At 58.1% G+C, this 109555-nt stretch overlaps 4 protein-coding genes across 5 annotated transcripts; 2 read left to right on the plus strand and 2 right to left on the minus strand.

Annotated features, from left to right (window-relative positions):
- Window positions 1–16462: 16462 nt before the first annotated feature.
- SSC4D (scavenger receptor cysteine rich family member with 4 domains) lies at window positions 16463–29828 on the plus strand. Its single transcript, XM_059829503.1, has 11 exons — window positions 16463–16495; window positions 17749–17908; window positions 22092–22127; window positions 22917–23222; window positions 24846–24917; window positions 25283–25597; window positions 26521–26601; window positions 26881–26958; window positions 27895–28206; window positions 28700–28777; window positions 29512–29828. Exons 1-11 carry the CDS (start codon window positions 16463–16465, stop codon window positions 29826–29828), a joined length of 1788 nt encoding a protein of 595 aa, XP_059685486.1.
- Window positions 29829–41997: 12169 nt separating this feature from the next.
- On the plus strand, window positions 41998–62047 carry YWHAG (tyrosine 3-monooxygenase/tryptophan 5-monooxygenase activation protein gamma). Of its 2 annotated transcripts, none has more exons than XM_059829246.1 (2): window positions 41998–42248; window positions 61347–62047. In XM_059829246.1, exons 1-2 carry the CDS (start codon window positions 42153–42155, stop codon window positions 61992–61994), a joined length of 744 nt encoding a protein of 247 aa, XP_059685229.1. In that variant the 5' UTR covers window positions 41998–42152; the 3' UTR covers window positions 61995–62047. The 2 variants fall into 2 exon arrangements, with proteins under 2 accessions (XP_059685229.1, XP_059685228.1); XM_059829245.1 differs by having other exon boundaries at window positions 41998–42239; window positions 61338–62047.
- A 5689-nt stretch (window positions 62048–67736) lies between these two features.
- Window positions 67737–69780, minus strand: HSPB1 (heat shock protein family B (small) member 1). The gene is made up of 3 exons (XM_059829407.1): window positions 69402–69780; window positions 68342–68405; window positions 67737–68083 (listed from the first exon to the last, which is right to left on the minus strand). Exons 1-3 carry the CDS (start codon window positions 69760–69762, stop codon window positions 67924–67926), a joined length of 585 nt encoding a protein of 194 aa, XP_059685390.1. The 5' UTR covers window positions 69763–69780; the 3' UTR covers window positions 67737–67923.
- Window positions 69781–74157: 4377 nt separating this feature from the next.
- On the minus strand, window positions 74158–94235 carry SRRM3 (serine/arginine repetitive matrix 3). The gene is made up of 14 exons (XM_059829456.1): window positions 94012–94235; window positions 90769–90870; window positions 86833–86967; window positions 86597–86677; window positions 86140–86169; window positions 85657–85725; window positions 85339–85374; window positions 84540–84590; window positions 84329–84433; window positions 83636–83807; window positions 77595–77923; window positions 76757–76984; window positions 76361–76498; window positions 74158–74374 (listed from the first exon to the last, which is right to left on the minus strand). The coding sequence occupies exons 1-14, from the start codon at window positions 94233–94235 to the stop codon at window positions 74158–74160; spliced, it is 1917 nt and encodes a 638-aa protein (XP_059685439.1).
- Between the last annotated feature and the right edge of the window lie 15320 nt (window positions 94236–109555).

Raw genomic sequence — 109555 nt, forward strand, 5'->3', positions numbered from 1 at the left:
GGCTGCAGGGTTTTCTGTTCTACCCACCTGCGTCAGGTGCTCTGAACCCCAAATACAGAACCGACACCATTTTTTCCCCTAAGCTGTTGTTACCAAATATTCATCTGCACATCCTATAGCCACAAGCAGAGCAGGAGAGCAGAGGGAGGCTGTTTGGAGGGAGTCGGCGATTCATTTTCCTTCCTTTTTGAAACACAGCAGCACGAAATGGAAAACAAAAGAGGGTATCCTAGCAGAAGACCTGCCTCCTTCATGCACCGCCTTGCGCTCGTCAGGACACTGGCCGAGAACAGCCAGGTGACAAAAGCTCACCCCCTTGGATGGCAGCAGTGCTTTGAATCCTGGACCACACACGCTGACCAGCTCCCACACGCAAGCAAAGGTACCCAGCCCAGCTGCACGTGAGTGCCACGTGCTCCGACATTCGCTTGCCCATCAGAATAGAAAAATATTTCCTGCGCTGGGACTGCTGGTCCAAAGGAGGAGCAAGGGGCATATTTCAGCCTCCTGCCAGTTCTCGCTGCTGAATGCTGTTTGAGCCAGCAGCTGTTTGCAGGAATTGGGAAGTGAGGAATGTGGGAGAGCTTCAGTAAGCCAAAATTACACAAGTCCCTGAGTTAAGGCAAACAAGAGAAAGAAAAGGCCTGAAATTGCAGTTCCTTCCCCCCTCCATGAATCCAGCAGCACACAAATATTAAAAGCTGAGAAATTCAATACCAGAGCCGCTCATGCGGTTTTCAACCTACCCACTTGGGCTGCCGTGTGTGTTACGCCAAGGCAGAGAGGGTTTGGGGTAGGCAGCTAGCAGAACTGTATGGAGATGGCTGGCTGCGGCGTGGGACGTGTTACACATCCCGCTTTACTGACATCGCGTTATGGACGCTAGCAGCAGCAGTTCAGCTGCACCAGCTCCTTCACGCCAGCTCTGTCCTGAGGAGACTGGCAGCCCAGAGAGAGTAGCTACACATTTTGGCTAAAATCTCAGGGACTATAACGCTTCATCTGGAGCTTTATAAATGCCTTGAAAGGCTAAAAGTCATACCAACCCCTAAAAGCTATGTTTATTCAGCTCCAATTAGAAATCCCATGGGCCACCTTGCCACAAATGAAAACAAAAGCGCAACTACTTGAAGTGCGAAGTTAAATATTTCGGCCAACTGCCCTCCACTCAGGAGGTAATTCGTAACTTGGGCTCAGATCTTGAATTTGGATTTGTTTGGCTGGATCTTTACGCCCCAGCACAACCTCCGAAACGTTTGCCCACATGGCTTTAACTGGGGACTTGGACAGGAAAATAATTGGGTGCATTTCGGTTGTGTTTCCCAGCAGATTCACTCCCTATTCCTCAAGCTCCAGCTAATGGTGGTGAGAAAGCTGGGGAGGGGCAAGTGGGAATTAAAGCATTTGAAAGACATGTTTAGTTCTCAAACCTGTTCTACCTCCAGAAAGCAGAATTTTCTTTCGCTTTAAATGCGGCATCTTAAAATTCACGTGTCTGAGATGATTTCTAAAAATGCCAAGTCCCTTTTTAAGTTTCTGAACTGAAATTGCCACCGCTGATAAAAGTTAAACGATATGCTATCTTGTACCTGGAAAAGAAAAGGCCTCAGGAACCCTTGAGCTGGGCTGCATTAAAAAAATAAAAATCACCAGATTGGTAAAACATAAACTTTTCAGCAGGTTGCTCAGCGAAGAGGGAGCCCAGGAGGGATTTGTTAAGCACCACTAACACCACGTGAGAGATGGGACTGGAAGGGCTACAAAGAGCCCATGGGAAAAGGTTACACACGGATTAGGAGAGCACGTAAAGCACGGAGAGGCAGCAGGGCTGTAATAAGCCCGTGACCCTGCGCAGGGTGCACAACTGGAGCAGCGTTACAGGTGCCCTGTGCCACCCTGACCCCAAAGCACCCAGCCGAGGACCCCCCCCCATCATCCTATCGGCACTTCTAACTGTGAGTTAACTCACATCTAAGCACACTTTTCCGTACAGGAGCACCCAGCACCAACTAGCACACAGCTAGCAGCAACCAAGGGTAATACTAGAGCAAGGTGGTAGAGAGGAGGTTGAGTTAGTAACTCCAGCTGCGCAGAGCTATCTGCCCTCGACACAGTCCTGCCTTTTTCCAGCCTCTGCTGATCCTCACGGCACAAGGTGCCTGGTTTGACAGCCAAAAGAACAGAAGATATAAAACTCGACCACTCCAAACCTGGACACCTTCCATTCAAAACAAGCTTCAAGAGAGTTCCCTTCGGAGGAGAAAATAAAGACCGCAACTGAAGCAAAACAAAGCGTTTGCCTATCAGCTAGGCAGAGGACTTATTTCAGGCACGAATGAACAGGAAAGCTGAGGCTACGAGAAGAGGGCAGGTACACCCGGACACAGGATCACACCAAACCAGGCATCCCACTCGCTCGCTCCAGGGTCCTTCTGGGCACCGAAGCAAATCATTTATTTGCGGAGAGACTGTTTACTCGTGGGGGTGCAAACCTGGCAAGATCGGGAGGGCTCCCTCAGCTTCCCGAAAGCTTCGACTAGCACCAGGAGGGCTCTTCCTCTGCTTTTAGCTGGATGGCACAGCCGGATTGCCGGGAAGGGCAAAGCCGAGCCCTGCCAAGGGGAGCTGGAGGCTCGGGGCCAGCCTGGCCGCTCCGCCGCGGACGTGCCCGCCAGAGAGCTCCAGCCGACCCCGGCAGCACCGACTGACCCGCGGCAGCCAAGGCAGCCGCCTCCTGGCTTCAGCACGGCACCCCCCCGCTTCCAACACCCGGCCACCCCGCTGTCAGACCCTCTCACGGGCCCAGCCCGGGCTCCGCAGGTGCGGGGAGAGGTTGGCCGGGCGGCACCGATCCCCTCCGGGAGCGAAGGAGGGGCCGGGGCCTGGTGCGAGGGGAACCGCGCCCCTGTCCCCCAGGCCGAGGGCGGGGAACGGCCCCCCGGGCCCGCAGGGGAAGGCCCGACTCCCGCCCGGCCGCGGCCGCCCCCCCCCCGCCTGCTCCGCCGCTCCCAGCGGGCTGAAGCGGCCCGGGCAGGGGCAGGCGGGGTCCGGCGCGGCCGCGCGTCGGTACCGGCCGCTCGCAGCCGTGACGGCCCCGGGAGAGGCCCCTCACGGACGGCCCGGGCCCTCCGCGCCGCAGGGAAGGGACTGCCGGCGCTGCCCGACCCCGCGCTGCCCGGCCCGGCCCGCCCGGCCCCGCCGCGCCCCTCACCCCGAGTCCCGGCGGCGGTTGTTGCTGTGGGACTGCCGCTTCCCGGCCCGCGGCGGCGGAAGGCACCGCGCATGCGCCCGCGCGGCCGCCTGGGGGATGTAGTGCGGGGGGCGGCGCCGGTAAGGCGCGGAGTGGGCGGGGCGAGCGTGGGGCGGGGCGAGCGTGGGGCGGGGCGAGCGTGGGGGTGCGTGAGCGTGACACGGGGTGTGTGGTACCGGGAGTGAGTGGGGCACCGGTGCGTGATACCGTGGGTGCGTGATGCTGGGTGTGCGTGCGTGCGGGTGAGACGGGGTGTGTGGTACGGGGCGTGCGTGGGGTACTGCGTGCGTGACACTGTGGGTGCGTGACACTGTGGGTGCGTGACACTGGGTGCGTGACAGTGGGTGAGTGTGATGCTGGGCGTGCCTGGGTGTGCCCATGTGTGTGTGGTGCTGCGGGTGTGTGTGCGGTACCGGGTGTGCGATATGGGCTGTGTGATACTGCCTGTGCGTATGATACGGGGTGTGCGATATGGGGGGGGTGTGGTACCGGGGGAGTGTGTGATATGGGGTGTGCGATATGGGCGGGGTGTGTGGTACCGGGGGTGTGTGTGATACGGGGTGTGCGATATGGGGTGTGCATGTGGTACTGGGTGTGCGATACGGGGTGTGCGATACGGGGTGTCTGTGTGGTACCGGGGGTGTGTGTGATACGGGGTGTGCGATATGGGGAGTGTGTGTGGTACCGGGGGTGTGTGTGATACGGGGTGTGCGATATGGGGAGTGTGTGTGGTACCGGGGGTGTGTGTGATACAGGGTGTGCGATATGGGGTGTGTGTGCAATACGGGGTGTGGGATACGGGGTGTGCAATATGGGGTGTGTGTGTGGTACTGGGTGTGCGATACGGGGTGTGTGATACGGGGTGTCTGTGTGGTACCGGGGGTGTGTGTGATACGGGTTGTGCGATATGGGGTGTGTGTGCAATACGGGGTGTGGGATACGGGGTGTGCAATATGGGGTGTGCATGTGGTACTGGGTGTGCGATACGGGGTGTGCGATACGGGGTGTCTGTGTGGTACCGCGGGTGTGTGTGATACGGGGTGTGCGATACGGGGTGTGCGTGCGATACGGGGTGTGCGATACGGGGTGTGCGTGTGGTACCGGGGGTGTGATACGGGGTGTGCCATACTGGGGGTGTGTGTGATACGGGGTGTGCAATACGGGGTGTGCGTGTGGTACCAGGTGTGTGGTACCAGGTGTGTGATACTGGGTGGGTGTGTGATACGGGGTGTGCGACACTGGGTGTGCGTGTCTGTGAGTGATATTCTCTGTGTGATGCTGGGTGTGCGTGTGGTACTGGGTGTGTGGTACGGGGTGCGTGATACTGGGTGTGCGATACTGGGTGTGCATGTGTGTGAGTGATACTCTGTGTATGATGCTGGCTGTGCATGTGGTACCAGGTGTGCGATAAGGGGCATGCGATACGGGGGGTGTGTGAGATATGGGGTGTGTGATACGGGGTGTGCGATACTGGGTGTGTGTGTGGTACGGGGTGTGTGATACTGGGTGTGCATGTGTGTGAGTGATACTCTGTGTGTGATGCTGGGTGTGCATGTGGTACCGGGCATGGGATAAGGGGCGTGCAATACTGGGTGTGCGATAGGGGGGGTGTGTGTGGTACTGGGTGTGTGGTACAGGGTGTGTGATACTGGGTGTGCATGTGTGTGAGTGCGTGTGGTACCGGGTGTGCGATACGGGGCATGCGATACTGGGTGCGTGTGTGGTACCGGGTGTGTGATATGGGGTGTGCGATACTGGGTGCGTGTGTCTGTAAGTGATAAGGGGTGTGCGATGCTGGGTGTGAGCGTGGTACCAGGTGCATGATACGGGGTGTGTGGGTGTGATATGGGTGTGCGTGATACCGTGTGTGTGTGAGTGTGGTACTGGGTGTGTCTGTGTCTGTGTGTGTGCGCGATACTGGATGTGTGTGAGTGTGATGCTGGGTGTGAGTGTGATACTGTGTATGTGGGTGTGAGCATGTGCAATACTGGGTGTGTGAGATACTCTGTGTGTGTGAGACGGTGTGAGTGTGTGTTACTGCACGTGCATGAGTGTGATACTGTGTGTGAGTGTGGTACTGGGTATATGTGAGTGTGATGGTGTATGTGTGTGATACTATGTGTGAGTGTGTGCGTGTGTAATACTGCTTGTGTGCAATACCGCGTGTGTGTGAGTGTGACACGGTGTGAGTGCATGTGTGTGTTACTGCACATGTGTGAGTGTGGTACTCTGGGTGAGAGATACTCTGGGTGTGTGATACTCTGGGAGTGTGCGAGTGTCAGCACGTGTGTGTATCACACTCTGTGTGTGATACTCTGTGAGTGTGTGCTACCGTGTGTGCAAGATACTCTGTCTGTGTGTGGGATACTCCGTGTGTGTGATACCATGTGAGTGCGATACTGCGTGTGCAAGCGATGCCCGGTGTGAGTGTCAGCACGTGTGATACCGTGTGTGCGTGACACCACGTTTGTGTGATACTCCTGTTTCTGAGTGTGAGAATGTGTGTGTGAGGTACCGTATGTGTGTGACCGTGTGTGTTTATAAGCATGCAAGCCTGCGTGAGAGGCTGTGTGCTTGTGCGTGAGCACAGAAGTGTGTGTACCCCTGTGAGCACCCCCTGCCTCCCCCAGGAGCTGGGGGCAGAGCGGTGCCGGCCGTGCCCCTTGCACACCAAGCATGCCCCCCACACCGCGAGTGTGCCCCCGCACGCCTCCCTGTGCCCAGGGGTGAGGGGTCAGAGCCGCTTTGCTCGGTGACACTGCGGGGACAGCATCACCCCTTGTCCAAGGCGAGGGGACAGACACCCCCGCCCCGTGGGCTGTGCAGTCCTGGTGCCGTGGGGTCCATTGCCCAGCACCCCTGGGGACACAGATGGGTGCCCATCACTCCCGGGTGCCCATCACTCTCGTGTCCACCTTCAATCCTTCAACCCACGGCAGCCCCCGGGCCCCGGGCTGGAGGACAAGCCTGGCTGCACAGGCGATGCCCGGCGGCTGCCAGCCTGCCTGCGGGCTGTAGAGGCAGGGCTGGGAAAGCCATGGAAAAAGAGAGAATCACAGAATTACTATGGCTGGAAAAGACCTGTAAGATCATCAAGTCCAACCACCAGCCCAACCCCACCATGCCCATTAAACCATGTCCCGCAGTGCCACGTCCACACGTTCCCTGAACACCTCCAGTGATGGTGACTCCACCACCTCCCTGGGCAGTTTATTCCAGTGCTTCACCACTCTCTCAGCGAAGACATTTTTCCTAATATCCAGCCTGAACCTCCCCTGGCGCAACTTGAGGTCATTTCCTCTTGTCCTGCTGGATTAAAGGACTTTTAAAATCTATTTTTACTGTAAAGGCAAGCAACAAAGAGAGAAAGAGATTTCTGGCTTTAAACAGTCTGAAAAGGGGGAGCAGCGCAGGGAAGTTGTCATCTCTCTGCTGAAAATCCTAGGGCAACCTGAACCACGCACTTTGCAGGAACGATGCAGGGTTAGAAGGAAAGAGCAGGAGCTAACACAGCCTTGCCCTTCCTTGCTTTTGCAGCTTTGAAGACATTTTTGATTTTGATGCCTTTTGATAAAATCTTTTTTTTTTTTTGTCATACCTAACGAGAGAGGTGTTGGTGCTGATGCTCAGCGATCAATACCCAGCCCCAGCTCTCCCCCACGCCCTGAATGGCTCCGCTCCTGCTTTGGGTTTCTTCTGTCATGCGCCGCTCCTCTGCTGGGACCGTTGTGCGGAGGACGGCAGAGCAGAGCAGGGAGCAGCGTGCATCCCCCTCCAGAGCAGAGTACGGGCCGTGGGTTTCCCCAGGACGGGTGGCACTGGTGTCTTCTGCCAACGGTTCTGCAGTATCTTGGGTCCAGGATACAGAATTTGCTCCTTTCAGAGAAACGTTACGCATACGCACGCTCCCAGCGTCATTACCTCTACCCCCATGGCTCAACCGAGCCTGTGACATCCACGTCTCGTTAGAGGTGCGGCCTCTAATGAAGCTTAATGCTTCTGGATGTCAGTCTGTGGGAGCTGCTTTCTAGACACTGACTCATCCCGTTGAAGGTGGCGTGTGACTCCTGGGGGGGCTGTGACCCGGAGCCCGATTCAGCCGGGGGTCGATCAGCTGCTCAGCTACGGCCTTGAGGAGTTATTTTTGGTTTCATTTACATTCATGCAAATCAGAAACAACCCCCCGGAGATGACCGCCACATGCGTTGTTTGAGCACGGGATGAGGATCGTTAAATACAACGCATGTGTGCAGCACATATCTCTGATAGTAGAGCACTGCTCCCTTCCAGCTGCCTGCTTCATCGTGATCAGACCCCTTGCAGGACGCATGTGTTTATTTAGAGACTACATTAATTCTGGAACACCTTGCAGATAGGTCCGTTACGTCTTCATACTGTGTTAGAGGTAGGTGAGACCCCACCTGGGTTTTTCCCTTGACGGGTGCTTCAGCAGCAGAAGTCAAAACCACCACCAAGATATTTCGAAATCAGGAAGCATTCGCCAATCCTTATCAAATGACTTTAAACCTCCCCGGACTTTACACCCAGCAGCACTGATTCACCCACGACGTGCTGTGATACACCTGCTCCAGAGGTGCTCCAAAAGGCTTATAAAAATAAAGTACATTACGCTTGGACTCAGTAATTATAGCGAAAATACCCTATAGAAACACCTTACACCATAGGCATGGAGGGATATTATAAAACTCTGCTTCCTGGGTTAAATACAGGGGAGTCATCTTTCCAGAGCTTATATAAGGTCAGTTTTCTGCTTACAGAGAATGTATAGTGCTGAGCACGTAACCATTGCAGCTGCGGTGAAAATCCTCCGGAGCTGCATCTCCCTGCAGTCCAGCCTCCTATGCAAATGCCCATGGATTTCCCTGTTCCAGGATGGATGAGACTGTCACATACTTGAGTTCAAAATACTCACAAAGTACTAATAATTGCCAAATGTGATTGATAGCCTGCTTATAATGTGTCTGTTTAAGCAGCAAGTTTCACATTTACAACTCAGGTGCTTGGAATTCCTGTCTCCCGCGGCTGTAATAAGGAACCGAAGAGTGATGTGAAGATTTTTTTCCTTTCTACCTCGATACACACAAGCCTGAAAAATAGATAGGTACGCTTTATAAAGCCGTGCTGGGAGCAGATTCTGATCCGTGTGGTTGCACAGGTGGACAGGCATTAAATATCCTCGGATCCTAAATAGGAAAAGGTTTCAGGGAGAACTGAGGATGGTGCAGAATGGATTATACTGAGCCTGGCAGAGCGACACGGCATGGCTGGAAGATGAAGAGATGCTGCAAGTGAGCAGCAAGGAGTCCTGGCTGATGAGGGGAGCTGGGCGAGGGCTTTGGACGATGCTTCAGGATCTGAAGGGTGTTACAGGTAAAGGCTGCGGGGTGTCTGCAGGGATGTGGAAGAGCAGAGGTGCACTGGGTGTAGTTACCGGGAGAAAGGAAGGGCTGTACGACGGGGATAAACCAGCCAGGTGGTGCCTGAGCTGTGGGAAGAATCTAGAAGTGCATTGGATTTATTTTCTTCTTATATTTTTATTTTTGAGCAGGAATTCATGAGCTTATCTGGTGGGACATCTTGCATCAGGGTACACAGAAGGCTCTGCAAGGCACGGTAGACGGCTAAGGTATCTCATCTCAGCAATACAAGCGCTTTGCTGGACCTCAGTCATCCTCTTACACCTCTCCCTCACTCGTCCAAGCCACAGCTCTATGCCATGATGGTCCAACACCCTGGAGGGGGTTAGCAGGGCCGAGGCACCACGTACAACACGAATCCCAGGCCTGACGAACAGCCGAGCCCGTCAGACTCCGCTGCACAGATTCCTTCAACTATTTTGTGTGAGGGTGGCTGCAAAGATGCTCGATGCTCTTTGAGCTTGAAAGGTGAAGCTGAGTGTCCAGCTCTCCCTACGGACCCTGTTTGCTATTTACAGGGATGCACACCTCATAGTCCTCACTGTCTGCAAAAATATTTCATATGATATTTGATATGCTTTTTACCCTAACGATCCACAGACTTTAACACAGTCCCTTATGCTTTTTTTTCAGCTGGATCCCTTATTTCCCGTGCTCACACACTGAAACAACCTTCTCTGCATGCTCCCCAAATCAGTATGCAAAGCAGCGACTCCTCCAACATGGGATCATCTTCTGTTTGAGCCATCTGCACCCTGGGGTAACTAGCCAAATATTTGTCATCTCCCTGTTTCTTTTCCTGCAGCGAGGCTGGAAGGCTGTCGAATTAATTTCCCCATGGCTGCTGCATCTCATGTATTTTTTGACTCCAGGTCCTGCACTAATGTATATAAAACCTGATGCTTGAGGCTCAGTTCAATTGCCAGGGTCAGCCTCGTGCTCTGGGGAATAGCCCGGCCACTTAGCAAACTGTCTGACCAAGCTATGCTGGGATTGCTGCAGCACTCTGACTTCACAGCCCACTTGATTTCAGACTAGTTTCCCTGAGCAGACAGACCCGAAGTGACAGGAATTAGGAAGAAATTCCTCTGCAGGCAGAGGATAATAGGTGAAATTTCGTTTCATTCTCCTCTGCAGCAGCTGCTGCCGGTGCCTGCCAGGGACTGATTAGACAAAGCAGAGATGGGATCTGTTACAGCCGTCCTGCTCTTACCGGGTGACCTTGCTCGCCGACACCTGGGATTTGGCCGCGGAGGGGGACACGGCCCTGGTTCCTGCTGGTAGCGGGAGATGCTCTGTGTGCTCTGCCAACCTCCCTGTGCCCCACTGCCTGCCTTCTCCAGGGAAATCATGGAATCATGAATGGTTTGGGTTGGAAGGGACCTCTGAAGACCATTTAGTCCAATCTCCGGTCATGGGGAGGGACATTCCACCAGATCAGGTTGCTCCAAGCCCCGTCCAACCTGACCTTGAACACTGATGATGATGGGGCATCCGCAGCTTCTCTGGGCAACCTGTTCCCGTGTCTCACCACCCTCATGGTAAAACATTTCTTATGTCCAATCTAAATTTGCCCTCTTTCAGTTTAAAACCCCTGCCCCTTGTCCTGTCACTACAGACCCTGGTAAAAAGTCTCTCTCCATCCCTGCCTTTGCAAAATCCAGCCAAGAATCCGCCAATGCCAAGTCCTCTGGGTCGTGTGCTCGTCTCACCTGCTCTGGCTGTCCTCGCCTCGCCATTAGTGCTAATTACGGACGGGACTCTCCCTGCTCTGCCCTATGCCCATTGCTTGGACCCCCCGGAGCAGGGGTCCCAGGGGCTGGCACCGGCGGAGCTTTGCTCTCTGCCCAAACCCAAGCCCTCTCCCAGCTGCCTCAAGTGTTTCTTCCTGAAAATGCGTGCCACCTAGTGCACACTCAGCCGTGTGGCAGCCGAAAATGCGATCCGTCCCTCCGGAGGTCCTTCAGGCCCCCTCTGAAGCTGGAGGTTTTCTGGATCAGCCGGGAAGAAGCATCAGGCTTGGGCATAGCATCTCCATCCCAGGCAGGTTCCTGCACCGGCAGGCAGCGACGTCCACCCCGTCTGTCTCCCCAAGTCTGTCTGTCCCCGTGCAGGTCACCACTTCTCAATCACACGCTTCGGCACGGTTCGAGTTAGCTGGCCTTTATTTAAAAGCACTTAAGCTGTGGCTGCAGCGATCCCGTCTAACACCAGTGATGCTTCGGCAGAAGCAGGCTGCCTGTGTTCCCCGGCGCTGGCAGATGCGGGCAGAGAAGCCACCAAGTGCTAGTCCCAACGGACACGTCGTATATTAGTGGCTGTTGTCCCATAGGATCTCGCTGCCCGGAGCCCAGTGTAGGATGAGGTTTCACCCCAGAGAGGTAATGTCATGAGAAGGGACACAGAAAAGGGAGGGAGTTACAGGTGTACCCCAAAGCTAATGGTCCACAGCGTGGACTTCGCTGTGACCGACCGAGGGGACCCAGCTCCCCGTTTCCCATCCCCTCTTCCACCCTACGGTCCGTGCCTGCTCCTCCGCAGCTCTGGATGCCGGCCGGAGCCCACGGCACGTATCAGCTGGCCCTCCGCAGAGCTGCCTGTCAGCGCTGTGTCCTTGGGCTGCTCTGTCTCACCTGGCTGGGGTGGCTTCTGCGGCACGTTGGTCAGGAAGCAGATTACCAGGAGGAACAAAGGTGATTTTGTCCGGGGAAAGGATGGGTACCTCTCCCTGAGCTCCAGCTTGCTGCAGCCAAGGGCAATGCTGAGCCTCTCCGGGGGCTGCAGCTGCCTTTTCCACAGCCCTGCGCTTCCTTCGGCACTCACCAGCTGCCAGAAAATACGTTAAAATTAGTACTTAGGTTACCAAATAGCACAAGGGTGTGCTAGGACCACAGCTCCAGCTGCATCGAGGCAGGGCTTGACGCCAGGACGGGGGACCCGAAATGCTCTCGTACTGCACTTATGTCTTTCCCTTCTCCTCAGGTTGGTGGACACCGGCTGGTTCGGGGTGTGGGAGCTCTTCTCCTGGGACGCCACTTCGCAGGGTCCCACCCGCTGCCCCTGCCCTGGAGCAGCGGGAGGAGCGGAGGAAGGCATAGAAGGAGGGAAGGCTCCATCCGCTGCAGGAGCAGCATCCTTCGTGCTGGTGCTTCCCAAAGCGCGGCGGAAGGGAAGGAAACCCGTAAATACCCGGTGATTTAGCTCAGCAATCAGCAGGGGAAACCTGTCGTTCATTATAAGCCAGCTAATGGCTCACAACAGCAACGGGTGTCCTGAGGAACAGCCCCGTCCTTTCCTCCTGCCAGCAAAAAGACGCCTTTTGTTTTAGCTTGTGGCTTTTTTATATTGCATCAGGCCCTTCTAAATCGCCAACATATTTCCTGGCAATGGCGCAGTACGTACAAACGGCTTTATCTCTGCTCTCTGTGTTTTCCCAGCTAATTGAAAAGGGAAGCCTTTTTTTTTTTTTTCTTTTTCTGGAGGCTCTGTGTTTTCTGCAGATTTGTGAGCTGCTATTTTTCCCCAGCTCCCACCCATGACCGAGCTGCTGCCATAAAAGAGACTCGGTGACAGCTGCTGTAGATGCCATCCACCCTGCCGCCGGCGGAAGCTGTGGCAGATGTTGCTCGTGGCACGTGGCAGATGCTGAGTGGATGTGGGCACAGCCCCGCTCAGCCCTGACCCCCCCGAAGCTCTCTCCCGTGAGCATCACGGATGTCCCCCAGTGACTAGGCAGCAGGACCATCGCGAAGGACAAAAAGAGCTTTTTTTCCTGGCGAACAAGAGAACAGCCCTGCTGCCCTGTGGAATTTTATAATTAGCCTTTCTTATGTGGCTGTTCCTTGAATAAGGCTGGCTGTGTTTTCTCTTCCTCAGAGCAGTGTAAGCCTGTAGCCTGACACTGCCAAGCCACTCAAAGCACATGCAGTAACGATGTAGACATGGAAAACATCTGAGATGCTGCCCAAACGGCCCGAGAAATCAAGGACAGGGTGGAGAGCATCTTCGGGCTGCTGACCTTACCCCTGCGCGTTTGCACTTGGGGAGGCTTACGTTCCTGGTGTTCCAAGTCTGGATGCGGATCGATACTGAAGTTGATGATTTCCAGCCCTGTGGGCCCTGGCAGCTAGCCAGGAGGGCAAAGAGTTTGTCAAAGTTTAGGCAAAACAGACTTAAAAGGCACCTTTGAAACTTGCATTTGCGAGCTGGCTAATTAGAACTTTGCCGCTACTGGGAGATAAAAAGTAAAAGCCTAATTGCTAATTACTGAATCCCTACAAGAAAGTAATGGCAGATGAGTAACCGTGCAGTTAGCGACAGTTGTAGCCGGAGCCTGCTTTGTGCTGAGTTAAAACATGAAGCCCAGTCGTTTAAGGGCATCTAAGGGTCTGGGCTTTGTGTTGGAGCAAATGAGCAATGCAGCAGCAAGAGCAACGAGGCAACTGCTGCCTCCCGTGAAAGCGAGGGGAGGAATCCTGTTGATCATAGGATCGACTTGTTCAAAGCCAAAATTGCTGGGGAGCTTAAGAATCCACAAAACTAGGAAACCCAGTGCGTTTGAGGGCCCTTTTTCTCTTGCCTTCAAGGCTGCTGAGACCCAAGAGTGTCGTGTTGCCAGACTTTTACTTGCAATGATGGTTAAAATGGTTAAAAGGCTATAATGGTTAAAAATGGTTAAAAACACACTTCCTTTTAAAATAAAGAGAGATGCCCCAGTTGGGAGTTGAAGGAGACAACATGAATGCGTAGCACACGAGTTGATGGAGGTGGATGGGAAAGGTTTCCAGCCCCGGGTGTGGGCATCCCTCACTGCGGGCTGAGATTGCAAGGACATGGCAGGTCTCTCTAATGCCCTCAGCAGAGCTGCCTTGCATGGGTGGGCAGGAAAAATCCTGCAAAAAAGGACCTCTGAAGGCAATTTCTTGCCCAGGAACAGGCAGGGAGGACCACAGTTTGCAGGAGGAGCGGGGCCCCCAGCAAGCGGTCCCCAAGTCCCCCGGGCAGGGCAGGAGGCTTGGGACTGTCCCCTCCCGCTGCGTCCCGCTGCTGGCTCAGGCATCGACAGAAATATTTCCAGCCAGATGGTTATTGCCAGCTTCCTCTCCAGGTGGGCATTCAGAAAGCTGAGGAGGGAGGTGGGAAGGAGCTGAAAAGCCCAAATCCTCTGAAATAGCTTCTCCCTTCCCCTGAGGCGTAACCCGGGCTCTGCCAGCACCCAATTTAAGGATGTGTCCCTGCCTGCCTTCCTGAAACCCGAGCCATTCCCTCCCCGCCATGTCTCCTTAGAGGTCTTCCCTCTCTTCCTCCCTCTCTCCTTCCTCTTCCTCTTCTTCTTCCCCCTCCTCCTCCTCCTCCCTCTCTTTCTCCTTCGCTTTCAGGATGACCCACCCCAGGACGGGATGCAGGGCTGCCATCCCGTGCTAGAGCTGTAACCCAGCTGACAGCAGCCGCCTCCTGGCCTCAAAGGTGCAAAGGGATGATGGGCTGGAGCTGTTCAGTTGATGGATGAGATCCTTTTTCTCTTCCTTCTTTATATTTTTTTAAATTTGCTAAACAAAATCTCACCTAAAGAAAAAATCCTTGCCTTATCCCCATCACCTCTTCACTGGGAATACTCATTTCAACAATTATTTTTAAATTTTTTTTAACTAACTAGCCAGCTCTTTCCTTTACTTCAAAAAAGAATATTTATTTCTGGGATTAAATACACCCATCTTTATACTGGAAAGAAAATACCAAACAGGTACGTGGATTTATGATGCTTTTTTTTAGGTCAGCGTGGTAATTACTAATAACGATCTGACGGGGCGGTGGCGGCTGAAAGACTGTAATTTCTCATTAAGTGGTTTGAATAATAGAAAAGTGGAAGAAGTGACAGCTAGAGAGCAGGGGCTTTAGGTCCAGTCATGGCCAAGGGGGACCAAAGGGGGACCGAAGCGGACCAAAGGACCTGCACAGGGTCTCGTGTCCAGGCGGGAGGAGGGAGTTTTCACCGAGGGCAAAGAGCTGGTTGGGCAGTGTGTCTGCTGTGGTGTGTGTTATTTGGGGTGAAAGCAGGGACTTTCTGTGCCCCCGCGTTAGAGCCCTGCTCCCACCCTGTATGTGTTACATCAGACGCGGTGGCCAACGCTCGTGCAGGATGGGGGCGGATACGGGGTACGCTGCTTCTTCCATCGCATGCATGGTTGGGGGTTGTTTTACAAGACACCTAACAGCTCGAAAGACCTTAGTTTGAAGGCACTTTCAGAAACCCACATTCAGCAACCCTTTAAAAGGGATGCCGTGCTTTGCTACAGTGCCACGATGGCTTATTATGGCTTAAAAGCAGTTTTTAATCTATAGGCATTCATCAAGTGTCCCAACACCCCTGGGTGCAAGGAAAGGGGGTTCCGTTTGCATCCAAACCCCGAGCGTTGGGGTGAAGATGGAGAAGCAGGTGGAAAAGCACAGACAGAGAAGGAAAGTCGTGTTTTACCTTTTTGGGGTCAGCTATGGCACAGCATTGCAGCGGTTAATGGCTGCTGCCACCCTGCCAGGGCGCAGGAACGCACTGGCTCCGGCACAAAAGTGGCCCGTGATGACAACGTCCCCGAGAGCAGGACGTGATGCGGGGGGTTTGGCCGGGGCAGGGCGGCAGAGGGGCTGTCTGTCAGCCCTGCCCCACCGGAGAGAGGGGAGGGCCGGCGGGACAAAAGGCGACATTATTCGGTGCTGCCGGAGGGATGAATGGAGTATTGAAAACCACCACCTTAGGGAGTAGATTGATTTTCATGCCCCATCACTGAGCCGTCTGTCTGCTGGCGGGTCTCCTCCCGAGTCTTGGTCAGCAGAAGCTGAGCGGTGAGAGTGGGGAGGTGTAACGGGGCCGTATCCCATCCACAGGGCTCCATCCTGCACCTCCACCACTGTGCTACCATCACCTCTCGTTGGTGTACACAAAAAGCCTTGGTCTACCATCACCTCTCGCTGGTGCACACAAAAAGCCTTGGTCTACCATCACCTCTCGCTGGTGCAGGCAACAAAGCCAAAGGCTTGGTCTGGAGGCTTGGGAGCCCACCCAACCTTGAGGGACCTTGGCTGGGTGGGCACCGCACTGACACATGGTCCCACCTGGGAGCTCTTCCCACCCCGTGCTTGCGTGTCGGAAAAACCAGGAGCAGCGAAAGGCTGGATGAGGGGTTTCCACAGGGTAGGTGTTTGGTCACCGAAACGGCAGATTTAACATCCTTTCCCAAGTTTCTGACCATCAGTAGATGCCTCAAGCGGCAGCAGTCGGTGCCCATCCCTTCAGGAGGTGTTGTGCCTCGGGTAGGCTGGAGGGACTAATTTTAGGGCTCTGCTTAGCTGAGATTTACAGCCTGGCTCTAGAGCCGGCGTATGAAAGCATCCTCACGATGGCACTCCTCCACCAGCGCACGCTGCTGTCCCAGCGCTGCCATCGCTGGGACCGCTGGGACGTGGGGCTGGGTTCCCAGAGGTGTAACGGAGAGCAGGATCAGCCCCCATCCCACTCCCCAACAGGGTGCGAGTGAAACAGAGCTAGAAATCCACCACTTTGGCAGTGATTTCTGAAGGGAGCAGTAAATGACGGGGAAACGGCATCTTACGATATTTAATCTCTTCCTCGGTTTCTGCCTGACGTTCCCCTGTTTGCTTTCCATCTTGCCCCCGTGGAGTTTGCGTCTCCATCCCCCAGATGAATGAGATTGTCCTATCAGACCCCAGAAATTTCTGTCTTCCCACAGAAACACCTTTCCCTGCTGTTTCCCATGGGATGACGAAGAGCGGAGACAACGGGGGTCTCTGGGTAAAGCCCCTGGGAATGTGCCAGATGAGGCGGGGAAGTCTCATGTTGGGTGGTTAGCGTGGAGGTCTTGGGGGACATGGGTGCCCAGGGATTAGAGCTGCCTGGGAGAGCTCTTGGGTGAATTAATTCATCACGGGGTGATGAAGAAATATGGGTGCAAGGCACCAGACGGGGCATTTTGGTAGCTCAAGTGCCGTTTATGATCACACGCTGCCTGGTGGGACCCCATGAGGACCTCAGCACAGGCTGGGCACCGGGAAGAGCCCTTGGGAGCGGGGAGGCTGTGTCACCCATGGAACAGATCCCCTCTTCACGCAGGAGGAGGTGGGCACGGTCTCCAGGAGCCCACTGTAGGAGCGCACCGGAGGGAGAGGAGCCAAGGCAAAGCAGAGGGTTGGCCACGGCCGTGTCCAGGCTGGGCTTTAGCTGAGTGCTTGTCACCGGCAGAGCCGGAGCAGCCTTGCAGAGGGCACATGGGGCAGGCAGCCCAGCTGGGGGTGAAGTGAAGCACCATCCCTTTCCAAAGGGGATTGTGTGGCATGACTTGGTGGAGTCCAATGGGAAGTACATTTTGGGCTTGTGTGGGTGGGGAGCTCTATCCCAATTCTGTCTGGATTTAATGCGTGACTCAGTTTACCCACGTGTGGTATGGGGTATATGGTATATATCATAGAATCACAGAATCACAGAATCACTAAGGTTGGAAAAGACCTGTAAGATCATCAAGTCCAACCATAAAAAAAAAAAAAAAAAAAAAAAAAAAATCAAAAAAAAAAACCAAAACCACACACCACACACACCCCCACAAAAAAACCAAAACCACCCATAAACCACAAAACACACCACAACCCACACCAAAACAACCCACCCACACCACACAGCACCATGCCCATCAAGCCACATCCCACAATAATGTGCAACCTCATGTAGAAGTAACAGAAGGACAAGCTCCATGTGGATGCAAACAGGATGGTTCCCTGGACATCTTAGGGCTGAAGACCCTGGGTGAGAGCTCTGAGGCTTGGCATTCAGGTGTCCTGGGGGGTCTGAGGTCCATCCTTCTGCTTCATCTTGCCACTCAAAAAAATATCTCTTGTTCTCATTAAATTCAATCTGAATTATTTTTCATGTGACTCCCAGTCAATGCTCATGGAAGTGCCGAGGAGGGACTTGTTTGCAGGTCCTGTATGGCCTGTGGTGGGGCAAAGGGTCTCCTGGCCATCACCACTAACACTGTTGTCTGCACGTTTCAGGGACAACCTCCTCTGGACGCCCATCTGCAGGAGGACCACGGCGCAGCAATGAGACTCAGTCCCTGTCCAGCCAGCCGACACGGCACGGGGAGGGCGGACATTGGGGTGCTGCCTCTCTCCCTGATGCCAGCTGCCCTCCTCCTCCTCCTCAGCCCCACCGGTGAGCTCCTGTGTGGTGCACCTGGAAGGGGGGAGTTTTAAGTACCCACGAACTCCCTCCTGGCCTCAGCTTTGTGGGTGGGAGATTTTCTTCATTGGGAGCCACGAGCAGGAATATCGTCACGTCCCCAACGGCGCTGAGTGCGCACAGGGATGGAGGGAGAAAGTTCAGCTCTCATCTCCCACCGTGACCTACGCGTGATGGCAAGTTCAGCATTCAGGGCTGGCAGGCGGCTGGAGCAGGCAGCTGCTGGCGATGGGGACAGCACAGCTCTGAGCCCCAGAGCAGGCAGCGGTGCTGGGAGGATGCTGATGGCCGAGGGATGGGAGCCATGGGACCCATCCTGCCGAGGCGATGGGTGGGATGAGCACCCAACCCCTGAGGACACTGGTCCCAAGTCACTCCTGGCAAGCACTGTCCAGCCAGGCTGGGAAAGATTTAAATTGAACTGGAAAAAGCCATTCCTGCTCTCAAACGAGGGTCCACAGGAGCGCTGCGGCAACGTAATTATCCTGGTGTGACTTTATCAGTGTAATTACAGCCAGGCGGTCCGTAACACCTTCCTGCCTCAACAAAGCCCCACCAAGACAAAGCCAGCCAGAAAGCAGGCAATTAAGGTGTAGTCAGACACCATAATTGGATTAAATTGGGTTTTATAGTTCCCACCCCCTCAGCTGGAGCTTCCCGTCGTCCCCCCCGAGCTGCTGGTGGCAGCACCTGCACCCACAGTCGGGGTGGGGGTCCCTGGGGGGACCCTGGTGGCTCTGCCGCTGTCCCCTGCACCGCTGGGCTCTCCCGGCTCTCTTCATTAATGGGCACGGCTAAGTCGCTACCGAAGGGCGATTTGTCCTCCCACTTGGTGGTTTTATTTAGTGCTGTGCCCTGAAAGGGATGGTGTTTACTTGAGCTAGTTTCCCCTTTTCTTTTGGCTTTGTGAAGCTGGATCAGAGGAACGTGGAGGGCTCTATCTCTTCTCAAAATATACTGGTTTCCTCTCGTTCCTCATTAACGTAGATAGAGCAGGCATATTTTTTCAGGTCTCTCTTGACTTTGCTGGAGGATGCTCTCAAATGAATATTTCAGAGCTTTGATTTTGACTTAAAGGGAGATGAATATTGAATATTTAACAACATCCTTTTTATCCACTGCTTTTTCGGCACTGGAGTGGGCTAGGTGTTAAAAATCAATACAAGCCAGGATCAAACACTCTTCCTAAAAAGCCTCGCATCTCCACATTTTTGGTCCAGAGGTTATCTGAATTACCTCTCTCCGTGGGGCTGCCATGTCCTTCCCCATCCTCTCCTTGGGCGAGCCAGCCTCCCCGCTCCCTTGGTCCCCCCTCTGTAATCCCCAGTTCTTGCTGGCATCGCAGCATCACTTTCCAGCCTGCCTGGGTCCGCCTGGGGTGGCTCGAGAGGGCGGCAGCGGCCGACCACAGCTGGAGCTCCCAGGCTGCCGTTGTTCATCCCAGCTACGGGTGGCACCTCGCTCCTAGCCCCTCTTCCTGGGTGCTAAGCCATAGTTACAGCCAGACGGTTGCCTTACTCTCATTCCTCTTGGGGCTTCTAGGTCTCTCTTTGACAGCCCTGTTTTGTAGCTGACGTAATGGTCTCCCAGGTCATGTCTCGGTGAGGGAAAAGGGAGGTGGGTTCATCTGCTTGACTGTCCCCTCCAGGCTCACGCTGCCTCTCACGGCGGTGACATCCGCCTCCGGAGCGGCAGGGATTGACCTTCACGTCATTGCTCGGAGGCTGAGCATGAAGCAGGACAGGGCTGGTCCAAGCCAGGGGTAGGAATAGAGGCCATGGAGCCACCACGGACGTTGATCAGCCCTTGGCTGCTGTAATTAGCGTGGAGGGATTTCGTTTGCTCGGAAGGTGTCACCCGCGGGAGAGGGCTGTGCCGCCGGAGTCTCAAGCCCGAGGCGCCCTGGATGCCCGAGGAGATCTCTGCTGCCCTCGCTGCCAGCTGGCCTCGAGCATCTGCCGAGGGCTTGCAAACTCCTGGGGCACCCGCAGGGGCAGCGACGGGGACATCTGCAAGGTCCAGCCACCCATCTCCATCCACCGTCCCCCAGGGCACCATGATCACATTGCTGTGACCCCCCGGACAAGCTGGAGACCTCAGTGCCCCATGCTGGCAGCACCCCGGGGGGGACCCCACATCATTCAGAACTGGGGCTGAGAGGGGTTTTGTGCCCAAATAATGCCCAAACTGTGGGAGGCGGGCCCAGCCCAGCGGGGGAGCGGGTTTTTGGGGGAGCTCCGGCTCTGCCTATGGCCCCCCCAGAGCATCCCGCCCACCCTGGGTGCTTTCAGAGCCCTTATTTAAACCCAGCTGACTGGGATGGGGATGCATCCCGCAAGTGTTCACCTCCCTCCACGTGCTGCTTGCTCACGCTGGTTGGAGAGGGCTGAGAATTAAATGGGAATTAAAGCCCCGTGTGGCCGGGCAGCCGAGCCCCGAGGCAGAAATCAGCAGCGGTTCGTCTGCGTCCCCAAAGCTCTCACCTGCCTCGTCCCCTTGGGTGGTGGACGTGGCCTGGCCAACGTCACCCCCTGAGCCGGGTTCCTCGAAGCGCTGAGGCTGGCTGGAGAACAGATGGAAAGAAATAGGATAAACGTAGGTACGGGACCCAAAGGAAAGCCCCAGCCATTGCACGATGGCACACTGTGTATCGCAGACCTGGAGCTGCCCTTCCTGAGCTGGCTGGGAATGAGAGACCCCATCCTGACTTTCCGACACCCCCAGATTACACCAGCCCCAGTGCTGCAGGAGACCAGCAGCTCTTCCCTGGATTCACCCCCACTGCTACATGAAAACAGTTCCGTTTAATCGGGAAGACAACGGAGGAGTCCCTCCTCCCTCCCAGCACTTGCTGTGCTCCACCAAGCTCCTTCCCGGCTGTGGGAGGACGTTTCTGCTGCAAACTCTTGTTAAGCCTTTGGCAACATCTCCTGGGCTCCGGTTACCGGCCGGGCTCGGATCGCCGCTGAGGAGCCGTGGCTGTGGCTGTGCTCCGTGCTCCTCGCTGCTCCCTCCCAGTTTTTAACGCATCTCTTCTCCTTGAGCAGCTGATGGTGCCACCGGCACCCAGTGCAAGGTGCCACACACCCCGAAGGGTGGCAGGTGAGGGGACAGGCACCCACGCCTGTGTCCCCCGTGCCAGGCCAGCGCAGCTGGACCCACTGGTGTTTTATGGGCCGTGGCTCTGCGCGTGGGCTCACCCCGGGCCCTGCAGCAAGCAGGACGCTGCTCTGCCTGCACCAGAAGCGTTATCCTGCCCAGTGGCACGCGGCAGTGGCTGTCTGCAGTTCTCCTGCACTGCCTGTTTCCATCCTGGAAAGTGGCTGCACCCCATCAGCGAGTGTGTTGGTACATGCATATAAATATAGAGCTTGCAAAAAGCAGACTTTGTTGGGAAAAAAAAGAAATAATCAATTAAAATGCACATAGGGATACCCAGTGCAGCGTCTTCCATCAGGAGATCTCCAGTGGGTTTCCCGTGCCAGGCAGGATTGGTTTTCCTCGTTCCCATCTCACCCCCCGAGTCTTCCGTGGGGAGATGGGGCATGGGGCAGGAGGATGTGGGAGCTGCCTGGGACCCACAGCAAGCCAGCAACGGAGCCAGGGAGACATGAAGGTCCCCGAGAGCCGGCCCAAGGCACAACCCACCCGGGGCTGCTGCTGCCAGCCACCGGCTCCGTCATAGGAGCTGCTGGCCTGAGACGATGGGAGGGGAAGGAAAGAGAGGGGGGAAGGAAAAGGCTCCTTCTGTCTGAGAGCCAGCAATGCCCTGTGCCAACCGGGGAGCCGCTCGCTCTCAGGGAGCTGCACGAACCCGGGTGAGCCAGGACTTAGGGCAAAGGAGGACACACGTATAACCCGCTGCTTAAAGCACGGTCCCACCACAGAGCCAAATCACTCACACCACAGGCTGCTGCCTCAGTTTCCCCACCTGCGAAGCAGATGAAATGATGCCCTGGGCTAGGGTGGGGGGTTTTTTTCCCCTACAAACCTCAGGTCTTTGCAGAAAAGGGAAGGGTCTGGGGGGCTGCCAGGTCATGCCGGTCCCCACCATGCCCACCCACATCCCTGCTGCCGTCATCCTCTGAATTGCATCCCTCCTCTGCTCGCTGCGAGGACGCTGGGGAGATCTGATCCCTTTTCTTCTCCCTCGCAGGCACCACCTCCGAGCCCGTGCTGTTGCCATTCCCAGGTGAGATTCTTTTCTTAAAGTTGCTTTTCTCTAGAAATGTTTTGTAGTTGAAAAATGCTTTTTTTTTTTGGTTAAAAATGGGGTTTGGGGAATTTCAAAAAGGAAGCACATTGATTTGGAACAAAAAGTGGCCACAAAAAGCAAAACTTCTTTTACAGAAAGGAAATAGAGATTCTTTATTACCCCTATTCTGCTTATTATCCTGAGAGGGGAATTTTGCCACCTCCTGCTGAGTCCCTGTCCCTGTGCCGTTCATCATGCCCGAGTAATTCCCTTGATGTGGCAGGCCAGGGGCGCTTACACGCCTGCTCCCCATCGCCAGCAGCTTGAGAGATCATCTCCATCCCACCAACTCCCACGTGGGACCAGCTCCGGACGCGTTCACTGAGGCTAATAAGAATTTGCTAATTGCATCTCGTCACTTGACACCCATCATAGGTCATCACGTGATGCCGCATGTCCGCTTTCCTCTTCCCCTGTGTGTTATTGCCCAGGCCATTAGTAGGCAAGATGACGGGGTGATGGTGCATCTCATTTATGTATTGAGATGTGTTGAGTCTTCATGTCAGCTGCTTCCAGCAGATGAAGAGAAGCCCATGCCCCACCATCAGATGGGTAGCACCAAGCCAACAACTGCCTGACGCTACAGCGAAGGGTCACCATTTTCTTTAAGGAGCAGAGATTTGGGGCAGAGAGGGCTCCCGCCCTCCCCGTGACACCCACCAAGTGTTTGCCACCTGGGGCTGGCTTGTTGCCTGCTGAGAGACCTCTTTCTGCCTGTCCTTCCAGAGATACGGCTCGCCAACGGGCCCAGCCGGTGCCAGGGGCGAGTGGAGATCCTCTACAACGGCTCCTGGGGGACGGTCTGCGATGATGACTGGGACATTGTGGATGCCAACGTGGTGTGTCGCCAGCTGGGCTGCGGCCATGCCATCACCCTCCCGGCTGCCATGACCTTCGGCCAAGGGAGCGGACCCATCTTCCTGGACAACGTGGACTGCAAGGGCCGGGAGGCAGCCTTGAGCGAGTGCTGGAGCCACGGCTGGGGCATCCACAACTGCTACCACTACGAGGATGTGGCTGTCATATGCAATGGTAATGAGGCTGTGTTCCCCGGGGGCAAGGAGAGCAGGGGGTGCCTGCGGTGCTGCAAGTCCTGGTGTCTGCGGACGCCTTGGGGGAGCCCAAGAGTTGTATCTCAGAGCCTGTTCCTCTGAGCCGGGGTCAGCCAAACCTCCTCTGCCTCCTTCCTCCACCCCTTTCCTTAATCTAGGTCATGTCCCAGCTCAGCGTGCTGGTGCTCCATGGGGTGACCAGCCTGGTTTGTGTTCCCCATCACTCCCAGCTCAGGGACTTTGCAACCTCTCCAGCACGATCCCTGGGGAAAGAGCACAAGCCCACCCACGCTCCTGCTTCTGAGTCAGCCGCTGCCCGACTGCTCTTTCCCCTTTTGACTTGCCTGTCTTTAAATCGCTGAGCTTGTCGGTAGGAGATGTTCCTAAAGGTGAGAAAAGCAGTGGAAAGTGTTTGAACTTGGCATGTGAAAGTGGAACGGCTCCACACCGACCCCTACACACCCTACATGTTCCTCCTGCACAGCTACGTAGGGTTTGCTCATCAGCCATGCATCAACGACTGCTAAACGTGAGGCTGTGCAGACCCAGAGCTCAGCCACGGCGGTGAATGCTCGGTGAATCCCTGTGCCCTGCAGAAGCGGGGCTTGGAAAGGGGTTGCTGCTGGGCTGGCTGGTGGGTTGGACCAGCAGCAATCAGAGAAAGGAGGTCGTGGATTGAGCAGGAACCCCAATTCCAGGAGCTTCTGGAGAGGAGATGCGGAAGGACTGAAGAAGGAGGTGGGGGAGATGGGTCTGAGGGCAGAGGAGCGGCTGAGCCCTTAGATCTTTGTCGCTTGGTTGGCAAAGGAGACCAGGAGATGCTCTGGGGTGGCCCTCAGAGGAGACGCAGCAGTTTGACCCAAGCACCAGAGCCCTAGGGAAGGTGCTCCCACCCGTGCCACAGGGAAGCTTTCAAGACCCAGCTTTCTGTCAGTTGTGGTTGCAGAGGAAAGCCTGGAGCTGGCCGGCTCTTCGCCATGCTGGTGGGCTGGGTTTCCCGGGATGCTCTCTGCAGCCCTCGGGCACGTGTGGCCAGCGATCGGACCACTCGGCTCTGCTGCCATCCAGCTCCCCCCACCACCCCCAGATAATTTCACCAGCCCAGCCAAGGAGCTGGGACAAGATGGGCAATATGGTAGCTTGAAACAACATTGTTAGCAAAAGAAATATGGGTAAAACCAGCAGGAAAATCAAAATATTATGGGTTTTTTCGATATATATGCCATGACTTCAAATCCAAATCCCATGATAGGTGGGAGTCTGACTCCCAACAGTTCTGCGCAGCATTATGATTTAGTCCGGGTCCCCATGCCGTGCCGCTGGGCACAACTTCCCACTGTGCCAGCAGCCAAGGTGCTGGCTCCATCCGTCCTCCTGCACCTACAAACAGGCAGATAGCTCTGGGCAGTGCGGCGCAGCTGCAAACCCCTCTTCCTTTCCCCGTCGGGGCTGGTTTGATCCGAGACCTCTTGCTTTCTGTGGTGCGTGCTTGCCAGCGCCTGTGCAGGCTGGTGCCTGAGCCGGGGCAGCAGCGGGGCGGGCAGCGTGCAGGGCGGCTCGCTGCGGGCAGCAATGGATGCCATCTCTTCCCTTCCCCTTTCAGAGCTCTCGCCCACGCAAGCCAGCGAAGGACCGACGAGCAGGACCCTCACAGCCTCGGTACAGGACGGGGAAAGTAAGCTGCTTACCCATCACTTGCAGGGGGCTCGTCGTGGCTGAGGGCTGGTAGAGAGCAGCGTCCCCCACCCGTCACCCGCTGCCCCTCCGTGAAGCACCCCGAGTCTCCAGCTCTGAGGGGCAGAGCCCTGGGGACCCCGTCATTGCACCGGCCATGGCCAAACCCTATCCCAGAGGTTCACCAAGGCTCCCATCAGCCGGGCTGCCCTAAAGCATCTCCCCTTCCCTGTGGTTTCTCGCCCCGTTTCTTTGGCGTCATGGGTACCGCTGGATCCAGGCTCAGTGGCATCGCTGTGCCGTGGCGTGTGCGGTGACCTCCTGGGGAAAGCAATGTCCTTCTCACCGCCTGCTGCCACCCTCCAGGTGACGGCAGCATCCGTCTGGTGAGCGGGACCGACACCTGCCAAGGCCGGGTGGAGATCTTCTACCGCGGGAACTGGGGCACCGTCTGTGACGACGACTGGGGCCTGAGTGACGCCAGCGTGGTGTGCAAGCAGGTGGGCTGCGGCCAAGCCCTGGATTACAAAAGCAACGCCTATTTCGGCTACGGCACGGGCCACATCCTCCTGGACAATGTCAACTGCGACGGCAGCGAGCCCTTCCTCTCCGCCTGCTACAGCCTCGGCTGGGGCATCCATAACTGCGGCCATCACGAGGACGCTGGGGTCATCTGCACAGGTACCGGGGCAGAGCATCGCCCTTGGGACTGTGCCCCAGGGGGGGAAAAAATCCAGGGGCATCCTGGTCCCCAAGGAGAAATGGCCTCAGAGAGATGCTGACGTGCCCAAGGTCAGGCAGGGACCCGGGCTCTGCGCTGTGGGAGCATCCTTTCTCCTTATCTGCCATCATCCTGGCGCTCCGGATCAGGCTGCAACACCGCGCCGAGAGCCTGGGACACGGCCCGAGCAGCAATTTGCAAGGGAAATGCATCTGCCTGCCTGCCTGCCGTTTCCCTGCTCTGCCGGCTGGAAAACAAGCTGCCCGCGTCCGGAAGGAGCGAGCGGCTGCCAAGGGCCGGCACGATGCCAGGCCCAGCCTGCCTCCCCTTCCCCTCCCTAAATGATGTATTTCTGCCATTCTCTGCTGATTACCATTTATAATGTTAATAATCCCCCTGAATTCCCTCATTATCACGGCTAATGACGGGAGCACCAAGCGCATTCCCTTTCCCACTATTACTGAACAAAGAGGCTGATGCAGGAGAAAAGGGACAATTTTCTCAGGCTGGTCCTTTCCTCCCTAAATGTCCCCATCCCCTCTGGCATCTCGCCCGGGCACAGAGCCGATGGCACCACCACGCACAGCCCTTGCTCGGTGGGGCAGGGGAAAAACGAAGTTTTAGAGCTAACGAACCCTGCCTGATAAACCTCCCAGGTATGCGGAGAAGAGAGGCGCTGCAGGTGGGACCTCGGCGCTTGGGTTGGGGTGAAGCACCGTCTCCAGCACGTGCGCAGCAGGGTTGTGCGGGTGGACATGGGCCATCTCCATTCCCATCACCCTGGAGCACCCAGACCACTCTGGGTCTGCCTCCCGGAGTCGGCGAGTTCACAGCTTTGCAGCTTCTCCCTGCATGTCACCTCTGTCCCTCTGTGTCACTGCAGGGCTGGACACGTCCACCATCACGTCCTTCACCACCTCGGTGGCCCTGGACTACGAAGAGACACTCACCGCCACAGCCACAGGTAGGAGGTCGGTAGCCACCCGGCTCACCCTTGCACCATAGCCGGGGCTGGGGGCTCACTGGGGGGACCGAGTCTTCTGTGTCCTCCCGGGACCCCAGCACGGTCACCCTGGCATCCCGCCGCACGTAGGTGAGGCTCGGGCGTTGACGTTGCCCACGGCAGAAGCTTGCCATGGGGCCACCGCCATGCTAGAGGCCCCTGGCACCAGCTGGATTGAGGGCAGTGGGTGCTGGAGCTGGACCCCCCCCCAACGCCCGCGTGTCCCCATGCTTGTCCCAGCAGTGACAGACGGCAGGGACCAGCCCTCCCAGGCCACCGAGGTGGTCACCACCACCCTCCTCACCGTCGAGCAGGAAAGTAAGTGTGTGGCCGCTGCTAGTCCTGCACAGGGTCCGGCGCGGCCCCCCCCGGGCTCCACGTCCCTGGGGGGTTACCCCATATCCCCAGGGCTCACCCCACAGCCCTGGGGAGTTACCCCATGCTTCCACATCCCCCGGGTTTACCTCATTCTCCCAGGGCTCACCCCACATTCCCAGGGGATCTCTGGCACACCGTGGTTCACCCCATGCTCCCAGGGCTCACCCCACACCACCAGGGAGTTGCCCCATGCCCCCATGACATACCCCACCTCCCCACGGCTCTCTTATGTCCCCAGGAGTACTCCAGGGAGTTCCATCCCCAGGACTTACCCCACATCCCCAGGGCTCGCCCCATGCCCCCAGGGCTCATCCCATATCCCCAGAGGTTACCCCATGTGCCCAGTGCTCACCCCATGCCCCCAGTGAGTTACCCCACATCCCCAGAGCTCACCCCATATCTCCAGGGCTCACTCCATGACCCCCAGAGCTTCACCCCATATCTCCAGGGATCACCCCATGCTCACAGTACTCACCCCGTGATGCTTGGGAGTCACCCCCTGTCTCCAGGGTCACTGCACATCGCAGGGCTCACCCCACACCCCAAGGGCTCACCCCATGTCCCCAGGGCTCACCCCATGCTCCCAGGGTTTGCCCCCATGTCCCCAGGGGTTACCCTATACCCCAAGGGCTCACCCCATGTCCCCAGGGCTCACCCCATGCCCCCAGGGGGTTGCCCCCATGTCCCCAGGGGTTACCCCATACCCCAGGAGCTCACCCCATGTTCCCCGGGGGCTCACTCCACATCCCCAGGGGCTCACCCCATGTTCCCCGGGGGCTCACCCCATGCCCCCTGGAGGGTCATCGGGGGACATCGGACCCCCCGCGGAGCCCCGGTCCCCCCGGCGGCGTGCCTGTGCCGGGGCCCCCCACGCAGGTGGCGGTGTGCGGCTGGCGAACGGGAACGGGAGCTGCCGCGGGCGGGTGGAGGTGCGGCACCGTGGCACCTGGGGCACCGTCTGCGACGACGACTGGGACTTCCCCGACGCCCAGGTGGTGTGCCGGCAGCTGGGCTGCGGCGCCGCCCTCGCTGCCACCATCCTCGGCTCCTTCGGCTACGGCAGCGGGCCCATCCTGCTGGATAATGTGGGCTGCGGCGGCGGCGAGGCTCGCCTGGCCGACTGCTTCCACCTGGGCTGGGGGCAGCACAACTGCGGCCACCACGAGGACGCCGGGGTCATTTGCCGAGGTGAGAGCAGGAGCAAGCCCGGTGGCCACTGGCTCCCGCCCGAGGGTCTTCCCTTGCTGGCTGTGTGGGAGACAGGGGATGGATGCAACTGTCCAGGGCTCCCCAGGTCTCCGCTGAAGCTCGGCTTGGTGGCGTGGAAATCCTGAGAGATAACAGAATTTCAGCTACACGCATGCTGGCCACGGGAAAGGGGGTCCCCAAAATGCGGTGATGGGTGAATGTGAGCCCCAAGACCTGGGGGTTCCTCCTGCCCGCGGGGGGACAGCAGCAGTGGTCGAGTGCTGTGGTGACCAGTGATGGCCGGAGCGTGGGTATTGCCTCTGGTCTCCGCTTGTGCACTTTCCTGGAAGCACAATGGCTGCACATCCCACCCCACATGTCCCTGCATCCATCCCCAGCCAGCCCCACACCACTGCTGGGGAGCTCTGACCCAGCCCTGGGGCGCACAGGGGTCCCCTGAGTCGCTTTTCCCACCTCTTCCCCGCTGCACCAGGAGCTGACGATGCTGGAGACTATTTCCAAGAAGCCACCGCTACAACCACCACATCGGCCCCGACCCGTCCCAAGGATGGTGGGTATTGAGGTATCTCCGGGGACATGGTGCCAGCCCTGGGAACACACTGCACCGGCACAGGGTGGAAATGGAGGCAGCTTGGGCAGAGGCCAGTGGCTTTGGCAGTGCCTGAAGCACTGACCTGGAGCAGCCCACAGGAGGGGGAAAAGCCATGCTGGTGGCACCATTAAACCATGCCCTTTCCCAGTGTCCCCAAGGTTGGTCTGGGCAGAGGAGGTGATGGACCTCAGGTGGTGGACCTTGGTGGGGACAGGAGGTGATGGACCTTTGTGGCCAGAGGAGGGGAGGGACCTTGGTGGGGAGAGGAGGTGATGGACCAAGGTGGGGAGAGGAGGGGAGGGACCAAGGTGGGGAGAGGAGGTGATGGACCAAGGTGGCTGAGCCGGGAACAGAGATTATTGTCTGTTCCTTTAACCTGAACATCCACCGCGACGCTCTGGGGGTCAGCCCCAGCTCTGATGCTGGCAAGGGGTGACCCCCTTATGCTCCTGCCTGTGCAGAGGCAGCAGGGGAGCCGTGGGGAGCAGCAAACACCCACCCAGCCTTGGAGAGACCAGGGCTCTTCTTGCCCTGGGGCTACCTGGCCAGGAAGGGCCCCTTCTCTGCCAGCCCTGGGGAGCCACCCCGGCGGGCACCGCTGTCCCAGGGTGGTGGCAGAGGGGGATGCAGAGCTGGGGTGGGCATGGGCAGAGGCTGTCCCCGGGGGCTGCCTCACCCCCTCCCCTCCGCAGGGTCCCTGCGCCTGGTGAACGGCAGCCACCGGTGCGAGGGGCGCGTGGAGATGTTTTACCTGTCCCAGTGGGGGACGGTGTGTGACGACGCCTGGGACCTGCGGGACGCCAAGGTGGTGTGCAGGCAGCTGGGCTGCGGGCACGCTGTGGCGGCCTGGGGGGAGGCACGCTATGGCCGGGGCACCGGCTACATCTTCCTCGACAACCTCAAGTGCAAGGGCCACGAGCCCTCACTGCTGCGCTGCTCCCACATCCGCTGGGACGTCCACAACTGCGACCACTCCGAGGATGCCGGTGCCGTCTGTGGTATCCTATGACCACCCGCCCACCGGGACCCTCAGGCAGGTACGGGGGGACGGGGCTGGTGGAGGGAGCTGGTGGCAATGCCCATGGAGAGAGGCTGAACCCTGGCTGTTGGTCAGGGACACTCACTCTCTGCCTCAGTTTCCCCACATGCCCTACAGGGGCGCTGGCTGGGTCCCCCATCGGTGTTTGGGCTCTGAGGATGGGAAGAGCCAGATGAAGACTGGGCTTTCCGCTGCTCCTAAAATGCTGGCTAAGCTTTTCCTCCCCGAACTGCCCCTTGGAAAAACAAACCCATTTTTGGTGTGAAATCTGGTTGGTTTCAGCCATTTCATTTAAGAGATGAGGGGAGAAAAATGGATTTTCTGCTGTGAAAATGACATTAGATTATTCTTGGAAAATGTAAAAAGGGACTGAAATCAAACCAGGATATTCCAGTGGCTCTGCAGTGAGTTGCTGCCGTTGTGCAATTTGCTTTGCAGACCCCCCAGCAATCCAAATACCAGGTTTTTCTTCCCATTTTGGCAGAAGAAATACCAAGTCCTCACCAATTTCCATGCAGCAGAAATGCAGCCATTGGATCTCACACCAACTGCAACCCCATCCCACTTTGCAGTTGCCCAGTATCTCTTCCTTGTGCCCATTTCACCTCCTAGTTATTCTGCAAAAGCCGCTGGGTTTGCAGAGAGCTCAGCTGAGATTTCCCTTCCCTAGGAGCTTTGGCACAGCCAGTCCCTGCCCAAAAAAGTCCCTGGGGAGCAGGGAAGGAGCAGGCTCCCTGCAGCCTCCCCATCCTTCCTCCATCCCATATGGTCCAGACCAGCTCTGGCTGCTCTTTCCCAGGAGCTCTGTGATGCTCTGAGGTGTCCGTGGGCAGGCAGAGAGCTGGCACAGAGGGCAGGAACAGATGGAAAACCATAGGGAAGACCCCAAATCCCTGCCCAGTGCGAGGGGAGGGCGGTGGTGCTGAACTGGGGAGCCCAGTCCTTCCCCGGTGTCGTGCCTTTGGGGTAAAGGCTGTTTCCCTCCCAGCTCAGGTGCAAGGACCCAGCCTGCAGCACCGGCCACCTTCGCCGTCAACCGTTCCTGATTTCTAACGGGACACCGGCAAAATGATCTTCGTGTTTTCGTGGACGGGGTGCGAGGGTGGGGAAGGGCTCGTGCAGCAGCGCACAGCAGGTCCCGGCGGCTCCTTCCTCCGAACTTGCTCCTCTATTTGTGCAATTCTTTTGTTAATAATAGATTGTGCATATTCCTGGTTTTTTCCCCCATTTTTCTTATATGTGTTTGGGTTTGTTTTGTGAATAAATAAAAGCCCTTTGAAAGTGTGCTGAGACCTGACTTGCTTCCCTGCCACCCCCTCGAAGCCCAGCAAAGGGCTGGAGAACAGGCGATGCCACAAGCCCAGCGGCGAGGGCTCAACTCTCGCTGCCAAAAATCGGTGCAAATCCCTTGCTGGCCCCCAAGCTGCCCTCGATTCCCACTCAGCTGGGAGCCAAGCTTACACCCTTTCCCCACCCCAGCTCCAGGGGTACAGCCCTGACCCCCACTAGGCTCAGGGGGGTGAGGTTGGGTCTGGCTCCGGGTTTGTTCCCGGTGGGATTTGGCAACCCCGTGGGCTGCGGGGTCGCTGCCGAAGCGGGTGCGTTGCTGTTGTGCGGCTGTATGGGCTCTCCAGTGCTGACGGCAGTAAATTCGGTGCTGCTTGCTAAGGATGGAGAAGCAGATGGGAAGAGAGACTGTCCTGGGAGCTGCAGCCCCCGCTGCTGCCTGCTGCAGTCTGCAGGGAGAGGCTGTGACCACGGGGCTGGGGACTGAGAGAGAGGGCTCCCCGTTTTGGCGATGCCTTTCCGCACCCCGATTGCCGGTGGCGGTGGCCTGAGCAGCAGTGTGCTGTGAGATGGTATGTCCCAGCCGCCGGACCTCTGCGGACACTGGGGACGTGTCCTCAAGCAGGTCCCAGGCTGGTGCGGGTCCCCTTGGGTGGCCCTGGCCCCATGCTCTGGCAGCCAGCATCAGGCTGACGTTGGCTGCCTCTCCACCGCTTCCCACGGGCAGGGTCTTCCCAGCATTTTGCTCCCAGTCCAGATTTCCAACAGTGGGGAAACTGAGGCACGGAAGCATCTTCCAGGCAGGCTGTGGCGGTGCAGTTGGACATGGGCTTGCTGGGACCCTGGGAGAGGGCAAGGAGGTGGCATGTGAATAAAATCTCTCCTTTTACTGGGTTCACAGGTCCCGCACGCTCGGCTGCTCACCCCGCTGCCTCCTCGCCCCCCCCTGCCGCCACCACTGCCTCCCGCCTTGCCTCCTGCCTCCGGGACAGCTGGGTGATGCCTGGGTCCTGCTGGGAGCAGGAGGGAGACAGAGCTGTCCCTGCCAGCCCCCCAGCCCCCCCGGCAGCCCACGCCAGCTGGGGATGGGTCAGAAGGTGCCAGTGGGCTCCGCCAGCTTTGTCCCCCCCCCCCCGTGGCTATGGGAGGTGGGGAGGATGCTGGTGGCCAGGAGCTGCTCTGGAGGCTGCTGCCTCTTGGGGTGTCCTTGGGGGGGGTGATGAGAAAGGCTGGCTGGGGTTTCCTTGTTCTCCTTGGGGACTGTGCCTTGAGGTGGCAAAGCCAGGCTGGTTTTTGGTGTTACCCCACACCCTGCTCCTCTTCGCTCTGGGCTGGGAAGAGCAGGTCCTGCTCTCCCTGGGCTTCTCCCTCCCACGACCTGCAATCCGGCAAGCAAAGGGTTTCCAGCCAGGAGAGACAGCAGCCTCTTCCCTTCTCTTCCAGCCTTTTCTCCCACAGCCAGCTTGGGATGCACTGGGATCCACAGGGATCTCCCCAAACACCCCATGCCCAAGCTGGGCATTATCTCCATGGGAGCAGGGAGTGACAGGCAGGGTGGGAGCTGGGTACCAGCACGGGGGGATGCTCTGGCCCTGGAGCAGGGTACCAGCACGGAGGGATGCGGGTGGCACGAGAGCATCCCACCGTGGCACCACAGCCAGGCCACAGCGGATGCGTGGGAGCCAGGAGAAGCCTCGCTGCCTGCCCGGCTCTTCTCCTCTTGCCGACTCAGCTGTTTCCCCGTGCCTGGAGCAGCTGCGGCTCCACACCGGTCGATGCCATCGATTAATTCCTCTCCCCATCCCTGGAGAGGGGACGGTGCGGGGGGCAGCAGGGGGGAGAGAATAAATATTTCAGCAGGTCCAGGCAAAAGCTGGGGTTATTTTGGGGCCGGGATTTATGGGCTATTAGGAATAAGGAATGAGTCTGTGCTGGGGAGAGGAGACCCATTAATCCAGGCTGAAGGAGCACAAATGAGCAAGGGGAAATGGAGGAGGCTTTAATTATTTCGCTGTGTTCCAGAATAATAAGCCGGCTCTCCAGCCAAGCGCTGGTGTGGGGCCCAGGAGCTCTGCTCCCTGGGAACTGGGGCAGGTGAGGGGGCACTCACAGTTAAATCCCCCCCAGTTGTGCTGGGAGGGGTGGGCATCCCATTCTGGGACCAGTATAAGACCAGTACAAGCAGTGCTGCTGGCTGGGACATGGTATGGAGGATGTGCTGCTTGTGGGGGGAGGCTGCAGAGTGCAGGGATGGCTGGAGGGGCCCGTGGGTCAGTGCCCGGTCCCAGGGGTGCCCTGCCTGGGCCAGGCCAGCCCCACCACCCGCCGTGCCCCATTAAGGCAATCCTGTCTGTGCCTGTAACCGGAGGAGCTGGGCACCGGTGCAGGGGTGAGTCACTGCCGGAGGCAGCCCTGGCCCGGAGAGCATCCCTGGCTCTGCTGTGCCCAGCACCACCTGGGTGACCTTGGGCTGCGCTCCCTGGCTTGCTGTGCACACACACACACACCCCCCGCCGCTGCCTCTGCATCCCCCCCGTGTGCCTCAGTTTCCCCAGGGGCACCTGGAACGGTGGCCCTGGCTCACGCCTTGGCACCCTGAGGGAGCTGCAGGGACCTGACTGCCCTGGCTGGGGGCACGCCTTACCCCATGGGGGGGCACTGAGAAGCAGATTTACCCCCGCTGGGGCAGCCTGCCCCATCCCCTGTGGGCGGGGGTCCCTGCCACGTGGCAGGGATGCAGGGAAGGGACAGCCTTGGACCACCTCCTCCTCCAATGGGATGGATGAGGACCAGGTCTCCCTGCAGCATCCCTGTGGCACAGCACATCTTGCTCCCTCGCGAGCGTGGCCCAGGGTGCCAAGGTCACCCAGCGGGACCGTGGTGGGGTGTAGGAGCCATTCGCCGCACCCCACGCCAGGCAGCGTCCTCCTTCCCCGCTCCCACTAGGCCTGCCGCCACAGCTCCCGCTGACGTCACCCCGCCGGAGCCAGGAGCTATTTTGGGAACTGCAAAGTCACTGGCGCAATTAGTCCGCTGGCAAAGGCAGCGGGGCGACGCGGGGGGCCGCAGGGCTGGCTGCTCTCCACGCTGTGCCCCCGCCATGCTGTGCCGTGCCGGGGGGCTGCGTGGCCGTGTCCCCCGGGCACCAACAGATCTGTGCCTCTCCTTGTGCCCGCAGGCTCAAGGGCTCCCTCCGCCAGGGTAAACGGCCGCGGCTGCAAATCCTCCCATCCATCATCTCCTCCTCTCTGCCTTTTTTTTCCTTTCTTTTTTTTTTTTTTGTTTAGTTTTATTTCATTCCCCTGGCAGAAGCTGCCCCACGTGGGCTGCCGAATGCTGGCGAAAGCCAGCTCGCTGCCGCCTTGCTGCCATCGCTCTCATTTAGACAGAGGCAGGAAAGCAATTAACTGCCAGCGATGCCGGCAACATGCTTCCCATGGCGATGCCACTGGAGAACCCCACGGGTGATGGGCTGCCTAGGTGGGAGCGGGGGTCCGGCCGTGCCTGGGTGCTCTGCCTCCGGCTGCGCCTTTGGTTTAATCCGGTCTGCATCTTCTTGGATGCAGCCATTGGGGTGCAGGATGGGTGCTTGCAGCTGCACAGCCCCGACAGCCCTGTTGTCCCCTGTCCCATGCCACGTGCAGTCACGTCGGAGGGACGCCTGTCCCCAGGGCACAGCACAAGCAGACAGAGGAGTCCTGCCCTGCAAGTGCCTTCGTGCCTGGGGACGTGGGGACAGATAGAAGGGACAGTTAGGGTCCTGAGCCCTCCTCCCCCAGTGCTGGTTGCTTTCTCCAGCCACCCTCCTCGCCTCCCAGTAACCTCCAGGTCATGGCCGGAGGGGCGTGTACAGAAATGCTGCAAGAAGCTGATCCTGGCAGGCTCCGAACACCCCGACAGGGGGGCTCAAAAAATCCCTTGAAAAATCCTGAGACTTTCCCATGTGACCCCGGCATCTCTTTCAGTCCCATCCTCCAGGAAAAAAACCCAAATCCTTTCTCCCAATGCCTGGGGAGGTGCCACAGCAGGAGTCGGTGCTCAGCTCCCCAAACCCTGAGCTGGGGCTTTGGGCAGGGAGACCCACGGGGCCGGATCCGGCACGCTGCCTGTCCCCTGCCCAGGTGCACGGCAGAGATGCTTGGGTGCAAGCAGGCTGACACCCACCGTTCCCCATCGCTTGGAGCCCCGACTCGGCCTTGGAAGGGGGTCCCTGCCTGCGCTGGGGCTGGAGGAGCAGCCGGTGGTCTTGGGGTGGGGATGGACAGGGCTGGGTGGGAAGAGGGGTCCGGGGGTGGCTCTGGGGGTGACAGGGGCCACGGGAGGGTAGTGGCAAGTTGGGGAGCGTGTCCCCCCCCCCCGGGGCTGGGAGCTGGGTGAGGCTGTGCTGAGTCACGCTGCAGAGCCAGCGAGCAGGACTGCAGCAAGCGGCTGGCTGCCGCCTGCCTGCAATGGGGACGATGTGACAGCCCCGTCCCTCCCGTCCGCCACACGCTCCAGCTCCTCGCCTGCTCCTTGGGGGTCCAGGATGCTGATGGGGGGGTGATGTCCAGGCTGGGGGGGGGTCCCGCTGCACCCCAGGTTGTGGCTGTCTCAGTGCTCCCAGCCCTTCTTGCGCCTCCCTGGCCCCCTCCCCTTCAATAGGGATGGGGGGGCTCTAGGGTGGGTGTCCTGGGGACCCCAGGGAGGGAGAGGGGAGGACTGAGCTGTCCCTGGAGGATGAGTGTCCCCGACCCCAGTGCAGGAGGGGTGTCCCCAGGGAGCCGTGACCAGGGGACAGCGGGGCCAGGGGGCCACTCACTGCCAACACAAACACAAAAAGGCACTTGGCAGCCGCTGGAACACGGAGCGGCTTTCCCCCGGCACCGGAGCTGGGGGCGGGGGGGCATTTGGCAGAGATCCCCCCCAGCTCCCACCCAGTGCCACCAACCCAGGGCACGGGGCCGAGCATCCAGCCCTGTGCTGAGTCCCCAAGACTGCTGCCACAGCACAGGGCAAAGGGTTGAGGCAGGTTTCCACTGCAGAGGGAAACTGAGGCACAAGGGGGTGCCCGGAGGATTGGCTCCAGACGCTGCCACCTCTCACGGTCAGAGCCCGGGGCAGCCCCGACCCCGTAGGACGCTGGTGACCACCCTGCCTGGTGCTGCCCACCGGCCCCACAGAGCTCTGAGCTGCTTCTGGAGGGACTGAGACAGCCAGGGCTTTTTTTAGGCGCTCCATAAGTGCCGTCTGGGCGGTATTTATATCGGCTCCTTAAATAAGAGCTGCCATCTGAGCCCAACGTGCCTGCTTAATTATTAATGCCCCGTGGGGAGGCGGTGTGCCCAGCTGGCTCTGGCCCACCCTCCTGCTAGGTCCCCGGTGGGGTCCTGCACCCCAGGTCCCCTCAGCTCCCCTCCAGCACCCAGGGTGAGGGCTGACATCCAGGCCACCCCGGGCACCCCAGCTTCCCATGGGCATACGTCCCGTGGAAGAGCATCTTCCCTGGGGCTGGGAGGAAGGCTGGAGGGCGGATTTTCAGAGTGGAGGGTGCCGTGGCATGGGCATCGCTGCAGTTCTCAGCGCCACGGCGCTTGTGAGGGTATTAGGGATAAGGGGAGGGTGGGAGGCACTGCGCGCTGCCCTCCCATCCTGTCTTGGTGGCTTGAGGTGGTCCCAGGGAAAATCATCCCTGGGAGCCCGGCTGTGTACCCCGAGGGCTATGGGCAGCCCCACTTCATGGCAGGGCTGATGTTGAACCGCACAGGAAGGTAGCTGCTGCAGCAGAATTAATTTTGGCTTGGAAAGTGCTTTGAAAGCCTGAGATGAAAGGCCAGGGCAGAGTACAAAGCGCTGCGGCTCTGCAGATGGGGAAGGAAGTTCCCCTTCAAAGCCCCCGTGGTCTGGCGGGCTCGTTGCCGGCTGCCCCATCAGCCATGTCCCCTCCATCGTCTCCTGCCCCAGGTGAGGCAACGTCCTGGTTCTGGGGCGTTTTGGGGAGGGTTGGTATACCCTCGAACTCACTCAGGTGTTGGGTGCGGGGTCCTTCCTCGGGGCTGGTGGGACCCCCAGCTTCGGTGCCTAGCAGGGTGGATGGGTGCTGGGCTGGGACCGAACCTGCACTGGGGGCAGGCTGGGGAGTGCTGCTGGTGGGTGCTGGGGGAGATGGGACACCCTTGGCCTGCTCCTGGGATGCTTCCCTTGCCACGTCGCACAGCCGGGTGTGGGGCAGCGAGGTGGAAAAGGGGCCAGGGTGCCGGGGTGTCGGGGTGCTGGGGCCAAGCAGTCTGGCCCAGCAAGGGGTCAGGCAGGGAGGACATGAGGGCACTGCTGTCCTGCAGCCTGTGGGGAAGGGGACATGGAAGCCAGAGGTTTCCTCAGCTTGTTTTTCACCAGCCCAACTGCAAGAGCCAGAAAACTGCTCCCCTGGGCAGGCAGCACCTTCCTCAGGGCAACCTGAGCAGCAGCTGCCCAGGCAGTGGGGCTGGAGGGTGAGCACCCAGCCAGGGAGCCCCAGGGCTGTGCAGGACCAGGGCAGCATCCCAGGGACGGGACCCATCCCAGCTCCACGCACCAGCCCGGGGGAATGCCACCCTGTGTCCCCTGCTCTGCCCGGCTTTGCCAACCACCGCTGAAGACACGCAGGACCCCAAGCACTGGGTCACTGCTTGCTGTTGATGTAAGGTGTTGCAGGCATGCCTGCGTACCAATGGTGACAACCCTTGCCCTCGGCGTGGGGACAGGCTGGGGCACCTGCACCATGCATCCCTCATGCCATGCATCCTCCTCGCCATGCGTCCTCCGCGCCATACATCCCCCTCGCCATACATCCTCCTCGCCATGCATCCTCCTCGCCATGCATCCTCCTCACCATGCATCCTCCTCGCCATGCATCCTCCTTGCCGTGCATCCCCCTCACCGTGCATGCCCCTTGCTCCAAGCAAGTAAAGATAGAGGGAAGGGGCGTGCAACCATCGCTCTCCCACAGCAAGCGAGGGGTGAGGATTTCTGGATCCATTTTCGGAGCAGTCATCAGCTAACCCAAGCGATCCTCCAAGTCGAAGAGAATTTACTGCCTTCCCTTGCGGTGTCACAAGGCATTGACAAGACGTAATGGAAAAGGCAAGAAAATGTGAAGAGAAGGACTCGTCTTCCAGGCCGCAGGAATTAACAAAGTGGCACATTTGAACGCACCGGAGTATTTTTAATACAGTAGGCGGAATCAGGGTTATTGGGTTTTTCTGGGACGTCTGCAGAACAGACCCACATCCTTTGGGTCTTGGTGATTTCCCAACCCAGCAGCCATCCGGGCTCTTGCTGAGGGGTGTCCATAGGTACCAGGCAGAGGTGGGAGAAGGACATTTAGTGACAGGCAGCCAGATGACACCTCCAGCTGCCTGGGCTGCCCGCCAGAAGCTTCTAACTCCGGCCTTTCACTGCGTAACGTTCATCCCATCACTGCCTAGTCTGTAAAACAGAAGGATTAAGTGGTGCGAAGTGTGCTGATTTATCCATCGGAACCCAAAAAGGGGGCTGGATACACTGCAGATAAATATTACAGCCAGATCGCTATTGTGAACAATTTACAGCATTATGAATATCGTGTTCTAACCTGTGATGGGGAAGGAGATCATCTGCATTGTGAAATGTATTTATTGCTGTGGTGCTTTGACAGGAATAAATCAGTATTTGCTCAGTCTGGGGCAAATACACAGTCACCATAAATCGGCAGAGCGGTGGTGATTTGGACTCGCTGAGAACCTGCCGTATTTATGTAAACTACTAGATAAGTGTCATAAGGTTTGTATGGAGAGGCAGTATTTTTTATTAGGCCAGTTGATATATTTGGAGAAACCAGATGAGCTTCCAGGTGCACAAACGCTTCTTCAGGTCCAGGCTTGCGTTCAATATTGTCCGTGAGAACCCAGGAGTTGTACCCAAGGGCTAATATTATTTTTTCCAAGTTAGAGGAACCATACATTCAACCCAAATGTAGGAGCATCACTCAAAAGGTGTCTGGGAAGAACAGACAGCTCCACTCTGGTCTGTACCCAGAGATCTGATAGTCCTGCCTGGCTTGGGTGATGCCCCATGGCAATCCTCCAGACTATTTGATAAGAAATGGCAGCAATAGCTGAACAAACGGTTTGGGACCCACGACCTACTTTAAGATTCTCTTGCACTCTGCGTTTTACTCAAATTATCTCCTCAAAGCTGACGTCATACAGAAAACAACGCAAAAACCCGCCGCTGAGCTCTCCAGAGATGATGGCGAGCCTCCTCAGAAGAATGAATGTGCCATTATCAGAAAAGAGGAATAAACTGCCCTTGTCTACGGGCGCTCTCCTTGGGATAGCCGTGGTGGTAAACAAAGGCCGGGCACAAAGGCTGTTCTCACACCAGAACCACGTGTGCCACGGGGTGTGAGGCCGGGGGTGCGAGCAAGGAGACAGCGTTTTATTTTATGGAGGAAATAGAGAGGATCTGGGTGTGTTTCTGGTTTTATTTATCAGAAGGCGTGATTTCTTCTGCTCTTGAAGCTGTAAACAAAGAAGTATTTTGTGTTAAACAAATCCATTCAATACAATTCTCTGTTATTCTTAAAGCAGTGCTAAAACCACAATAAAGATGGAGATCTCACCCCAAAATGGTGAGATCTCATCATAAAGCATCTGTCAGTATTTCCAAACCAATTTGTCCTCACCCGCTCGGGTGAGACCGTGGCCCACGGGCTTTAACAGGCTGTGGCCACGGTATTGCCCTGCAAAGACCGGCACGTCCCAGTGCCACCAAGGTTTCCTGTGGCATTTCAGAAGAAAACCACAGGCCATGGGGGTCGGCAAGCGGGACGGCTGTGTCCTCCGAGATAGTCCTCACACCTCCCAAAGCACCCACGAGGGGACAGTGGCACCGGGAAGGGCCGGGGAGACGCGGCGCGTGTGCTGGGGCACACCAGGTGTGAGGAGGAGGACGGCGTTTGCCCACGCAGAGCCATGCGTCAGCACCGCCCGGCTCCCTCCGGCCGGGATAAAGCGCTTTCGTTGCGATCCTTTCATTAGACCATTTTCCTTTCCCCCGGTGCTGCAGTGTCCTCTCAGCATCGCTTTATCCACAAGCTTTTTAGGAAAACGGGATCTCTTATGGCTCCTAACGGAGCTGCTAATGCGCAGCAGAAGCCCTGCTAGGCCCAAGCGGATGCGCGCTTTTATTTCATGTGTTATTGATGAGCGAGCGCACCACGCTCCCAAGCTGGCCACTCATAAATTATCCAGCGTTGCTCTTCGGTGGGGCTGCTCTCCTCTGTGGGTCGGCTGGGAGGACCCCGTCCCGCGGCAGGAGAAAGGGGCTGGGGGGGCAGTTGTTTGCCCCAAGCTCTGTCACCGCAGCCTGGGTTGTGAGTGGGTCTGGTTCATGAGTGGGTCTGGGCTGTGAGTGGGCCCAGGCTGTGTGTGGGTCTGGGTCGTGAGTGGGTCTGGGTCGTGAGTGGGCCTAGGCCATGAGTGGGCCTGGGCTGTGAGTGGGCCGGGGTTGGGAGTGGGTCCAGACTGTGAGTGGGTGCAAGCTGTAAGTGGGCCTGGGCTGAGAGTGGGTCCAGGCTGTGTGTGGGTCTGGGTTGTGAGTGGGTCCAGGCTGTGTGTGGGTCTGGGTTGTGAGTGGGTCCAGGCTGTGTGTGGGTCTGGGTTGTGAGTCCTACGCCATGAGTGGGTCCAGGCTGTGATGGGGCCCAGGCTGCAAGTGGGTCCAGGCTGTGTGTGGGTCTGGGTTGTGAGTGGGTCCAGGCTGTGTGTGGGTCTGGGTCGTGAGTGGGCCTAGACCATGAGTGGGCCCGGGCTGTGAGTGGGCCTGGGCTGAGAGTGGGTCTGGGCCATGAGTGGGTCCAAGCTGTGATGGGGCCCAGGCTGCAAGTGGGTCCAGGCTGTGTGTGGCATGGGTCCAAGCTGTGAAGGGGCCCGGGTTGTGAGTGGGTCCAGGCCGTGAGTGGGTCCAGGCCGTGAGTGGGCCCAGACCATGAGTGGGCCCAGGCTGTGAGTGGGCCCAGGCCGTGAGCAGGCCGGGGCCATGAGTGGGTCCAGGCCATGAGTGGGTCCAGACCATGAGTGGGTCCAGGCCGTGAGTGGGCCCAGACCATGAGTGGGCCCAGACCATGAGTGGGCCCAGGCCGTGAGTGGGTCCAGGCCGTGAGCAGTCCGGGGCCATGAGTGGGTCCAGGCCGTGAGTGGGTCCAGACGATGAGTGGGCCCAGGCCGTGAGTAGGTCCAGGCCGTGAGCGGGCCGGGGCCATGAGTGGGCCCAGACCATGAGTGGGCCCAGGCCGTGAGTAGGTCCAGGCCGTGAGTGGGCCCAGACCGTGAGTGGGCCCAGGCCGTGAGTGGGCCCAGGCCATGAGTGGGTCCAGACCGTGAGTGGGCCCAGGCCGTGAGTGGGCCCAGGCCGCGAGTGACTCGCCGTGGGTCGCGCAGCAGCCCTGAGCCCCACACGGGTGCAGGCAGCGGCCTCCCCGCCGCTCGAGGCCTACCCCGCCAGGGAAGCCCCGTCCCCCCGCCCCGCGGGCCGCTCCCGGTGAATCAGCACGGGCAGCCGGCGGGACCCCGCGGGCGGGGCGGGGCGGGACCCCGGCGGGGCAGAGCGAGGCCGCGAGGCCGGGGGCGGGGCGGAGGGGGGGGGGCGGTGTGGCGCTGACGCGCGGGGCACGACGGGAGATGGAGTCCTCGGGGGGGTGCGGCGGGAACCGCCGCACCCCCCCGAGGACTCCATCTCCCGTCGTGCCCCGCGCGGGGGTGGCAGGCGGCGGGGCGGAGCGGGGCGGGGCGGGCGCAGGGGGGTTGTGGTGGCCCGCGGCGCGCGCACAGCACCGGGTGCAGCCGCCGCCGTCGCCTCAGCCGCAGCAGCGCCAGGAGCCGCCGCCCGCCCGCCCTCCTTCCTTCCTTCCTTCCTTCCTTCCTTCCTTCCTCCTCCCGTCGCCGCCCTTCCTCGTCCTCCTCCTCCTCCCGGAGCCCGCAGCCTCCTTGCCCTTCCCCCGGCCCCGCGAAGATGGTGGACCGCGAGCAGCTGGTGCAGAAGGCCCGGCTGGCCGAGCAAGCCGAGCGATACGACGACATGGCGGCCGCCATGAAGAACGTGAGTCCCGTTCCGTGTCCGTCGTCCTTCCCTCCCTCACCCCGCCCTGCCGGGCCCCGGGGGCGCGGGTCCGCGCTCCCTTTGCCCTCCCCTTCGGTGGGTGATGGGCCGGGGCCGGGTTGGGCTGGGGGGGGGGGGCCGCGCCGCGGGGGTGTGCGGGCCCCGGCCCCTCAACCGCCCCCTCGCCCTCCCTCCGTGCGGCTCCGGTCCTTGTGCTGCCCCCGACACCCCCCGCCGGGTCCCGCTCCTTCGCCTTTCCCCGCCCAGGGACACCCTGCTCTCTCCCGACCCCCATCCCCTGCCCTAGAGCCCCCCACGCATCCTTTCCCCTGTTCTTCAGCCCCCACCCAGCCCCACACATCTTCTGCCCTAGACCCCCCCCACCCTGCCCCATACATCCTTTCCGCTGCCCTAGAGCTCCCACGCATTGCCTCCCCTGTTGCCCCCCATACATCCTCTCCCCTATCCTGCTGCCCCCCACTCTGCCCCACACACCCTCTCCCCTGCCCTAGAGCCCCCACCCTACTCCACGCATCACCTCTCTGCCCCATCCCTTCTCTCCCCCCACACCAGGCCCCCCACCCTGCCCCACGCATCCTCCAACGTGCCCCCATCCCCACCGCCGCTCCCCACCCTGCCCCAGCGCGGGGGGCAGAGGAGCCAGCCCTGGGGTGCGGTGCTGCCCGAGGGGTCACACTGGCTCGGGGGGCTGCCAAGCCCCGTGGGGCGAGGCTGCGGGGAGCCCTCCTGGGGGGGGCGGGGGGTTGCATGGACATCTCTCCCCACTGCTGAAATACCCCCCCACCGCTCCCGTGCATCCCTTCCCGCGTGCGGTCGGCAAGGCTGGTGCGTGCTCGTGACCCCAAAGATCGGGAGCCCTTTCGCTGCCAAAGCTCTTATTTTTACTGCACTTGGTTGGAGATTTATGAATTGAGTCATGTTGTATTCATTTCACGCTCTTAAAATAAAGACTCTGCATATAGCAGGCTGATCTGATTTGTGACACTGAACGCTCCCCTTCAATACTGACATTTTGACAATATAAGAAGGGAAAAAAAACCATATCTCTGATCTGATCTTGCAAACAAAGCAATCGTGGGAGGCAGGATCAAGTCATTCCAGAAGATTCTGCATTTGTCATATTGCAGAGAGGCTAGACTGGGTGGAGGGAGGGAGGGGGTGCTTTAAAGGGGAAAACTGTTCTTTATGTTTGTGTTCTTAGTCAGGTCTGAACCTTTGCGAGGAGCTGGGGTGTCCTCCCTGGCTGATGAAAAGTGAATGCTGATCTAGGAATGTCGCAGTCTTCCGTGGGTGCAGCTCTGTTTGCCCATATTGCACCATTTTGTCAATAACCTTGCATTTATCAAACAGACAAAACTGTCACAGCCTGAGAACGGGGAGGGAGGAGATGTCTTATCAAGAAATTAAATACAGATAATCGGAACAAGATATTATCATATTAAACCAACTGGGCTGTTCCTCTGCTCCACTGGCTTTTATACCATTTTCTGATAATGGCATCTATTCATTTTAAAGCAAAGCCTGCTGTGTGAGCAGATCCTACAGCTCATTTCCTACGGATAATACAGCCGCTATGACAAAGCCAACAGGGATACGCCTGGGACGCACAGCCGTGTTGCAGTATTCCCGCCGGGCGAATTTCCCTAGCCTGCAGACCCGGGGTCGGTGTTTAAACCGAAGGTGGTGTTAGAGATTATATATACGTTTTTTCCTTTTAGTCCTCACTGGCCCTGGTGAAACAGTAACCCAGGCTAATGCCGCTTATCAGTTGCTGTAGTTCGGTCGTAAGAAAATGATTCACAGCGGGAGTGCTGACGCCTTCCGCGACAGCAAACAAAAGGCAGAGCTTTGTTCTTCATTTCTGCACGACGCTGCCCAAACTCTGGCGTGGTCGGTCCGGCGGTGATGGGCATGTCACACTCGGTTATCCCTATCACCGTCCTGTGTGCTGCCCAGCCCCCAGCCCCGGTTGTGCAGGAGGCTGATGACCTCGCACTCATTTCCGTAGCAACGCCTAGTGATGTCATATGCGATGGTCCAAGCTGCAATGCACCCAGGTGGTAGCAGAGAGCATGCGGGCTGCGTCTAGCTAAGGTGATGCAGAAGCGTTCCCGTGGTCGTCGCCGTTTTGTCTCCTGCCCTCTAAAGCTAGCTGTCTGCTGGCTTCCTTAACACCGTGCTGAGAAATGCCAGACTGTTTTCCTTAACATCCTGGCATGGTAATGGTGTGCATAAAAGAGGTTCGTTTTCCTGCAGCTTGATCTCACCGTTGCGTTTTGACGGTCGCCTCACAGGTGGTGACATGGCAGCCGGGCATGTCACCCAGCAAGCCTCAGCCCTGCCTGCTTGGGAGCCTGTGCTGAATGGCCATTTTAATGGTTTAAAATGGAAACGGTGTACTGGGGCTCTTATTGTCTGCTGATTCACCCAGCGCTGTTTGCTACAGTGATGTACTGGATCACAATAGTTTCTTCCAAATAATACTATATATATAAAATAAGTTCTAGCTCCTTCCTTGCTGCAAGTGCCAGCCACCAGCGTCCCTAATTGGTACGTGCAGTCGCATTGCTGCTGCAGGAGCAGCGCTGCTCCTTCAGCCTCTGAATGTGGCAGGTTTACCGTGGTGTCTCGGTAAAACACAGCGGACGGTCCCCTCACCTACCGGAGAGAGCAGAAGGTGATGCCGCACCTGGGAAGGGTGCAGGGCTGGGCCCGTCAGCCCAAGGGGCGGCTGTGTGACCTTGGTCATCTCCCTTGTCACCTCAGCGCTGTCTGGGGGTACAGTCAGCCCTGTAATGTGTTGGAGAGCAGGAAAGCTCCCCGCTGGTCCCCAAGGTGGTGGCTGTGCCCACTGGCCATCAGGCAGGTGTTGGGCTTGGGCTTGCCCCTCCCAAGCAGCATCAGCAGTTTCCTTCCTAGCTCCCTGCCCTCGCTGGGGGTTCCTGCCCGTGGTGCCTGTGGTTGGAGCGAGCTGCCTTTTTGTCTGGTTCAGCTCCACGAAGAGTTTACCGTCCGATCCAGCGCCAGGACTCTAGATCAATATCCATTAGCCGGGCAGTGGCAATGCTGCTGGAGGCTTTTTGGAGGTGGAGCCCTGCCAAGCCCCTGGCGGGTGCTGCCTGGGGAGCAGAGCACATATCTCCCTGTAGATCTTCAGGGTGGGGGGAAATACACAGGTGAACAAGTGAGATGATTGCAATAACTTTTGCAGGAAATAAGTCACCTAAAAAGAGTGGGAGGAGGATTACTACATTGCACCTACATACCATGTGGGTATGGGACCATATGGCAGAGTCCTTGAGCCCGCTGGAAGGTCCCCTGTGAGGGGAACACCTGGCTGCTTGACTTTGGGGACCCAGCCTCTGCAGCGGGGCTGTGGCTGTGCTGTGCATGAGGACCATCAGCTGCGGTGGTGTTGGGTGTGGAGGAGTGAATGGTGGAGATGCTGGAAAGCACACAGCTGCTGCCCGAGCTTTAGACACAACTGGCTCTTGGCGCAGTAAATGGCCGTTGTGGGTGGAGGAGGAGAGCGAGTGTGGGAAACCGCAGGTCTTCCCTGGCATGGGGTATGTGGGCTTCTGCCATGTTGCTCACCAGCCCGGCAGGCTATCGTCCTCCACGTCCAGTGACCAGGTTGGCACAGATAGCGGGGCTTCATGCAGATAGCGGGCTCGCCCTTGGAAAGAGGGGGAGTAACACAAATCCCTCCTATCTGGAGAGTCCCAGGGGAGTGGAGCAGGGATGATTAGCTGCTTTCTGCTTCACAGCGTAGACGAGACAAAAGGGTGAGGTGGAAAGGCTTCTCCAGGAGGAGTGCTGGGCAGGCCATCTGTGATGGGCAAGGAGTGCGAGCTGCTGTAGTAGCACTTCCCAGGAGGGCTGGGGAAGGCTTTGGAGAAATCATTTTCAGTGCTGAGGTGGAGAGGGTATGTTGGCATCTAATGACTGCATCGATGCTCTTGTCGCCGCCCCTTGTGCAGGCGTCTTGAATGCTGCTCAGCCTCGTGGTGCCTCCCGGACCACTGCAGCATGGGGCTGCATGGCTGCGTGCTTTCTGACCTGTTCTTACACGCAGAGGAGCAGTCTCTCACCCATTAGCAGTGAGGGCTTGCTCAGACCTGAGTGATGGTGGTGGGGGTCTGAGATAGCATGACTCAGGAGCAGGGAGCACGGGTTCCTTCCCGGAGGTCCGCAGGGTCAGGGTAGGATGGCTGCTGTCAGGAGCTGCCGTCCTGCCGTGCTTCCGACCTTGTAACGGTTCACGGCGTGGGTTGTCTCTGCGTAAATCAGCCTCAGGATCTTGTAGTGGTAGGCTGAGTTGCACATCCACACTTAACCCGCAGACAGGTAGCAGCATGCCCTGTACATGAGTATAGTGGGCACTGCACACATTAACTGTATTAACTGGTGAGTCTTCAGCAGCTCAAGCTCTTAGAAATTCCCCTTTAAGCTCCTGGTAAGTCTTTATCTGTGAGCTTTAGGAAAAGCCACTGACTTGTGAGACCATGCTGGCTTTCTCTCAGTTGGCCAAGTGTAACAGCCAGGTGTGGATTTGATTAGAAATAGCTCTTTTTTAACTAAACAGAAGTGATATTGAGACTGTGATGGAGAATATAGCTGTTGAATCCTTTGCAGATGTCTGAGGTACATGGAAATAGTAAAGTTCTTGGGCAAGGGCTCTCCAAAAGCCCTTAGATCTAGCCCTAGATGGTGGCTAGCACTGGAAGTACAAAAAGGTTGGTGGGAGTTGTCTTGCTTTCCACCCCCCTACCCCTTTCTTGTGCTGCTTCTTGTGGTTAAAGATGGCTGGCTCACAGGAGACTTTTTTTTGAACACCAAATAAGCTTCATAATATGTATGGACAAGCCCTATCTGCCCAAGCTTTGTTCACCAGCTGATCCCAAAGTTGCTCTCTGGAATAGACTCTTTGGGCACTGGTGATGTGAACTTGGGTTTGCTAGAAGCTACAGGAACAGCAGTTTAAGGGCAACCACAGAACTTCAGCTCCAAAAGTGTTTTCTGAATTGAAAATTCCTGCACCTCTGGAACATATGCACCCTGTTCTTGGCTTGTCTCATCTGAACAGGATGATGTTGTTTGGCATCCTCTTAGCAGTTCTCACGAGTGTGCTGGATGGTGCTTGCAAGAGAAGTGAGGGCTCTCCGGATAATTGTGTTGTATCCCTCTGTCTCCTCTGCTTCCTACTGCTGAGTGACGGCTGGCACTACCCATGGCCATTCTCTGGGATCTGGATTGTGATCAGGGGGAGATGAGGACCGTACTTCTTCCTCACCTTCTGTGGCTGGTAGAAGAAAGATTTTCCTTAATTTGAGGATCCCCATCATATTTTTTCCTCTGCCCCACCTCTTCTGCACTGGACCACTTCATTTTAAGCTGTTTTCATTCTTGTGTCTGGGCCAACAGCATTAGCGCTGGTCAGGAGCATGGTCAACTTGGCTTTCTGGGTAGGAATAAGAAGTCTCAGCCTCCCAGAGCTTAAGATCAGGGAGGTGGAATAAAAGCAACCTGATGGACCCCAGTAGCCCATGGGGAGGCCTGGGCTGGACCAGGGTTTTGTTCCCAGGCTGGTGGGTGATGCCAAGCCCCTTCACAAGCTCAAGTACAAGGATTTTCAGAGCCTGGTATTTCACTGCACCACTCCATACTGGGGTGTCAGGTGCTTGAAAGAAGCACAGTTAGGACTAAGATGGAGAAAGATATCCATGTGCACAGGATGGTGCGTAGAGGGAGGACTCCAGCTGTACCAGCAAGCTGCTCTTCTGCCTCCCACTGAAATGCTGGGTTGGGATGGTTCATGCCGTTCAGGTGGGTTTAAGCTGTGCCGATGAAAGGAGACTGCAAGGGCAAAAAGCACGTGGTGGGAGCTTTGTCAGCTTGAGTGGTCAGGGGCCTCTGGTATCGTTGTACTGGTGAGCAGTCACTTAACCTTGGATACAGTCTTCTGTCTTAAATCTCTAAAGAATTTGTGCACCCTTGGGTTCAGTAAATGCTCTGGGACAACACGAGTGAACACATGCCAGCTGGCCTGTCTGGGTGTTGTGGAACTGCAGATTTGGGTAGGGTGAGGCATTAAGCGTGCGTATCTTCATGCCACAAAGCATCAGAAAAGATGAGATACGCTTGTCGCGTTTACCATTTTGATTGATGCATACCTGTAGTTAAAATTGATCTATTAGTTGTCACTCTTGAGGATATGAGAAGAAACATGTCTTGGGGTGCAGCTGATGGAGCAGGGGCTGGGAGAGGAGCGTGGTAGCCATGACTTTACGTCTGGAGAAACCTCCATGGACAGTGATGCATCTGGCAGGGTATAATGCATGCACTCTACAACTGAACTCTTCAGCTTCTATTTTGAACAGCTTCATGCCAAGTAAACCATGTGCAAACAAATGCGTAGAAAGTTGTGTGCAAGGGTACATATTTAGGAAAAATAAACGGTCCAAGTTTCTAACTGCCAATGCTTGAGTAACAAGCTGCTTCTTGGGAGGTGGCTTTGTCTGAGCTCAGACATGTCCTTGAATGCAGAGCACTGCTGGACTCGTTGGTGCTGCTTCTCTCCCTTGGCAGAGGCGAGTAGCGTGTTGAGACCTCAATACCAGTCTGGCAGGGAAGAGCAAAAAGGACTGTCAGACTAGAGCTAGCTGCTCAGTGTATCCCAGCCAGACACTAGGCTCTTCAGAGGCAGGTGTAGAGGAAGAGGGGGTTGGAAAATACCTACGGTCAGATCTGAGGGAGCCTTTCCTCAGTAGGGTTGGTGTCTGGGGCATTTAGGACTCTGCAGATCTGAAGCTGCCTTCTGCTTTTCTGCCCCGTTCAACCTCCTGACCTCTGACTGCCAGTGAAACATGAATGCATACCGGAATAACTGCAGTACAAAGCACAGTGAAACAGGATTTGCCTGGCTTCCCAAGCATTTCTCCATTGACAGTCTTGATAGGATACAGGCATCATCTTCCACTTCACCGTGGCAAAGCTGCAATGCAGGGCTTCGGTTGTCTCTGGATAGCTGATGCACCCTTGATGCTTCCAGGTGTTCTTCTAAGCTTCAGTGCTCTGCAGGTCAAGATAGCTTTTTTCCAAAGCTAATGCTGTTACGAGTATTTTTGTGCTAACTGGTTTGGAGACGGCTTAGAACTTCTTTCCTTTGCTGTCCAGGCCTTCGTTATTTCTTTCTGGAAGGCTGAAAGCCTTAACCAACTTCTGTTCTTTACTGGAAAGGTAACTAATCTAGCTTGTTCTTGGCTGAAGTCTCCCTCCCTCCTATTAGATTCACGTGACTGCAGACAAATGGCAACCTGATGTCTGGAAAGCAAAAATTCATGAAAACAGTAGCAAGTATTTACTCGATTCGTTTCTGCAAGCAATGGTCACCACTGGAAAGTGATAGCTTGGAAACCCATTTTAGCACCTGCTAAAACAAAGGGGAGGTAGCTGTGAATTTGTTGCTGTACCGGTGAAGATACGGTGGTTTTGTCTTTCAACCTCTGCAACCTTCAGCTTGACTTCAGGATGCTGTTCAGATAAATAGCCATGGCTGGTTTCACACTGGTGGTAGTTAGATAAAATGCTCTGCCGTGACTGCTGGCTACCAGGCTCTGCCTGTGCTCCTGCTGGTGCAGCTTTTAGTCTTTGCAGGTGGGGGAACTCTTCTTCCCTCGAGGAGACAAAATGTCTTTGTGGGATCCCAGGCCACGGCTTGCACAGTGCTGTGTGAATGTACTGTGCATTTACACGTGGGTGGTGGAGGACCCTGCAAGACGAGTGAGGCTGCAAGGGAGCACGGCTGTGCTCTCCTGTGCAGGATACGGGCAGTGCAGCGGCATTGCTGAGGTCCCTCCAGGTCTCTGCTTCTGCCTCCTCCCACTTTCCCCCCTCCAAAGCAGAGCAAGCTTTGAGCAGCTGTGGAGGACTTTGCAAATCTGCACTTGGTCTGGAGCAAGCAGGAAAGGGGAAGGATATGGACCCGCGACCAGCTGGCTGTGGGGTTCGTATAATTTGGTGGTGTGTCATCTCCTCGTCTGGGCACGGCCAGTGCTGTCATAGCCAGCTTTCTCTTGTTCGTTCCCCTGGCTGCTTGATCTAATGAGCAAAGTACCTCCTCCCATCCTAAAATGAAGGAAAACAGTGACAAAAGGACTTTCTTTCTGCTCTTTATTTCTTTAAGAGGCCTGACTCCTTTCTCCAGAGTCCAGACGTCAAAATGTTGGATTCCTACCCATGGCTCTGGGTGAGGAGCCTGCCTTGGGGAGGAGCTCGGCAGCAGGATGGCTTTGTCTGGCTTCTCCGAGTGCACAATGATGGCGAGCCCGAGCTTCCATGTCTCTCCAGACCCTCCGGTGGGCCAGAGCCCCGGGAGCTGCTGGGGCTGGTGGAGCATAGGGTTTGATGTTCACCCAGGAGTCTCACCCTGGTTGCAGTGCTGGTTTGCTTGGTGGGGTCTGGAAATGCTCAGAAATGGTAAATTCTGGAAAACCGAGCTGACATGATGAGGCAGCACTCCTCGGGCTGCAGGAAACACTGATGTGACTGTCTATCGTGTAGCTAGTGAAACAAAAGCCTTTGTCTGCCTATTTAAGTACAAACTTCCCCCAATCTCAGGTTTTTCTCTGCTAACCCAGATTTAGTCACATCTCAGGAATGACCCAGCACATGCTCAATTAATAAACAAAGTATTAAACAAAACTGATTTTTGGTGCAAAACTAGTGATGTAGTGGCCAAGGGCAGTGCATTAGTTAATAGCAGTAGGAGAGTAACTAGAGAACATGTCACTGATGATGGCATGAGATTCCCTTAAAGTGATCCCCAGATTAGGGATTAGAGTACTTAATGTTTTTTCTTCTCTAAAGGAGATGTTAGGATTGAGTCAGCCGATGGGTGTTTGAGGCAGCTCTACTTGGACAAACGCAAGTCTGCAGGGATTCAAAGTACAAAACATTCCTTAATTGCTGGCAAATTCCCTCTGATCTTACTGGATGAGTTGGCTTGCCTGGGATGTATCTTTGCTTATGTACCAGGCGGAGCTTCTTGGCATGTCAGGCTGCTTTTGATTCCTCTCTAAGATGGTTTCAGCAAGGCTCTAGAAAAATACCAGTGAGAAGTCTCAGCTTCAGCGTTAACGAGGCTGCTGATGGACGTGTTGTTTGGACAGTTGTGGTGCTCTGCAGCATAAAGTTTATTAATAGTAGTTGGAGAAGCTGTTGCTGTGCTGTATGCTAACAGATACTCTTAAGAACTGCTGTAGGAGATCTGCACTTGTAAAAGACTAATGCTTAGTATTCAGCAGTGAATGAGAACCTGGGGAAGATTAACAGCCTTTGATTTACACCCAGCTGAGGAAGGCATTGGAGCTTTGCCTGTTTATGCTGTTGGGCTTTGTTATGTGGGATGAATATTTCATTACCTTGAAGTTGGGAGCTTGGCTTCTGTGTTTGGTGGTGTCAAGACGTCGGTGCCCGAGGGGCTCTGTCACCTGTGATGAACTGAGATCAAATCTGTGGTAGTAGTCCCTTGGGCTTCAAAAGAGGGCTGGGAGGAGATAGCTGGAGCCAGGCGAGGGTAGTTAAATCCACAGTCAGATCTAGAATAGTAAAGTGACCCTCCTTGTAATTTAAAATTGGCTGCAGTGCTCCAGAAAGCTGCCAGAGCAAAAACTTGACTTTCTGTTCTGCATGTTCATTTAAGAAATTAAATAAAATTGTCTTTGCTAGAGGTGTGTAACATCAAACCTGAAATCCCTAAAGCAGTGGGAGGGTAAAGTACATCTGGAGGGATAATCACCTTACTTGCTGATGCAGAAATGAAACATATCGTGGAGCTGGCATGCTGGAGTCCACCTGGGTGTTCTGGAAAGTCTCTTGCTTAATCTGGTAAAACACGTTTCAGACACTGCAAGGAACTCTTGGTTCTGCAGACCAAAGGACCTAGAGCAAAAATCTTGGTGGTTTTTTCTATTTCCAGAACCTTACTTTGATGCGCAACAAGCAGGCTTTCCCAAAGTGTTCGGGATAATGACATGAAGTGGTTAAAAACTTATGCCCTAGCTGCAGGGAGTTGTTTGCATGGTTGCAGCTTCTCCCATTTCATCCTCCTGGAGCAGCAGCTTGCCAGCTGCCGTGGCAGCAATGGCTCTGCCATGCAGGAGGAAGCTGTGCAAGCAGCCAAGAATTGCCCAGTTCATCCTGCTCCGGCAGACCTGGGAGCAGGCTCGCTCAGCAGCCAGAACTTGCTCTCAACCTTTGTGTGCTGCCCGTGGCACATTGTCTTTCCTCTCTCTGCTTGGTTCAGCTGAATAGATGTCATGAGTACAGCATAACGCTGTCATTTTTTGAGCCCCTGATTAAGGACAAGCTTCTCGTGTTGGCCTGGCACTTGAAACTCAGCGGAGGATTTGATGATCTGTTGGCAGGGTACTTGCCGCCTGGCAGTGAGGCTGGAGGTGAGCAGGAAAGCACTAATATCTGAGCCAGATTAGTGCTCTTAGAAGCTGTGAGGTAAGTCTTTAAGAAGCTAATGCTGCCAGCAGCACTAAACACCCTCCCCACATGAAACTTGGTTCATTTATCTAGTGTGTCCCTGCTTACATGCTGGAGTCCCTGAAGTCTGTCTAGCTTGGTTTTGTTTTGCTGTAAATTGGAGGGGGGGGGGAGAATTCAGTCTTCCCCTATGTTGACCAAGTCTTAAGACTCTAGAAATGACCAGTGGTCATCCCATGGATGGCTGCTTCAGCTAAAAAGCCTGTGAGTGGATGGACTTTTCTGAAGAAGAATAATGCTTGAATGGGAAAAAAAAATTAAAAAAATCAGGTCTTTAAACTTGTACAGAAATGCTGTTGAGGAAGGAGCTGCAGTTGTTCTTCAAGAGCTTTTCAGAAGAGTCTATACAAATCACTGAATTGTCATTCTCCTTTCAAAAGGATCTACTCTGAGCTCCTAAAACTTTTGGCATGCTCCAGGAGCACATCTGAGCTCTCATGGCAGTGGCGTGCTGTGGCACTGGTCTTCCACATGCTTTGCAGAAAGCTTGGAGAAAAGGCATATCAGCAGGGAACAGACTGGATAATCCGAGGCAGGATTGCTCCCCAGGCTGTTGGGTGACGGAGCAGGGTGGTGATCTTGGGCTGCTGCTGAGGTGCTTGCAGAAACGCAAAAGCAGGCAGATGATGCTTGCCAGCCTGCCATATCTTGGGGAAGGAATAGCTTGGCATCCCTTCTGTTGCTTTGTAGTTAGCAGGCAAAGGTGCTGGTATCCCATCTGCCAGAGATGGTGTGACGAGCCCTGAGTGACAGTCCTCTTAAATGTTGGGACTGATGTGGTTCCACTTGCTGCTTTCTCCATCTGGTGGCAGGAAGGCACTAGACCAAGGGCAATTGATTATTTTTTTTCCCCAAGAGTTTTTAATAGGTACAAGGCAGCTAGCAGCAGCAAGACAGTGAAACAAGTTGTCCTACGACCAGTTTTCATCTTGTTTAATAGCCTGTCTTCCAGTCAGGCTAACAAGAATCAAGGTGTTAATAAGGAAGACAAGAAGAACTTGGGCATGATTCTTTAATGGCTCAGAAAGCAGATGCTAGCTATAGGAGCAGCTCCCTGCTACAAGACTGTGCAATGCTAATTCAGAAATGGTTTGTAGCTCTGCATTGATGCACTTGAAGAGCATACATGATGGCCATGCTGGGATCGTTCCTTCCAGCTGGTTATTGCAATGTGTCTGAGTTGCGGTCTGACAACTCAATAGCCATGGCAGATTGCAAGACCCAATAAATGTGCCTGGAAGCCATGTACGGAAGGCAGGCGGATGTTTGCTCGTGCTTGCCTTATCTCAAAAGCTGCAGAAGAAGCTGGTGAGGCAAATCGATGGTACCATGGTGTTCTGCAGCAGGAAAAACTTGAGCCGTTAGACCAAATGCTGGGACTGCAGCACTGCAGATAAGGGGTGGTGGTACATGAAATGCTGCTACCAAATGCAGAACTGTTCCCACTGGCATTCTCACCTTGGCTCCCTTATGACCTTTTCCGTGCAGGAAAGACCCAAGAAGTTGAAACTGGCTTTTTTTCTACCTGAAATCCATCAGAGCCAGACTGAAACTGGAGCAGATCTGCAGGCTCCAAGGACCGAACCTGTGTGTAGTGTGATGAAATTCACTTTGCCTTAAGTAGTTGTTGAGCTACAGAGCCCAATGAAATGAATGAGCTCTTGGTTTTCACATCTCCCCTTCCAATTTGAAGACTTTGTCTGGGGTGGTTCAAAGTCACTTTAAATAATAAAGGCTGCAGAATGGGATGAAAGCCACTGTTAACTGTAGGAGCATGCGGAAATCCTAATCAGTGTCTAGAGTGCCTAAGTAGCCTTTGAGATCCAGTTATGCTACAAGCAATAAACAATCTTATTCTGCAGACACTGGTCCTTGATGCACTCGGAGCAATTTGAAACATAATGGCAGAACCATCCCATGTGCCTTCAGCTGCTGTCCTGCAATGAGAGCCAGCCCCACCAGCTTAAAAAATGAGAACTAGTATATGATTATTCATACTGAAACAGTCAAAGGAGACAGCAGTGGGGAACTAACTTCTGCCCGCAGCCTGCTTGTGCTTTTCTGGTCTTGTCTGAGATGAGCGGAAGGGCTCGACCTGCAGCTGAAAATCCCCCTGGCCATGCTGAGATAAAACACAAGCAGAGAGGAGAGCGGAGGGGGACAACAAGGAGAGAAGTAGTTATGGTGTGACTTCCACTTGGGAAGTATGACATGGGGGAGGAGGCCAGAGAACAGGGGGAGAAAAAGACCCAAACCGGTGAAATCTGGTAAGATTTTTTAGGTTTAGGTCTAGTTTAACACACGCCTACTTTCTGTCAAAGTAGGACAGTGCTTAAGAAAAGCATCTTTCTGACTGCTGCGATGGTGTCATAGGACAGCTTGCTCTGGAACACACAAGGAGAAGCTGTTCTTGACGAGGTTGTGCGACATCTAGTCGTGACTGTAATCAAGCCACCAAGTAAGGGTGATGATTTAATGTGCTTGAGGGCAGCCATTTCTTCCAAAGCTAGACGTAGAGTGAGATGGGGACAGAAAAACCAGGCAGTCTCTCTGGCACATCACTTCCAAAATGACAGCACTCGGGCTGCTGAAAGCGGTCTGGTGCTTGCAGATGGGTGATGGGGTCCCACCACGGGACAGCGGGGGGAAGGTGGCATGGCTGCAGGTAGTCATGAACATTTATCAGCTGCTGGAGCCTGAAGTGGTTGCAAGCTGGTTGCTCCCCTTGCCCGTGGCTTCAGACCAAGTAAGAATTTCAGTGGTGGGACTTCTGGCCAGAACATTTTTTTTAAAAGCACATTTGCCTTTTAAAAAATAAAACAGGGAAGGGGACCTTCAGGCCAGACCTCAGTGTGACTAACAAGGTGCATGTGAAGGAAAACAAGGCAATTGCTAGGGTTTCTGTTGAGAGATAACATACTTAATTACATGGTGCAGAAGCCATAGATAGAACAGAGGAAATGCAAGTGCTAAGGAGGAGATGGCTGTTGTGTATCCTGGTGGAAGAGGAGCTCTGGTGATGTTCCAAGGCTGTTCTCAGTGGACAGTTTGAGGTCCTCATGGTTGTCTGTCTCTCTCCAGGAAAGTCTGGCTCCTTTGTAGATGTCTGATGTCTGCAGTGCCTTGGGATCTCTTCTAGGCAATCAGAAAGCACAAGTGTTGAGGCTTATAACATGGGTTAAACTGTCAAGCATTGATGGTATTCCCCAGGGAAGAATCTCTGGGTCTGCTCAGCTTGCTCTGCTGTATGCTTTAAGATAAGACATCAAAGCTAGGAAGGAGCCATAAATGGGTGGGCACTTAGTTATAAAACTAAGTGAAAATCCATGTGTATTAGGCTGAACAGGTAAAACTAAATCCAGTGATGGATCTCCACTGCAGCTACTGAAAGGTCCTCAAAAATGATTATTTCATGATGTATTCAGGATTATTACTTCAGACCTACTGAGGCAAGGTGAGAAGTGGAGGATAAGAGTCCTGGAATAAGCCCCATAAGCAAACTAACCTGCCGCTGGCTGGGAGCAAACCTCCCCTGTAGGTCTCAAAAAAGCCTGCTAATTAGGATGCTTCTGGAAAGAAGGTGCAGTAGGAACAACCCTTGGGCTTTTGGAGAGCATGGACCTTGACATTAGGGGCAGGTAAAGTTTTGCATGCTCCCTGGTTTCTCCGCACGAGGCTGAACCTTCCCCTGGCCGCAATGCGATACTTGAGCATGCCGGGAGCCTGCCAGGTTTCGGACAGAGTGCTGAGTCAGAGCTCACGGCTGTAGTAGAGAAATCAGAAGAACCTTCTCCAAGATCGTGCTGCTTCTGAAGAGCTTTGTTGCAGATCAGAGGGCTTTGATTTGTACAAACCTCTGGACGCTCAAGCAGTAGAAACCCTAAACTTCCAGTAGTTTTTGTCCAGTGGGAACTGTTGGACTATCCTTGTGGCTTTAGGGCACTTGAGTCTTGGTGGTGCAGACACTGCACCCTCAAAGGCTGTAGGAACTGGTGAGACTGGAACTTGGCAGCGTCCTCAAGCTTGGTGATGGAGCCTGCCTCCAAGCTAAAGCCTGTTAGTGTAGACAGCTCCTAGCCAAGCCCAGTGTCGACCTGCGCTCCCTGGCTAGGTGTCTTCTCCTCTGCTCCTGCCCTTAGGCAGGGCTTCTGCCGAGCCCAGGGCTGCCTGCCGTGTGAGAAGGGTCTGGCTCCTGGCACGTGTGTCACGTGCTGTGATAGGGCATGGGGCAAGCTCTTGCAAGTAAGACCACTGCCTGCAGACTAGACTTTTTTTTTTTTTAGAATAGCTAAAAGACTTGCATCTATCAAGTTCCCAGCTGCATGAGCATGTGGACTAGCCCTTTGCGCTCGGCTGTTTATGCCACACGCAAGGCTTGACTCCATTTCAGCCGCAAGCATCTCCTGTCCCATATCGTGCCCCCCAATCTACAGGGGCACAAGGGTGAAACGAGGCTTGACAGTTACTGAGATCTGTGGTGCAAGTTGTGCTTTTCTCTGCTGTCAACCAGGGAAGTAAAACTCCAAAATGACTGAGCTTCCCAGAGAGCCGGTAGACTTCCAGCTGGAGGCTGATGGCTTTGTGTTCCTGCCAAGCCCTCTTAATGCCAAATTGAGATTTTTCTTTGGATATTTGAAATCTCTAACTTCATGTAACAGTGCTGGGAATGGCATCAGGTAACCTAATGCTCATAGGGTTGGTCTGTATGTGAGACTGCTGCCCTTCTTAAGGGAGGTGAGACCCCTCCGGGGTCTGACTTAAGAAGGGGGTTCTAGTAATATTAATTTGGATGCTGGAAACAAACATTAGCAAAAATTCTCCAAAAGGGCTTGTAATGTGACCAGCGCAATCTAATGCAGGCCTGATGCAGGATATTGCCTTATTGATGTTACATCAGAGGTGTTCAATGCAATGCTATAAATTAAGTATATCGGAGCTTGCTGTTTAGCATCTGGCGTGATTGAACTCACTTTGTGTTGGTATCCTGCAGTGTAAGGAAAAATCAGCATGTGGTTGGCCAGCACAGGCTTACAGTGAAGGCACAGACCTGCATCCACTTGACAAGTTCCTGCAGCGGTTTCTGGATAGTCTTTTGCTGGAGATATTCGCTTGAACAACGCTGTTGGCACAAGCAGCGCGACAGTGACTGTGCAGTCCCATGCTGGTGTGCAGAGTTTATCACGGCAGAAAACACCAGGCCATCCTTCGGCTGTGCGGTGGGGCAGGCAAGCAGGCAGCAGCGTCTTGGCTGTAGTGCTGGGGCATGGCAGGCAGGTTCTGGGCAGGCCTGGAGGTAGGAGTGTGGGCAGTTCTCAAAGGCAGCTTAACCTGGGATGCATCTTTTCCACCTTCCAGGGACTCTCTGATTAAGGCAGCTAAGCGTACCTTTGCTATCCGGTATCTGGTGTCCTGGGCATCTTGCATTTTCTTCCTAGTGGGAATGCAAGTGCCAGATGGTTCTTCTTTCTTCCTCCCTTGGTTCAGTTGCAAACTGAAATACATGCAGGATTACAGCCTTTTCCCTCCCCACTCCTAGTGCTGAGGGATGTGGTCCCTGTCTCTGGCCATGTTACACCTTTGCATTTCTCTGCAGTGCTGTCTTACTGGCAGCCTGGGTACTGCTAGAAAGGAGTTACATGGTTAACAAGGTTCCCCTTCTGCTTTGAGAAGTTCCCTGCCAGCTCCCTGGAGGAATCGGCTTTCTCCACAGGTATACCTTCCATCTGTCAGCCAGTTTGTTGAAAGGATTTTGACAGGCAACTTTCTTCTGTAATCCTTAATAGCTTCAAATTTAAAATGTTTATGGCAAAGCTAATCCTTCAAAACTCCCTGTAGTTTTAATAAATCTGTCCTCCAGCGAGACTCTTCTGGCGAGAGGAGGTAAATCTACTTCTTTCTGCAGTGATAAATATCTGCAGACTTGGCTGTGGGGCAGCTTTAAAGTCACCTGCTTGGTCCACACTTAAAACTGGTTTCTCCACTCAGAGCATCTCGCTAAAAGCAAGACCTCATGTGGTTATCAACCTTCATAACCAGTGTCAGGTCAGAAAACTGTTGGAGTCACTGAGTCTCTTGTAGTATGGCTGTCGATGTTGGACACTCCATTTACAGCTGAAGGTAAGAGAATAAGTCAGGCTGGGATTTCTGGATGTTTCTAGTCCCAATTCCCTTATTCAAAGCAGGGCAACTTAGATGGGACAAGACCCTGAGTAACCTGATCAAGTTCTGAATATCTCCAAGGATAGACAACCCATAAGCTTAGGGCAGGGGAACACCTTCATGGTGCTCCAGTATCTTTCAAACATGGCTTTAACCTCACAGTATCTTTAATTTATGTTTGCGCAGGTGTCGCTCAGAGGGAAGAATGAATGGAGTCATCTCAAAGTTCTCAAGTCTTGTAAAAATACAGACAACTAGAGACCTCTGAACTTGGAACACAAGGCAGCCTGGAAGCAGCATATAAATGACTTGCTAAGGGTATTTTAGCATGTTGCAGTTGGGCTGTGTGCAGGGCTGAGCCTCTGCCCCAGCCCCTCTGTGGGAAGCAGCATACCACACAAAACCCCTGTGATTAAACAGCTGCCGTTAGCCTCACTGGGAGAGGTGGGACGTGGGTTAGTCCCCTGGCACTGGGAGCTGCTGGATGACCCAGGCATCGCACACCCTACTTACCTTGGGGCGTGAAAGCTGGGAGCTGCCTTGGCATGCTGCCCCGTGCACCTTGTCCTGTATCGGTGGCAGCTGCTGATAGTCACAGGAGACTCTGTCCTCTTTAATGTGACACCCATTTCCCTGGTTCCTCAGCCGTCTTTTACCCTTGACACAGAAGGCAGTTGTGCCTGGCTTGCACAGCAAGACCCTCTTCTGTATGGAGACGGGCTGTTTGCTGCTTCCCCTGCCAGGCTGTAGAACGTCTCGTGCAGCAGCACAGGTCCGCACAATCGCGGGAAGTGGGAGTGGAGGCTCTTCTTGCTGCCTCTGCCTTGAGGAAAGGAGTAGAGGGGGTTCAGATCAGAGACGAGAGTGCTCTGCTTGCTGCGTGGAAAACTAAGGCTTAGCTGTAGCTTGGTTTTGGGAGAAGACATTAGCCAGACCACGGCTGAACAGCCGCAGGGAGAGCTGCAGGCAGGAGTGGATGTTGCTGGAACGAGCAGATCAATAAGGTATAAGCAAGGGTGAGTCATTCCAGGCCACTCGGATGTGGTCCTGGGCTGGAGCATCCTACACCTTCCAGTATGAGCCCTTGGCCTCCTGATCACCACCATAAATGTGGTTATCTAAGCCCAGAACAAACCTTGTCCTTGCAGATGCTTGTGAAAATGACTCAGTATTTGCAGAAGGCTTTCACATCCAAACCATTACCTAATCCTTGTGAGAAGTGACTGCCAAGAGGAGGCTTACAGGTTCCTGTTCCGCTGGTCCGCTTCCCATGCGGCCGTACCCAGGGTGTGTATGTGGTGGGGCGGTGTACCCCCGGGGGAAGGGGACAGCAGCAAATATCCAGGCTCAGAGTGCCACTTGGCAGCTGTAACTATCCCAGCTGAGCAGCGGTATGGAGCAGCCTGGCTGTCACAGCGTCCTGGGCTGCTGCACCCTCTCCAAGGGCGCAGAGACCCACGTACAGGGCACAGCACGGAGACAAGGGGGATGCAAGCCCTTCCCGAGCTGCCTGCCACCCATACGGCAGGGCAGCTGGTGCAGCGGTTGGCCGGCTGCCTTGCCGTTGCTGGAGGTGCTGCCTGGGTGGCTTCAGCCAGCAATGGGTTTGTGGGAGCTGGAATGCGATTATTGCAATATCAAGTGTGACGCTTCCCAGTAACTGAACTGGCCAAGGCGGAGTTTGGCAGCCCGCTTGTGAGATGGCTCTGTGCTCCGTCGTCTCCTTAATCCCTCTGTTGCCGCAGCGCGTGAGGCAGGTAGAAGTGATACTGTGCATTAACGCTGTTATCCTCAATGAAGAAAATCCTGTGTGGGAAGAACATACTCTTACCATGTGAGCTTTTAAGTCCTTATCTGTGCAGATGCCTTAGGCAGCTGTAATTTTAACATCTAACGTATTCTTTAGGCATCTCAGAAGCATGCCCCGTGCTTATGGGAAACGGAAAAGATGAACACCCCGTAGCTATGGTATTGTTAATCCATGCAGCTAGCTCGTAACCCTAGACCGTCTCCACCCTCTTTGCTTTGCTGACCCTCTTGCCTGCATGGCAAAGTCCAACTCTCATCTCGCAGGTGAGGATCCTAGAGGATTTTTCTCATTCTGGAAAACACTGACCTTCTGAGAGATGGAGAATACCTCAAATAAAATCCAACCCACCCCTCTTGCTGGGGGACTGGACCATGCTGTGATTTCCCAGCCGCCTCCCTCTGGGATGGGAGTGGACGCTAGATGACTTTGCGAGCCGGCTGCCTGCTCCTGCCTCTCACTAGAGATGCACGGGAGCACCCGAACACGTGATGGGCACGTCAAATGACTGGGGCTTAACTCAAGTCTCTCTTTTCTCTCTCCCTCTCTCGATGCAGGTGACAGAGCTCAACGAGCCTCTGTCCAACGAAGAGAGGAACCTGTTGTCCGTCGCCTACAAAAACGTGGTGGGGGCACGGCGCTCCTCTTGGCGAGTAATCAGCAGCATCGAGCAGAAGACCTCTGCTGATGGAAACGAGAAGAAGATAGAAATGGTCCGGGCCTACCGTGAGAAGATCGAGAAGGAGTTGGAAGCGGTGTGCCAGGATGTGCTGAGCCTGCTGGACAACTACCTGATCAAGAACTGCAGCGAGACGCAGTACGAGAGCAAAGTCTTCTACCTGAAGATGAAAGGGGACTATTACCGCTACCTGGCCGAAGTGGCCACTGGCGAGAAGAGGGCGACCGTGGTGGAGTCCTCGGAGAAAGCCTATAGCGAAGCCCATGAGATCAGCAAGGAGCACATGCAGCCGACCCACCCCATCCGGCTCGGTCTGGCGCTTAACTACTCGGTTTTCTACTACGAGATCCAGAACGCGCCGGAGCAGGCCTGCCACCTGGCCAAGACGGCCTTCGACGACGCCATTGCCGAGCTGGACACCCTCAACGAGGACTCCTACAAGGACTCAACGCTCATCATGCAGCTCCTCCGCGACAACCTAACGCTCTGGACGAGCGATCAGCAAGACGACGACGGTGGAGAAGGCAACAACTAGACCCCCCCGATGGACTGGCAGCCGCACGCTGATGCTAACTACTGCAGTCTTTATTTTTTTCCCACAAGTGGGGGGGGGGTCAGGGGTGGGGGAGGGAAAGGGAGGGGACACCTTCCCAGGGAGGCCCCCCACAACCTGTCTTTGATTGCCTCGTTGACATTTTTGCCAAAACACCACTAGTGGAAGTCAGGCTGGCTGTGCTGGTATGGAATAGCAGCCTCACTGGCATATGGACTGTTCTGTAGATTATTAATACAAGTGGAGCTGTCTTTAATTTAACTTTATCGCTAGAAATAAAAGGGTTTTAAGATGAATTCGCGTGGATGGAATGGCCCTCGTTTTTAAGGAAAGCAACGCAAAAAAAAAAGGGAGTTCTGTGGTTCCAGTAAGGCTTCATGCATTTGTTTCTTCAGTCCAAGTGCCGTGTGTCCGTGCCATGTCGCGGGGCGTCTCTCTGCAGCGCTCTGCCCGGCAGGGCGTAGCTTAAAATCCCCAAATTGAGAAGGAATTAAAAAAAAATAAAACTAAAGAATTCGGGGCTTGCAAAGCCCCGGGATTTAGGCCATCCAATCTTTTTTGTTGTTGTTGTTAAGATATTTATTAGGGTAGCTTACAGTATTAACACTAAATTGCAGTTTACAGTATTTCTACATTACAGCCATATGACATCAAGCCTTTGATTGTCTGTTTTTTCTTTTGCTAGTTCTTTTGGCTTGCCTTCCTGATCAGTCCTCGCCTGTGGACTGGCTTTAGCTATTCTGTGTCGCCCAAGGCAAGAAGACCGCCCGCCCGAGGAACATCAAAGCTGCTCTAGTTTTTTGGTCAACAGCTTAACAGGTGCTTGGCTAGCGGCTGTTTCAACTATTTTAAGTCCACAGCAAAAGGTTTAAGAACTTAATTAGACAAGGGGGAAGTGTTTAAACTTAAAATGCCACTTAAATAAAAAATAAATAAAAAAAATTAAAAAAAAAAGAGCATTCAGGTCTGTATGTCATGTACTGTGTTTGGTATTTCAAAAGACCATCCTGATTTAAGGTGCCACAGCTGCTTCCTCAGGGATTGCACTGCCATTTCACTCTGCCTGACTTTCTCCCACTGTACCATGAGGTTTGTCAGCAGATCTCCGGCACCCAGGCTCCCTTGTTTGTCACCAGGGAAGCCAGGTGCGTTTTCCTTTCTCCTGGGGAAGCTTGTGGTGTAATGAGTGAACTTCAGGAGCTTAGAAGCTAATTTGGTAGAGAAATCCTCAAGGGAAGAGCTACAATCATAGACATTTCGATCAACCATCGGGAGCCCAGGAACTTAGTTCTCTTCTTCGCAAAATCTTTTCTGAGTCTGTCTGATCTGGCTGGGGGTGGGAGATGGGGCATCTGAGTTGCTTAGCAGGTAATATTTACCCCATTTTTAGTAAATTGTATTATTTTTAATTTTTATTTTTACATCGTTGTTGGAAGTTCACTGCTGTTCTCTGGCTCGCGGAGTGCTGTGCCACGTAGCTTTTCACCTAAAGCTGCACAGTAAGGAAAAATCGCACTCGTGCATTGCTATTTTATCTTTTTTGGAAACAGGCTTTCATTGTCCCTTTCGAGAGTCAGTCTGCCAACAGCGCGTCGTGGTGTTGCACACACGGTACAGCCGCTCCTGCTGTCAGGTTGCACGGGGAGATGTCGCTCCGGCTCTCTCCCCGCAGTCATACGAAGCCACTACCCCAACTCCTCGGGGAGCGAGCGGAGCCGAGGCCGGTGCTCGGCCTCCAGATACTGCCCCAGCGATGCTGGCAAAGCTTTTTTTTTTTGACTGGGATGCCTTCGCACGCAGAGTCTCGCCCAGCCTTGCTCACGGCGAGCGAGCAAGCGCATCCGCTGGGTGTAGGGTGTGCAGCATCCCGCGGCGAGAGGCTCGCGCTGCCGGTACGTGCCGTGGACTGGAAGATTGCTTTAGGCTTTTACCTTCCTTTGATTGACCCTCGTGTCCCATGAGCAGTGTTGTCCCAGCTGTATAATTTGGAAGTGATTTACTGGAATTACAAAACCTATCTCTTTTTTTTTTTTTTTTCTCCTTTTCGGCTTTTGCTCTGGCTGCTTTAGGAAACTTATGCGGGAGAGATGGCACAAGAGGGCTAAAAACAGAGTGGGGGTCAGGGACTTGATTTTTAAGCAGCTTGAATGGTTTCTTTCGTTTTTTAAGAGATGCACTTGCCTATGATACTGTCTCTCCAGTGAAATGATTACTGCTCCATTACTCTATTGATACAATATTGTGCATGCTAGTGTCGTATTTCTATACAGTAGCTTGAAATTTATTAACTTATACTGTAGATGTTATGTATTCCTATGACAAAATAGTCTTCAAAAATTTTTTAAAGTTTTTTAATTTATTTTTTTTCTTTTGGGGGTAAAGTTTGCTCTACCAAATAGTGATCGTAACAAACTGATCTGTTATGGATGTTGCTATAGTGACATGCAATTATATATGATTTTGTTTTTAAAAAGGAAAAAAAAGCAAAAGAAAACACCAGTGTTAGCTTAATCTTAATGTCTGGTGTTCGTCATGGTGAAATTATAACTATTACAGTGTAGGAGAACAATGACTGTGTTCTTTGAATGAGCCTTTGTTTGTGCTTTTTGTCATGTTATGCAGTGAACTATTTTTAAGGTCTAATCAGTGATTATTTTTCCAACTCCGTGTTTCTGTAAGGAATTATTTCACACACGGACCATTCTTAGCAGTTTTTCCTCAGTGATGGAATATCATGAATGTGAGTCATTATGTAGCCGTCGTACATTGAGCAAATAAACTTACAGATCTGACGTCAGCGCTGCTTAATTGTTATCGCCTCTGTCGAGTTTCTGGGGGGCTCTGTGGGCTGGGGGGCTCCCCCTCGCCGTTGGGGCTCGGGAGCCGGGGCAGGCAGCGGAGGCCGGGAGCGAACAGCCTTGTTTCTGCTCACTGGAGGCCGTCTCCCTTCCGCCAGCGCCGAGGGAAGCCGAGATGCCGTGCTCCGCATCCCTGCGGGTTAGCGGTTCACCAGGCTCCCAGCCTTCCCGGGCCAGAGGCGAACGTCCTCCCAGGATGGGGGACCCACGGGGATGGTCCCTGCGTGCTCCCGTGGGAGCGGGGGGGGTGGGTGGGTGTCTCCCCGCCTGCCTCTCTCCCTCCCCAATGGTTTTTCCACTCGAAGCCGCGCGCGGTGACTCACGCTGTAAAAATACTCCCCTCTCCTGGAAACGATAAACCGAAAATGAGCCTTGACTCACGCGCCCTGCGAGGGACCCCAGGGGGGTGCAGGACAGACACCCCCGGGGAAGGGGCTGGGAACAGCCCCCGGGTGATGACAAAGAGGGGCTGGGGGGTCACCGAGCACCCCCCACACGGAGGGAGGGACACCCCCGGGGCAGCACCCCCTCCCAGCACCCGTGCACACTGACAGCCTCCCTCTTGCTAAGGCTGGGGTGGCTTTTTGGGAGGCGAGAGCCACCGTGGGCTTTGCCCTGCGTGGCACCCATGCCCACCCACTCTGGCATGGCCACAGGAGAGGGGAGGGGGCCGGGGATGCCCCCTCTTCCCTTGGAGACATGCTTGGGCTGACAAATCTGGCCGGTGGCCACTGGGCTGCCAGGGATGCAGTGGAAGCAGGACCCGATCCTGCCCAGCTGAGCCTGGCCTGGCACACTCCCAAGCCCGGCGTAGCCCCACATCTCCCCCATCCTGACCCCCTCCTCCCCTCGCTGGCGGGGCTTCAGTTTTCCCACCTGGAGGGGGAAATGGATCCCCCAGGCTGGAGCAGCGCCCGGTGCCCTGGGCATGGCAATGCCGTGGGTGTGCGCGGGTCGGTGTCCCCCGGAGACGCACCGGAGGGGCAGAGAGAGAGGGAAAGAGCATGAGCCAGCAGGCAGGGGCCTCCTCGCCGCTTGTCAGGCAGGATTTAGCCCTAAAAGGGGGTGTTATGTGTCCCTGGGGCTGGGTGCTCTGCAGACACAGGCAGAGGGGCTGGGGAGGGGGGACAGCCCCCGCCTGGCACCCCCAGCCCTGCCTGCAGGGACCTCCCGCTCTCCCCGTCCCCGATGCTGGAGCCTGACAGATGGACGCCCTCCCAGGAGGCATGAGACCTACCAAACTCATCACACCAACCCCTGCTCCAGGTGCTGCAGGGCTGGGCAGAGGGGTTGCTGTTCATCCCCCCCCTCAGCCTGGGCTGCCAGCGGCTGCTGCTCGCTATGGCAACCATCTCCATCGCTCTGGTTGCCGTGGTCACCTATCCCCAAAATGACACACACACGCGGGGGGGCCCCCAAGCACACGGGTGATCCCCGGCAGCAGGAGCTGACCCTGGCCCCAGCCCGGGCATCGTTCCTGAGACCTGCCAAACTCATTGCACCTCAGACTGCTGGGGCAGGGGGGTTGGGGCTCAGGGAGAAGGGGCTCAGGGGGCACACGGAGCCCCCCAGGCTCGGAGAGGGGCCTCACAGCTGTAGGATTCCTCCCAGGTCACCGTCTGACTCCGGGATGACTCAGGGGGGATTAGTGGGATTTGTCGGAGCGGGAACATCGCAGCCACGGGCCCGGGCTCAGCCATGTAGGGCTGGTCCTGCCCGGAGGCACGGGGGCGTGGGGGGCATGGGGCCAGCCGGGGCCGAAAGGCATCGGGACCCAGACCCCCTGCCACATCCAGCCCCCCCAGCATGGCTGCAGCCCCGCAGCTGAACCCCCCCAACCTGCTGGCCCATCGCAATGGGGTGAGAGGAAGGGGGCACACGGGGGGGCAGGGTTGGGGCTGGAGGGGCATGCTGCCGGGGACGGGGGTCTTTCCCGGCCGGAGCTTCTGCCGCTGGAGCCCCTGTTTGCCCTCGGGCTCCCCTGCGACCTGGGGGGCGGGTGGGGGTGTGTGGGGTGCGGGTGTGGTGTGTGCTTGCTTTTCAGGGATGTAGAGCCCCGGAGTGGTGACACTGGGGAGTTGAGACCCAAAATGGTCAGATCCGGGATGTTGAGACCCCGAGTTTTGGAGACCAGGGATGGTGAGACGCAGGGTGCTGAGATCTGGGATTTTAGAGACTTGGGATGTAGGAGACCCAGGATGCTGAGACCCGAGATGTGGGGGAGCCAGAATTTTGGAGACCAGGCATGTCAGAGACCCAGGATGTCGGACACACAGGATGTTGGAGATCTGGGATGTTGAGACCCAGAATTTTGAAGACCTGGGATGTCAGAGACCCGGGATGTGGAAAACTGGGATGCTGAGCCTGGGATGTTGGAGACCTGGGATGTCAGAGACCTGGGATGTCAGTGACCTGGGATGTCAGTTACCTGGGGTGTGGAAAACTGGGATGCTGAGCCTGGGATGTTGGAGACCTGGGATGTGGAGACCAGAGATTTTGGAGACCTGGGATGCTGGAGGCTGGGATATGGAGACCTGGGATGTGGGATATCCAGGATAGGGAGACTCGGGATGTGAAGACCCGGGATGCTGAGCCCGGGATGTGAAGACCTGGGAAGTGGAGCCCCGGGATGTGGAGCCCCAGGATGCTGACCCCAGGCTGTTGAGCAGGGCTCGGTGGCCCCCCCGCTGGCCACGCTGGCCCCCCCGCTGGCCACGCTGGCCCCAGGCAGCCCCATCCCAGTGCTCTGGTCCAGCCGCACCAGAGCAGGGAGCCGGTGCCCATGGTGTGGTTCCCACCTGGCACAGCACAGCCGCGGTGCACCGGTGCCGCCGGGGGTCCCGGGGGACAGGCACAGGGCATGGGGACAGGTTTCTTTCACCGCTTTTTATTCCGGCTGATTCTATCGGTTCCTTCACATTTATTCAAGGCACTCGGTGACCGGGCGAGTACAAAATAGACAATAAAAAGGGGGCTGCGAGCAGGGGCGGGTGTGAGGATGCAGCTTGTGCAGGGGGATCGCGGTGGCGGCTTCTCCTCCTCGTCGCTGCCGCCTACTTCTTGGCGGGCTCCTTGGCTTGGCTCTCGACGGTGACGGGGATGGTGATTTCGGCAGACTGGATGGCCGGCTTGGGCAGGGGGGCCTCCACCGTGAGCATGCCATCGGGGGACAGCGAGGACCGCACGGCCGTGGCTTCGACACCAGGGGGGAGGCTGCAGGGAGAGGGGGGGCGGTCAGGGCTGTGGCACCCACCGCCCCACCCTGCACCCCCCACCACCCTGCAGGTGCGATGCTGTGACTGGTGACAGATGCTCAGCTCCAAATTGCTGCCTCCCCCCAGCTCCCAGTTTGGGTGAGCGGCACCCCCAGTTTGCCCAGTGGGCACTGGATGGGATGGGTGGGTGGGCAGAGGTGCCCGAAGGCACTGGGGGGCTGCCAGGGTCCCATCTCCCCTCTTCCCTGGGACTTACGTGTATTTTCGGGTGAAGCACCTGGAGATGAAGCCGTGTTCATCCTGCTTCTCCTCGTGTTTGCCTGGAGGGAAAAAAAAAACCCCAGGCTGGTTGGAGGGGGCTGGCTGGGTGGGCAATGGGCTGGGAAGGTCTCTGTGCCCGGGGTGCCCCCTTTCTGGGACCCCCAGATCCCCGCATCGCCCGATGCCAGGGAGGGGCTGATCCTGCCTGTCCTGGTTTTTGTTGCCTTAGTATCATTTTGGCTCCCTGACCCGCTGGGGCTGGAGACCGAGCACCCACCTCTCCCTGGGGCTGCACCCCCAAATCCCACCGGCTGGGGAATGGCCCCCACCCCGTGTGGACCCCCCCGGAACGCGTGGGGCCAGACACTGCCGGCAGCCGCTCCCCAGGCACAAAGCACGCTGCTGGCCCCATGCCGCAGGGCCTGGGCTTCGTCACCGCGTCCCTGGCTGAGCCACCCCGGGCGCTGCCGGGGAGCACGGGGGGGCTACGGGGCTCGTCACACCACTCTGTCCCCTCATGGGCGTCCCTCCCTATGACACTGTCACCCCCCGGGCACCTCCGCCCCTCTGTGACTTGCAACCGCGGGTCCTTCCCCGTGTCCTGGCTGGACCAGCAGTGTGGGTCAATGTGTGGGGCTGGGAGGGGGGTCTCTGCACCCTGTGTAGCACGTGCAGCGTGAGTGCACCCCGAGACTGAGCTTGTAACGCTGGGCCTTCCTCTTTGCCTTGATTTCCCCTTCCCTTTTTCCTCCTCTCCTCTCCTCTCCTCTCCTCTCCTCTCCTCTCCTCTCCTCTCCTCTCCTCTCCTCTCCTCTCCTCTCCTCTCCTCTCCTCTCCTCTCCTCTCCTCTCCTCTCCTCTCCTCTCCTCTCCTCTCCTCTCCTCTCCTTTTGCCCCCTCCATCTCCTCCTTTTGCTTTTCCTTCCCTTGCTTCCCATCACTTATTCCTCTCTGCTTTGCTTTTCCGCCCTTTTTTCCCCCAGCAAACGCCCGGGGCGGCTGCCCCAGCCCAGCACCCGGGGAAGAACCCACAGACCCCCCATCCCCAGCACCCACCGGTTATCTCCACGATATTATCCTTGGTCTTGACCACCAGCTCCTCGGGCGCGAAGTGGTTGACGTCCAAGGTGACCTTCCAGCTGTCGGCGGTCTGGCGGATCTCGGAGATGCCGCTGCTGAGCTGCCGGCTCAACGCCTGTCCGTAGGGCGAGCCGGGGGCCGGCACCAGTGCACTCTCCCGGGGCAGCAGACGGAAATATCCCGGCCAGGCGCTGCCGCTCGGCCACTTGTACCAATCCTCGGGGATATGGGGCATCCCGAAGGACTGGTCGAAGAGGCGGCTGCCATGGTACCAGTCGCGGAAGGGGTCCCAGCTGGGGCTGCGCAGGAAGGTGAAGGGGACGCGGCGCTCGGCCATGGTGCGCAGGGCTGCCGGGGGGGCGGCCAGCGGCCACTTATGAAGAGGCCCGGGGGTTATTTTTAGCCGGGCGGCTCAGCTGGCTATTAATGGAAATTGCGGCAGGGCCCAAGGAAGGGACGAGAAACTTTCCCGGCCTTGGGGCGGCCGCACGCAGCCGCATCGGGTGGGCGGCACGGGGATGGGGCTGGCAGCCCCCCGGGTCCCCCCCGGCAGGGAGATGTCCGTCTGCCTCTCGCTGCGGGAGGTTTGGCTGGTTGGGAGTGATGGATGGCCCTTGGAGCGGATCCCGGCCTCACCCCCCCGCCTGCCTGCCTTTCTCGCCCGTAAAGCCATGCCAGGGACGCGCGGCCCCGCTGCGGCGTGGGGAGGGGATGAGTCAGTGGAGGAGCCCATGCGCGGCCCCGCGCCCGCTGCGTCACCCGCCAGCCAGAAGCTTCTGGAGCCCCCCAGCCCCCCAGCACCCAGCACCAAGCTGGGGTGAGGCTGCCCCAGCCCCTGGGGTGGGGGTCCCTGGGGCCCCCGGGGCTGGTGGGGCTCAGGGGGGCCAGTGGGACCAGTAGGGGTGATGGGGACTGGTGGGGGCTGATGGGGCTTACTGGGAGCCAATGGGACCAGTAGGACCTGATGGGAGCTGATGGGACCTCGTGAGGGCCGGGGGGCTGATAGAGCTGATGGAGTTGGGGGGCAGCACCCTCTCGGGTTGGGGGGGGGTGGCTCCTTCCCTTAGGCCTTTGCCCTCACGTCCAAACACGTTTCCGGGCAGCCGGGAAGGGATTCGTGTTTGGGGCCAGACTGCAGGCCCCCGATCCCGGGGAAGGGCTGTTTTCCCAGCCCGGCGAGCCTGGCAGCCCCTGGGAGCCCATCACCTCCCAGCCCCATGGAGCGGGACCGGCCCAGTTTTTGGGGGGGGCAGAGGCACCGTGGTGGGATGTGCCTTCTGCAGCTGAGCTCTGGCTGCTTTGCTTGAAGAGCGTGACCAGCGCCAGGAGACGGGCGGTAGCTGAGACCTGATGCACTCAGTGCAGGGATGTGTGACCCCAGGGAGCCCTGCCCCTGGGGCACAGAGGGGAAAACAGTAAGGGGGGGGGGAATGCGGCGGGGGGGGATTTGGGGGGGTGTCCCCCCACCCGTGGCTGCAGTGGGTGCCAGGACCCCACCGGCCAAAACCCCTTTGTCTGGGGCAGAGCCCAGCGCTGTCTCTGAACTGGCGGGGGGGAAAGGTGCGGGGCTGGGGGGGGTGCAGGGCCGCATCCTGCGGGGGCTGGCGCAGGCTGGAGGGGAGCCTGGCGCAGGAGGGGGGGGCTGAGGCGCTGCAGGGACTGCAGACGTGAGGGGATGGGAGGGATGCGGGGAAATGGGAGGGATGCAGAGAGGGATGCAGGGAGGGACTGGAGAGATGCAGGCGGGGATGCAGGGAGGGATGCAGGGAGGGATGCAGGGAGGGAGTGGAGAGATGCAGGCGGGGATGCGGGGAGGGATGCGGGGAGGGATGCAGGGAGGGACTGGAGAGATGCAGGCGGGGATGCAAGGAGGCATGCAGGGAAATAGGAAGGATGGGAGGGATGGAGGGATGCAGGCAGGAATGCGGGGAGGGATGCGGGGAGGGATGCAGGGAGGGAGCGGAGAGATGCAGGCAGGGGTGCAAGGAGGCATGCAGGGAAATGGGAAAGATGGGAGGGATGCAGGGATGCAGGGAGGAATGCAGGGAGGGATGCAGGGATGCAGGGAGGAATGCAGGGAGGGATGCATGGAGATATGCAGGGAGGGATGCAGGGATGCAGGGAGGAGTGCAGGACAGGATGCAGGGAAGGGTGGGAGGGGTGCTGGGAGGGATGCAGGAGGGATGGGATGGGTGGGAGGGTTGCAGGCAGATGGGAGGGATGCAGGGAAGGCTGCAGGGAGGCAGAAGGGCTGCAGGGAGACGGGGAGGATGCAAGGGGCCTCCCCAGAGGGTTTCCCCCCACCCCGTAGCAGGATGCTCCAGGGGATCAGACACAACTGGTGCCCAGTGCTGCTCTGCACAGAGCCAGAGGCCGATGCACCGAGGAAGAGTGAGCCATGGGTGCCTGGAGGCAGAGGGCAGGAGGGGAGAGGTGGAAGGGTCTGCCGGGAGCGGGACGAGACACAGCCTGCACGGAGGGTGCAGGTTAACCTCCCTGAGCTGCCCCCGCCCCTGTGAAGAAACCGCTCCGTGCCCGGCAGAGTCATTTACAATATATACTGTATATTTTATTATAATTGAACCAGCTCACTGAATCTACAGCTGTACTCACAACCCAGAAAAAAAAGAGAGAGCGCACGCGCGAGAGGAAAATACTGAAGTATTTCTACAGAGTATTTGTTCCAGTTAGCTCCCTCCGTGGCAGGAGACAGAGACTGTAAAAGAGGAAGACTGGAAATTTTCCCTGATGTGCTGGCGTGTCCGTGCCGGCGCTGCAGTTGGGTCTCGGGCTTTCGGGAGCCGCAGTCCCGGGGGGCTGCAGGGCTGGGGGCTGCGGCCACTGGCAAAATCACCCCTCGCCGGTGGCTTGGATGTTTTCAGGGGACACCCCACCCCCCCCCAGCAGGGTTTTGGGGCTCCTGGGGCCAGTCTGAGGTTCCCGGTAGGGCAATGGGGGGGGACGGGGGCTGTGGGGTGCCCAAGGGCTGCCGCAGCCGTGGCCGGAGAGGGGTGGGATGGTTTTCGGAGCACGTGGCTCAGGGGTTCACAGGGATGTTGGGGGCACTTGTGCCCTTCATCTTACCAGGCTCGGGGGGAGCAGGACCCACATCCAGAGCTGCCGCCCTGCCTGGGGCTGGCACATGGGGACAAGCTGAGCCATGGAGAGCCACAAGCGCGTCCCCTCCTTACCTGTTCACCCCATTTCTAATGGCTCTGCTTGTCCGGGCACCGCAGAGGGTGACCGGCAGCTTTGCCAGCAGAGCAGGGGGTGGGTGGGAATACCCAGGGGCTGGCACCCGGCATGGCACGGCTCCTGGAGATGTTTCTCCAAGGGCTGGTGAATCCTCAGCCAGCAGCTGAGCCTGGTTCCTCGATGTGCCGGACTCAGGAAACGGGGGTCAACCCTGGAGTGCCCCTCCGCTCACATCTCTGCCCTCTCGGGACCTTCGGTTCATCAGGCTGCCGGCTAACGAGGCTGTCGCATTACTGGCCGAGCTGGAGTCCAAAGGATCCCCTCCCTGATCCCAGCTGGCTGGAAACCAGTGTCAAGCGGGACTGCCAAAGCCCGGCTTTTCATCCGGGGGCAGCGGGTTAATCCGGGCAGCTGCTCTCCCACCCAGGGAGGCTCATCCCCATCGTCCTGCTCCAGCCAGCCGGAAAACGTGGTGCCCGCACGGATTAAACACCAACAGCCCCGGGGGGCCAGGACCATCCTTGGGAGCTTTTTTTTTTTGGAAAATCAGCAAAGTCCTGCAAAAGTGGGGCTGCCGGCAAAGCCCGGGACTCTCCTGCCTCTCTCTTTCTGTAATTAAGTTTAAAAAGCCACTGCTCAGCCCCAGAGCAGGAGCGGGAGGTGGCCGGGGGCTGCGAGCCCAAAGATGGGGTAGGACATGCCAACGCTGGAGGATGGCTGGATGCGGCCCTGGGGGTGGAAAATCCCCAGCCCAGCCCTCATCCCCACAGCTCCCTCCTCCTGGGGGTGATGGCTCGGTCTCCCCCAAATTTGGGTGAGATGTATGGGTGCCGGGGACGGCTCTTGAGCCGGGACGAGCAGCATTAACCCACAGGGGTGGCCCCCCCCAGACATCCCCACTCAGGAAGAGACTTGTGGGGTGCTGCTGGGTGCTGGGTTTTGTTCATCCATGGCTCGGCATGTGCTTGGGTCTGGGAGGACCCCAAAATCATTTGTGGTGCCCCTGTCCCCCGGGACACCATGGGGACACAGTGACAGCTCTGCCAAGGGAGAGCTGGGGCTTGCCTCTGGCTGGCATCGCACCCTCCAGCCAAGCCTGGGCTGGAGAAGCCCCCTCCTGCTCTCCCCCCCCCAAGGAAACACTTGTGCTAAAAAAGTCAAACCAACCCAAAAAAGCACAGGGGGCTCCAGGGGGGTCCCCAGCCACCCCGCCCGCTCACCCCAAGATCTCTGCTGAGCAATTTGTTCCCTCGCTCTGTGCTCACCCACCCCATCCCGCCCCACCCCGGTGCTCGCAGAAATAAAAAGATATCCCCCCCACCCCATCCCGACCCCCAAAACACCCCCCAGGGCAACGCAAGGACCCATTTGAGTTTTCGGCCCCCAACTTTTCCCCCGCCGCCAGGTCCATCCTTAGCAGCCCCCCAGCTCTTTGCCACCTGCCCGGTGGTCCCCGTCCCCCCCAGAGGTGCAGGCGGCATCGTGGGGGGGTGTATGGCCGGGATGGCGGGGGGCTGCGGCCGGGGGCTGGGGGGGCTCAGAAGCCGGCGCTCTCCGAGCTGCTGCGGCTGTTGTAGCTGGGGCTGCGGCTGGGGCTGCGGGAGCGGCTGGGGGGGCTGCGAGTCCGGCTGCGGCTGCGGCTGGTGCTGTAGCTGTCGTAGCTGCGGCTGCGGCTGCGGCTGTAGGAGTAGGTGCTCAGCGAGCTGGAGGACGAGGGGCTGGGGCGGTAGTAGGGGATGGGACGCTTGCGAGCGCTGCAAATGGAAAAAGGGAAACTGAGTCAGGCCCCCGGCGGCAGCTCGGGGAGGGGGACCGGCACCGGCTCCCTGGCAAGGCTGAGCATCCCCGCAGGGCGGCCGAGCATCCCTGCAGGGTGGCCAGGCTCGGGCCAGCTGCATGGTGTCAGGACGTGGCTGCCCAGCATCTCCCCCCACCCTCCATCCCCTTCCTCCTCCCCAGCCCCCCGGGGGTGTTAGTCCTGGATTAGGCAGCGGCGAGGGCAGAAAGTGAGCAGGTTAATGTGGCTTTTGTGTTTCCCAGACACCAAAGATTGAAAGCTGCTGAAAAAGAGACGTTCGGGATTAGCGGGAGGCGAGCTGCGGCCCGCTGGCGCCTGAGGATGAGGAGGGATGTGGGGAGCATGGGGGCAGCAGGGATGGGGGGACATGGGGGGCAGTGACGTCTGGAGCCGGTGCAGGAGTCGGCCCCTTGCCCCCTTCTCCTGGCCCAGTGTTAGTGGGACCAAAGAGAGATACAGGCACAGCTGGGTGCCGAAGGCATCCTAGGGTGTGAGGAGACACAGAGGGGTCTGGGAGGAAGAGGAGGAGGAAGAGGAGGAGGAGGAAGGGGGGAGGTTACCCTGGGAGCCAGGCTGGCGGCGATGCTCTCCGAGAGGGACCTTGGGATGAAATGGAAAAGGAGAAGTTGACATCACTGAGGCAGGACCACACGGTGACGGACCCTGGGGTGGCGGGTGTGATGGGGATTGGGGACAGGGCAGGAGGGCAGGGAAAGGCCCTGGGGCTTCTCGCTTGGCTATGGGGCAGCTGAGAGGGGCTGGGGGTGTTTGCCTGGCTGCCCCCTCCCTGCAGCATCCTCTAAGCCTCACAGAAATGGCTCTGCTCCAAGCAGAGCTGGGTCTGCCGTCCCCATCCATCCCAGGGCTAGGTGACAGGGATGGGGGGGACAGTCCCCGCAGGGACCATGGGCTGCGTCCTCCAGCCAGACCTTGCCACCTTCCTGGTGACATCCTGGCAAAACCCAGCTCAGGGATGGAGTGGGAGGGATGCAAGACCAGCTGGTGGTACTCAGGCTGGGAAACCTTCCTCTGGGCTGGGAGGAGCTTTCCCAGCCCACGGTCTTTACAGGGTGTCCATCGGGGAGGGCTGCAGGGAGCTCTGACCCACCACATCAGCCGTATTTCTCCTGTTCTCCTTCCTTACAACTTCAGCCCAGCCCAGGCAACATAAAACCCCTCCCACAGCGAGCCAGAGCTGAGTTCTGAAAATCCAGCCTCCTCCACCCCATGGCCCCGATCTCCCAGCTGATAGCAGGAGAGACAAATAGGTCAGGAACGAGGTAATCTCAGCTCGCTGCTGGTACCGCGCCAGCGCTGCATGCTAACGAGGTACTATATATGCACACAGTGTTTCGTCTGGCACTAAATATTGCCTGTCTTACAGCCCAGGATCCTGAGTCAATAGGATCTCAAGGAGGAGAAACTGGCTTTTGGAGGGCAGGGGAGAGACACGCTCGCAGCCGTACATCGTGCTGGAATATGCACACCTGGATTAAAACCAATTCCTATTTTCATGCCTCAAAATGGGAAGAGATGAGAAGGTTGCAATATTGGAGGCAGTCTGGTTATCCATCTGTCTGGGCCAGCTGATTCGCCCAGCTGGTCAGCCTCAGGGTTATCTATCTGTCTGCAGAGTTGCTCATCCGTCTGTCCATCCATCCATCCATCCATCTACCTGTCCGTCCGTCCGTCCATCCACCTGTCCGTCCGTCCATCCACCCACCCATTCATCCATCCATTCATCCCTCCCTCTGTCCATCCACCCACTCATCCACCCATCCACCCATCCGCCCACCCATTCATCCATCCATTCATCCCTCCGTCCACCCACCCACCCACCAACCCACCCACCACCCACCCTTCAGGGCTGGCTGGGGGCATTGCTCAGCCCCGGGCCGTGCCAGCAGCCACAGCAGAGGTTTCCCCGCGTGCCGGGACCCACCTCGTGATCCTCCTGGGCTCCATGAAGCTGGGGGAGTCACGTCTCCTCTTCCTGATTGGGGAGTAGCTCCTGGAGCGGCGCCGGGCACGGGTAGGATCGGGGTCACCGTGGCGTGTTCGGGGCTCGTTGTCCTTCTCTCTACACCATGAGGAGGAGCGTCAGGGGTGCAGGATGGGGTCCCGGGTGGGATACAGGGACAGCCCGTGCACAGCAGCCCCCCACAGGGGTGACACCCCCACCCAGGGCTGGTGCTTCCAGTGCCACCGGGGCCAGCAATGACCAGCAACCCCCTCCTGGAGCCCCGGAGAAGCCGGGACCACCTTGAGCCATGGATGCTCTCTAAGCCCATTGCTGGTACCCGTGCCGCCCATGCTGAAGGCCCCCCCGGGGGCTGACCTGCTGGCGGGTTTTTTCGGCGAGGGCGAACGGGAGCGGCTGCGTCCTGCTCTCTTCTCCCGGGAGCGGGAGCGGGACTTGGAGAGGGAGCCGCTGGAGCTCCAGGAGCTGCTGCGCTGGCCGGGGCTGGGCGATGGGCTCTTCCTCCGCTCCGAGGCGTGCCGGGAGTGCTTGGCCGATGACTCCGAGCTGCTGTTGGGCCGGCCCCGGTGGTGCCTCTCCTTCACCCTGCGAAGGCAAACCCCAGCACCTCTTTGCATCTCGCCCGCCGTGGCTGGCAAGGTGTCCCCGCGGGAGCCGGCGACCCCAGGTTCCCATGGAGGAGCAGCGAGCGCACCTACATGACCCCAATTTTTGGCTGGGCTGCACCCCTGATTATAAAGCATGGGGCACTCACCTGCTTGGGATCCTGCACCCTGCGGGATGCTGTAATCCCACGCAGCCATCCAGGCACTGGCCTTCGCGCTGGGATAATCCCTTGTGGGGATCACCCTTCCAGCAGTGCGCTGGCACTGACCCACTGCAGCTCTTCCCTATCCCCATCTCCATCCCCATCCTCATCCCCATCCCCGTCCCCAATGCCATTCCCATCCCATCCCTTCCCCATCTCTGTCCCCATCCCCATCCTCATTCCCATCCTCAACCTCATCCCTGTTCCCGTCCCCATCCCCGTACCCATCCCTTGAGCACCCCAGCCCCGCCCTGGTCCCCAGCGTGCCCCCCAGAGCTTTCCCTGGATGGAACTGGGGTGCCTGCATGGGGCTGCACCCCAAATACCGGAGACCAGCTCCCGTGTGCCAGCAGGGACGGCATGACCCCATCCTGGGGACCCCCTTACTTCTTGGCGTGGGCGCCGTGGTTCCTGTCAGGGCCGAGTGGCGGGTGGTAGGGGTGGGAGCCCGCCGAGCCCTCCGAGTCGCTGCTGTAGCCGGCGGGGCTGAGTGGCGGTGGCGGGGGCTCCCGGGGGGCCGCTGGCCGCCCCTTGCTCTGGCCGCGGTGGCGGGGCGGCGGCGAGGCGCTGTGGGAGCGGTGCCGGTGGCCGTGCTTGGCTCGCTCCGGTGTGGGCGACCGGGGGCTGCGGGCACCGTGTCGGGCCCCCCGGGTGCGGGGGGACGGCGGGTCCGTCCTGCTGTGAGCCCGTGGAGAGGGGGACGCCGAGGCCGGCCTCTGGCAAGGGGGAGAGAGAGAGAAGGGGGGAAAGGTGGTGGGGGGGAACAAGAGAAGAAAGAAGGAGAAAGGGGATTTTAATGGGGGGCGCCGGGCCGGGGGCGCGGTTCACAACGTCAACGCACATCGCATAAGGCAGGCTACACAGACGCTACCCTGCACCTTCCTCTCGCCCTCAACAACGTGGGTCATGCAAACCTCCGCATGCAAAACGCCAAAAAAAATAATTCAAATAAAATTAAAAAAAAAAACAAAGGAAGGGGTAGGATGGGAGCAACAAAAAAAAAAATAAATCCAAGAAACCCCCAAGTCGTCGGGGAGGGAAAGCTCGAAGGGAAAGAAATAACCCCCCCCGAAAACACCTGGAGCGGGGATAAAGCAAACCCCAGCGCCCGCCTGCCCAGACCAAGAAAGGGGAAGGGAAAAGGGGGTAAAACCCAAACGAAGGGAGGAAAATGGGGGGGGGGGGAAGAAAAGATGAGAGGAGGGGAGGTGGGGGAGAGTAAATCAGACGGAGCCGGGGGGAACAGGTCGAACCAAAGAGGGCTGGAGGTGATGGGGGGGGGTCTGCTCACACAGAGGCATGCACATATATAGAGAGATATATGTTCAGATACGTGTAGTATTTATAGATAGTACAGCTTTTGGCTTAAAACGAATCAAGAAATGAGGAGGACGGCACAGAGCGACAATGGAGGGCAAGGCGGGGGGTGGGGGGCCAGGGGCGAGAAGGCAAAAAGAAACCAAAAAAGAAAGAAGAAAAACCATCCAAATCAAATCAAATCAAATCAAATTAAAAAAACAAAGCAAAACTTCACAAATGTCCTCGTTACTGAGATAAACGAATGTCTCTGAGCTCTTCCTGGGACACGCATTGAGCTGTTAGCTGTGACTCTGCAGGGAACTGCTAAGTCCTCATCAGCACTCAACACAGACTTTGCTTTCTGCTTCCTTTTTTTTTTCCATTATATGCTTTTTTTTTTTTTAAGTCCCTCTTGGTTAACATCCACTTACCAAAAAAGTGGCATTTCCTCCTTTAGTAGGTAAGGTATGAAGAGAAGGGAAAAGCGGGGCAATATAAGTGCATCATTAGATTCACAAAAATGCAAGAGAGAAAGAAAGAGCGAGAGAAGGAGAGACAGAGACAGAGCCAGAGAGAGGAGAAATAAACCAAACCAACTCACTTCTCCTACGGGGTGGGAAACCTTGGGCCACCGCCGCGGCCAAGGCCCCGTGCCGGGCTCTCGCTGAGAGCTGGGGGGGCCTGTCCGGCCCCGGGGTCCGGCACGCAGCGGCTCCCAAATATCTGAGCTCCTCCGAGCCGCAGCCGCTGCCTGGGATTCTCCCCCCCATCTTTGCAAACACCGCTAGACCAAAAAGATGGGTGGAAACGGCTCCTGCGCTGCTGGCTGCAACCAAGGCGGCAAACCCCGGCTGAGGGGGCTTTGGGGGGCTCCTTTGCCTGGCCACAGCCCAGCACTGGGTCCCTGAGCATCCCTGGAGGGGTAAATCCTGCACGGGGCGGCACTGAGCCTGGCCAAGGGGATCTAACAGGGGCCAAGGGGATTGGGGTGGTGCCAGGGCCAGTGTCACCATGCCCGGGGGTACGCTGGGGGCCGGTGACCCCCATTCCCTGCTGGCCCCTCGCCCCAATCACGCCTGGCTGGTTAATCCCTGAGGACCTCCTAAATGCTGCTTTTCTCCCCCAAAAGAGAAGCGGGCGAGGCGCCAGGGTGGGAGCCTGGGGACCGCCACGAAGATGCTGCAAAAGGGACACTAAGCCACCGTGTCCCCCAGCACCCCGAGGTGGGGGGGGTCACAGAAGCCACTCCGCACCCCACCGGTGGCACGTCCCCCGTCACCTCCTTGTCCCCACGGATAAGCCAAGCCCTCCAGCTGCAGACCAGCAAGCTGGAGCCAAAACGGAGGGGATTTGGGGTTCTTGGTTAACAATCTGTCGCTGTTGCGATCGCTCCAGCGAGGGGGGAGGCTGGCGGCGATGGCAGTCCTGCCCACCCCACAAACCGCCCTGCAAGCGCTGGGGGACACGGACCCCTCCAAGGGGGTGCAGCAGCCCTGGAAGGGGGGGGGTCGGTCGAGTCTGTGCCTGGCCCCGCATACAGGCAGGGAAAAATAAAAGCAGAGATGAAGAAGAAGAAGAGGAAGAAGAGGAGAGAAAGAGAGGGGTTTCCTCTTTCCCAGGGCGGCATTTTGGCACCGGCCAGCCATGCTGCGGGCTGCGGGATTCCCACCCAAACCCCGGGGCAGGGGCGGAGGGGACTCCTGCCCAGGCGTGCAGGAAGGCAATGGAAGGAAAAGCATCCCAAATAAATCCAAATTGGCAAAGGCCCAGCCCAAAAGGGAAAACAGTCTGGGGGCTTGGAGGGCTGGGACAGCCAGGGCTGGGACGCTGTCCCCTGCCCCTCGGGGACCGTGATGCCCTGGACCTGCCTCTCTCCACGGAGGAAGATTTCAACCTTTCCCCATTGCAGCTCCCCAATATTTTCCCTGGATTGTTGGGGTTTTTTCTCATCATGGCCCAAGGAGGGGCTAAACCCACACATCTCCCCACATTTCTCATTTCTTGCCCCATCCATCCACCCCGAAACCCCCTGTGCCCGGGATCTGCTGCCGCTCCCACCCACAGGCTCTGGCCGCTGCCCCTATTTCTCGCTAATTATGTTTGCCTTCGTTACCCGGCCCCTAAGGGGGGGACTTAAACGGAGCAGCCGTGCTCGGCCCCTGGATGGAAAGGAACACAAATTTGGAGGGCTGAAAGACACAGAAATGCATTCTACCGACGGCACAAGGAGATGGGGAAGAGAAAAGGGGGGAAGAAAGAAAAAAATATTACGTGGACAGGGCAAAAAATATAAATAAAGAATGTAAGAGAAGAGCATGGCTTTGCAGCTAACTGGGGAAAACCATACAAATCAAAAAAAATTATATATAGCCACCAAAAAGAGACAAAATGAAAGAGAGACAGAGAAGGAGAGCGAGAAAGAAAGAGAAAGAAAGTCAGAAAGAAAGAGAAAATAACATTAAATCAAGCTACGGTGCTTTTCAACAGGCTCATCTGCAGAAGTGAACGTGCAGAGGTGGACGAAATACCTACCTTCGCAATTGGCAGTGACAGGAATGCGATAATAAAAAAAGAAAACAATAATCTCCACATTTGGAGGGCAGAATGGGAAAAAGACAAGGACTCTTTAGTACGGCGATCCAGACCCCTCAGCTAATCCCGTTTGCTTTGCTTAGAATTTTGTAAATTGGTCTCGTTAGCTCTTTAGTTTTTAATTTTTCTTTTTTTAAATGGAAAGGTTGTGGCCGGCTGCGGAGCGGGGCAGCCGCGGAGGGGTGGGGTTGGTGGCTGGTGTCTATAACCCAGCTGCATTTTGGTCTTAAAAAGTCGCTACATAACATGGCAAAATCCCGGATAACATGCAGGGAAGGCAATGGATGGAGATGGGACACGACGAGCGTTGTTGGGCTATGTTGGCCCAAAGAAAACCGGAGAGAAAGAGGGGCTGGAGGGTGCGTGTGGGCGAGGAGGAGGAGGAGGAGAGACCCGGGAGGAAGGCTGGGGAAAGCAGCAGGGATGGATGGAGACGGGACTGGGTATTTAAAAGGGAAGGCAACGCGGCGCAGCGCCCCAGGGCACCCCTTTGTCCCGGCAGCTCTGGGGGTGCTGGGGGGGCACGGCTCGCCCTGGGTGGATGGGCTGAGTCCGGTGCTTTTGGGGGATCTAGAGGTGGCGGGGGGGGCGGGTACCGAGGATGCTCAGCACCCGTCCTGCTGGGATGCAGGATGCGGGTGCCTGGCTGCAGGATGGCCGCGGGGTGCTCAGCTTGGGGGGGGGGATAACCCAGCACCCAGCGGCCTCATCCTGCAATCATGGAGGAAAACCATCCCCACGGCAGCAGGATCCGGCCGCAGCCGAGGCAATGGGGCAGTAGCCAATTCAAGGAGGCAAAGGGCAATTCGCTCCGTGATATCGAAGCAAGCCCACTACCTTTGCGGTGTAGAGCTGCTCGGTTCTCTTCCCTTTTAAATTCCTTCTTCAAAATATAGAAAATGGAAATACAATGTTCAGCAGTCGTAAATATTTAGAAAACACATCTGCTTTTTTTTTTTTCTTCTCCACATTAACACACACAAAAGCAAAAAATTCTAGAACAACACAACGACGACGGGAAGGGGGGAAATAATAAGAGAGATATATATTGTTTGCATTTCTGTACATCACAAGGGAAAAGAAAAGAAATCATGAGAAAGGAAACTAAAACAAGGGAGGGGAAAAAAAAAGCACGTTTCATTGCCCTTCCCTCCCCCTCGTCCCTGCTTCTGCTGAGCAAGAAATGGAAGTGTATATTACCGTTTGGGTTTTTTTCAAATGGGAGGCTAAAGAAAAACACAGATGGGATTAAAAAGAAAAAAAAAAATAGAAACCAGAGAGAGAAAGAAGAGAGAGAGAGAAAGAGAGAGAAAGTTGTCGGAGAAAAGTCCCGCTGGTGCCGGGGAGCCGTGGGAGCTCGGCGGCCTGGGCGATGCTGGGTGCTGGGGGTGGTGGGCAAGGGGAGAGTGGGGCAAGCCGGGTGCCTGGGTGGGTGCTCGGCACCCGAACCCCCCCCACACCCCAGCCAAAACCACAGGAAAGAAGAAAGCATAGAGTTGCCCCGAGAGGCGGGCAGGGTGCTGGGTGCTGCTGGGGGGTGCTGGGCTGGGGAGGGGGAGCTGGGTAGGGCAAAGGGGATGTGAGTATGGGGTGGGGGGCTCCTGGCCCCATTTTCTGGGGTGTCCCTGGCCCCACAAGCACTGCAGTGGCAGCGTTGGGTGCTGCCAGCCCGGAGCGTCCCCGCAGCACATTGTCCGTGGGAATAAAGTCCCCTGGAGCGAGCGGGGACCTGTGTGCCCCCCATTAGTGGGGTCCCCCAGCGCATTGCCTTCGCTCAGCTCTGCCTCCAGCCCCCCCGCTAGCCGCAGCGGGCTCCTCGCCACTCTGGCACTGGTTAAACTGGGGCTGACCCCCTGGTCCCACTGGGTTAGGGCTTTGCCCCACTCAGTGTGGGAGCAGCCCCCCGGGCTTCACCGGGACCCCCAGGGTGCTAAGGCAGAGCTGGGGACACCTAGCTCCGATGTCACCCGCCACGGGGACCCTGAGTTCCTAAAACCTGAGCACCCAGCACCAAACCCCCTCCAATCCCTAGCCTGGCCTAACCCCAGTCCCCAGGCTGGGCACAAACTGGGTGCTGGGGTCCCAAGCGCTGGGGAGGGTTGGGGCTGGCTGGGAAGCAAGAATTTTCCAGCTTTGCCCATTTCTTGGCTGTTTGGGTTCAATCTACGCCCAGGGAGGTGCTGAGCCCGGTGGTGACCCTGGCAGGTAACGCTGGCCTGCCAAGCCGCCATCCCCGGGGGGTGACATCCTCGGAGTGATGTGTGGCTTTGCGGGGGGGGTGGGATGACCTGTTGGCTGCCCCGATACCTGCCCCGAGGTGATGGGCTGACTCCCCCAGGGAGACTGTGCACCCATTGGAAGGGTGATGGGTGCTGGAGGGGGTGCAGCCTGCACTCCGCATCTCCCCCATGTGCCCCAGCTGGGTGAGGGGGGAGCCGAGCGAGTGGGGAAGGAGGGGAGAGGAGAGCCGGGATAGGGGGTCCTGTGGAGGGAGGAGGGAAGGGAAGCGAACGGTGATCCAAGAAAAGCCTACGTACATCCGAGGGCTCCGGGAGCGGGGTGCCGTGGCTGTGGCGGCCGTTCTGGGCGCTGCCCTTGTGCCCGTTCTGGTGTGGCGAGGCCGAGCGGCGGGGCGAGGGGGAGGACGGGCTGCGGCTGGAGCGGGCGCTGCTGCCCTTGGGGCCATCCTGCCGGCGCTTGGGGCTTAGCCTGTGGGGCACCGCACCGTAAGCCGCCGGCATCCCCCCTGGCCTGAGCCTGGCATGGCGTTGCCCTTCGCCCGGCTCCGAGAGGGTGCCGGCTGCAAGCCTGGGCTGAGATGGCGGGGCGTGGTTTGCCGATGCAAGAACCGGGGTGAAAATTGGTGGTTTGTGCTTTCTCCAGTTCAAAATTGAAACCCCGCGTTTCCAAACCCCACACAGCTGCTACAGCATCATCCTGCTCCCCTTCATCCTCCCGAGGGTCCCCATCCCGGGGACATCTCTGCCACCTGCCTCCCTTCCCTCCATCCCCAAGGGTCCCCGTCGTGGGGACATCTTTGCCACCCACCTCCATACCCTCTGCCCCATAAGGGTCCCCATCCCGGGGACACCTCTGCAACCTGCCTCCCCACCCTGCATCCCATAAGGGTCCCCACCATGGGGACACCTCTGCCACCTTCCTCCTTGCCCCCCAAAACGGAGGCTAGGGGGCCGTTGGTGGTAGGGGTGGGGGTCCCGGGCTGCCCCTACCTGCCGGGGGATTTGGAGCCGCTGTCGTCGGAGGAGAGCGAGGCGCTGTGGGAGCTGCAGGAGCTGCGCCGGTGCGAGCGCCAGGCCGGGGACTCGCTGCGGGACCTGTGGAGAGGGCGGCCAGGGGGGCCAAGGGGCAGGCTGAGCTGCCGCGGGGGGACACGCAGGGAGGCACACCGCCCCGCTCTCCCCCGCCATCCCGGCCCCTCACCTCTTACGCTCTTTGTTTTTCTCTTTCCGTTTGTTCTTGGGGCTCCGGGACCTGCGGGAAGTGCCACAAGCTGCAGAGACAGGAGCAGGGGCAGCACCCAGGGGGGGCTTCCCCAGCCCCCCCTGAGCCACAGGAGGAGCGATGGGGAGGACCTGCCTGGAGCAGGGCTCCACTGAGCTTCACACCGTGGTGGGGGTCCCAGCTGGCTTTGGGGGGACCATGGGGTGCCACGTGCCATTTGGCAAGGCCGAGTGGGAGGGGGTGGCAGTGGGAAGGGGTGTTCCAGCTCTGCTCGGCATCCACAGGGCCTGTTGTCACCCCTCCACTCACCTCGCCCTGCGTCATCCCCCTCTGAGCCCCTGTGCCCGCCCGGGCACCCTTTGCCTGTTTTTTACTTCTTTCACCCTAAAAGAGCGGTGCTGGCAGAGGGCATCCGCAGAGCAGGGCGCAGCCAGGGCTTGCCCTCACCATGGCTGCCTGGTGTCACTGCTTCTCCCCCAGGGGACATTTGGAGCCGTGTGGGACCCTGCAAGAGCCCAGAGTGGCCCTGTGCCAACTCCAAGGTGGGGGACGCCCAGCAGTGCCCGTCTGTGGGGTGAGGGGGACGCTCACCAGGCAAGGGATGGACAGACAGACGGTGGGTGATGGCAGCCCACGCTCACACCCACCGTGCCCAACGGGTCCATCCGCTGCCCGGTGGCATGGGGTCTGTCCCTGTGAGCAGAGGGGAAGGGGACAGGGGAAGCTGGCAGCCAGCGCTGGTGGCAATGGGGTGGCTCCCAGCAGCTGTCACTCTCACCTGTGTCTTCTCTTCTTCCGCGACCCCGACTCAGACCTGAGGGATGAAGAGGAGGCAGAGATGAAGGAGACATGCTGAGCCGGCCAGCGGGGAGCGAAGGCTGGGCAGCTCCAGGGTTTGGGGACAAGGGCAGGGGGGGTGGCCCCAAGATGGATGGGGCAGGTGACAGCTGCTGTGAGGAGGTGATGGCCCCATGAAGAGCCATCAGCATCCATCCCAGCATCCATGCCTCCATCCCGCCCCAGCCCAAGGGCCTGGGCAGCCCCACTGTCCCCAACCAGCCCTGCTGTCCCCAGCCCAATGTGGTGTCCATCCTACCTGTCACGTCTGTGTTTCTTTCCAGTCTTCTTTTTCTTCTCTTTGCGGATGGGTGAAGAGCTGTCGCAGCTGAGGGGGGGGGGGAAAGTGGGTGCCCCTGAAGGGGGAGCAAGGGACCTCCCAGCCCCATCCCTGTGGCCCAGGGGAGCCCCATCCCGCCGCTGCCCGGCACCCTGCTTCCCCGGAATCACCCACGGGATGCACAAACATCACATGGCAATTATTTCCTGGGGGGATTTGGGGTGGGGGATAGAAAGGGGCTTTTAGCAGAAGGGCTCCAGCTGCCTTTGGTGCCGGAGCGCCCAAATCCCGCTGTGTCCCATTGCCACCTCGTGGGCTCTGCAGCCTCCAGCAGGAGATGGGGAGGCCAATTCCTACTGGGATTTCAGAGGGGGACAGTGGGTGGCGGAGGCTAGCCCGTGCCTGGTGGCCCTGCATGCCTGGTGGGGACCCCGCAGCCCACCCAGCCCAGCGGGCACTCACCTGCGCTCCGAGCCAGGTTTCCTCTTTTTGCTGCCGCGGGGAAGGCAGAGAAGAAAGGGACATTAGCGACAGCATCCTACCCAGCCAGCCAGCTCTAACCAGAGAGGGGACCAGTGGGTGGATGGAGCCAGACCCTTCAGGCAGCCAAATCCTGCCCGGTGCTGTGCCCTGCGGCAGCCGGCTCCTTCCCAGCACGGACTGGGCAAGGTCCCACCAGTGTGTGCAGTTGGGTGGGCTGGTGGCACGTCCCACAGCTCTCTGTGTGTGCGCACACACGTGTGTGTATTGCACCACCGGTGCATGCAGATGCATTGCACCTCTTGAGGGTGCACGTTCGGGGGTGCACTGCCCCCCAAAGTGGGGGACTTGCCCCACCAGAGCCTGGAGAAGGGGTGAGCTGGGAGGAGAGTTGCCCACCCAGGAGAGGGGGACTGCACAGGGACAGCTGGGGACTCACCGGCTCCGGCGGTGACCTGATTTCTTTTTCTTTTTCTTCTTGGGTGGAGGAGAGGTGGAGCTGCTCGAGCGCCTTTTCAGCCTGTGGGAGCAAGCAGGCAGTGTCGGCGGGAGAAAGGATGCCTGTCCGTGGCTCTCCGGGCCTCCATGTCTCCCAACAGGGGCCTGGCAGGCAGGGAGACATCCCCTCCCTGTGCACACCCGCTCCCCAAAATCCCACTGAAGGTGCAGCCAGACCTGTACTCGCGGTGGCCGCTGTCCTCGCGGTAGCACTCGGCCGAGCAGTCGCACTGCAGCAGGCAGCCCTCGCCATAGTCGGGGTACTCCGCCGCATACTCCTCCCCGTCTGCCCCGTGATGGTTCTCTATCACGCTGCCGAAGGAGGAAGCACAGAATTAATTCGGGGCTCCTCATTCCCTGTTTCCCACTGGACGGGCTGGTGGGGAAACCTGGGGCAGTCCCAGTACGGCTGCAGGAGCTGGGGGACATCCCCTCTGCCACAGCATCCCCAGGGGACCTTGGTCACATCGCTTGAGGTCCACATGCAGCAAACCCCCCATGGTGTCACCATATGGTGGGGGGGGTTCTTCTCAGGGTCTTCCTGGGGCTCCTGTCCCTGCAGTGAATCTCTGCCAGGCTGGCACGGGGACAGCCCAGGGCTCGGGCCACCATCTCCCCGCAGGGTCCAGCCCCGGCATCATTCAGAGCCCCTTTTGGCATTGCCCACGTGCCATGGCTGAGTGGGGGGCTGGGGTCAGCCCAGGTAGGTGGCGGGGCCAGATCAGGGCAAGAGGAGCTGGCAGGAGGCTCGGGGGATTTGGGGGATTATCGGCCCGCCGGTGGGAGCTGCCCGGGATGATCCAGGCTTTGAGGTCGGCGCCCCAGCGTGCCGCTACCTCGGCATCAGAGCTTCAGGCAGGTGATGGGTGATGTGCCCCCTGGGCCAGCCGAGATGGGGTGGGGAGACATCAGGCCTGGAGCCACCGGGGTCTCCTCTCCCTCCTGAGCGACTTCGTCAGCATTAATTTTTGCTGCTGCCATGGAAACCGGCGGGAGGTTGCCATTGACTACCGGGGCTGCAGGCAGGGCTTGGCAGAGGCCTGGCAGCTGGACCGGGCAGGCAGGAGGGACCCAGGAGTCTTTACCCAGCCTCTCCCTGCAGCCCTCCACCTCCCCAGTCCTCCTCTGCCATCAGCCCCAGGAGCATCAAACCCCCCTGGGAGCCTCTCGTTTGTTCTTGGGGGATGTAGGACATCTCACCCCGGGAGGGACGCGGCCATCCAGGTGCTCTGGAGGGAACTGTAACAGATGCGGCCGTGCCTGGGGGGTGCCCGGCATCACACCAGCTTGGGCACTTGCTTCCCAAGGGAGATTTGCCCTCAGAAACCTGACGTGGGCTCCCCCACCCTTCCCAGCCCAGAGGCACGCGGCAGGGGATGCCCGTGGAGAAGCGCAGCCCCCATGGCAGTGGTCCCTTGGCAGCCCGGCCAGAACCTCCAATTGAGTGAAGGGATGCTCCCAGCCGCAGATGGCAGATCTAAGAGCCACACGTGTTGGCATCCCTGGGCACAGGCATGGATGTTTAACCCAATTAAAAACGGTTTGGACCAAAACTAGAAGCGAGGCATCCTCCCCCTGACCGTGGATGATTGCTCAAGTGGATCTTGGGCTCCCTTCCACACCGCAGCCGTGGCTTTCTGGGTCCTCTCCAAGCGACTCCTGCCTCGGCTGTGCCCCAAAGGCAGGAATGGCCTTTCAACCACCCACCCAACCGTGGGAAGGGGGAGAAAAGAGGAAAAGAGAAGAGCAAATAGGGACAATTCCCTGTTGGACTCTGCTCCGTGAGCGGGCAGTGCTCCACGCCAGAGCCTGCTGCCAGCATCGCACCCATTAGCTGTGCTCAGCGGCTCGAGACGGGCTTGTGCTGCCCCAATTATCCCTCCCCGCCCGGCACACGCTTGTGTTTGTTTTCCATCCCACCAGCCTGTCCATCAAACAGCTACTCCTTGGGGACTGGGCTGTATCGCCAGGCTGTGCACGCACAGAGACGAGCTGGAAGAGTGCAGGGAGCAAGCCAGGGACTCAGGTGGTCACGGCCCTGCTCAGTGCCTCAGTTTCCCCTGGGGAGTTTTGCAGACGATGCTGAGCTTTCGCATCTGCTTTGAAACAAGAGCAGCTGGTTCAGACTCATAGTCCTGGCAGCCAAAGACTGAGCTGTGAAAGTCCAGAGAGGTGCTGGAGCAGGACCAGACCATGAGATGTTTTGCTGAGTACTCTCCCAGCCACCGCAAGGGCTGGGGCTCTTTATTTAAAGTTTATTTAACTCCCTTGTCCAGCCTCTTCAACCAGCGCAGCCTTTTGCACCCAGGACATCCTTTGGCAAGGGCTTCGGCAGCTCAGTTCCCTGCTGTTTTAAGAGCCACCTCCTTTGGAGCTGGCTCCTACCAGCCTTCTCCAAGCGCCTCCGGCTTTGCTCTCCCCCGAGCAATCCTTTGCTTTGCGACAGCTCCTTCCAGCTCAGCACTATTATTTATAGCCCCTGGGCTAATCTTTAATGATTACCCTTCGTTTTGCAAAAGCAAGCCAGCAAAGGTGACAGCTAGAGCTGCCTGGGTAACCTTAGCACACCTTCGGCTTCCCTGTGTGCTCGTAACAGCGCCAGCCCCAAGGATCCCGCCCAGGGAGGATGCCCTGGAGATGCCTCATGCCCCCATGGGCAAAGGCCACTTGTTAACACTTGGGCTTGATGCTTGGTGACCCGGGCAGGCTGCTTTTCCCTATGCCTTGGTTTTTTCCTGCCTGGAGGAGGACCCTGAATGCTTTGTGCTGCCCCAGGGCCATGTGCCCCATCCCAGGCTGGGCACAGCCAAGCTGTGTCCCTCCCTGCCTGGCGTGCTGGCGGAGCAGTGGGAGGAAGGCTCTCCCCCCCGCACCATGGCTTCCCTGCCTCCTGCTCGCCCTGATTTCCTGACCCTAATGAAGCATTAATATTCAGTGAACCTGCAGCATCTATTCCTGTCCCAAGTGACCTGGTTTCCAGGCTGATGGATGGTGCACGCCGGGCCAGCCACGCTGCCTGGGCCATTAAGCATCACACAGATAAATCATCATCAAGCCAGGGCGGACCCTCGCGAGGCTGGGGACAGTCCTGCGCTGGGCAAGAGGAGTGAGTGGCACGTCCCCAGCAGGAGCTGGGCTGCTTTGGACACCTAACCTGAGCCCCAAGCCCCCCTGGGGCAGAAGCAGCCCCCAGGGACCAGGCAGCATGAGGAGCGATTAGGAGGCAGAGGCATGGGGCAGGAGGTCCTTGGAGAATCTTCCTCCGTGGGCCTCCTTGGGGTCACACCAGCCTGACGGAGACACAGGCTCTGGGTCTACCCAGGTGAGAAGCAGGCTCAAGCCCTGCCTATCCAGCCTGGGCCTCTAGCAGCAGAAATTATTATTACTATTATTAATGATTATTATTGCTAACAGTCATATTTCTGGGGTTACAGAACAGCAGCCAACCTGCAGAAGCATCACCAGCCAAGCTGAGTTACCCCAGCCTCACAGCCGGAGACAGGAGGACTATTCTACATTATGGAGTTAAGAGCAAGGACTAGAAATCAGTGCCCTTGCCTGGATGGAGGCAGAAGCTGCAATTTCAGCCCCGGGGAGAGCAGGAGAGGTGACCGAAAGTGGCAGAAGCAGGCAGAGGTGAGGCATAGTAAACCTGCAGCTTGGTCTCTCCCACTAGCTGGTGGGGTGAGCCAAGCATCAAGACCTTCTGTGCTTTAGTTTCTTCATCTGGGACAGGAGCCCTGCAATGCTGGCCTCTCTGTACAGCACTCTAAGGTCTCCAAAAGACCAGTGCAGGATAACCTCTAACCTCTCCAGAGGGAGGATCCTGCCTCAGAGAGGCAAACCCTGCCTCCAGCCAACCAATGGACCAACCAACCAATGGACCAACCAACCAACCGACCATCAAATCAACCAACCGACCATCAAATCAACCAATCCTCCATCCATCCAACCAACCCTATATAACCGCTCTATGTCCATTCATCTATCCAACCATCCCTATATATACTGTCTCTGCATCAATCCCTCCACCCACACATCGATAGTCGGAGGAAATCTGGGATGTGCCTCTCTGGGATGAGAGACGGGCTGACTCGGAGCTGCCTCACTTACATTTGGCGCCCATGCTGGTCCTCCCTGGTGAGCACGCCTTCCTTCTCCATCAGCATTTGCCGAAAGGTCCCCACTTTCTGCCGGATCTCCTCTTCGGAGTACCTGGATGTGCAAAGACATGGTCAGGGCTGCCGTGGCTGGAGCGTGGGCTCCAGAGTGACGTGCTGAGGACCTCCATACCTTTGGGAGCAACATGTGGCCCAAGGGGCCGGTCAGAAGGATTGGTGGCATGGTGACAGTCATCAGTGCCTGGAGAAGAGCAGGTCCCTCTGCTTGGTGCCCTGCCACCACCCTCCATGCCCTCCTCTCTCCTGCCTGCCCCTCCCAGCAGTGCTCGGCAGAAGAAGGGACATCAGGAAAGGGTAAAAGAAGAGGATGACCATGAGGTTGCCATTCCCCCCCACTGCCTCAGGTTTTGGGGCACATATCTGCTGAATCCCCTCGGCAGTACCAGCATTGCAGCTGGCGAGGCCAGGGTTCGCACTGGGTACCTCCATCCCATCGTGAGCCTCCCTCGCTCATCCCGGCGCTGCGCCGGGGCCCCAGCAGCCGAGCCAGCTCTGCGCTAACGCTGAACGCTGACTCAGGCCACTGCAGGGTTATTAACGAGAGACACTAATCACTTTGTCCCTGGCATCTGAGAACAGCCGCGGCAAACCACGGCACTCCAGCCGTCCCCCGAGGCATCCCCGGGGAGGGAGGGGTGACAGCCCCGTGCTGTATCCCGTGGCTGCACAAGGGCACCCGAGCATCCCCCTCGACCAAAACCATCCAAACAGAGGGATGCGGTGGAGGGACCCGCAGTGCTCTCGGCACCATCATTCCTGGGGACAGGGCAAAGGGAGAGGGGCCCTATATCACCGCCACCCTGCTGCTCCAGGAGGGAAGGGGACAGGCTCCATGTGTGTCCCCGTCCTCAGCTGCACCATCTACAGGGGCTGCTCATGGCCCATCCTCGCCGTCACGTCCCATCAACATCGCTGCTAACGAGCCCAGAAAACTGGGTGTCACAGCCTGGCCAAGCCACATGGTCCCCAAGGCTGGCACCTTGCAGAGCCCATGCTGCGGACGGCGATGCCCCTCGCAGTGCCGTGGGTGCCCCTGGGTGCCCTCGGGTGCCCCTAGGTGTGGAGGAGCATGCGGCAGCACCCGCATCCCCTGCGGTACCCACGAAGGGGAGCAGCGAGAAGAGGGGAATTAATATTAACAAGCTCATTTGCTGGCCAGGACTCCTGTGCAGAAGGAGGGTGGCTAACCGGGCACGGAGGCAGACCCGGCTGCTTCCCCTCACCTTGCACCCTGCCTGGGCATGGGGGGGCCCCAAAATCAGGGCAGGACCCCGAAATGATGCTCTGCACTGTACCCTCAATGGCGGTGCAGCCACCTGGGCGGAGTACAGCCATCCCGCAAGGACGGAGCCGCTGGCCCCGGCCATCCCGTGGGCATCAGCCGGCCAGCGGCAGCTGGAAGATGTCTGCCGGAGAAGATGAGCATTTGCTGCAGCATATTACGAACGCAGCCAATGCTCTTGGAGAGGGGACGCGAGGCCAAACAGGAGGTGACAGATGGGCCACTGTGGCTGGGCCATTAGCAAATCTGCAGGGGGGCAAGGCCAAGGTGAGGAACCCCCCCCTGCACCCAGCGATCCTGTGATGGGGGCAGGAGCACCCCACCAGCCCCTTCCCTCCTGCGCCCCCCGGCACTGCTTACAACCCCGTTGGAGGGATTTTATTTTTTGCATTTAACACATAGAACTGATTTGGGAAAGGAAGAAAAATTGCTGATGCTTCTTTTCTGGAAGAAAGGCAGGGAATAACGGCGCAGGCAGCCCGGAGCGAGCAGCAGCCGAATACAGTGCAGGCAGGAGGAGTCATCCGCGTTTAAGGAAACAAGGGAGCACGTAAATCCCTGCAAATCCTCCTCTGCTGTCACACCCGTTCATCCCGGGGGCCCTGCCCTTGGAGATAACTCCCCCGAGGCTGTGGCCAGGGTGCAACCCCCAGCCCAGGCAGAAACCCCAGGGGTGCAAAGCGCTTCCCGTGCAACGCCCCCGGAGAGCCCTGTGCAGAGGGGAAGAGCAGGCGGAGGATTAACCAGGTGGACCAAGATTATTACTGTAATTATATTATCATTTCGGTGTATCACCGTCATCGTTATTAATAGCCTTAATAATAGCAAAGGCAATTATAGCAATAACAACAATACTGATTGCAATGTTGCTATTACCCATTGCAGTAATGATACTACTAGTAGTAAGATCCCTAGTAGGGTGCGGGAACCCAACAGGAGGCTCTGGGCTCCCCAAGGCGCCAGGTCAGCCTTATTTATTTCCATAACGACAAATTAGGCACAATCATTATTCCAGTCTGTGTGAGACAATTTAATTCTAGGTCACGCTTGCACTCTTAATGAAAGCCTTGGCGAAGCCTTCCCTCAATCCATTTTCCTTCTCCCCAGCTGATACCAGTCCCCGTCTACCCGCGTGTGCCGAAGAATTTGCTCCATCCATCAGGTTTTAGCGAGCTGTCAGGGAGATCAGACTGTTTGGCTGGTGCCGGGGCAGCCGGCGGCACAGCCATGGGGCTGGCAGGGATGGGGGTCTCCCCACTGGCCCCCCAGCCCCTCCTTGCCCACCCAGGCAGGGATGCTCTCCAGCCCCTCAGGTTTTCCCCCCACCCTTTGCTTTCCCAGGGGTGAAAAGTCTGGGGAGTAGCTCATGGTGCCCGGCCAGGGGCATGGCAGGGTGGTGGGGATCCCCTCACCCCAAAATCGGGGGGGAAGGAGGAAGGCAGAACAAACTGAAGCACCAAAACAGCCTCGCCTGGGGCTAAACCGCAGCTCTCCTTCATCTCCCCAACACGAGAGACGGAGAAGGACCATCTCGCATCCCAGGCACGCGGGGCAGCGCTGATGGCTGCCTCCTTCCTGCCTCTGCTTTCCCGGCACAACAAGCCGGGAGCCCAGATTTGCAAGCGGAGAGGCCGGAGCAAGCCTCCAACACGTGTGTGGATGCACTCCTAGGTCTGCGCTGCTTGGAGGCATTCAGCTTCACAAACCAACCCACCAGTCCGTCCCAAAGCTGTGCGATACACCCAAAGCAGATTTACCTCCAAAAGGGAACATTTGCCACATCAAGGTATTTTTTTAGAGAGGAAAAAGGAGGAGAACAAGGTGCAAGCAGGTCAAAAGGATCCCAAGCCACAGGGTCCATCTCCAACCCAGCCCTGAGCGCCCGCCACTCACCCCTGTTCCTCCATCATCTCCTGCAGCTCCATGCACTTCAGCTCCACCCGCCGCTTGCGCTCGTGGTCCAGGATTTCCCGGTGAGCCTTCTTCACCAGGCTGGGCTCCACCATCCGCACCTCCTCCTCGCCCTTGTGCCACGTACCCGAGGCACCGGGCTGTGAAAAGCCATTAGAAGCTTCCTGAGGCGAAGGCACGTCGGCCCCGTTGTTGTAGAGAGCCATGCTGGCGTGGGCAGCCTCGCTGCCGGCAGCACCTGGGAGGGAGAGAAAGAGTCAGGGGTCAGTGCCTGCCCCGGTTTCCCTCTCACCCCATGACAGCGGGGGAACCCTGCCAGGACCTGAAGGCAAAATTCATCTCAAAAGAGGCACAGGCACGGCAGGTTGATGGGGACGGCAACTGAGAGATCTTGGGTCTTCTGCCAGCACCCTTCCTGCCCCTTGCCTCAGTTTCCCCATCTGCCAAGCAAGGTTGGGGCTGTTCCCATCACCGTGCCGTGAGAGCTGGCTCATGGGAAAGAGAGGAGGATGCTCTGTGCCAGCCTCGTACCGGGGAAAGCCTGGCAAAGCGTGGGTCTGTGGTGCCCGGAGTCGTACGGTAGCAGCAGGACAGGTGGGCAGGGGTCCCTCCGAGCCCCACGGACCCTGCTGTCAGCCGGTGCGGGTCTGGAGCAGGTACAGGCATCCGTCCTCACAGTCCTCTGGGGACACCCCCGGGCACTTTTCCCATCCAGCAAAGGGATGGACCCAAAGACCTCAGATAACCCCTTGCATCCCCCGGCTGCACTGGCCGGTGAGGATGCAGCTGTGGGACATCCTGATGTCTGGCCCAGCCAGCAAACGCCTGCCGATGCCCTCTGGCAATGGCCTGGCACCCTCCAGCAATGGCGCGGTGCCCTCTGGCAATGGCCCGGTGCCCTACGGCAATGGCCTGGCACCCGCTGCAAGGGGAGGAGAGGCTCCCCACCGGCTGCTGCCCGCCTGCCTTCTCCCTGCTCTTTCACCTTCACGTGTCCCTGCCTCCTTCTTCCGCCACCACAGTCAATGTATCCTTACTTGGCTCCAAAAATAACCCCTCGGAAGAGGACAACTGTTCCTGAGCAGCACTGCTGCGCTGAGGCTCCGGCTGATGCTCCCCGAGCCTGGAGGAGGAGATGCTCCCAAATCTCCTGGATTAACCAGACAGACATAACCCCATCTCAGCGACCTCAGGCCATTGGCACACGGCTGAGCGCCTGTTCCTCAGTTTCCCCATCCTGCGATGCCCCAGCTCCCCTGCCCAAAGCACGGACCCTCTCTCCAGCATGGGATGCTCCAGCTACAGATCTGCTGCCTTCATTACCAAAGCGGTGCAGAAGTGAACGCTTCTCCTGCAAAGTCCTACACAAAGAGAAACGATCGGGGGCGAAAGCAGAGCACCCTCCCTGACTCTCCAAGCCGGGTTTGGGCTTGGAGACACAGCTTTTGTCAGCAGCCGTTTCACTGGGGTGTTTCCACCCCAGGGACCCTGCCGGAGAGGCTTTTCCAAGGATGGGTGCTGCCTGCACATCAGGTTTCAGGGGCTGCTGCAGGGAGAAGTCTTCCCTACACAAGAAGCAGACAATCCTTGCCTGTGATGTCCGGGGTGTCCAACACACGCTGCCCGCAGAGGATGGGACCGAGCGCTGGCCTAGGGAAGGAGGGATCCCTCAGCTGAACAAGGGCATGAAAGCAGGACAGACGGACCACAGACTGATCCGCATCATTTCAAGCCCAGGGAGGGCTCGCCATTCCCACTATGCCGTTCCAGCGGGACGCCAGACGGTTCAGAGCTTTCTGTGGCCGTGCCAGGTGGGACAGAGCCGGGGTGGGAGCGCAGATCACCCGCGAGAGGCTTCGAGGATGTTTCTCTGCTGCTCAAGGAGAGAAAAAGCCTCAGAGCCCTCCCCAGGGTGGTGGGGGTCCCAGCCCAGTGGGAAGGCACCTCCTACCCCACGGCATCCCCAAGGGACAATCCCGGCTTTCCTGCTGCCACTGGCTGCCCCACGCACTCATTCATCTCCTGACGAGCCTGCCCAGGGAGGACAGCAGCTGACTGCTTAATTACAAGGCTTTTTTTTTGCTTTTTTTTCCCATTATTACCGTGTGGAGAGGAGCCGGCAGCCTTCGTTTTCGCAGAGGCACGGAGGAGCAGGCAGCAGGAGATGCTGCCGGTGGAGCAGGAGCTGGCCGGGGCTCTGCACCCCCTGGATGCTCAGCCCTGTTAGAGCAACCGGAGGGTCCCTCGGTCCCCCCTTGCCTTCAGCAGGCAGGGCAGCACCCACATTTTGAGGTCCATGACACCCCACAGCAAAGAGCTGCCCTGCTCAGCTCTCCCTGCCCAGGAGGGACCCCGGACCCCAGCCTCTCCACGCCCCAGGGTGGCCCCGGGCCACAAATGGGAGAGATGCTGCAGAAAAACCTGGCTTGGGGGCTCCTCTTCCTCTTTCTCCCATCAGGGCACGAAGCCAAAAACCAAGAATGAAATTTGGGAATGCGGAAAGCTCCCCACCGGGAAACCTTCACCCACCAAGAGGCTCGGGGAAGGAGAGGGAGAAGGAGAAGATGCTTTCCACAGCAGCTTCTGCTTGCTGCTCCCCAGCGGGAATTAATTTTATCCTGAGCCTGGCAGTGGGTAAATTCATTGCTGTGAAACCTTGAGAGCCTGTGGGATATACAGCCGGGCGGGGAGACGGAGGAGCGTGTGAGACAAACCGGCAGCTGGACGGTACCTGTGGGTGAGGGCTGCATGGTGGGGGAGGAAAGCAGACCCCACCGGGAAACACTCCCTGCCTCCGTAAAAACGATGCGGTTGGAGATATCCCCCTTGCACCCGGGGCCAGGCAGGTGGAGCCAGCCCGGGGATGGAAGCTGCACTGCATCCCCTCAGCCGTGAGCAATATCCACCGTGAGAGCTGACACCAGCCACGCTGCTTCAGCCGCTGCACGGGCAGGAAAACAAAGGAAGAGAAAAACCACCCGCGCACCCCCTCCAGATATCAATAGCAAAGCCCGGCCGCAGGCAAAAGCCCTGGGTGGAAAACAGAGCCAGTCCTACACCTCTGGTGACAACGGGGACAAAGCCTGGGGGCAGAAGGAGCCCATGTCCCCCAGGCTGGGCCTCTGCCCTCCCTGTCCCCAAAGGAGACCCCCAGAGATGCCATGCACAGGGGCAGCCCTGCACCCGCAAGGGACAGCTCGGGGACACAGGCTGGCCGTCACTGCCACAACCTCCATCCACCGGCCATCGCGCGGGGACCGCCCGGCTCTGCCAGCTCGCGCCAGCACCAAACCCAGCACCAAACCCAGCAGCGAAGGCAGCACGGCCCTGCCCGAATGGCAGCAGCTTCCTGCCTGGCTCAGCACTACCCCCGATAATAAAGATGATGGTTAAATATTTCATTATCTGCAGTAATTACCCACAAATCATCAAGCACTGGCAGCCCGCTGCCCGGCTGCCTTGCTGAGACGGAGAGGAGGCGTCTTGGGGCGAGTGCTGTGTCCTGTCCCCACGGACTCCTGAAGGCTGCAGGATGCGGCCAGGGACAGTCACTGGCATCTGTCCCCACCACCCAAATCCCCGTAGTGCCACCCATGAGGGTTCAAACCCCCTGGCACCATGGGCTGGAGGTGCTAGGGAAACTACCAAGCAAATCCCTCTCTTCCCATTTTGCCGAGCTGTTCACCCACGTGTTTTGGGATTCCGATCATCCCTGCTGGTGCTCCACATGCCACCTTGGGGCTTGGCGAGGTCAAAACAGCTTTTCAGCTCACAGGCACTTTCTGCTGCCTGGATTAGAGCTTTTGGAAATGTTCAGAGCTGCCCCGTTCCCATCCTCCATACCCATCTTCATTCTCATCCCCATTCTCTATATCCATCCTTCATACATATCCCCATCCTCCATCCCCCATCCTCATCCTCCATCTCCATCCCCATCCTCCTCCTCATTCCCATCCTCATCCCAATCCTCCATCTCCATGCTCCATCATCAGCCCCATTCTCCATCCTCCATCTCCATCCCCATCTTCCACCTCCATCCCCATCCTCCTCCTCATTCCCATCCTCATCCCAAACCTCCATCTCCATGCTCCATCATCAGCCCCATTCTCCATCCTCCATGCTCATCCTCCACCCCCATCCTCCTCCTCATCCCTGTCTTCCATCCCCATCCCCATCCCGCGCCTTACCCCAAGCACAGGGACCAGCTCGGCACGCCACGTCTCTCCCTCCCTTCCCAGCCGTGCTGAATCGCACCCAGGGTGCGGAGGACCCGGGCACCAGCATTGCCAGCCCGGTGGAGACCAGGACAGCCAGAAGGACAGACACACCGCGCTGTGCCCCTGACACACAGCCAGGACAGGCCCCGCCAGCTCGGAGTGTAAGGACCAGCTTCGCCATCCTGCCGGGCTTTAGAGCTGCTGGTTTCCAGCAAAGCTTTGAACCGAGCTCCCTCCCTGCGGGCTGGGACGCCTGGGTGCCTAGTGGGGTGGCCCTGGGATGCGTCCGTCCTGGTGTCCCAGCCTGGGGCTGTCCAGCCTGGGCCTTGAAGGGAAACTCAGGGGTTCGGGAGCTCCAGCCCAAAGGGTAAGAAGAAAACAAGGAAAACGAGCAAAAAAAAATGGTTATTTCACCAAACTGCTTTTGCCCTTTTATTTTCCAGCCCAGAAACAAACCCTTTCCCAGCTGACTCTGCTCAAATCCCCCGTGGGTGCCGCTCGGCTCCCCGGCCGTGTCCGCAGCACCCCGGGCACGGGGCTGTGCTGGAGGCAGCTGCCCGTCACTCCTGCCTGCTGCCGCCGCAGGGCCCTGCCGTGCCGTACTGCGGATGAAGCCGCTTTCCCGGTGGGAGCAGGGATGGCAATGGGGGCTGGCGGTGCTTGGATGCTCTCCCGGCATCTCCCCCTCGGCAGGGAAAGGCGACAGCGGTGCCTGGGCATCCTCCCCCCCGCCTCAGCGCTAATTAAAGCCGCCTCCGGCCGGTGCTCAATTAATTCTCGCCACATCCAGCTGCACCAGCCAGGGCGATGGCGAGCACCCACGTGCCGGGGATGCGGGCACAGGATGCAGGCGGTGAGCCCGCAACGGCAGCTCCCTGGACCACTCATGCACCGAGCGTGCCAGAGCTCAGTCCCAACAAGCAGGGGACGACCCAGCCGAGGGCAGGGACCCTCCAGCCCCACCGGGGAGGGTGAGAGGGGGTGGCCCTCACGGTTCCCCTGCCCGCTGGGGTCTCATCAGGGCACACCACCAGCTACCAAAATCATAACCCTGTCCCTGAAACATTTACAGCCCTGTCCCGGGCTGTTCCCTGGCTGTGCTGTGGGGATGGCTGGGAGAGGGGCCTTTTTTCTGCGACACAAAAAAAGGCCAAAAAATCACGCCAAGGTAGCCGGCCTCCTCTAAACACCTGGCCAGAATTACAAGGAGGAAAAGTCCAGGGTTGCAGCCATTAATTGGGCTGACCTTCTCCGGAGCTGCCTTTCTCCAGCCCCCGAGTGCCAAAAACCATGAGTCAGACCTCCGAGAAGGAGAAAAAAAAGGCAAAATTGGCTTTAAAAGTGTAGCTGGTCTGGGGCTTGTTAGCGCTGCCTCCCAGCCCTGAGCCGGCAGGGATCCTGCCCATGGGAAGGGGCAGCAGGAAGGGGTTGGTTACACCCATCCCAGCCCTTCCATCCATATTTTCCCTACCCCAAGCCCAGAGCATCCTTTTCTCTAGCTGCCCGACCAAAATTTGACGCCTCACAGACTTTAAAGCAATTAATAAAGAATATATGGATGCTGGCTGGGGGGGGTCGTGAGCTGGGCGAGGGCTTGCTGCTGCTTGTGCATACCTACGTCTGTGCATATATATATACACATATATATTTTAAATAGATGAGGAGGCTGGTGGAGAAGCTAAACAGTTGCTAAGCAACCGGGCTCCTTCCCGGCTTGGGGATGTAGGGATGGGGGAGCCAGGGGTGGGGACCAGTCCCCCCCCCCGCACCGGACGGGCACCGCACAGGGGTGCGGGCAGTGGAGATCCATCAGCTCCCCTGGGAGATGCTCTGGAGAAAAGGGTCTGACGGAAGGTGAGGAGCCGGGCTTCGCTCCTGTCCCCAATACGTCGCGGCTGGAGCCCCCCCAGCCTGAACCCCTTGGGCTGCCAGAGGAGGCTGAGCGAGCGCCGTTCCCAGCTCCAGCTGGAGGAGAGCTGATGGGAAGGGGGTCACACCATGATGGGCACTATCCCCAGGGGACCCCGGGACCCCTGCAGTGATCCCATTCCTGAGCCAGGGATGAGGGAAAGGAGACACATGTCCAAGCGATGGCAGCAAATCCCCCGTGCTGAGCAGAGAGGCAGCAGGTCCAGGTGATGGGTACCCCTACGGGACTCCCCAGCCCCGTACCCCCCAACCGTCCTCTCCCCAACCCCTTGGGGCCATCGTGGCCACCAGCAGCTTCTCGCTGGCAGCCAAGGGACCTGCAGGCAGCCCCAGCAGGCAGGGATCGGGCGTTCACTGCCCTGCCAGACCTTCGCCGTCCCGGGGGGTGCTTAAATAACGGCGTTTCTGGGAGAGGAGGGAGGGAAGCAACAGCCAGCCCCCCAGGTTTTGCATCCTCGGGGCCATTTGCTTTGCTGGGCAAGAAGTCAGAGGAGGGGGCACAGGCAGCCCCGTGGCCCAGCACCACTTCTCGGGGTGGGGAATAATAATAAAAGCAATTTTTGAGCCGTGGAGGAGCAGGGGGGGGGATGACTGTCAGGACGGGGTCACCTTCCCCGACGGGGACACAATCCCGGCGAATGACCCCTGGGGCCAAGCACTGCAGGTAACAGGGGGTCATGGCTGGCGCAGGGGGAGCATCCAGCTGGGGATCCCCCCCCCATGGCTGGCTGGGTGGTTGTGTAACGGGAGGAGCTATTCCGGGGTTTGAGCACATTATATAAGCCATGGGCCACCTGGCCGGGGAAAACGGGAGCTGGGAGACAGGGAGGAGGAGGAAGGGCTTTTGGGATCAGGGACCTCTGCACCCTGCAACCAGCAGACCCCCAGCAGCCAGGACTAAACCCATGGGGTGGCCTGCACCCACAGGCACCCCCTGCCCAGAGACGTGGGATGGGCACTCTCTGCTCCCCGCTCCAGCAGCCCCCGGGACCTGCTGCCAGGAGTCCACCCGCAGCCAGATCCAGCCCCCGGGGTAGGAGACCCTTTGCCTGGGGGAAAAGCACCATTTCCTTGGCACCAGAGACAAAACCAACCGAGAGCCCTGCACTCCTCCACTTGCCTGGCAAAGAACCTGCTCACCATCCTCAGTGGTGACCGAGGACCGAAGGCTTCCCTAAAAGATGCCCAACTTCTGCCTCCGAAAGCCTCCGCCTCTCCCTGCACGTGTTGCCAGGATGAATCCCTGGGGCAGGGGGAGGCGGTGGGATGCTGGGGGGAGGCCAGCGGGATGCCGCGCTGGTGGAGGGGGACAGAGCAAGGATGCTGTGTGGCTGGACACAAGCACCACACGCTCCTGTCCCCAAAATCCCCGTGCTCCTGCCAGAGATGAACCCACATGCCAGGGCAGGGAGAACAGCTGGGACATGAGTGCCTGCACCCCATTAGATAGTCCACGGCATTTGCCATCAACCCGAGACACCCCCAAACTCTGGCAGCTCCCCATTAACCCCTCTGCAGCAGCAGGAGCGCAGGCAAGCCAAGAAACATCCACAGTCTTGAAATCTCTGCTCCGGAGAGCATGAAGGAACCCGCATCCTCTGAAATCCACCTGCTCCCCCCAGCCGTGGCCCGACCCCTCACCACCAGCCCCCCGTGCGGCACAGCCTGGCCGTCCCTGGGGACAAACCTCCCAAACCTGGGAAGGAGAAGTACAAAATGCTCCTGAAAGACAAGCCATCGAACCGACGCTCAGGCTCCCCCAGCTGCCAAGCCTTGCCCCTCTCCTTCCCCCTCGCAACACCCGCAGGGTTTGAAATCTCACTAGCCAAACGGGGAGTCGCAGGGCCCCCCTCCCCGGCACAGCCTGGGGGTTGGCACAGCAGAGAGAGGGGCTTCAGGGCCGTTATCTCAGCCTCGTCTCCCACCTGCACCCCACAAGGCGCCAGCGTCTGCTGGGGGCTCATTGCCGTCCCATCCTTCCTGGTCCCGCAGTGGGAGCCGAAAACCCACTGCTGGGGGGTCACTCGCTGCCCCTGCCCCAGCCTGTCTCCCCGCAGCACCGGTGAGAGGGATGCAGGGAGCCCCCCAGCCAGCCCCCCTGCACCGGGGAGTACCCGACACATCCACGTCCCCGGAGTGACCCCCTGCGCCCCAAAAAGCATCTCACCTCCAGGCTCCTCACCCCATCCGCACCCCCAGGAGCATCAAACGCCGGGACACCCCTGCCACCCACCTCCCTGGGGGGTCCCCAGCACCCACGACGCACTGCACCCCTTGCTCAGCCCTTCCACCCGCATCCCTTTGGGGACCCCAATTCCTGCCCCCGGAGGAGCAGCGTAACCCCCCCATCCCCATCCCTGTGGGGTCCTCAGCCCCCCTTTCCCCCAGGGAGCATCTCAGCCCCCCCCCCCGCCCCTGTCCCCTCTCTCCCTCGGGGCTCTCCACCCCCCTGCACCTCTCAGCCCCCCCACCCCGCCACCCGTGTCCCGTGGGGTCCCACTGCCCCCCCAGACACCCTCTCCCGCCCCCCGCCCCCCCCGCCCGGTGCCGGCCCACCAGCCAGGCCCGGGCCCGGCCGCGCCGCGCCTCACCTCGCCCCGCCGCCCCGCCGGGCCCGGCCCGGCCCGGAGCCGCCGCCGCCGCCGCCGCCGGCCGCTGCCTGCGCCGCCCCGCTGGGCCCCGCTGGGCCCGGCCCCGCTCGGCCCCGCTCGGCCCGGCCCGGCCCGGCCCCTCCCGGCGCGGCTCCCGGCGCGGCGAGCGCGGCCCCTCCTGAAGTGCTGGACAGCTCCGCGACACAGAGCCGCCCGCCGCGCCAGCGCGCCGCCGCCACCGCACAGCGCCGCCTGCCGGAGGGAGGGCGCGCCGGCACTCGCGGAGCCGCCCGCACCCCCCAGAGCGCCCCTTCCCCAGAGCCCCCCGCATCCCCCCCGGAGCACCCGCGCCTACACCCCCATCTTACCGTACAGCCCTCCGGCCCCCATCCCACAGCACCTCGTAACTCTCCCCAGTGCGCCCCCCCCTTCCTCCCCACATCTCACCATCCATCTGCACCCCCAAGCCCCCAGACCCCTCCAACAGCCCACCCCCAGTCCCCAAAGCTTCACCCTGGGGAACAGCACCAAACACCAGTCACAGAGCCCCTGCCCCGGCCAAACTGCTCACACCTGGGGGATGCAACTGCCAGAAACCCCCCCTATCCTGTATTCCACCCTGTATCCCATCCCATCCCGTATCCCATCCTGTATCCCACCCTGTATCCCATCCCATACCCTACCCTGTATCCCACCCCATCCTGTATCCCACCCTGTATCCCATCGCATCCCATATCCCATCCCATCCCATATCCCATCCTGTATCCCACCCTGTATCCCATCCCATACCCTACCCTGTGCCCCATCCCATCCTGTATCCCGGCCCATCCCATCCCATCTCCCACCCTGTAACCCATCCCAACGCACATCCCATCCCATCCCGTATCCCATCCCATCCCGCACCTTACCTCCTCGCCACGACCCACCACCTCGCCTGGTGCCAGCCCAGCCCTGCCCACCCCTTCCCAGGTCCTGGCGCTGCTGGGGATCACCTGGGGCACCCCCATCCTGGCAGGTGCGGGGGGATTCGGGCTGATGGGGGGACTACGCGAGGGCTGGGGTGATGCAGGATGTGCCAGGTCCCCACCGGGGATGTTGCCCAGTGCTGCAGCACAGGTGATGAATCGGTGTTAATGAGCCCATAATTAATTCTCATCTCCTCCGGTGATGCCGAGCACTTGCCCTCCTTGTGGGCCAGGAGCTTGTGAATCTGGGGGGAAAGCTCCCAGTAGAACCAGTGCCACCAGCTCTGGTCCCAGTTAGCCTGGTGCTGAGCAGCAGCATGGCAGGATCCGGCCCGAGGAGGAGAGCTCAACCAGGATGGAGCAGGGATGCCAGGAGGGAGCGGGCTGACTGCAAAAAGAGAAGGTGCATTGAAAATCCCCAAAAGGACCAAAAATAGAGAAAGCCTCTGCGGCAGCACTGAACTGGCCCTGCGATGCTCAGGGTCACACTTAGCCACCCCAAAACCGCCCTGTACCATGCCATCGTGGTGGCGGACAGGGTACCCAAACCTCTCCAGAACAATCCCAAAACCCCACACCGTGCTCATGGCAAGGGATGGGGTACCCGAACCACCCCAAAGCCACCCATCATGGTCATGGAGAGGGTTGGGCTGCCCAAACCAGCCTGAAGCCACCCCGGCTGCTTTGCCAGGGCCCGGGACACCGTATGCACCTGGCTGGGGACACCTGGTTTCCCCCCGTTGTCCCCCACCCTGTGCCTCAGTTTCCCCTGCAACGCACAGCCAGCGCGTCTGCTGTGGCTACAGCTCCCTCCTTAATTTGGCTGCTTGTTTCCAAGCAGAGAGGTAACAAAGGCACCCGGGTGTCGCTCCACGGTGGGTTTGGCCTCGGAGGGGGGATTTCTGGAGGGAGCTGCAGGGGGACGGGGAGTCAGAGCTGGGGTCTAATGGGGGCTTTTGGGGGCAGCCCAGGCTGGAGAGACCTGTCCGGGTGGGGATGTCCCCGCAGCGGGTGGCAGCTGGGCAGTGCTCTGCTCCTCAAGGTGCTCTGGGGAGGACTGGACTAGGGACCAAACCACTCCCAGCAGCACTTGTTACTGGTGCCAGCCCAAAATCACTCACCATGGCCAGAGCTGCCCACCCCTCACCTTCCTCCCCATCCCCATGGGACAGGGTGACCCCATGGGTCGAGGTGGCAGCAGGCCATGGGGATGGGTCTAGCGGGGGGGACGGTGCCCAGCTGTGGAAAGGGTGGAGGAAATGAGCATCCTGTTGCCGGGAGGATCAAACACACGTTTGGGGTTGTTTCCTACCGGCTGCTCTACAAAACCCACATCCCACATTCATTATCCATCACCCTCTCCTGTAGTTAAACTGGGCAGAGTGACAAGGCCAGACTAAAACTCCCCATCTGCTGCATGAGGAGGGTCGGGGCCAGACCCCCCCTAAACACAGTGGGGGTGGGATTGGGGTACAGCTCACCCCAGATGCCCAGAGCCCCTGCACCTCCCCACCATCACCACCCCTGAACCAAGCAGCCTGCCTGGAGGGGAGCGAGGGGGAGCGGGCGGATGGAAGCCACGGGTGGATGGAAGCCACGGGTGGGAGCCCAGCCGAGGGTGGGGGGATCTGCAGCCACAGCAGTGTTGGATGAGCGGGGAAACCCAGCAGCAGCCAGTGTCCTGGGGACATGGTGACTTCCCAGAGGGCTGCTCTGTGCCAGCGCCAGCCACGCACCACCCGCAGCCACCCACGGGGCGCGAGATGTCTGTGTCCTCCCGTGGCAGGGCTGCCAAGCGTGCACACCCGCGCAGGCACACGCATGCACATGCTCAAGCAGACACCACTCACTGCTCCAGGGCAGCCTGTCCCTGCCTAAAACAGCCACAGGAGCCAGGAGAGGGTCATTTGGGGTGGGAGAGTGCTGGCTGCAGCCTCTCCAGGCTGTTATTGTAGGGACTACGTGAACAAGGGGCTTGGCCACGCATTGGACCGGCCCTATTAAATGTTGGCCAAGGAGCAGGGCTGGGTGTGGGAGCTGCGGTAACAGCCCCCCAAGCACCTCCAGGGCCGCTGTTGCCGCCCCCTGCTCCTGCCTTTGTCCCTGCCACGTCCTCCCAGGGCAAGAGCAGATGCCACCTCCCAGGAGAAGCCTCCGGCACGGTCGGTGCCTCTCCTGGTTTAATGCTGGAGGGGGAAAACAGCCTGTGACGGGGAAAATCCAGCATCCCCAGGGTGAGCCTGTGCCCTTTGCACCACCGTTATCTTTCCGACACCCGCAGCGCTGAATAATGCATCAGGCCTTGGGAAACAAAGAGGATGGGGGGATGCAGTCGTGCTCCCCTGCAGCAGCAAAAGCAGCATGGGGAGACCCTGGCATGGGGGGCAGAAGCCCCACGGGGCTCCCCAGGCTTGGCTGGGCGCTGCTGGGAGCCAGGGCTGTGCAGCGGGGCCGTGTGGGGCTTGGGGCAATAGCCTGGGAGAATAGCAGTGGGAGATCTAGTACAGCCCAGCCCAGGGTGCAGGATCCCAGCCAGAGAGCTGGCACCAGCAGTAAACACAGCCAAAACCATGCCTGGAACAGGATGGAGAAAAGCAACAGCCATCTGGGTGAGAAAAATGGAGAAAAGCAGCAAGAAAAAGCTGCCAGGCAGGCAGAGAGCTGGGGGGTGCAGCCGGGAGAGCGGCGTGAAGGGATGATCCGGTGGAGAACAAAAGGGAAGAAATGGAAGGACCGGGAGAAGGGACGGTAATTGGAAGCAAACAGGCAGAGGCAGCCGCAGCTGGGGGGAGAGGAAGAAAATAATCACTTGAAAGAAACGGAGGATTTGGGAAGGAGAAAAAAAAAAAAAGGCGATAAATAATTAAAGGAGATCAAACGAGGCAGGCAGCAGAACAGGCCTAATTGCAAGGATTCGTACTGAGGTTCGACATCTCCACCAGCCGCCTCCTGACGCAGAAGAAAGGGCGGCCGGGAACGGCTCTGCCGTGCGGGGAGCGTGCTGTTGGCGCGGCACAGGCAATAGCCCCTGATCAAAGCCCGGCGCTGACTTTCTTGATGCTCAGCAACGCGCCTGAGCCGGCAAGGGAGCGGGGAGGAAGGAAATGACAGCAAACGGGGGGAGCAAAGCAAAGGCGTGCAGGGGAAGGGGCTGGGGCCACCGTTATCCTCCAAGAGCCCGGATGTGATGGGGACCGGGCGTCTGAACAGCCTTGTGTGCACCCGGGGTGACCTTGGGCCATTCGATCCCGGTGGCTGGAGGCTCCCATCAATTTGGGCTTGACCCCATGGCCATGTGGCCCCACTTGGTGCTGGGGTGGGTTTGCTGGGTCTTCTGCTGCCCCAGGGCTCCCTAAGCCTCCTAGATCTTAGCAGGGATTTTTCTTCCCTGCGGATTTGTCCGGCCACTCTTTGAAGCCCTGGGAAACATTTTGCACCCGCGCTGTGCCGCAGTGAGGAGAGCCCCATGTCCTGGCACCCGCCTCCCTCGGCTCATTCGGGAGCTGATGGTTGCTGCTTTCTTTTGGCACCTCCTCACTCAGAAGAGAAATGAGTACGGGAGGAAAAAGCGAGCCACCGGACCCCTTCCAGCCTGAAAGGACCTCCAAGCAGTCGTTCATGACCGCAGCCAGCCTTTGCTTTTACAAACCCAAAGGGCAGCCCTCCCAGAGCATCACCCAGGGCAGGAGAAGCAGAGATCCGCTACTGGCCACGAGTCCCCCACTGCATCTTTCCCCATGACCAGCTCCCACAACCTCCTCTGTGACACCATCCCATCTGTCCCAGGGTCCCCAAGGAGCCCCACAGGCAGCAGGTGCCAGGGACGGGCAGAGCGGTGGCAGAGCTCAGCTCAAGTGCACTAACCTCTCCTAACAGGCAATCAAATCCCTGCCCCGGCAGGAGTCCCTGCATATTAATTGCACTGCGTTATCCAGCCATCTGTTCCCGCAGCCAGGAAAAGAGCAGTCCCTTTGGTCTCCTTTATTAACAGGTTTCCCTGTAAATGCAAACAAACCCTCCCATCTCCACGTCGTGCTCCAGATCTGCTTTGAGGCACCCGGGAGGGAAGCGAGAGCTCACGGGCATTTTAGTAAATCAAGAGCAGCAAATGCAAAGGTGGTGATTTAACGCTGCCTGTGGCCAGGCAGGAGAGCCAGGGAAGCTGGAGGGGGGGGGGGAAGAGAAGAGGCCCCTGCAAAGCCAAAACCAGAGATCAGATGGTTTCTGATCCTCCTGCTCACATTAAAGCCTCCTGCCATCGCCCTGCGAGGGAACGGGGAAGCTGAGCTGGCTGCCGGGGAGATCTGCCTACGTGCCCAGCTATGCCCGACCCACCTCGGGGTCCATTTCCCCCTCTCCTTTCCCTGTTCACCCCCCATCTCCCTGGGCAGAGGATGCTCTGCGTAAAGCACAGAGGCCAGCCCGGGCTGCTTCACCGCAGGGAGGTTTTACACCCCTACCAGGGCTGACCCTGCCCGTAAGCAGTGCCTGGTGCACAGGAGGGGCTCTGCATGGCCACAGGCAGCGGGATGCTGGATCCACCCCGGTGAAGCCGACTAGGAGCTGGCTCTGCCAGCCAGAGAGGAACTCGCCACGCCTGCTGAGCAAAGCATGAAGCCCCTGAAAGCGGATCAGCCACACAAAGCCTGCTGTGAACCACCAGCCCCAGTAAACCGAGGCTGAGCAGCAGCAATGGGGGGACACCAGCACCATTGCGAGGCCCCTCCAGCCCCTCTGGTTTTGTTCCTTTCCCGGAGCTGTGAAGCCAGCCAGGTTTGGCACAGCAGAGCCTGCACCCAGCTGTCTTCCTGTTGTTGTTTCCCCTGCTTCTCCTCCTAAATATCACTGAAATGCCAGCGATTGTCCCCTGGCTTGTCCGCGCCTGCTGCGGGGGTACCAGCCTTACCCAAGGCAAGCTGCTGCTGCCATCTCCCGGCTCCCATGGCCTGGAGCCCTCCTGGGGTAAGATGGGGCTCAGGGATGGCAGGTCTGTACCCCTGCCCCAAAGCACCAGCCCTTAAACAGAGCCAGGAAGGGAAAACAGTTTTCCCAGGAATGAGGGACACAGGGCTGCCAGCCTGCACCCTGCTCCTGCGGTCACCCCACCTGAAGCCCCCCTGGGACACCGAGGTCGATCAGGATGAGAGACTTGGTCCGTAACGTTTGCCATTTGCTTTTCTCCTTGTTCTATCCTCTCCTGCACTTTATTGTGTTGCCCCAGCAGCACGGAGTGGCAGGTGGGATCAAGTGACCTGACATCTGGCCATCTGGAGTATCTTTATTTATTACTCTTAATACGTACCTCCTCTGTATCTTGACATCTGGGCTCCAGCATGGAGCTGGGCTGCCTGAGGAGGCAGCAGCTCGGTGCACATAAATGATGCTGCAATGGGAGATATCAGATGCTTAAAGACCACTGAGACAAAAATTTGCTTAGTAAACAGGATGAAGCCCAAGAGCTCTGAGCAGGACAGGTTTTTCACCTCCTCCAGACCCAGTCACAGCTGACTGGTTACTCACCTCCACGGGAGGTAAAAACCAAAAGGCTGCCGGCACCGGAATGAGCGCCGTGACTCAGCAAGGCAGCCACGCCGCAGCAGCTTACAGGACAGAGGATGAAGGTCGTGTCTCTCAGAGACATAGCACCAGGAAACAACTTCCAGGGCCAAGCGCCAGCTTATCTAGGTACACCCAGCTAACTCCTACTTCTCCCAAGGAGGGGTATGCCCCGGTTCCTTTTCTCCTCTGGGGAATCTGTTCAGAGAGAAAAGAAGGGGTGGGATGTCCCACACTTACCTCTGCAAACCATCTTCAGTCTTCATAG

This window comes from Gavia stellata, chromosome 25, assembly GCF_030936135.1.
Source record: "Gavia stellata isolate bGavSte3 chromosome 25, bGavSte3.hap2, whole genome shotgun sequence".
Lineage (NCBI taxonomy): Eukaryota > Metazoa > Chordata > Aves > Gaviiformes > Gaviidae > Gavia > Gavia stellata.

What these genes read in the sequence shown, in the direction of transcription:
- SSC4D (XM_059829503.1), top strand. Translation starts at nt 16,463, where the DNA reads ATGACGAAGAGCGGAGACAACGGGGGTCTCTGG. An exon ending in CGTGCTGTTGCCATTCCCAG is followed by an intron (nt 22,128 to 22,916) that starts GTGAGATTCTTT and finishes CTGTCCTTCCAG; the next exon opens with AGATACGGCTCGCCAACGGG. An exon ending in ACTCACCGCCACAGCCACAG is followed by an intron (nt 26,602 to 26,880) that starts GTAGGAGGTCGG and finishes TGCTTGTCCCAG; the next exon opens with CAGTGACAGACGGCAGGGAC.
- YWHAG (XM_059829246.1), top strand. Translation starts at nt 42,153, where the DNA reads ATGGTGGACCGCGAGCAGCTGGTGCAGAAGGCCCGGCTGGCCGAGCAA. An exon ending in CCATGAAGAACGTGAGTCCC is followed by an intron (nt 42,249 to 61,346) that starts GTTCCGTGTCCG and finishes CAGGTGACAGAG; the next exon opens with CTCAACGAGCCTCTGTCCAA.
- HSPB1 (XM_059829407.1), bottom strand. Translation starts at nt 69,762, where the DNA reads ATGGCCGAGCGCCGCGTCCCCTTCACCTTCCTGCGCAGCCCCAGCTGG. An exon ending in TAATATCGTGGAGATAACCG is followed by an intron (nt 68,406 to 69,401) that starts GTGGGTGCTGGG and finishes TTTTCCCTCCAG; the next exon opens with GCAAACACGAGGAGAAGCAG. An exon ending in TGCTTCACCCGAAAATACAC is followed by an intron (nt 68,084 to 68,341) that starts GTAAGTCCCAGG and finishes CTCTCCCTGCAG; the next exon opens with CCTCCCCCCTGGTGTCGAAG.
- SRRM3 (XM_059829456.1), bottom strand. Translation starts at nt 94,235, where the DNA reads ATGGCTCTCTACAACAACGGGGCCGACGTGCCTTCGCCTCAGGAAGCT. An exon ending in GAGATGATGGAGGAACAGGG is followed by an intron (nt 90,871 to 94,011) that starts GTGAGTGGCGGG and finishes TTGCACATCCAG; the next exon opens with GTACTCCGAAGAGGAGATCC. An exon ending in TCAGGTCACCGCCGGAGCCG is followed by an intron (nt 86,170 to 86,596) that starts GTGAGTCCCCAG and finishes TCCCCGCGGCAG; the next exon opens with CAAAAAGAGGAAACCTGGCT.